We start from the raw sequence: 144,179 nt of genomic DNA, 5'->3' as shown, positions 1-144,179 counted from the left end.
GTGGCGACACCTACAACGTGCTGACATGAGGAAAGTTTCCAACCGATTTCTCATACACAAACAGCAGTTGACGGCGTTGCTTGGTGAAACGTTGTTGTGATGCCTCGTGTAAGGAGGAGAAATGCGTACCATCACGTTTCCGACTTTGATAAAGGTCGGATTGTAGCCTATCGCGATTGTGGTTTATCGTATCGCGACATTGCTGCTCGCGTTGGTCGAGATCCAATGACCGTTAGCAGAATATGGATCGGTGGGTTCAGGATGGTAATACGGAACGCCGTGCTGGATCCCAACGGCCTCGTATCACTAGCAGTCCTGCCGACCTCGGTGGCCACGCGGTTCTAGGCGCTGCAGTCCGGGACCGCGCGGCTGCTACGGTCACAGGTTCGAATCCTGCCTCAGGCATAGATGTGTGTGATGTCCTTAGGTTAGTTAGGTTTAAGTAGTTCTAAGTTCTAGGGGACTGATGACCTCAGATGTTAAGTCCCATAGTACTCAGAGCCATTTGAACCATTTGAGCCACTAACAGTCCAGATGACAGGCATCTTATCCGCATGGCTGTAACGGGTCGTGCAGCCACGTCTCGATCCCTGAGTCAACAGATGAGGACGTTTACAAGACAACAACCATCTGCATGAACAGGTTTGCAGCAGCATGGACTATCAGCTCGGACACCATGGCTGCGGTTACCCTTGACGCTGGATCACAGACAGGAGCGCCTGCGATGGTGTACTCAACGACGAACCTGGGTGCACGAATGGCAAAACGTCATTTTTTCGGATGAATCCGGGCTCTGTTTACAGCATCATGATGGTCGCATCCGTGCTTGGCGACATCGCGGTGAACGCACATTGGAAGCGTGTATTCGTCATAGCCATACTGGTGTATAACCCGACGTGATGGTATGGGGTGCCATTGGTTACACGTGTCGGTCACCTCTTATTCACAGTGACGGCACTTTGAACAGTGGACGTTACATTTCAGATGTGTTACGACCCGTGGCTCTACGAAACCCTACATTTCAGCAGGATAATTCACGACCGCATGTTGCAGATCCTGTACGGGCCTTTCTGGATACATAAAATGTTCGACTGCTGCCCTGGCCAGCACATTCTCCAGATCTCTCACCAACTGAAAACGTCTGGTCAATGGAGGCCGAGCAACTGGCTCGTCACAATACGCCAGTCACTACTCTTCATGAACTGTGGTATCGTGTTGAAGCTGCGTGGTCAGCTGTACCTGTACACGCCATCCAAGCACTGTTTGACTCAATGCCCAGGCGTATCAAGGCCGTTATTACGATCAGGTGGTTGTTCTGGGTACTGATTTCTCAGGATCTATGCACCCAAATTGCGTGAAAATGTAATCACATGTCAGTTCTAGTATAATACATTTGTCCAATAAATACCCGTTTATCATCTGCATTTCTTCTTGCTGTAGCAATTTTAATGGCCAGTAGTGTACAATCTGTACTGCAAGTGTGTAGCCGAGAGCCTTGCCCGCTGCGCTACATATGCTTGGTCGAAATATTACTAACACTCCGCTACGTTGCCTTACATATAAAACGTCAACATAGATTTTCTCAGGAACAAGGGTCCGTCGTGCGGAAAGACGCTGCCCAAGTACTAAGGACAGGTCCCTCAACAAAAGGGCTGCCCACCGCGTGCCAAACTTCCGGCGTGCAGCGAGTGCGGGCCACGGGAGGGCCAAGGCCCAGCCTATCATTCGGCTTTGCTCGGTCCTCGTCAGAAGTACCCGGAACAGAGCGAGATTTCATTTTGCATTGCGATGCAGTACTCTTCGAACGGCACAACTCTCTGAGTTCGACAGATTCGTGTTGTCAGCACCGTTTAACCTTCGCTACTTGTTCGCGGTATGAAGGATATTCACAGGTCCAGTGGCTGTCTGCGCAAAAAAGACGCAGTCCAGCGAACTATCGTCATAGTCCTTTAAAATGAATGGGTATGACCGCTATTGTGTATTTGCTACGAAACGACATTACAATACCATGCAGAACGAATTTAAAAATTCAGTTGACAACGAACGAGCAAAAAATTACGATTGACAAACGGGATTAATTGTTCTCTACGTCAAAAAGCACTTTACGCTAAACTTGCAGGCCTGGAGCACGTGAAAAAATTGGTGGTACTAATAGTCGCACCCGTTATTCCATTTACGATTGCAACAGCGTTCAATGGAATTCAACGAAGAGTATGGAGACTTCATGTACTGGGTGATCAAAAAGTCAGTATAAATTTGAAGACTGAATAAATCACGGAATAATGTAGATAGAGAGGTACAAATTGACACACATACTTGGAATGACATGGGGTTTTATTAGAACCAAAAAAATACAAAAGTTCAAAAAATGTCCGACAGATGGCGCTTCATCTGATCAGAATAGCAATAATTAGCATAACAAAGTAAGACAAAGCAAAGATGATGTTCTTTACAGGAAATGCTCAATGTGTCCACCATCATTCCTCAACAATAGCTGTAATCGAGGAATAATGTTGTGAATAGCACTGTAAAGCATGTCCAGAGTTATGGTGAGGCATTGGCGTCGGATGTTGTCTTTCAGCATCCCTACAGATGTCGGTCGATCACGATACACTTGCGACTTCAGGTAACCCCAAAGCCAATAATCGCACGGACTGAGGTCTGGGGACCTCGGAGGCCAAGCATGACGAAAGTGGCGGCTGAGCACACGATCATCACCAAACGACGTGCGCAAGAGATCTTTCACGCGTCTAGCGATATGGGGTGGTTATAATAAAACCCCATGTCATTCCAAGCATGTGTGTCAATTTTTACCTCTCTATCTACATTATTCCGTGGTTCATTAAGTTTTCAAAATTATACTGACTTTTTGATCACCCGGTACTACTGCGAAGTACGTTGGATAAATGAAGGGGATGCCTCGAACTATTTTTCGATTTGGAACTCGATTTGTTGAATTTATGAAGGAAAAAGGAGTGCAGGGACGTAAATTAGAACATCCGGAATGGACTGCAGACTTCACATTTTAAGTGGAATTTTAATGTCTAGGAAGCCTGCATAATCAGTTCGCTAGACAAACAAATATCGTATTAATGAGTTTTATTACATCAAGAAAAGATACAATACTTAACTTTGAGAACCACACAGATGTGTTGCAAGCAAAGGGCGACATACAAAATAATCACTCTTCTTCAGTATAGACAGTCCCAAGTCTGTGCTACATAAAGAGTACAAGTGGAGTGACTAGAGTTGACGCTGCTATTCAAATCGCAGTCACCAATCGGCCGTGGCGCTTATGTTGTCACCACATAGGGGCTGCTGCTGTTGCGTTGTCGTCCTGGAGGGAGATCTAGTGAGCATGCAGTTGGCTGATTTCTTGTCACAGTCTTCTCTTCTACATCTATATCTATACTCCGCGAGCCACCTTACGGTGTGTGGCGGAGGGTACTTATTGTACCACTATCTGATCCCCCCTTCCCTGTTCCATTCACGAATTGTGCGTGGGAAGAACGACTGCTTGTAAGTCTCCGTATTTGCTCTAATTTCTCGGATCTTTTCGTTGTGATCATTACGCGAGATATATGTGGGCGGTAGTAATATGTTGCCCATCTCTTCCCGGAATGTGCTCTCTCGTAATTTCGATAATAAACCTCTCCGTATTGCGTAACGCCTTTCTTGAAGTGTCCGCCACTGGAGTTTGTTCAGCATCTCCGTAACGCTCTCGCGCTGACTAAATGTCCCCATGACGAATCGCGCTGCTTTTCGCTGGATCATGTCTATCTCTTCTATTAATCCAACCTGGTAAGGGTCCCATACTGATGAGCAATACTCAAGAATCGGACGAACAAGCGTTTTGTAAGCTACTTCTTTCGTCGATGAGTCACATTTTCTTAGAATTCTTCCTATGAATCTCAACCTGGCGCCTGCTTTTCCCACTATTTGTTTTATGTGATCATTCCACTTCAGATCGCTCCGGATAGTAACTCCTAAGTATTTTACGGTCGTTACCGCTTCCAATGATTTACCACCTATGGCATAATCGTACTGGAATGGATTTCTGCCCCTATGTATGCGCATTATATTACATTTATCTACGTTTAGGGAAAGCTGCCAGCTGTCGCACCATGCATTAATCCTCTGCAGGTCCTCCTGGAGTACGTACGAGTCTTCTGATGTTGCTTGTAGACAACCGTGTCATCTGCAAATAGCCTCACGGAGCTACCGATGTTGTCAACTAAGTCATTTATGTATATTGTAAACAATAAAGGTCCTATCACGCTTCCCTGTGGTACTCCCGAAATTACCTCTACATCTGCAGATTTTGAACCGTTAAGAATGACATGTTGTGTTCTTTCTTCTAGGAAATCCTGAATCCAATCACAAACCTGGTCCGATATTCCGTAAGCTCGTATTTTATTCACTAAACGTAAGTGCGGAACCGTATCAAATGCCTTCCTGAAGTCCAGGAATACGGCATCAATCTGCTCGCCAGTGTCTACGGCACTGTGAATTTCTTGGGCAAATAGGGCGAGCTGAGTTTCACATGATCTCTGTTTGCGGAATCCATGTTGGTTATGATGAAGAAGATTTGTATTATCTAAGAACGTCATAATACGAGAACACAAAACATGTTCCATTATTCTACAACAGATTGACGTAAGCGAAATAGGCCTATAATTATTCGCATCTGATTTATGACCCTTCTTGAAAATGGGAACGACCTGCGCTTTCTTCCAGTCGCTAGGTACTTTACGTTCTTCCAGCGATCTACGATAAATTGCTGATAGAAAGGGGGCAAGTTCTTTAGCATAATCACTGTAGAATCTTAAGGGTATCTCGTCTGGCCCGGATGCTTTTCCGCTACTAAGTGATAGCAGTTGTTTTTCAATTCCGATATCGTTTATTTCAATATTTTCCATTTTGGCGTCCGTGCGACGGCTGAAGTCAGGGACCGTGTTACGATTTTCCGCAGTGAAACAGTTTCGGAACACTGAATTCAGTATTTCTGCCTTTCTTCGGTCGTCCTCTGTTTCGGTGCCATCGTGGTCAACGAGTGACTGAATAGGGGATTTAGATCCGCTTACCGATTTTACATATGACCAAAACTTTTTAGGGTTCTTGTTTAGATTGTTTGCCAATGTTTTATGTTCGAATTCGTTGAATGCTTCTCTCATTGCTCTCTTTACGCTCTTTTTCGCTTCGTTCAGCTTTTCCTTATCAGCTATGATTCGACTACTCTTAAACCTATGATGAAGCTTTCTTTGTTTCCGTAGTACCTTTCGTACATGATTGTTATACCACGGTGGATCTTTCCCCTCGCTTTGGACCTTAGTCGGTACGAACTTATCTAAGGCGTACTGGACGATGTTTCTGAATTTTTTCCATTTTTGTTCCACATCCTCTTCCTCAGAAATGAACGTTTGATGGTGGTCACTCAGATATTCTGCGATTTGTGCCCTATCACTCTTGTTAAGCAAATATATTTTCCTTCCTTTCTTGGCATTTCTTATTACACTTGTAGTCATTGATGCAACCACTGACTTATGATCACTGATACCCTCTTCTACATTCACGGAGTCGAAAAGTTCCGGTCTATTTGTTGCTATGAGGTCTAAAACGTTAGCTTCACGAGTTGGTTCTCTAACTATCTGCTCGAAGTAATTCTCGGACAAGGCAGTCAGGATAATGTCACAAGAGTCTCTGTCCCTGGCTCCAGTTCTGATTGTGTGACTATCCCATTCTATACCTGGTAGATTGAAGTCTCCCCCTATTACAATAGTATGATCACGAAACTTCTTCACGACGTTCTGCAGGTTCTCTCTGAGGCGCTCAACTACTACAGTTGCTGATGCAGGTGGTCTATAGAAGCATCCGACTATCATATCTGACCCACCTTTGATACTTAACTTAACCCAGATTATTTCACATTCGCATTCGCTAATAACTTCACTGGATATTATTGAATTCTTTACTGCTATAAATACTCCTCCACCATTGGCGTTTATCCTATCCTTGCGGTATATATTCCATTCTGTGTCTAGGATTTCGTTACTGTTCACTTCCGGTTTTAACCAACTTTCCGTTCCTAATACTATATGCGCACTATTTCCTTCAATAAGAGATACTAATTCAGGAACCTTGCCCTGGATACTCCTGCAGTTTACCAATATTACGTTAACTTTTCCTGTTTTTGGTCTCTGAGGACGGACGTTCTTTATCAACGATGATAATGTCCTCTCTGGTAAGCCGTCAGGTATTTTATCGTTTCGCCCAAGGGGGGGTCCCTCTAACCTAAAAAACCCCCGTGTGCACGCCACACGTACTCTGCTACCCTAGTAGCTGCTTCCGGTGTGTAGTGCACGCCTGACCTGTCTAGGGGGGCCCTACAGTTCTCCACCCAATAACGGAGGTCGATGAATTTGCAACCATTATAGTCGCAGAGTCGTCTGAGCCTCTGGTTTAGACCCTCCACACGGCTCCAAACCAGAGGACCGCGATCGACTCTGGGCACTATGCTGCAGATATTAAGCTCAGCTTGCACTCCGCGTGCGATGCTGGTTGTCTTCACCAAATCAGCCAGCCGCCGGAAGGAACCAAGGATGGCCTCAGAACCCAAGCGGCAGGCGTCATTCGTTCCGACATGTGCTACTATCTGCAGCCGGTCACACCCTGTGCGTTCAATAGCTGCCGGAAGGGCCTCCTCCACATTACGGACGAGACCCCCCGGCAAGCACACCGAGTGCACACTGGCATTCTTCCCCGACCTACCCGCTATTTTCCTGAGGGGCTCCATAACCCGCCTAACGTTGGAGCTCCCTATAACTAATAGGCCCGCCCTCTGTGACTGTCGGGACCTTGCCGGAGAATCGGCCACTGGCCCAACAGGTGAGGCATCCTGTGGTGGCTCGGAAACGATGTCATCACCACTAGGAAGCACCCCGTACCTGTTGGAAAGGGGTAAGGCAGCTGCCACGCGGCCAGATCCCACCTTCGCCTTTCGGCCAGGCACGCGCGAGCCCACCACTGTCCGCCATTCACCCTGGAGTGATGGCTGACCGGTAAGATGCTCACTGCCGGAAGACGCAGCGACATCAGGGGTTCCATGTGATTCCAAGGCCACCGAAGTAGGCATAGGTCTCACCACAGTTGCCCCAACGCCACTACGAGCCGACGCCTGCGCCTCGAGCTCGATGAGCCTAACAGACAAAGCCTCCACCTGCCCCCGAAGAGTGGCCAATTCTCCTTGCGTCCGCTCACAACAACCACAGTCCCTACACATGACTATGTTTACCCTACTCTATACGGTGACAAATTCCCAAGATAATCTTCTGATGAGCTACTCTGATAATCAAGAAACACTCACTGAAATACACTCATGGCAAGTCATGTTACTGAAAATGCTTCCGACTGGGGTGCCGGCGCTTGACATTTACGCCGTAACAGAACTGACTGCACACTCCCTACAGTGAGACACTGCAAGGTAACTTCTTTTTGCTTTGCAGGGGATGCATTTGAAAAGAAAAGTTCACTGTAGAAGGGACACATTCTGACAAAGACATACCAATTCCCTAAGCTCCCTGGCGTTAAAGAAAACGTGAGGTTTGAAGAATTCATTGTGGCCTTGAAATAATTACAAGGATAGCTGTAACAAAATTTTTGACAATACTGTCAACGTTACATCCCATCCCAAGCTTTTTTGAGACCGTTTGTCATTTCAGTTGAAAACGCTCTTGTGAATGTGCAGATATAACTAATTGACCTGCAACGTAATTCCAGTTTTAATGACAAATATTTTTACTTTAAAACTGGCCAGGAAGTTTGCATTGCTTTCCTCAGTTAGAGTTTCCAAGTCTCCATTATGAGGTTGCAAAAGTGCTGTAACATTTCGATCGACATATTTGGGTGCAAGATCCACCTTTGATTCTGAGACTAAATAAGTCACGATTACGTGACAACTTGAGTGCGAAAATCTGTGAAATTGTCTGCGTCTGTCCGAATGCCAGCAGTTTGTATCAGATAAAAATTATGTTGTTATGTGTTCAGTGCACCAAAAATAATTAGATAATACTGATTTTTTTATGACCTATGTCGTTGAGAAATGTGAAGTGCAGCATCAAGTAGTATGCAGTGCGTCTCCTCTGCCGTTTAAATGCTGTGCGTTCGCAGGTTCCCGCTATTCCCCATCCTCGCAGCGTGGCGTGGCGGTGGAAAAATTGTGAACCGAGGCTCAGTACTTTGGCACTTGTTCCTCAGGCACAGCCGGAATCCTGGCCGCCCCTGCTCTACAACGTACCTAAGACTCATTAAAATTCGTGATTAACAGGTATGATGGTCTCCTTGTGAGTGCAACTCATTCCAGTCCTCCCACCAAGGAAATCTCCATCAAGTGCCGGGAGTTGAACACGGATGTTTCACAAGGACACCGATTAAATAGCCTCTGTAGAAGTTCCTGTATTAAAAACTTGATTAAACGTATTGCAGATAGATTTCTGGATAAGGGGGCAAATACATGAAGGTGCGGCACCTGCTACACTGCCTCTGCTTCTGACTGTGTGTCACACTTGCGAAAGAAATATTATCTGCCACTGCAGCTGCTACCGAGGAATTTTCTCTCGAAAAAATAAAATCGGTAGTAGTGTTTCAGGCGAGCAATTGCATTTGGCCAAAGCGGCACCTCTGCGTAACGAAACGGCTTCTTTTTGTACCCGCGACGGGTCACATAGGCTGGGAAATTAATTAAAGTTTTATTTGCGCGTGGCACGGCGGGCTGGGCGTAGTAGCGAGGCAGAGCGGCCTAGTGGGCTATGAAATGAAATCAGCGCAGGGGCGCGGTGGGGTGCGGTGCGGTGCGCGCGCGTCACGCGCCGCTGCCCGCTGGCCGCGCCAGCTCTGCTCCAAATAAAAAGAGGTGCCAAATGCGCCGCCTGCAGCTGGGCTCGCGTGCACTCGTCCGCCCACGCAGGGCTCCAAATAATGACCTACGTCTGATCAGAGGAGGGGCAGCTACTAACGTCCACGCGAGGTCGTACTTCATATTTCATTAACAGCAGACAGGAGATACATTACTGATTGCGGAGATGTACTTCCACAAGGTTCAGTATTGGGTCCTATGCTTCTGGTAAGAACACCAGACAAAAAGTTAGTCAGCGTCAGAGAAGCAGCAACTATTAACAATCTTACCACGGTATACTTCATAATTCATCAACAGTACACAGGGGACAGTATCCCGACTGCAGAGATGTAGTTCCACAAGGTTCAATATTCCGTCCTCTATTACTTCTCACTAGCACACCAGACAGGCGAAATACCCTCAGACTTCAAGAAGAATATAATAATTCCAATCCCAAAGAAAGCAGGTGTCGACAGATGTGAAAATTACCAAACAATCAGTTTAATAAATCACAGCTGCAAAATACTAACGCGAATTCTTTACAGACGAATGGAAAAACTGGTAGAAGCCGACCTCGGAGAAGATCAGTTTGTATTCCGTAGAAATATTGGAACACGTGAGGGAATACTGACTCTACGACTTATCTTAGAAGAAAGATTAAGGAAAGACAAACCTACATTTCTAGCATTTGTAGACTTATAGAAAGCTTTTGACTATGTTGACTGGAATACTCTCTTTCAAATTCTAAAGGTGGCAGGGATAAAATACAGGGAGCGAAAGGCTATTTACAATTTGTACAGAAACCAGATGGCAGTAATAACAGTCGAGGGGCATGAAAGGGAAGCAGTGGTTGGGAAGGGAGTAAGACAGGGTTGTAGCCTCTCCCCGATGTTATTCAATCTGTATATTGAGCAAGCAGTAAAGGAAACAAAATAAAAATTCGGAGTAAGTATTAAAATTCATGGAGAAGAAATAAAAACTTTGAGGTTCGCCGATGACATTGTAATTCTGTCAGAGACAGCCACGGACTTGGAAGAGCAGGTGAATGGAATGGACAGTGTCTTGAAAGGAGGATATAAGATGAACATCAACAAAAGGAAAACGAGGATAATGGAATGTAGTCGAATTAAGTCGGGTGATGCTGAGGGAATTAGATTATGAAATGAGACACTTAAAGTAGTAAAGCAGTTTTGCTATTTGGGGAGCAAAATAACTGATGATGGTCGAAGTAGAGAGGATATAAAATGTAGACTGGCAATGGCAAGGAAAGCGTTTCTGAAGAAGAGAAATTTGTTAACATCGAGTTTAGATTTAAGTATCAGGAAGTCGTTTCTGAAAGTATTTGTGTGGAGTGTAGCCACGTATGGAAGTGAAACATTGAAGATAAATAGTTTGGACAAGAAGAGAATAGAAGCTTTCGAAACGTGGTGCTACAGAAGAATGCTGAAGATTAGATGGGTAGACTACATAACTAATGAGGAGGTATTGAATAGAATTGGGGAGAAGAGGAGTTTGTGGCATAAGTTGACAAGAAGATGGGGCCAGTTGGTAGGACATGTTCTAAGGCATCAAGGGATCACAAATTTAGCATTTAAGGGCAGCGTGGAGGGTAAAAATCGTAGAGGGAGACCAAGAGATGAAAACACTAAGCAGATTCAGAAGGATGTAGGTTGCAGTAAGTACTGGGAGATGAAGAAGCTTGCACAGGATAGAGTAGCATGGAGAGCTGCATCAAACCAGTCTCAGGACTGAAGACCACTACAACAACACACCAGACAAAAAATTAGTCACAATCAAGAAACAATAAGCTATTACCTCCATTTGGTGAGCAAAAGAGTTCTCTGGTTTCTTCAGGTAGGTTATGACACGTTGAAGCCAATCATTGTGATTAGATTCCTGGAAGCTACCAAACAGCGGGGATATTGATTGCAGCTTTGGAAGACTTAAGATGAAATAAGGCAGAAGTGATAGATAACATTCCGTCGGAATTTCTAAAATTATTGGGGGGGGGGGGGGGGCAGGCGACAGAACGACTATATCGGTTGGTGTACAGAATGTAGGAGACTGATGACATTCGATTGAGACTTTCAGAAAAACATCATCCACATGATCCGGAAGACTGCAAGAACAGGCAAGTGTGAAAATCACCGCAAAATAAGCTTAACAGCTCATGGATCCAAGTTTCTGACGAGAATAATTCACAGAAGAATGAAAAAGGAAACTGAAGATGTGTTAGATGGCGACCAGTTGGAATCTCGAAAAAGTAAGGGCACTAGACAGGCAGTTCTGACGTTGCAACTGATAATGGAAGCATGGCTGAAGAACCATTAAGACACCTTCATAGGATATGTCGACCTGGAAAAAACGTTCGAAATTCTGAGAAAAATATGAGTAAGCTATAGGCAATGATGAATAATATACAATATGAATAAGAACCAAGCAGGAACAATAAGAGTGGAAGACCAAGAACGAAGTTCTCGAATTAAGAAGGGTGTAAGACAACCTATACATCGAAGAAGCAGTGATAGAAATAAAAGAAAGGTTCAAGAATGGAATTAAAATTAAAATTGAAACGATATCAATGACAAGATTCGCTGATGATATTGCTATCCTCAGTGAATGGCTTGAGAAGAAATCGAAGAGATGCGAAAGTAAAGAGAACTAACAAAAATGAGAACAGCGGGAAACTTAACATGAAAACTGGTGATCCTGAAGCAGACGAAGTTAAGGAACCCTGCTGCCTAGGCAGAAAAATAACCCATGGCGGATGGATCGAGGAGGACATGGAAACCGGACTTGTGGTAGCAAAAAGGGCATTCCTAGCCCATAGAAACGTACTAGCATCAAACATAGGCCTTAATCTGGAATTTTCTGAAGACGTACGCTTGGAGCACAGCATAGTTTGACAGTGAAACATGGACTGTAGCAAAGCCGGAAAAGAAGAGAATCTAAGCGTTTGAGATGTAGGAAAAGTTAGGTATACTGGTAAAGTTAGGAACGACGAGTTTCTCTGCAGAATCGGTGAGGATAGGAACTTATAGAAAACACCAACGAGAGGAAGGGACAGGATGGTAGGACATCTGTTGAGACGTCAGGGGATCGCTTCTATGATACTAGAGTGAGCTGTAGAGAGTAAGAAATGTATAGCAAGACAGGGATTGGAATATATCTGGCAAGTAATTGAGAATGTAGATTGCAACTGTAACTCTGAGATGAAAAGGGATTGCCACAGGAGAGGAATTAGTGGCGGGCCGCATCAAAATAGTACACAGTTCAGGTACGATAGACTACCGGAATGTTCGTCAAACCTGGAATGTATACATGCACTCTTTTGAACATGGCTGTTGTCATCGTGGATTATGAGAGAGGCTACAGCATACTCGTATGAGTGAGCTGAAGTCATTGTGCTAAAAGCACCCACAAAATATCGAGCAATCACCTCCGGTCTGAAGTTCATGCCCCACACACTGGGAGTTAAACTGCTCGTCAGTCCATCTTTGCACTAGACGACTTGCATCATTTGAGAAGAGGTCGTCGAACCGCACTACGTGCCTCTGGGTAGCTGTTTTCTGTTTTGTTTGGCCCACTGAAGACATGGACACATCGTGAATAATTCACGCCACACTTTGTGCTTAAAAGTTGCATTTATACGTGTCGCCACACCTACGCTTATCCCACATTGCTAAAGATAATCAATAAATATATACCGCCCGATGGGGGCAACTGGCTGCGGTAAGAAAACTTTGGACAATTGATGCTTTCCCCGGTTAGCTTACACGTCCATGATCTCTCATTTAGTAAATTTCAAGCAAAAACTGTTCGTTTTGCAGGCGGCTAATGTATTGTGCTTAACCCCAATAGACATGCAGCAACAAGAGAAATTGTTTAGAAGGATTATTGAATGAATTTTGCGCAAACTCGTCTAAACTGACTGCCACAGTTCTCGTATCCCAGGCCGCTTAAATGAAAAGAGCTATCCCCAGCTAGCGGGCAAGATAAATATTAATAGACCTTAGTGATCTCATATTAATATTCTATCCACTATCAAATCATGGGAAAGCACGGACTAAGACCCTCCCGTGCTGGGAGTCACTGATTTAACGGGTACTGGAAGAAGGTGATACGAACCGCAAGACTGATAAACACAAGGCTTAGAAAATAAAACAAAAAGATTTATTCTGAGATCTGTAAACAATAAAAGGTACCCTTAACTGATGACAGCCGCCATTGACATAAAGGATTCACGGATTGACACGACTTTAACTGAAAGACGTCGGATGGAGAATACTGAGCCACAAGAACCAGGTTTATGCAAGGAGAAGGTTGGTGGCACACTTCGGTGAACCTCACCGCACGACGGCAGCGGCTGCTATCCCCTAGCATCGCGAAATACTTCCAATCGCCAGACGACAGAAACGGTGAGCGAATCCGAGCGTCGTTACTTGGTTGTGTCCGTAATTACGAAACGTTAAACTTTACCCCAGCATGGTGGAGCTTACCTACAAGCAAGAGTTGGTCGCGGACGAGACGGTAACTGCTAGTGCCTCCAAGAAGATGTTACAGAATGTCACCGGAGCGGGGTTGCTCAGGAGTCTTGTTAGCTGGTCGGCACCTCACATCAGTGCGCCTACGGCGGAAAAAAATAGTTCTGGGCAGACAAGCGGCTAGCTGTAACTTGCTGGGCCATAGAACTGTGCACTTCCTATTTCCCCTGAGGTTTCCTAAGCTGGCGCAGCCTGCACTGCTAAAAGGCAGGCTTTTCTATATCGCTGCGCGTCTCAACATCAAGGAGACGCTCTGTTTAAACCTGAGTATTTTTAACGGCCGCCGCCATATTGAGGAATTTATTAATTTCTCTCAAAAATACGGCAACCGAAGTCTCTGATTGTAGAGAATTATTATTATAAGGTTTCTTTCCGTTCCGTAATTAGTTCCACACCATAATTCACGGTAGAATTCTTATATAAGTCGAAATAAAATTGGTACACAAAGTACGGACAGGGCAGCTGTTTGTTCCTCATAGAAAGGTCCAGAATCTGTCACTTGACTTCATATCCTGTAATTACTTCTCGATACATCCTTTGTTCCCGGTCTTGTACGGCACCCACGCGCTCGTCACGGCACGCGGCGTTCTTGGGAGGGTTCGTAACACGATGTGTTACAATTTTTACTAATGATGGCTCTCTTACACTTTAAAAAACGCATCAAGTTCACTTCTGCACATCAAACAGTACAACGACACACAAATATAAAGCATCAACAGTAGTTACTAAGCAATCCACAAACTTAAAAAAATTTTATGTACATATTAATGAGAATTGTACCTGAAAAAGAGCATGTTTCGGACCTACTCAGACAACTCACTTTTCTTAAATGATAATTAAATCGAAACCCTTAGCTGCCGACAAGTATTGTTGATATACATCAATGGGGACACCTGAAAATGTGTGCCCCGACCGGGACTCGAACCCGGGATCTCCTCACTGATGTATATCAACAACACCTGTCGGCAGCTAAGGGTTTCGATTTAATTATCATTTAATTCTAGAGAAGCTGCACGGTCATCAGTTGTATCTGTTCTTTCGGGAACGGATACCATATTCATATAGTTAGAGGATACCCGGCCATTGACCTTCTACAGTGCGAATGTGCACGCTTTGCCCGAACTCTTACAGGACTCGTCAGCTTTTCTGGCGCGAGTAATGAGTGAATGGGCAAATATCGATTAGGAACACTAAGAATGGAGGTTGTGGACAGGTGGGAATGTGGGTCTCACGGGAAGCGTGCGAGGGATAAGTCCCTGCAGTCGCACAATCCTCTGTGCCCTCGGTGGCTCAGATGGATAGAGCGTCTGCCATGTAAGCAGGAGATACTGGGTTCGAGTAGCGGTTGGGACACACATTTTCAGTTGTCCTCATTGAGGTATATCAACAACTCCTGTCGGCAGCTAAGGATTTCCATTTAATTATCGTTTAATGCTAGAGAAGCTGCACCGTCATGAATTGCATCTGTTCTGTCGGGAACAGATACAATCTTCATAAACTCACTTTTCTTCCATGATGACGCCGCTGCTCTTTCTGCACAGGACGTAGTCACACGTGGTGCTTGTTTGAGCTTTCAAATTTTTCTTCATCCTCGGTCTTCTCCTGACAGAACAACCAGTGGATTCTTCCTCTTTCTTCGGATGGAGAGACCATTGCATGACAGGCGTTTTCAGACTGACGACAAGACGATTTTCGAGGTTGAAATTTTCCGAATCGCCAAAATATAGACTTCTACAAATCAAGATATTCGCGAAGTCAGTCTTCATTGGTAAACATTTGTAGCATTGAAGGACGAATATGTGGAGATGATTTAATACCATCATCAAATTTCGCGGTCACACAGTTCGTGAACAGAAGTTTTCGACCTTCCTTCTTTGCAAGCCGACTTCCTTAACAGTAGGGAGCCTATATTTTAACGCAGACAGTCCACAGCCAGAGTACAGCTGAAGCATCCGGCTGTGGCTTCCTACTGTCCGATTCCCCTGCCACTGTTCCGCCATTCTCAAATAAGGCTGTTGAAAAAATATCGATATTTTTTCACAACTTATCGAAATACTTCGGTGATACCTCCACCGTTATATCGATATAGCGATAACCAAAAGACAATATCGATGGCCGATGTCTTTATATTTTTTTCGCAATTTTCGGTAAATATTTGAAATTGTAGTAGGATGTAATTTTACGTTCACTGTGTCAAGGAGTTTTACTACTTCTTGAGCTTTCATCACGTCCAGTCTTTCTCTTTGTGTGAATCAAGTACAGATGAGAGAAAGAAGAAGTCCGAATGCACTGGGGGATGTTGTTGTTGTTGTTGTCTTCAGTCCTGAGACTGGTTTGATGCAGCTCTCCATGCTACTCTATCCGGTGCAAGCTTCCTCGCCGGCCGGGGTGGCCGAGCGGTTCTGCGCGCTACAGTCTCGAACCGCACATCCGCTACGGTCACAGGTTCGAATCCTGCCTCGGGCATGGATGTGTGTGATGTCCTTAGGATGGTTAGGTTTAAGTAGTTCTAAGTTCTAGGGGACTGATGACCTCAGCAGTTAAGTCCCATAGTGCTCAGAGCCATTTGAAACATTTGAAACAAGCTTCTTTATCTTCCAGTACTTACTGCACCCTACATCCTTCTGAATCTCCTTGATGTATTCATCTCTCGGTCTCCCTCTACGATTTTTACCCTCCACGCTGCCTTCCAATGCTAAACTTGTGATCCCTTGACGCCTCAGAACATGTCCTACCAACAGCTCCCTTCTTCTTGTCAAGTTGTGCCACAAACTCCTCTTCTCCCCAATTCTACTCAATACCTCCTCATTAAATATGTGATCTACCCATCTAGTCTTCAGCATTCTTCTGTAGCAACACATTTCGAAAGCTTCTATTCTCTTCTTGTCCAAACTATTTATCGTCCATGTTTCACTTCCATACATGGCTACACTCCATACAAATACTTTCAGAAACGACTTCCTTACACTTAAATCTATACTCGATGTTAACAAATTTCTCTTCTTCAGACACGCTTTCCTTGCCATTGCCAGTCTACGTTTTATATCCTCTCTACTTCGACCATCATCAGTTATTTTGCTCCCCAAATAGCAAAACCCCTTTACTACTTTATGTGTCTCATTTCCTAATCTAATTCCCTCAGCATCACCCGACTTAATTCGACTACATTCCATTACCCTAGTTTTCCTTTTGTTGATGTTCATCTTATATCCTCCATTCAAGACACTGTCCATTACGTTCAACTGCTCTTCCAAGTCCTTTGCTGTCTCTGACAGAATTACAATGTCGTCGGCGAACCTCAACGTTTTTATTTCTTCTCCATGGACTTTAATACTTACTCCGAATTTTTGTTTAGTTTCCTTTACTGCTTGCTCAATATACAGATTGAATAACATCGGGGATAGGCTACAACCCTGTCTCACTCCCTGCCCAACCGCTGCTTCCCTTTCATGTCCCTCGACTCTTATAACCGCCATCTGCTTTCTGTACAAATTGTAAATAGCCTTTCGCTCCCTGTATTTTACCCCTGCCACCTTCAGAATTTGAAAGAGAGTATTCCAGTCAACATTGCCAAAAGCTTTCTCTAAGTCTACAAATGCTAGAAACGTAGGTTTGCCTTTCCTTAATCTAGCTTCTAAGATAAGTCGAAGGGTCAGTATTGCCTCACGTGTTCCAACATTTCTACGGAATCCAAACTGATCTTCCCCGAGGTCGGCTTCTACCAGTTTTTCCATTCGTCTGTAAAGAATTCGCGTTAGTATTTTGCAGCTGTGACTTATTAAACTGATAGTTCGGTAATTTTCACATCTGTCAACACCTGCTTTCTTTGGGATTGGAATTATTATATTCTTCTTGAAGTCTGAGGGTATTTCGCCTGTCTCATACATCTTGCTCACCAGATGGTAGAGCTTTGTCAGGACTGGCTCTCCCAAGGCCGTCAGTAGTTCTAATGGAATGTTGTCTACTCCCGGGGCCTTGTTTCGACTCAGGTCTTTCAGTGCTCTGTCAAACTCTTCACGCAGTATCGTATCTCCCATTTCATCTTCATCTACATCCTCTTCCATTTCCATAATATTGTCCTCAAGTACATCGCCCTTGTATAGACCCTCTATTACTCCTTCCACCTTTCTGCTTTCCCCTCTTTGCTTAGAACTGGGTTTCCATCTGAGCTTTTGATATTCATACAAGTGGCTCTCTTTCCTCCAAAGGTCTCTTTAATTTTCCTGTAGGCTGTATCTATCTTACCCCTAGTGAGATAAGCCTCTACATGCTTACATTTGTCCTCTAGCCATGCCTGCTTAGCCATTTTACACATCCTGTCGATCTCATTTTTTAGACGTTTGTATTCCTTTTTGCCTGCTTCATTTACTGCATTTTTATATTTTCTCCTTTCATCAATTAAATTCAGTATTTCTTCCGTTACCCAAGGATTTCTACTAGCCATCGTCTTTTTACCTACTAGGTCCTCTGCTGCCTTCACTACTTCATCCCTCAGAGCTACCCATTCGTCTTCTACTGTATTTCTTTCCCCCATTCCTGTCAATTGTTCCCTTACGCTCTCCTTGAAACTCTGTACAACCTCTGGCTTATTCAGTTTATCCAGGTCCCATCTCCTTAAATTCCCACCTTTTTGCAGTTTCTTCAGTTTTAATCTACAGTTCATAACCAATAGATTGTGGTCAGAGTCCACATGTGCCCCTGGAAATGTCCTACAATTTAAAACCTGGTTCCTAAATCTCTGTCTCACCATTTTATAATCTATCTGATACCTTTTAGTATCTCCAGGATTCTTCCATGTATACAACCTTCATTTATGATTCTTGAACCAAGTGTTAGCTATGATTAAGTTATGCTCTGTGCAAAATTCTACCAGACGGCTTCCTCTTTCATTTCTTAGCCCCAATCCATATTCACCTACTATGTTTCCTTCTCTCTCTTTTCCTACTGTCGAATTCCAGTCACCGATGACTATTAAATTTTCGTCTCCCTTCACTACCTGAATAATTTCTTTTATCTCATCATACATTTCTTCAATTTCTTCGTCACCTGCAGAGCTAGTTGGCATATAAACTTGCACTACTATAGTAGGCATGGGCTTCGTGTCTATCTTGGCCACTATAATACGTTCACTATGCTGTTTGTAGTAGCTTACCCGCACTCCTATTTTTTTATTCATTATTAAACCGACTCCTGCATTACCCCTATTTGATTTTGTATTTATAACCCTGTATTCACCTGACCAGAAGTCTTGTTCCTCTTGCCACCGAACTTCACTAATTCCCACTATATCTAACTTTAACCTATCCATTTCCCTTTTTAAATTTTCTAACCTACCTGCCCGATTATGGGATCTGACATTCCACGCTCCGATCCGTAGAATACCAGTTTTCTTTCTCCTGATAACGACGTCCTCCTGAGTAGTCCCCTCCCGGAGATCCGAATGGGGGACTATTTTACCTCCGGAATATTTTACCCAAGAGGACGCCATCATCATTTAACAGTACAGTAAAGCTGTACGCCCTCGGGAAAAATTACGGCTGAAAAGGCTGCTACCCCTCTTCAGGAACCACACGTTTGTCTGGCCTCTCAACAGATACCCCTCCGTTGTGGTTGCACCTACGGTACGGCTATCTGTATCGTTGAGGCACGCAAGCCTCCCCACCAACGGCAAAGTCCATGGTTCATGGAGGGGGGGAGGGGGGGCACTGGGGGATGGCGGTGTGAATCGAGCAACAATATTCCCGATGTGAAGAAATAGTACACCCAATGCGTTCAAACAAAACAAAAAAAAAATCAACGCCACTAGTGTGCTATTTCTTCACGTCAACATGATTCATAAACAGTTGCTGAAAATTATGAACAAAAGTCTAAATGACAAGACTCGTCTTTACGGGGGGCGGAGACGTGTGGGGCGAAATGATGTAACGGCGCTCGGCGCTGCCAACAGAAACTGCTACAAATGTTGATGGTCTTGGGACAGCAACCAACCACAAATTTATTTTCAGTTCCTTGATTCAAAAGGTACCGTTCCCGGTTTCGAATCATTACGATTCATCTTCAGACGGTTTTCATCCTTTCATTATAACATGTGGTGCGTTTTTCTACGGATTAATTGTCCTAAAGTATAACTAATACATAATTATAAGTACGCCACACAGATGGCTCCGTTACAGGTTTGCATTGGATGTGTCTTACGTGATATGTCGGTTTGGAGTGTTTGTTTTCATAGTTTTCATCCAACAGATGTGAATACATTCCCACTCCATTTTTATCGTTGCACACGTAAATTTTTCTCACTGAACACTTTAGATTTATCACAGAATAGATTTCTAACATGCACCACATGTTTTGATACATACAAAGTGCTTACAAACGTGTGAGTGTCAAAAATGCTATGATATATCGTAACATTGTAAAGATGTCCCATGTTTGGAAAAAGATCATACATTCACTTATGCAACTGAAACGCCTTTTACACTAGTACAGAGAGACATTGATTTTGTGAGTGAATACTGTTACATTAATTATAAAGTTGTTCCTTTTTTTTAGTATTGTATGGGTAAGGCAGTACATTATTTATTTACATTTATCACCATATAATTGTAGTAACATATAGATTTGCTACTTGATCTGCAGATAGGCGTAAAAATATAATTTGCTTTGCAGGGTGGAAAATAATTTTTGGAAATTTTTCAGAAAAAGGATGTTAGCTAACTCGGTCTGTTTATTAAGGATATAGTCTGGGGTGCTGTTTGTGTGTGTGTGTGTGTGTGTGTGTGTGCGTGTGTGTGTGTACTTCTATTTCTTCTAATATATTCATAGTGGCTCTTTTTTCTGTTAGATGTAAAATTTTTAAGTTGTCCTCAATGTTTCCCAAGGAATGGTCTTCTTCAGCAATATGGGCTGCAAATGCTGATTTGTTCAAGTTACCAAGTCTTAAAGCATCAATATGTTCTTTATATCTAACTTCAAAACTTCTGCCTGTCTGTCCAATGTAGAATTTTGGGCATGTATCGCATTTGAGTTTGTATATGTCTGATTTACTGCAGGGACTTTTGGAGGAATTTACATCATTGCTTACTTTTTGTTGTAATTTATTATTTGTAGAAAATCTAATTGTGATTTTTTCTTTTTAAATAAGTTTGTTATTTGGTATGATAGTGGACCTATGTATGGGAGAGTAGGATATTTAGCTTTGACTTCTGTGGCACACTAATTTGGCTTGGAGTGCATCTTGTGTGGATTACTGTGAAGTCGACCTGTAGTTTTTGTTTGCATTTTGTGTTCGAGTGTTTCTATTATTGTGGGTTTATATCCATTATCATGAGCAACTGTTTTAATTATATTGATTTCACTTTGTTGGTCTGTATCACTCATTGGTACTTTTTTAATTCAGTGTACCATGCCTCTGAAATATGCCATTTTTTGTTGGTGGGCGGTGGCAAGATAAGTTGTCAATACTGACATGTGTGGTGGTAGGTTTTCTGTAAATACTAAATTGATGTTTATGCTTACTAATGCAAATCTTCAGGTCAAGAAAGTTAAGGCTTTTCTTAGTTCCATGTTCAACTGTGAATTTAATATTTTCGTGCAATTTGCTTACATCTGCTGCTAATGTATCAATTTCATTGATTGTACCTCCAAAAAGTGAGACTGTATCATCAACATATCTCCTGTAGTAGATTATTTTGAGATGTGCCTCTTGGTTGAGGAATTTTTGTTCTATATGGTTGATGTAAATATCAGCCAATATCCCAGCTAAACTACTTCCCATTGCCAAACCATCATGTTGTTGGTGCAGTTTGTTGTTAATGCTAAAGTAAGTATGCTCTAGAATAAGTGAAAGTATTCCTATGAGTTCATAGATCTCTGCAATGCTAATTATCTTATATTCAAGCAGATTGTTTCTTATAATGTTAACAGTCTCTTTGACAGTGATGTTCATGTATAGGTTGACTATGTCTAATGACGTTAATTTAGCAGTTGGTGGGATGTGGATGTCTTTAATCAAGCTTATGAGTTCATGTGTGTTATGTATGGTGTAGTTATTTTCAAATGTATATTGTTTGGTAATGTGTCTTTTAGATTACAGCTTATGAAGTAACCAGGACAGTTTCTTGAGTTAACAATCGGGCAAATGGGACAATTTTCTTTATGAACCTTTGGCTGTGCACGCCGTTACGGTGCTGAGGGATTCATTGTTATGCAGTTACGTATTTCATATTTGTTCAGTAAAAAGTTACAGTTTTGTAGTAGCTTACGGATTTAAGTTTGGAATTTTATTGTAGGATCTTATTTTATTTCAGTAATATTGTTTCTGTGGAAAAATTGCAAGGTTTTCTCTATGTATTCTCTTTCATGCTTGCACCCTCCAAAGCGAATAATAGTCCTACGCCTATCTGCAGATCAAGTAGCAAATTTATATGTTACTACAATTCTCATGATGCTAAATGTAAATAAATAATGTACTGTCTTACCTATCTATACAGCACTCAAAAAAAAGAAAAAAGAAAAAATGGAACAACTTTATAATTAATGTAACAGTATTCGCTCTAAAACTCACAAAATCAATGTCTCTCTGTACTAGTGTAAAAGGCGTTTCAGTTGCGTAAGTGAATATATGATCTTTTTCCAAACATGGGACATCTTTATAATGTTACGATATACCATAGCATCTTTGACATTCACATGTTTGCAAGCACTTTGTATGTATCAAAACATGTGGTGCATGTTAGAAATCTATTCTGTGACAAATCGCAAGTGTTCAGTGAGAAAAATTTACGTGTGCAACGATAAGAATGCAGCGGGAATGTATTCACATCTGTTGGACGAAAACTATGAAAACAAACACTCCAAACCGACATATCATGTAAGTCACATCCAATGCAACTCTGTAACGCAACCATCTGTGTGGCGTGCTTATAATTACGTATTTTTATTTTTATTTTAGGACAATTACTCCGCAAAAAAACGAACCACGTGTAGTAATGAAAGCATGGAAACCGTCTGAAGATGAATCGTAATTATTCGAAACTGGTAATGGTACCTTTTGAATAAAGGAACTGAAAATAAATTTTTGGCTGGTTGCTGTCTCTAAATCATCAACATTTGTCTTCAAATAACAGCCACGGTCTCCAACCATGTCATCATATGACAAAATTGCAAGAAACTACAACGTTTAATTTCACCATGCAATTTTGACACTACAACTGCTAGGTCGCTGGCGTTGGAGAAACGAAAAAAACAGAGAAGTCGACGTGAAATGTTCCGGACAAATTCGGTATGTGACGAAACCCAACGGTGGACACCTTTTATTATTATCCCACTCACATGGAGTTACCATTCTTAGCGAAGTGGTTATCGCCAAGCGTGGACGTGAATCGTTTTCAAATGGTTCAAATGGCTCTAAGCTTTATGGGACTTAACATCTGAGGTCATGAGTCCCCTAGACTTAGAACTACTTGAATCTAACTAACGTAAGGACAACATACACAGCCATGCACGGAGCAGGATTCTAACCTGAGACGTAGCATCAGGGCTGTTCCGGACTAAAGCACCTACAACCTTTCGGTCACAGCGGCCGGCGTATCGTTTTCCTTTCAATTCTTGCTGTAAGGGGCATATGTAATAACAAATCATTACTTAAATACACAGCTCTAAAACCGGCATCATATTTCCAATGTGCAGAGATATTTTTATAGACCTGTTCGTCTCTTTTCTCCGTCGATACATCGGTATTTCTGTTCGATATGTCGACGGGCGATAAAGATACCTTTTTAAAATATTGATATATCGGATACCTGACTTTTTAAAAATAAAAGCAGTCCTGCTCTCAACACACTGGACTTCATTGCCTCTCCTAACCGCATGTTTAAAGCTAGAGTACTTCAACTCTATGAGAGTAGAAGGGTTTTCAGTTGCAAACCAAAATTTTGTGTACTTGAAACGCTAGAGTGTTGAAATCAGCTAGCTGTCTAGTGGTTAAAGCCTTGCATTCACACATACTTGTACGTCAAACAAACGACAGGTACACAACAGAAAAACTGTCCTGTCGTTGTTTGTGGTGAGTAAGTTTCAGCAAAAGCTATCAAAACTGACCACATACTTCAGGAATAACCAGAATGTACTGCTTCGACGGTGCAGCAGTGTCTCGTACTAAACACTGTAGCTACAAGTAAGTTAATATCTACTGCAGGGAGTTTCAGATGAGCTTTTTATTTGTTTTCTGCGGCCGCCGCCACTCAAAATGTTTTAATTCTAAACGGTTTTTTCTTTTGTTCGCCAAAGCACGTTGGGATTGTACAACGAATGATAGCACATGCAAAAAATCACCATTGTTGTGTTTACAGCACACTTACTTCTCTCACAGACAAAAAAAAACCGTGTCGTCTTTCGTTTTGCTTACGAGATCATTACACTTCGCGTTCTTTATATGCGAAAATAATGAAGAGTGATCTTTTTTTAAACAGACTAATTTTCTCAGTTCCAACTACATATATTATTACAGTTTATTCATTGATGTTTCCTGTTAGCACTGAAAACAGAAAGCAATATAAATGTCTAATTTAAATTAGCTTTATCACAAACTGAAACGACCAAGTATGTCTGAGGGGCTCAGAGAATTGAGACTGCACATAACCATGTTTGAAATTATGTTCTCCACAAATAAACACGTAAACGAATATTACTCTTCAAAACCAAGATAATTCAATGTATAACTACACAGAAACGTCTTAATGACATTCACTTAACAGCTCCTTGCTGCTAAACCCCCTACATACATTCTAACATAGATTACGATTGCATTACCTCCTGCAGGTCTAAGAGCAGGAAAAGAAGTGTGCATTATGGTAGGTGCACACGGGAGACACTGTCGCACAACAATTTCGTCTTTGTTGCTTTCCTGTTGTTTCCGTTTTTGAGAGCTAGCAAACGATGAGCATTGATATTTATTTATTATTCGAGGAAACCAGTTAATAACAGTAATCGTTACATTTTGTATAAGATATGTCCAAAGCAACTGATTGAAACGGCAGAAAGTGAGTGCAGGTATAAAGTTTAAAGAATGTTGTGTGTAGTGACACAGTGCATAGTTTCTGATCCATCTGAAGGCACAGAAAAATTAGTCAGGTATGAGTTTACACTGTCGCAGTCATGAGGAGAAGTAAGACGGTGTACGAGCTGTTTCCAGCAGTAGGTTGATTGTCAGACATAGACGTTGCAGTAAACACTCGCTCAGAGGTGAAGAAGCTAGAATACCGAACGCCACCACTGAAACTACCACGTGTGTCACTTGGTAGACACGTGTTCTGGAAACGTCTTATTACCTGAAGAATCTCAGTTTGTAGATTGATCATACGGTGTGTGGGTATTGCTTTCAGCATAGGTACAAGAGGTAATGCAAAATGTGTTGCAGGGTCATCCATTGATGAAGCTGTTTCTTTCTTCTCTCGAAGTATATTGAGTAAAGTTTCTTCATAACTCTTCTTCTTCTTATTTAGATTGTAGAAGTTGTGTGGAGAACGAACAATGGTGGCCTTTGAACGTTCTCTGTTTCCTCAGGTTCCTCATCGCTTACTACTGGTTGAGTATTTCCACTTACTTCACGTACTTCTTTCACGTACTTCAACGGCTGATAGAAGAAATAAAAGTTGATCGTAAAGTTTATACTTTCGGCGATTTCCGGGTGGTTGTCCTGACTTGGCCGATTTTTGCTCACGCAATTCTCTTGCAAGGCATGTCCTTAGATTTTTACGTCTTCGTTGTACCAGCGTTCCTAGGAAACAAAGACAACAAAATGAAACGTTTGACATTGTTTTAGATTTTAATTTATTTTCATGAAATAAAAATGAAAACTTCTTTTCAAGTATTTAGCAACTGGATCAAGTTTCAACGATCTTTCGTACAGCTACTTGAATGGTGCTAGCACAATCCGCAAAATAGTGAAAGCAACATGCACTGAAATATGGAATGTTTTGCATCCACATTGCTGAACAGTTCTATAAAAATACCCATTTCCCCAACATCATAGTTTTTTTGTGGTAAGTTCCTATGGGACCAAACTGCTGAGGTCATTGGTCCCTATGCTTACACCTACTTAATCTAACTTAAACTAACTTACGCTAAGGACAACACACACACCCATGCCCGAGGGTGGACTCGAACCTCCGACGAGGGGAGCTACCCGAACCGTGGCAAGACCCCCTTAGACCGCGTGGCTGCCCCGCGCGGCCCCCAGCATCATAGGTGCTATATACGGGAAACATATTCGAATAACACAGCCTCAAAATCCTGGCTCAGAATATTTTAATTATACAAAATTCTTTTCTATGGCATGGGTCGATGCTGAATATCAATTTGTCTTCCTGGATGTTGGTGCAAATGGAGCAGCAGGTGATTCTTCAGTTTTTAATAATTCGAATACGGGCAAAAAGCTGCAGCGTAAGCTTCTGAACATATCGAACGACCGAACACTGCCTAATAATCCAGAAGGCAAACCAATGCCTTTTTGTCTGGTTGCTGATGAAGCTTTTGAGTTATCGAGACACATTTTGGGCCCATTAGCTAAAAAAACGCTAACCCCACTAAAGAAAATTTTCAACCGTAGGCATACAACTACTCGTCGTATGGTTGAATGTACATTTGGCATACTGGCGAACAAATGGCGTATTTTCCATAGACCTCTTGATGTTACCATCGATTTCTGCGTTACAATAATCAAAGCATGTTGTGTGCTCCACAATTTTGTGCGCAGAAGAGATGGGATCAACTTCACGGATATGGCTTATGAATGTGCATTGCATAGTATAGACATTGAAGGCCAGGCTAGAACTATATCTGCTGTCAAAAAACGCAACTATTTTGCAACCTATCTTACGCCCCTGGAGGATCTGTTCCGTGGCAGCACGATGGACTCTGATTTCACTACGACTCAACAACATTGAAAAACTTACTTGTTGTATCCACAAAACATTATTAAGAAGTGTAGTATAGTAACAATGTTAAAATATGTCGATAAAAGCAACTTTGTAAAATAAAAACTTAGCTGTTTTTTTTCTGTAGAGAGTTGTCCCCCGATCGTACTCCACACGTTTACACACACTTCTTACCATAGTTTGCTTTTCAAATTAGCCTCAGAATAATCTTTTAAAGTTTTATTGAAGAATGCAGGCCTCTTTTCTACTTCATTCATGAGCAATTCACTATCGATGTCTTCATCCCCCGCAACAGCCTTTTTACGAACTTCAAAGTTTCCAACTGCAGACAACAGAGACGGCGCGCGTACATATAACGTGTGGAAGGGGAGACAGGACGGAGACAGTTGCGTCGCCCTTCAGTCGGCGGCCAGAGAAACTGAAAAGTAGTGTCGCTGTCGCGTCGCTGCGCGTGCTATCTTACACATGATTGTACAGAGACTGTGGAAAAGACGAGACAGTTGCGAGACAAAAAAATCTCCCGTGTGCGTCAGCCCTACTTTACATTGCTACAATTTCAAACAACAATCACCATAGATATAGTTTCATTTATTGTTACAATACTTGACCTACATTTCATTACAAATACACACATTTTAAAAAAAATTGCATCACCCCCGTTCCCAGAACTCCTGAAGACAGATGTTGACCAGGGGTATTGTATCGCAGACTCATTTCCTTTGACTGTTCAGAGATGTCACTAAACCCTCCCAAAGATGAAAACAACCATGCATGAGCAGCGCCTATTAAATGGAGGGGGTCCGACAGCTGATCACTTGCAGTCATTCCACCAGGAAGGAGGCACACCGCTCGTGTTGTCTGTAGTTCAGCCATGCCTAGACTGTCTATACCGCGTTTCGATCGCGTCCGCATTCTTACTTTATGCCAGCAAGGGCTCTCAGCAAGGGGTTCTTCGGACATGGGAGAGATAAAGAGAGACAGGAACTGTCGATGGCATGCCTCGCTCAGGCCGCCCAAGGGCTACTACTGCAGTGGATGACCGCTACCTACGGATCATGGCTCGGAGAAACCCTGACAGCAACATCACCATGTTGAATAATGCTTTTCGTACAGCCACAGGAGATCGTGTTACGACTCAAAACTGTGCGCAGTAGGCTGCATGATGCTCTGTGCGCAGTAGGCTGCATTATGCTCAACTTCACTCCCGACGACGTCCATGGCGAGGTCCATCTTTGCAACCACGACACCACGCAGCGTGGTACAGATGGGCCGCCGGACGGAGTGGCCTTGCGGTTCCGGGCGCTACAGTCTGGAACCGAGCGACCGCTACGGTCGCAGGTTCGAATCCTGCCTCGGGCATGGATGTGTTTGATTTCCTTAGGTTAAGTAGATTTAAGTAGTTCTAAGTTCTAGGTGACTGATGACCTCAGAAGTTAAGTCGCATAGCGCTCAGAGCCATTTGAACAGATGGGCCCAACAACATGCCGAATGGACCGCTCAGGACTGGCATCACGTTCTCTTCACCGGTGAGCGTCGGAGTGGCCTAGCGGTTCTAGGCGCTTCAGTCTGGAATCGCGCGACCGCTACGGTCGCAGGTCCGAATCCTGCCTCGGGCGAGGCATTCGTCTTCATGGACGTCAATTCACGTCCCCGTCGTGCACATCTTGTGCATGACTTCCTTTAGGATATCGACATCACTCGACTAGAGTGGCCAGCATGTTCTCCAGACATGAACCCTATCGGACAAGCTTGGGATAAACTGAAAAGTGCTGTTTATGGACGACATGACCCACCAACCACTCTGAGGGATCTACGCTGAATCGCCGTTGAAGAGTGGGACAATCTGGACCAACAATGCCTTGATGAACTTGTGGATAGTATGGCCCGACGAATACAGGCATGCGTCAAAGGAAGAGGACGTCCTAATGGGTATTACAGCTATCGGTGTGTACAGTAATCTGGACCACCACCTCTGAAGGTCTCGCTGTATGGTGGTGCAACATGCAATGTGTGGTTTTCATTAGCAATAAAAAGGGTGGAAATGATGTTTACGTTGATCTTTATTTCAGTTTTCTGTACATATTCGGGAACTCTCGGAACCGAGGTGATGCAAAACTTTTTTTGATGTATGTAATTTATAATCACAGATTTCCACTGTCCGATATGAGAGTGCCCATTCCTCCCATGTGTGTACCCCGTCACATAAAAAGTAACAAAAGAAACAAAAGTTTCCATAAAGTGTTTTCTTACATACCATTCTGTATCTGAGAGAGAAAGTATTGGAAATGAAAGTTTAGGATGCCTAGCTCTACTGTTGCGTGTACCATATTATTCACGATTCACAACACTTCCTTTCACAGCTTACTTTTATATTTACATCTGCGTTTGTGCTCCACAAACCACAATACGTTGCATGGGGAACTTGGGCCACTGCTAGCCATAGCATCTCCTGCTCCACTCGTCAATAGAGCGAGGGATCAACGACCCCGCTCTCGTACTATTCGTGATTTCTCTTGCCGTCGCCCGTACTTACATAAAATGTACATTAGTGGCAGTAGATGCTTTGCAAAAAGAACGTCTTCTTCCTGCAAGGAATTCCTATTTGGTTTCACAGAGCAGTTCCGTAATATCCCCGCTTGTTAATCGAATCTACCAGTAACAAATCTAGCAGCACCCTCCTGAACTGATTTGATGTCCTCCTTTAATCTGACCTGACGGGGGTCCCAGGAAATCGAGCAAGACGCAGAAACGCGACGCATAAGTGTTCTGTACTCGATTCGCTTTACATATGAGCTACTCCTTTCTAACATGATTCTTCTTACAAACCGCAGTCCTTCCCGACGACGATCCTTTTGAGCTCGTTGGATTTCAGGTCGCTTTGCAACGTTCCACTCGGATACTTAATCTAGTGCAAGTAGCACACCACTAATACTGTATTCGAACATTAGAAATTCTCTCCCAGTTACCCTGTATGCTCCTAGAGTGAGTCGACGCCGATACTTTACCGTACACTACAGCGACATCAGATAGCAGCTGCAATTGCTGCTCACCCTATTCGTCAGATCGTTTTTGTATGTAGAGAACAAGAAAGGTCCAAGCACATTTCCCTGGGGTAATCCTGACGATACCTTCATCTTTGATGAACACTCGATGTTCACGACAACGTACTCGTTTTTATTACTTGAAGGGTCTTCGAGCCACTGGTGCATCTGAGAACCTATTCCGTACACTCGGACCTTCGTTAACAGTGTGCATCGTGGCACAAACACTTGTACCTGTTGCCCTTCATGCACGATTCGCAGGATATTTTGCGAGGAAAGGCAAAGTGAACTCGCATAAGTGGTGCTTTCTAAATCACAGATGATTCGTGGACACGAGCTTTTTTTTTTGTCCCAAGGAAATTTATTATATTCTAATCTATAATACGCTAAAGAATCCTAGAGCAGACCGTAATGAAGGATATTGCGGGTCCATTTTTTTCCCTTTTTGTAGATGTGAGCCACATGTGTCTTTTACCAGTCGCTGCAGACTTTGGACTGGGCGAGAGATTCACGATAAATGCAAGCTAAGTTAGAGGTCAATGCTAAAGAGTTCTCTTTGTAAAACCGAACTGGGATTCCATTATTGTCAAACTGAAAAACGCACGTGAATGATGCGATTCTTTTATTTATGAGGCTCACGTAAGGAAATGGGCGCTTATAAAGATATGCTCGAATACTGAAGTCATTTTATGAGAACAATATCACACAACAACGTGAAATGGCATTATGTGGGAGATAACGTGTGAATGCGCTCCAAAGGCGACCACTGCATGCCATTCATTTCTCTTTTTCTTTCATGTAAAATATGCAACTCAACGTGTCCGATTTACCGTCATTACCCTGCCACTGCCCGCTAGTTTTACTCCCAAACTTCTGCCAACACTGAAGGGACAGATGCGAATTGGTGCATGTCTTGTCAAGCGCCCCTAGCGCCTAGTCACCCCCGCAGAGCCTGTACAAGTTCTTTCGCAGTGGCTTATTGAATTTTCCTCCTTTTTCGCGTAGTCTCGGCACCGTGTTCCCTACCCTCTCTCGCCCCCCAACCCCTTCGACTCCCGCAAAGCCGCCACCTGCAATCTCCTCACATTTCCATATATCTGCACATCAAGGCAGCGTTGCCTTTTGTGCGCGGAGATTACATCTAAATAGAATCGGCGCAACAGTTGCCAACCTGTGTCCACTATTAGGAAGAACATGAAAAGAGATTGCACCTTTTTTTGCTTCTCCTCCCACCGTAGCGGCAATTCACGAAACATTCCTTCGTGATTGGTTATTTCCTTATAACATCATACGAGCAGAAAATAATTCTATACATTTGAAATATTGGTGTTAGAACAGGAAGGTAAAAAAGAATATAATACCATATGTAAATACCTATCAGTGCTACAAAGAAATAACCATTCAACACAATCCAAAAGTATCTGCAACTATGGAATTTAAAGACCCACCTTGATGCAATTCTTTTGTTAGCCTCAGATTGCTTCAGGGGATAATTTCACCATTAGCAGTAAATTATTACGCAAATAACACATTAAATATAATACTTCTTTACGTAGTAAAACGAAATTCCTTTAAATTTTGTTGTGATTAGTTGCACACTGATGTACTATACTATTTCTTTTCCTTTCTTTGCACTTTACATATCACAGGGCTGTTCTCGGTGTCATGTCATTTATTTTTCATTTAATAAAAACCTGTTGTTACTGAAACTTACTTCGAATCCTAAATAACTATTGTGACACGAACTGTACATACTTAAGATTTGTTACTAATAAGGTGCCCTCAGTTTAAGACTGAATTAAATAAAATCTTGTTGGGCAACTCCTACTACTTCATTCTTTCCAGAAATTCGTAAAATTAATTTTCTAGGGTATTTTATAGAAAACCTACCACTTCAATAGTATAACAACTGATAATGTCAGGTAATTTCGTTGCACTCAATTAAAACAAATCGTGAAACCCCTTAACTTTCTCCCAGAATCCCAAATTTCTTCCACCAGATCCATGGAAAACAAACAATGTAACCTAATGTTCGTCTACTATATTTTTGCCTACAGTTTGTGCCTTTTGAATGCAAAACTTTTTTCGATTTTAAATTTCCAGTTTAGGTTCGTGCTGTGTTCCAAAATCTGTAGACGATTACAGTCTTTGTTGAAGAGTCATTCTCAAACCTTAAATATTATGGTAAATAGAGTGTGAGCTGTCACTCAGTAGACTGAGAATATGTTCCATGTACTTGGTTCTCAAATTCACCACAAGGAAATTGGTTCAAAACTTGATCATTTATGTTTGTGGGAATAACGTATTCACATTTTGCACTAACATAATTACCAATAAAATTTACTGTACTGTTACGCAACCAAATTAATGGAAGTCAGATCTCAGTTATCTAAGAACCACAGATTTTATGATCACCATATATATATTCCCACCAAGAATAACTCCGAAATCATGATAGTAGCTGAAAAGTATGTGGGGCAAAAGTTTCATGGGCCAACAGGGGCCAAAATATGACATTGGTTTTTTGTTGCCAGGTGTGGTCGCTTCAGAGATATGAAAGTCAACTATTTTTTTTATGGGATGCTATAGTTCTTTACTTATTTTCTAATAGGGGTTATCGAGACGAATCCAATGGTGTGTAACACTAAGGTCTTTGAAGGTCAAAGAAGGTCACAAGGGTGGCATGAACGTCCGTTTACAGAAGCTGTTTGAAGTGATGACCATTGGTAGCAATGCAGTAGTGCAATCTGATCGTGGGTTGAGTAGTATTACTTATCACATCGGCACTTATCGAAGCACATACTCTGACAATTCTCTCTCACCTATCTTCAGGTGTAGTTGAAATGTCTCTATAAACAACGTCTTTTACGAATCCCCACAAGGAAAAATCCAGAAGCGTCAAGTCTGGCGAACGAGCCGGCCACGACACATGTCCTCCGTGTCCAATTCAACGATTTGGGAATTGTCTCTGCAACTCATTTCCAGCCATCAGCGAAAAATGTGCCGGACGCCCATCGTGTTGATGCCACAATTTGTTCCTTGTTCATGAAGGTATTTCTTACAATAACGGACCGGGTTCCCGGGTTCGATTCCCGGCGGGGTCAGGGATTTTCTCTGCCTCGTGATGGCTGGGTGTTGTGTGCTGTCCTTAGGTTAGTTAGGTTTAAGTAGTTCTAAGTTCTAGGGGACTGATGACCTAAGATGTTAAGTCCCATAGTGCTCAGAGCCATTTTTTACAATAACGGACCTAATATTTCTTGCAGGAATGTGGTTTACTTCCTAACATTGAGATTTCCCTAGATGAAACTGGGGCCAATAATTCTGTCCTCCAGAAGCCCACACCCCACATTCACCGATAAAGGTTTATGGTGTGCAGCTTGCAGCAGCCAACGTGGATTTTCAGTTGACCAATAATGCATGTTAAGCAAATTAAAATTTCCGTTGTTAGTGAATGTAGCCTTGTCAGCAAATAAAATCAAGTTAATAAATATGTCATCCCTCTGAATCTGAAGTTGAGCCCATCGGCAGAACTCAATGCTATGCATATAATCCGTACCAGTTAATTTTTAGCGGAGACTGATATGGTAAGGATGATATTTACGGCGATTCAGAAAACGAACAACACTACTCTGGATCATGCCAGATTCCCTTACGATTTGACGCGAACTAACACAAGGCTCTCAAACCACAGTGGCAAGAGTACCAATTTCCGTTCCCTAGTTAGTAACTTACCTTTGCCGGATATGTTTCCGATGCGCTAAAGATCCAGTTGTTCTCAATTTATCATACACATATTTCAATGTACGATGTGTAGGGTGAGTTCATTGAGGATATCTTTCATCGTATAAGTCTCTAGCTCTCACTGAATTTCATTGGCATTCTCCATAAATGAGAAGCATATCGATTTTTTCTTAGAAGGTATACATCGTTCACATTCGCTTGATTCGACAATACTAGTCTTACCGTTCCTATTAGTGTTGTATTGCGAAACCGTTGAATGGTGTTTACGTGTCAGTGGCACGTTAGATGGATACGCCGTAATGAGCGATTATTTACTATTTGCACGAGAGAGAACTGTCAAAGCATGTGCTTCGATAAGTACCAAAGTGATAAGGAATACCACTTAATCCATGATAAGAAGATTGCAGCATTGCACTGATACCAATGGTAATCACTTTGAACACCTTCTGCAAATGGACATTCATGCCATCTTTTTGATCTTCGTTGACCTTCAATGACCTTACTGCTACACGTCACAGGATTGGTCTCTATAGCAGCTATCAGAAAATAAGTACCAAAGTATAGCGTCCAATTTAGAAAAAACCAAGGTTGACCTTCATATCTCTGACAAATAAATGTACGTATGTTTGTATTTGTATGTATGTTCCACATCTCCTCCTAAACCACTGGTCCGATTTCAACCAAACGTGGTACACATATCCCTTACTGCCAGGCAACAATCTCTGTTGGGATAAGAAGCACCTACCTATTATAGGTCAGAAGATATGACGTCATGAGAAATGAAATACGTGACAATCTGCGCCATGCATGACGTTAGAATTTATTACTTCTGTATTACTAACTCTATTCGCAATAAATTTCACAGGCGGTATCCAAATGTGTCGCTAAATGCTCCTACAAAATTATATTATAGTACCACACATAGTTCAGGACATGCTACGCCATGAATACTGTTGGGCGAAAAATTACCATATTGTGCATGACATTTAAATGTATTACTCCCTTGCTACTAACTCTTTTTGCAACATATTCCGCAGATATGCCGCTGAACTTACTTACACAGATAGATCATCATACGACACATCTTTCAAGAGATATGACGTCATAAACACTGAAATGCATGGAAAAAATGCTGCATCATATGTGAGGTTTTAATTCGTTTATCCTTTACTACTAAGACACACCTACAGTCGAGTCAGCTTAGGAAAATCCCCAACACCTTGCAGCGCTTTCGACAGCTTTCAACTGCGAAGTGCAAATGGCTGTAGGCGAGAACTATAGACATCTGTGCAGCTCTGAAGAGGCGTTGCCATAGAGATGCACTGTAAATATTCGAAGCAGCTGTACTTATACATTTGTACATTACGCATATGTTTTTGTATGACTGTTTTATAATTTCAAAAGTTTTTTTCATGTATACATGGAAATGATTTTTTTTCGATCTTACACCACAACCATAGTTCATCCACATTCTTAAAGCTACACAACCACAAGTAATTTATCTGACCTAGGTTTGCTCACTACAGTTTTAGGTGAAACAACACAATCACCAACATTCAGCTTCCACTGTCAGTCCCAAGTTCAGTTTAACATGCACACTCACTCCACACAACTCTTTGCAAAATGCACACACATGATCACCTAACGCCACAATTAGTAACTGTCCTAATATGATGCAAAAATTTTAAAGTTACACACCCTAAACACATATACACATTTATGAGGAATTGAAATAGGCACTTTTTAAGTAGTGTGTAACACACTCCATCTGCTTATGATGGTGATGACACATCTGTACATCTTGCGAGAGACTCTATAAAGCTTGGAAAGCCACCTCGATCCACAACTGCATGACTGACATACAAAAGTCGTTGGCGCGGAATCTAAGGCATATGACATCCCAGTCTGATCATAGTTGTCCTGGCTATAAATGATGTTTAGGTGAATGCATCAGCCCAAATTCTCCAAAGTGCAGTTTTATCAGGAACCCCACTTTTCTAAATCTAAAAGAGGTACAAAAAGTAATCCCAAAATATCATCACATCACCAGTCATTACTGTATCATAAATATTACAGGTAGTTTATCAATAATTTACTTTGATGTAAGTAAGGTATTTTTACATTTTTCATGTAAATTTATACTTCAAGCATTCTTATCAGTCTTCTAGCCTTAAGCTAATCGCTTCTGATAGTTTCTCAACACAAATCTTTCTAAATCACTTAATGTTTTATTGGTGTAACCATATTTTTGAACTGATGAAAAAACTCCTTCATATATTCAGTGTTGAAAAGATTCTCTGACTTAATGTTTGACAGTAACCTCAGAGCCACTGGCAAACTTTTATGTGAATTTCTGGTAAATAAAAAGATTTTTACAATTTATACAATTCTCATTTATAATTAATACGAAAATATAGTTCCCAATTTGAAACAGGCAGTTACTTCATATGAAGATGATTATAAATTATATAAAGATGATACTATTTCCACAAACATGAAGTGTGCATAAAAAAAGCATTTTGGGAAACAAATTCTAAATGTCAATACAACACTTTTCTGAAAATCTGTTTTGCCAAATAAATTTAAATTATATTAGAGTTAAAATAAAAAAATTAAAATAAAAGCTAGACATAACCAAATTGTAAAAAATTAATATACTCTAGTTTATAGGCATTCAGAATGATAACCCCATTTAAAAACAAAAAAGCAAAGTACAAACCAATATTGCCACAAAAATACATAATAAAATAAACTTGAAAAATGTGATATAACTATTAAAATCAAAAAAACAAAACAAAAAAACAGAATGATAAGAAGAAATACACATAAATTTTTAGCAGATCAAAGATGAAATTTTTAAAGTTGATAGTAAATGACTAGAGCTTTTTGTAAATAACGTTTCTGCTACTAGCCATAATTTTTATGTATTTACATTTTACACAATACGTTTTGGTTTCAAGTGCATTTTTCTCTGTGCACTATGCCAATTTTTCATAGTGCTTTGATGTGTGGGGTTCCACTTTGTTATGTTGATTTAAAGTTATTGTATGGTCCATTTCTTCAGTCTCACATTCCTAAACTCTGTGAGGCTCTGCACAAATGGACCATAAGAAAACTTAAAATTAATAGTACAAAGCAAAATCTCACACATCAAAAACCTTATGGAAAAATGGCATAGTACACAATGCATTATGTAAAATGTAAATAAAAGAAAATCGTGACTGGTAGCAGAAAAGTTATTTATAAACAAACCCATTGTTCTCGCAGCCACAGGCTTTCACAAACCATTTCTAATTGATCAAAGTAAACGATTCATTGAGAGACAGGGACACCATTGAGCAGATATTCACCACACAGATCTCAAGATAGCAAGTCTCCGCTCTGACCAAGCACAAAATCAATCCAAATGGAGACTGAAAGCCAAAGGGGCAGATCACTCTTCATTTCTGGACAAACTTTAAGGAAGATTTAAAAGAAGAATCTGCATCTTTTATTGACAGAGGTGCACTATCATTTTCTTTGCAACACATTACAAAGATTGTTTACAATGGATTTTTGGCGTAAAGAACGCAGGAGATCTTGACACTCCAGTTAACTAAAACACAGTTTCCGCCAGGGTGGCTATGTTGAGAAATAAAAAACAAGACATGAAGATAAAAATGTAAAATGTTAGTAACATTTGTTTTACTTAAAAAGCTTTAAGAGTTTTGAGATATAGAATTCGGAGGTATCACGTCACAGGAAGCCCTCGTATTTGAATTAATATAGATAAACATACTGTAGATCCACCGCTGTATTGTATTAAAACTAGTGACAGGAGCTATATTTAATGGACCTTAGTAAATACCGTTAACTCGAGATGGAACAAGGAAAACATACGAGGACGGGCTGAAAAGTAATTTCTCCGAATATTTTATGTGTAGGCTCTTAAATCTTTTTAAATAAAACAAAGGTTATTAACATTATACATCTACATTATTCACGTCCACATATTTGCAGGCCTCTGCCGCTAGAGGGCTCCGAATTAGCGTGTATCGTAGCGGTGTGTAACGTAACTATGTCAGTGCACGAGAAACACCGTGCTGTAATCGAGTTTCGAAATGGAAGAGTTCGTCCATATATGGAGCACACACTTCTCCAGCACGACCACACATGAGTGCTGCGGCATCTGCAACAATCCGACACTTTGGCTTCAGTGTCATCAATCATCCTCCATACGGTCCCGACTTGGCCCCATCCAATTTTCATCTGTTTCCAAAACATTAAGAACACCTTCGAGAATTTCACTTTGATAGTAACGAAACTCTGGAAGCAGAGGTGAGATTGTGGCTCCGTCAGCACAGTCAAACGATCTAGAGTGACCATGTCAATAAACAGCTCTGTCGTTCAGACAAATGCGTTCGTCGCCAGGGTGGCTACGTTGAGAAACGATGATGATGATGACGATGATGATGTTGGTTTATGGGGCGCTCAGCCTCGTGGTCATCAGCGCCCGTACAAGTTCCAGATCCTTCCATTTCCAGTCTCTGCGCTTACCGAATGATAATGAGATGATGAGGACAACACAGACACACAGATCCCTGGCGAATTAAAATCCCCGACCCGGCCAGGAATCGAACCCAGGGCCCCGTGATCCAGAAACAGCAACGCTAGCCACTACTATGTTGAGAAATAAAAATATAGACATGAACAATAGAGATGTAAAATGTTAATAACGTTTGTTTTATTTAAAATGCTTTAAGAGTTTTCACATAAAATATCCGGACGCATTTCGTCACAGCAAGCCCTCGTATTGGAACATTTGTAACAAATGTAAGAATATTGAACAAACTCCACATTATTCGAGACCATTTATGACATAGATGAATTATTTTGTGTTTTTGTGCTTCGCATACATTCATATTGGCTATGTCCATTGTGTACATCATCATCGAATTTTCAAAAAGCAGTGTTACTTCTCAATATGAATACATAATAGAGATTTAAGAAAACGATGGAAAAATTGTGTATATTTTTTGAGACACTCTAGGTATTAGCTTATTTTATGAATTATTTATATTAAAGGTTGTTTACTGAGTTCAGTGTTTACATTCGTTTTCGTTAATGAATTCTCAACACATGAACATGCGGCAATTCATATCACATGCTGTCATCAGCACTCGGAAAGCGGTGGCAGTTTGTGAATGTGTGTGTGTGTGTGTGTGTGTGTGTGTGTGTGTGTGTGTGTGTGAGCGGGTAGGTGGATGGGTGGGTGGGTGGGTTGGTAGGTGGGGGTAAGGGGGAGGGGGATCGCTGGCTCGGGAGTTACTGGCGCGCACCAGTATGGTCTGAAGTCCGCTTTGATGGACGGCATGGCGCCGCGACCACCTGACGGTAACAGATTGCTGGCCCGCCAGTAACATCCAATAGCCGCGGCGTACCTCCCCCAACTCCTCTCAAACCTGGCGGTCTGTTAGGAGGGAATCAGGCGAGGATAGCAAAAAAATGGGACCGGCATGAATACCTGTCACGATGTCGTGTGTACCAGACTGATGGATGGCTGTGCGACGCGTGTATGGACGGCGTTGACAAGAAACAGGCTGTCAGCTATACGGGTCACTACGGAAACTCTCCTACCAAGCTCAATAGAAAAGCTGGAGCCTATAAAAATTGTTAATATAGTATATTCACTTTCTAGAAAAATTATATTCGGCTCTCAACAACAGCGACCACTAAACCGTCAGCAATTCCATGCGACCACTATCACAGATAGAAATCACTGTGACCTTCATTCTACTTTCTGGTCGATCACATTATTCCTAAATTTAACTACAGCGACTGATGCCACAGCACAACAAAGGTGTTCATCATCAGTGATTGATGGAGTATCTGTCACCACTGTATTGAATATGAGTGAGGCAACACGGCAAGTTATCATGAGCAACGCAACAGCAGAGTTCTTCTTACTGAACTGAAATCAGTAACAATTACTATGATGCACTCCACACGCAAAAACTGCACACTAATAGTGTGGAATTAAAGTATGTGGTGAAACTGAAAACTCGGTGAGGATGATGAAAACTGTACTGGCCTAATTATAAATAGTTATAACTCTATCGCAGGGAAGACAATTGGTTCAGAAATACTTGAAAATATAGGCTGGAAGAAAGAAATGAGAGGGAAGAGAGGCTTTTAAAGCTGTGCGAAATATTTTATTCTATGTCGATAATGAAACTTTAGTCTTCCTTATTTCTCTTGGAAAAATTACAAGAACAGAATTTATACTTTGCAGAAATATGAAGAAGCTGAAAGATATAAATCGTATTACGTCTTTAGACATTAATTAGCAGACTACAAAGCAGGTGCACAAATTAACTCAGAACGTAGCCTGGTAGTAACTCAAGAAGATAATGAAAATAAAGTATATGATGGAGTCGAATATTGCTAATTTAGGACAGAAGGATACGAAGCTTTCCAAGGTTATGACCAGTGTAAAAGCATCAAGAGTTGTTTCAGTAGAAGAGAAATGCATCATAATAAACACCGAGTGTACAGTGAAATTGTTGGTAGAAAAGCAATGGAAAACTCCGAAAGAACACCAAATTATCAATGAAAGAAGAAAATACACAGGCTGACAAAAAAGTGAAACACCCAGAATTGGAGGAGTAAATGAAATGAAACTTCAAGGTCTAAGTTAGTATGTGACGTTCTTTCGATGTTTGCAAAATCGAGAGTAATTTACGAAGAACTTGGCAGTGTGAGCGCAGTTAGCAGGTTGACGCTGCACCACATCTGCCCTGGATGCGTTCACTAATTCGATTGGGAAGCGTGTCACAAGGCCATTGTACCCACTCCTGAGACAAAATGGGATGCAACTGTTGTAGCTGATCTTTAACATCATGTATACTGGCACTGGGATGTTCAAGTTGGTTCCGCACATGTTCTGTCAGAGGTAGAGCTGGGCTACACAAGTACCTCAATATCACACAGACAGTTAATAGAGACACATGTGTGGACGAGGAGTTTCCCGTTGAAAAATGACACCACAGTTCCTGTTGCATGAGAAGTACCGGTAACATATAAGGGCGCAAAGTGTCTGTGACATAACGTTGTGCTGTCAAGAGTTCTCTCAGTCACCACCAGCCGTGACCTGAAGTCATACCCAGTGGATCCCTACAACATGACCCCAGAAGTAACACTGCTGTTCCTCCTCAAAACGTTTGTGGAATGGGGTCCCTCCCTCACCCCACATCGCCCCCACACTCGCCCAGGATGGTCGTCCTGGGTAGTGCAGAACTGCCATTCATCTCTGAACGCAATGCTGTGCTGGTCATCAGCAGTCCATAATTCACGACTACAGCAACTTTCCAAACGCAGCCGTATGTGTTGCGCGTGTTGTGATGTCAACAGCAGCCTTCACATAGGATGGTAATTCTTTAGTATCCGAGCAACGGCGTGGGATGAACAAGACGTTTCAGGGTGCCCATTGCTTGTTCTCGCATGGCTGGCGTAGAGGCGAAGGGGCTACGATTTGCTTGGAGCACTACTCAGCGATCCTCCCTTGTGGTGGTCAGACATGTTCGAACAGAGCCTTGACGACGAGCAGACCTGCCCACACGTTCCCACTCAGTCCAGTAATGGACCACTGTCACTTCTGAATGCCTCACAGCTCTGGAACCTGCACGATTCGACCAGCTGGCCGAGTGGAAATCGCAATGAGGCCCCTTTCAAACCTTCTCATATGAGTACGCAGCATCTCACATGACTACACAGCATCTCCGCGTCCTTGACAGTGCTCACTCCACATCAGACGCTGGTTACTCCCCTTATACACTCCGGCAGGCGTGGTGTCAACACTAAACACCAGCAACACTGATGCATTCTGGTGGCAATTCTGTCACAGAGAACTACAACTCTAATAATTTACATATCCTCCAATGGTATGATGGCGTACGAAGTTACATTTATGTCCAACCATGTGGCCTGATTGCTTGACCTTTTTTATACTAAAATGTAGACTTTCACGGCCGGAAATATCATGTCCATTATAATTATCCGGGCTGTTCTGCCGTGGTCGGTTGATGAATTCTGTGTCAATTCCCAAAGTTTCGTCTCCGACTGCGGCAGACATCTTCAAGAGGGTCCGTAGCTCGATGGAAGGTCCAACACACCCACTGGCTTGCTACTGACTGCCGCTAAATTCCGTGTCCGCGCGCTCCCGCGCCGCGGCGTGACGTCACGTGTTTTGAAAACGTCCGTGCAATTGACCACTGTCCGTCGCCGTCGATCGCCGTTGCCATCACCCAGTAGTGGACGGGTGGTACACATCTTCTTTAACACCGGCATCCATATACCGTTTAGTTTCACGCCGTCCTCCTTTCGATTGAAATTATTAGGGTGTTTAGCGATTTCGATTGCCTCCCTGTAGAGCCTTTCGTAATATCCGCTTGTGGCCGCTAGTACTTGCGTCTCCTCGAAACGAATATTGTGGTTCCCTGGCTGGAAAGCATGTTCCGCAACAGCTGATCGTTCCGTTTCTCCTCTTCTACAATTGCCCTTGTGCTCTTCCAAACGTTTAGAAACAGTTCTATTAGTGGTACCCACATAATAGGGAGGATTCTGACGAAGCGGAATATTACCGTAATTTACAAGCCCACCAGGAACATACAGGAATGCTAAGGACGCTCTCAAACCATTGGAAAAAGCTGGAGTGTATAGGATCCCATGCAGCTGTGGAGATGTTTATGTGGGGACCACTAAAAGAACTGTTTGCAAGAATACAGGTTAACATGAGTGCGAGATATGCTAATGCAAATGTTAAATGCTGGTGCAACCGCCAAATTTTAATGCAAGCACGTAAATATGCATGCATTGTGTTCTGTAGGTGCCAGATGTCAGTTTGTGAGATGGAGTTCGATGCGTCTTGCTTTTGGTCTGTCAATACAGAGAGCGTTAATGCTCTTTGTGGATGACGCTGGAGTTGTCGTCTAACGATGCCCCATATGTGCTAGACTGGAGACAGATCTAAAGTAGGCCCAGATAACATGTCGACACCTTGTAGAGAATAGCACGTTACAACAGCGCTATTCTGTTGGAAAAACCTCCTGGAATGCTGTTCACGAATGGCAGAACAACTGGTCAGTCACCAGATTGGTGTTCAAATTTGCAGTCAGGGTGCGAGACAATCACGAGACCGCTCCTGCTGTCATACAAAATCGCACCCAAGACCATAACTCCAGGTGTAGATCGAGTGTGTCTAGCACGCAGACAGGCTGGTTGCAGGCCCTCAACAGGCCTCCTTCTAACCAACACACAGCCATCACTGACATCAAGGCAGCTCTCACCAGTAAACACAACAAACCTCCACCCCACCCTCTTTTTGACCTCTCGGTTGGCCCCTTTGAAGTCGCAAATGCGATGATTCGGGGTCAGTGGGGTGAGGAGATCCTACATCTACATTTACACTCCGCAAGCCACCCAACGGTGTGTGGCTGAGGGCACTTTACGTGCCACTGTCATTACCTCCCTTTTCTGTTCCAGTCGTGTATGGTTCGCCGGAAGAACGACTGTCTGAAAGCCTCCGTGCGCGCTCGAATCTCTCTGATTTTACATTCGTGATCTCCTCGGGAGGTATAAGTAGAGGGAAGCAATATATTCGATACCTCATCTAGAAACGCACCCTCTCGAAACCTGGCGAGCAAGCTACACCGCGATGCAGAGCGCCTCTCTTGCAGAGTCTGCCACTTGAGTTTGCTAAACATCTTCGTAACGCTATCACGGTTACCAAATAACCCTGTGACGAAACGCGCCGCTCTTCTTTGGATCTTCTCTATCTCCTCCGTCAACCCGATCTGATACGGATCCCAGTACAGTCAGTACAGGGTGTCTGGCTCGAAACTGTGATTTTTTTCTTCCATCAGTGTATGTGTTGGTGGCGGTGGTGGGGGGGGGGGGGGGGAGGGGCAAGGGTGGTACGGTGCTGGTGTCCTTCACCAAAGGTACCATATCAAGCATGTCACTTCCCAATTCAGAGATTGTCACAAGACATTCCCAGTACCACCGCCAGAGGCAACGGCTGAATAACTGCAGCTGCATATCGACGACCATAACATGGACGCACCCTCATTGGCCATCGAAGTGTACAAAATGACACCACATGCTATCTTCAGCCCCTTCAGTGTTCCGATATAAGCATACGAATACTCAGCCTCTCTCAAATGATTACGGTGTTTTGCAGACTTGCCTATGGACTTGGACTGTCAGGACTGTACTTCGCACTTGACTGCACTTCTGTTCTACAATCCATTTCTACCTAAGTGTTGTTACGTCTCTCATTCTCTGTTTTCTACCTTGGGACCCGCTCAGAAGCGTCAAACTGCTTTTCAGCCATTGAATAAAGCATTGTGGAGTGATAGATGTTTGATGCAATATGATCCCACTAAGCTTAGTGTCCGACACTTCCTCATATGGGATCGGTGCAGTGGTTTACCCAGAGTGGGATCTACGGAGAGACCATTTGCTTTTGTGTCTTAAGGCCTTGACAAAGGCTCAGTGAAATAATTCCTAACTAGAGAAGGACTCAATTTCACTAGTGACAAAATTCCGTCAGTGACAAAACTTATTTCTGTACAAGTCGTGAATAACCCTCCATAACCTGTGTTTTATCCCTTCTAGCTTCAGATTTTCCAAAAGTGTAGGCCAGTCAACACTGTGTAAAGCTTTCTCTAATTCTACAAATATTATAAATGTAGGTTTGCCTTTCATTAACTCGTCCTCTAAGATAGACTTTACGATCAGTATTTTCTCTCATGATCCTACATTTCTCTGTAACCATACCGATCTGCCTCAGAGTTGGCCTATACCATTTTTTCCATTCTTCTATAAATAACCTTCTTCAGTATTTTGCAACCCCAGCTTATTAAACTGAGAGTTTGGAAATACTCGTACTTGTCAGTATCTAATACATTTTTCTTGATGTCTGGTGATATTGTGTCTGTTCGTGCATTTTTACCCCAGGTGGTGTAGTTTTTGTTATGGCTGGCTCTCCCAAGGTTGTCAGTAATTCTAAAATAATGTTTCTATTCCAGGGGCCACAGAAAATTCATACCATAGGCTATGATTGTGGTGTGTAAAGAATGGCTCAGGACAATGATTGTAACATCTGTCTCTAGCAGTAAGAATGGTTAACCCGAGTCTACCCTTTCTCTCTCAGTTGCAGGAAGAGGAAATATTTCCGACACTTCTTAATACCACTGTACCTCTAAAAGAAAGTCCACAATCTGTTCGGGAAGCTGCAATAAAAAGATAGAAATACTATCTATAATTGGAATACTAAATAAATCGAAAACAAACATTACGCCACAGTATTAGTTCTGTGAGCGAGCCGAACGATCGACATACTGCTACATGGCTGCCACGGCATCAATGCACTACTGCTATTAAGTCAAAAATATGGACACGAGAGGTGATCGAGGACAAATCACGTTACACGTCCAATGCATTACAATGAAGTGGGAAAGCCCCAGAGGAAAATGTGTTCCATTTACTGAAACGAAACACCAAAATTTGACCTGTTTGAACGAAAGGTTCATATTCAGCGAAAGGTAGAAGTCCTCTTTTGAACAAATAAATTGCAACAACGTGAAGTAATCGTCAAAGCAAAACTAAAGCTTACATCAGAAACGACTAGGAATGGTAAACGATTTTAAGTAGCAGGCAGAACAGTGTATTTTTGACAAACGAGACGAGACACAAATGGTACAAGTAGAACAGATGTAACGATACAGTCCTTCTGTCCAGCTATTAAGATACGTTAAAGAAGGTAGGCACTTGGTTCCTGTGCATAGGGTTTTTTGTGGTGAATAGGGAGGGTTCCGCCAGTGACTATCAGTGCCACTTGCAGATCAAAGTCGCCACAGATTCTCGGAATGATCACACAGTAGATCAGAACGTGGTTGCAGATGGATTTCAGCCAGCAGCAAAGACACCTAACAGTGCTCCCATGGCCTTGTTAGCAAAGCCTGCACGCTACAAACTATATGTACGTGTGTATGTATGCGTGTATGTACGTTCTACATCTCCTTCTAAGCCACTAGGCTAATTTCAACCAAACTTGGTACACGTATCACTTACTGTCTGCAAAACAATCGCTGTCGGAGTAATCATCCTGTGCCTACCACAAGGGTGGGAGTGTAGCCCACGACACACGAACTGCCACGTTATATTCATCCAGTATTTGAGAATAAGAGCATTTCGTGACTTTCAGCAAACTCTACACATACGTTTAAACCTTTATAAAACTTCTTCTCGCTGACAACCCCCATAAGATAATGAAAGTAAAGAAGGTTATCACTTGTTACATTTTCGCTATGTGAATAAAACTGCCGCCTAGGACACGCTGTTTTAATTTGCCACTTCTTTACTACTAACTGCACTCGCGACACTTTTTGCAGAGAGCATTCACTTATACCACTGACTCTACCAGAAAAATTATATCATTATACGACTCATAGCTCAGAAGATATGACGTCATAAACACTGAGACATTGAGATGCATGAAAATCTGCTGCATCATGTATTAAATTTATTACTTCCTTGCTAACTCCATTCGCAATACATGTCGCAGACAGTATTCACATACTGCTCCGAATGTACCTAGAAAAATATACCATTGTACGACACATTCAAGAGATATGACGTCGCAACACTGAGATGCGTGAAAAACTGCTGTATCGTGCACGACGTTTTAATTTATTATGTCTTTACGTCTCTATTCACAACACATATCACAAATCAAATCCACGTATACTACTGCATGTACTATCATGCTCAAAATTATCCAACGACCGCAATTGCGTTTCCCTTGCAGCCCTCTTCTCTCTTTTTGGTGCAGTCGCTCGAATATTCAAAATGACTACCACAAGTGGCAACAAGAGATAACTGCTGTGTATGGCTATCGTTCCAGATTAAAATTAGTATCACGATAATGCAAATATCCGAAAACACGTTATTAGGTGTGACACAACCATTACTTTCGAAAACTCAAATTATTACAGTAAATGACGTGTCTAAAAGCAAGTTTAAACTTGGAATCACATTGCGAACATTTTTGCACTGGACTCGGGCCCAGAGGTCTAATCTAATAACTATTGTTCCCGTTAGCTAACCACGAAAGATCTTCAATCTCTTTTCGAACACAAGTAACAAAATGTAGGTAGGTTTAAACTTGAAATGACAAAGCATAAGTTTTGTGTTGGACACGTTTTAGAACCCAGAACATAATTGGATTGTTAATTAAGCACAATCAAATGTTAGAAATAGCAATTTTTCACTAATACAGAACTGACTGAAATTGAAATGACGAGGTGGAATGGTTTTCAACTACCATGTTTCGAACCCAGTACCGATCGTCATCGAATTCTAGTCACTAATAGTCGTTAAAAATCGGTTTATTTCATCAGTAGCGAGATGTGCACACGTCTGACATGGAAATAACATGACCTAAAGTTCTGTGCTGAGTGGGGGTCGAACTCTGGACTTACCATGGTTATTGACTAAACACGAAGAGATGTTGACTATAGAATTCGTTTTCAGCAGTAACTAAGAGCATCATGTTTGAGCCTGAAATAATACGACGAGAAGTTCTGTGTCTGACTGGGGGTCCAAACCAGTACCAACCATATTGCTGAAAACGCACGGAGAGGTGTAGTTGGTAACGGTGCTGAAACTCGTTTCTATTAATTTCCCAATTTCCCATACCACGGCTACGTGTTTAATCCAACGAAACCTTTCGCTTTGTACGCTATTAACACTTTCCCATGGATCCCGAGACTACTGAAAAAAACACACTTGCAGTAATCATACTTTTATTCCAAAACGAAACACTTCGAAAAATCTATCTGCGGAGATCTCTATCTATAGTCGTTGAAGGAGACTATGTGCAGAAGTTAAATGTGTTCTTTAACCCTTCACCGTCGTTGCGGAGTCTCTGGGACTGCAACGAAGTATGAAGTTGTAATAACTTTCGCATCTGTTGATCAGGGAGCATGCCCTGTTCAGTACCTTCCTATGATTTGAAGGTGCCTGTGGTGTGTTATCAAGACAAATATTGTAAACAACGAACTTGAAGAGTGTCCATGACTCCGCCACGCAGTTGGTGTAATATTCTCAGTTGATTGAATATGTGAACGAATCCAAAAAAAGGTTAACGCTGTAGATCCTAACTTTGAGGAATGCGTACTAACAGGGATTGAGCAACGTGGTGCTGACTGTTCAGATGAAGATGGCAAACCCGACTGCAACACTAGCATTGAAAATGCTATTCCAAGTGATTACGGAAGAGCAAGTGAACTTTCTGACGATGAGTGTGATGACGAAGATGAGATACAGGTTACCGAAAATGAAGACGGAAATCGTGTGTTTAGTGCATTGCAAATCTGCAAGAGTTCTAAATATTATTTCTTTTTTACGGGTGTCGGATCCTTATCAGTATTACATAGTTTTCCTATAGAAGTAAATGTATGCTCTTTTCTTATAGTTTAGACCTACCTTTATTCGATAAAAATAGTTTTTATTTTTCAGTTTTTTTCATTGAAAATAGATATAACTGAAAGACTATATTTATTTTTGTAGTGTCTTTAGTCCCAGATTTTTCGCTTTAGTTTGTTTCTAAACTGTTTGTAAATAAAAAAGCTTGTTTCCTTGTACGTCCCTAAACAACAATAAAACATCGTTACCAGACGGAATACACTTTTTTTTTTTTTTTGAATCCCCAAGACTCCGCGACACATTAAGTACTAAAATTTCTGACAACGCCAGTTAAGGGTTAAAAAAATATGTTAGATTTAATCAGACTCATAACTACCTTGGTTGTGGACTTCAATAGATAAATAGAGTGCCGGGTATTCTTGTTTACAAGAGTTTTAAGTTTTTTTCCATGCATCAAAATTTATTTTCAGGTCGCCTCGCGTGGTTTTCAGCTGTCAGAAAGTCGAGTTTTGGAACACACAGTTTGCTGTTGTATTCGAATTTGATACGCAGACCAGAACATGGAAATGGTTCGCGGCGTAATTAATTACGAAATATGAAATTGGATTACAAGTAATTCTCATGGCCCAGTAGTTCTCGGCGCTCCCGAGGGACTCACTAACTGTTCGCGGAAATGTCTGCCGTAAATGTAATGTAGCAGTTACTGGCTCTGCTCGGAAATGAAACTCGATTACTCGCGCCCGTCTGAGCTTAAATTACCTCCCATCAAATGCGCGTTGTGGCAACCGAAAGGCGATGTACCCAAACGCTACTCTTGATCTGTTTAAACGTCGAGTTAGCTGCGAGAAAAATTACGTTGACTAGTGTAAACGTTACAGAGTTACACGCATTAAGTTCGATTGACTGAGAAGTTTCGTATTTAGTTTCTTTTGTTTCTAATACACGGGGTCCAAAAAGGAACTGTGCAGGCACTGCAGTATAGAAACAACACTGACACAAGTTCGTTAGCATTTGAAAAAATTCGCCAAATGTGAGTATAACTTGCACTCTGAGGGTTCCGTGTGAAATTATGTTTACAGACAGTTCATCCATTCCCAGAGTTGAGAATCTCGACAATTTTTGTCTGTTCACGACGTTGATTATAACAAGATATCGGTCCCAGGAATTCCAAAACTTTCGAAAATGTGTTAAATGTTAGGTTTTAAGTCAGATAGCAAATGACAAACGAAAAATTTTTTGTGTGATACAATTACAAAACATAAATAAGAAATACTAAAAAGATGGAAAATGGTGGATAGCGCCAAATGGTGTACAGCGAACTGGAGCCCATTAGAGACACTACGCTGGAAGAAGGGTCTCTTTTTGGGGTCGCATTAAGAGGACACAAGAAACCAGATTTCCAAGAAAAATTATAGAGAAGTTTTGGAACATGAAGCCACAGGTAGGATGGATAAAGGAAATCAGAGGGGATACGAAAGAGCTAGAATTAGTCCCGAATTATTTTCAAAATAATATAGAAAATTTCAAGAAACTGAAAAACATAAAAATACGATTGATGGGAGACTCCATGGAGTGCTGTGTGCACAACGACCATATATGTTAAATTAAAAGTAAAGTCAGCGTTGGCCGTAATATTGATGTTTTATTGATAGCAGAATCGATTTTCGATCACATAGTGATCATCTTCACTGCTGTACACATCGCATGGTTACCATTTCATTCATTCAATGACAGACCGCATGACATGAAACATGGCAACGTGCTGAGCACGACTGACCATGCGCCACATAAGCAATAGTTTTAAGAACTTCATTCGATAGCTAAGAATATGAGGTGGCTTCAGAAAGAATAACCAAAACTGAGGAGCGATCGCAATAACTCATTACTCGCGCCCGTCTGAACTTAAATTACCTCCCACCAAATGCGCGTTGTGGCAGCCGAAAGGTGATGTGTATTGTGATCGCTCCTCAGTTTTGGTTACTGATAACTTGATACCAGTGTCTGAGTTTAATGTGTACAGCACTGAAGATGATCACTATGTGATCGAAAATCGATTCTGCTATCAATAAAACATCAATATTACGGCCAACGCTGAGCTTCCTTTTAAATCAATAAAAATATGATTTAAACCGAAAGTAGACAAACGACAAGCAATTAAAAAAGGTATTTACAGATAAGGAACGACAAAAAAGGTCAGAACGAATAAAACGATAAAGGGCAGTTCGGAAAGAAAACCTACCGCAGCAGATGACCACAAAATGATTGTCTGAAGTGATCCAATGAGGCCGTAAAAGCTGAATAAGAAGGACGAGGAGGAGGAGGAGAACAAATTAACAATTTTCTGATATTTTTCCTTTTCTTTTACTGTGAAATTTTGCTTCTTATCCAATTTCGTAATTATAGGTCAACGGGAAGTACCCTATAAGTTTTAATGAGTGAGTTTGGGAGTATCAAAATATGTTACAAAAATGGCCGTATCTTTTGATTGCATTTATTTAGAAGCTTAACTTTTTTCCACCACCAAGGGACCATAACGCTTAGTATGTTACAAAAATTTTAGTTTGATACGTCTATCCGTTTCTGAGAAAAAAGAGATCTTAACTACGGACATACAATTACAAATTCACAATTTTCGGGTTATTTTTCTTTAATTGTACTGTGAAACCTTGTTTCTTGCCTAATTTCATGATTCCAGGCCAACGAGAAGTATCCTATAGGTTTTTACGAGTGAGATATTTGACATAAATGGCCGTATCTTTCGATCGCATTGACTTAGGAGCTTCAACTTTTTACATCGTCAAAGAACAATAGGTTTCAGTATGTGGCATAAATTTCAACTTGATACATCTACCCTTCCCTGAGAAAAATGGTAGTTAACAGTCAGACGGACAAAAAGACAGACAGATCGTTAAGTGCCCGTTTTGATCAAGGAACATTTTACAGCCTTATTTTGCAGTTTTACGATTTTGTATCGCGTCTGCAGATATCACGCAGCATTCAGTGACTCAGGCGATAATGTTGAATGCACACACTCGAGAGCAAGATTTGAGTTCCCACGTTGGCTGAAGGATGGGTGGACGATATGACGTTGGTGGACGGTGGTGTGAGGCGCTGTGGCTACAAATGAGAACGCCCGTTACGCCAGCAACGAAGTAAGTAGGGAACGCACAGTTATTCTGGCGCGTGCAAGTAATCTTGCTTAAGAAACATCTACTAACAAAAGTCGCTGTTTCCAATACTGGTATTAGGAGAAGCCAAAAACAGATCATCTTAATAAATAAGTGAATAATTGGTAAGCTAGTGAAAATATACGAACGACTACGAAATATTACGAGTGTAACTACGAGCTACAGGCTGTGCGCCGTAGTCGCCAGTCGCCGATAGGTTGTCTTCCGACCTACAGTAGTTCTGTCGTAAGACCATCTTCTCAGTAAATGGTTATTTTTCAGTTAATGATTATTAACTTTGCCGATATTATCAGTGTATGATGTTTAGTAAATAAATTCATTATAATGGCATACGTTTTGATCTTTATACATTATGGCTTCCCGTTATTATCACTTACAATCACAGTCAGTAGAACTGTAATTTACGCAGAATTCGAAGGCACTTATACTGCTTCTGCGAGGGACATAAAATTCGAGAGATTCTCGCACAACAGGTAGAAGGAATCCTACACGGCGACTCGCTAAGATAGTCCAAGGACGGATTGTCTTAATTTCCGCAAAAATCGGATGGAAAATCACGGTCAGTACTACGATACGCCTCGTATGACATCCTCTACGAACTCACTGGCAAAAATCAGACATTTCTGGAGGTTTGGTACAAGTAGGGGGTTCTTGCAAGAAAGACAATAAAGTGATCCTATACGGGTTCCGTTTTTACCGACTGAGGCAAGGAAGCCAAAAACCTACTACATGATTAGTATCATCCACTTTTAAGATAATACCACTCTGTCGACTGCCAGATAACAAAACACTTCATTCTCATATTCGACGACAGGCAATTAAAAGAAAAGTATTTCCGAAAAAAAGAAGTTTGTTAACGTCAAATACAAATTTTGGTGCTAGAACCACTTCTCTGAAGGTATTTGTATATACTGCAGCCCTGTGCCCAAGTGACACATGGATGATAAGCAGTTCAGACAAGAAGAGAATAGAAGTTTTTGAAATGTGGTACTACAAAATATTTATGAAGATTATAAGGATAGTTTGGATAACTGATGAGAAGGTACTAATTCAGGTAAAAGAAATTTATGGCACGAATTAACTAAAAAATGAGTCGGTTGGCAGGACGTATCCTGAGACTTCATGGGTTTGTCATTTTGGTAAAGGAAAGAAGTATGTGGGGAGTAATAATTGTTGAGGAAGACGAATATTTGATGCAAAATGGTTGCAGTGGCAACGCCTCCGGTCCAGATTGTATACAAGTCAGGTTCATTTCAGAGTATGCTGATAAAACAGCTCCATATTTAGCAATTATATACAACCGCTCGCTCACAGAAAGATCCGCACCCAAAGACTGGAAAATAGCTCAAGCCACACCAAAAGGGAAATAGGAGTAAACCCATGAATTACAGGCCCATATTACTAACGTCGATTTGCAGTAGGGTTTTGGAACATATACTGTTTTCTAACATTATGAATTACCTCGAAGGAAACGATTTATTGACACTTAGCACGGATTCAGAAAATATCGTTCTTGTGAAACACAAATAGCTCTTGATACTGTTGAAGTAATGAGTGCTATTGACATGGGATGTCAAATTGAGTCCATATTTTTATATTTCCAGAAAGCCTTCGACACCGTTCCTCACAAGCGTCGTCTAACCGAACTTCGTACCTATGGAATATCGCCTCAGTTGTGCGACTGGATACATGATTCGCTGTCGTAAAGGACACAGTTTTTAGTAATAGACGGAAAGTCATCGTGTAAAACAAAAGTAATATCCAGCGTTCCCCAAGGAAGTGTTATAGGCCCTCTATTGTTTCTGATCTATATTAACAACATAGGATACAGTCTGCATATCCGTCTTAGATTGTCTGCAGATGATACTGTCATTTACCGTCTTGTAAAGTCATCGGATGACCATAACGAATTGCAAAATGATTTAGATACGATATCTGAATGGTGCGAAAAGTGGCAATTAACCCTGAATAAAGGCCGGCCTTGGTGGCCGAGCGCTTCTAGGTGCTTCAGTCTGGAACCGCGCGACCGCTACGGTCGCAGGCTCGAATTCTGCCTCGGGCCTGGATCTATGTGATGTCCTTAGGTTAGTTAGGTTTAAGTAGTTCTAAGTTCTGTGGGACTGATGACCTCAGCTGTTAAGTCCCATAGTACTCAGAGCCAACGCTGAATAAGGAAAAGTGTTAAGTTATTCACATGAGTACTGAAAGAAATCCGCTAAATTTCGTTTACGCGATAGGTCACACAAATCTGAAGGCTGTAAATTCAACTAAATATTTAGGGATTACAATTACAAATAACCTAAATTAGAACGATCGCATAGATAGTGTTGTGGGTAGAGCAAACCAAAGACTGCGATTCATTGTCAGAACACTCCAAAGGCGCAACAGGTCTACTAAAGAGACTGCTTACACCCCGCTTGCCCGCCCTATTCTGGAGTACTGCTGTGCGATGTGGGATCCGCATCACGTGGGACTGACGGATGACATCGAAAAAGTTCAAAGAAGGCCAGCTCGTTTTGTATTATCGCGAAATAGGGGAGTGGCAATCATTAAATCAAACGCGTTTTTCGTTGCGACTGGATCTTCTCATGAAGTTTCAATCGCCAGTTTTCTCCTCTGATTGGCAAAACATTCTGTTGGCACCCACCTACTTAGAGAGTAATAGTCACCACGATAAAATAAGAGAAATCAGGGCTCGCACAGAAAAATTTAAGTGCTCGTTTTTCCCGTGCGCCGTTCGGTAGTGGAACGGTAGAGAGACAGCTTGAAGGTGGTTCATTGAACCCTCTGCCAGGCAATTTACTGTGGATAACGGAGTACTCACGTCGATAGAGATGTATGTAGATGTAGCTATGCGTAGGTGAGGTGGCCTGCACACGATAGACTGGCGTGGATAACTACTCCAAGCCAGTCTACGGTCTAATGACTACAGGTACAACAACACCATTTCGTATTTTAAACGTTCCGGTCAGTTATAAAGTTAACTATTGGACCCCAAGTGGTCAGTACCAATGTAGTCGCGCTTCGTCACACTTTCTACTAGCTTCCAGCAAGTAACCATGCAGTGATATGTGTGAAGTTACAATAAAAACGAATAGTCATTTTATTACCCTTGTCTCAAAGAGATGAGTGCATTAAAGAAACAAGTTCTTGAAATAAATAAAACATTAGAAAATTAACTCTCGGCTGAGCTTGAAAGTTGCTTGTTAAACGGGCACTTTCAATGTTTCAATAATTTGCTTTCAGTAACTTGCGAACTGGGCTTTGTTGATTGCTTGCAAAGACGCTCTGAAACAAATAGAGACAGATAGAGTGAAGTTTCTCTCTCTCTCTCTCTCTCTCTCTCTCTCTGACGTGTTGTGCAGACAGCACGGTCACCTTTGACTGCTTTCGGGCATCTTCAGGCAATTCATGCAATCCGTTGTGGTCGAGCAAAATTTAACAGCTGTCTCACCAGTATTCTCTTCGCCCAGTGTGAGGACATAAGGTAAGGGGACATAATAGTATAGTTACTGACTTACAGTGTAAAGAAATTATTGTTTGTTTAAGACAGTCGGGTTTCTTTTCTTACGTTACATGACGAGAATAGGAATGGCACGATACGAAGCAGGCTGCGTCTTCGTTGCCGCGGCCAAAGACAATAAGTCGATCACTATTAAAGTCACAGCGAAAGCCAGCGACATGAAGAAGATCCAGTCGCTTACTGTTGCACCCCATCTGGCCCTCGTTACGAATTAATTAAAGTAATATAACTAACGAAAATGATTAAAATCGAAAATCTAACACCAATGTATAGGGTGACAATTATTGAACAATATGAAATAAAATGGCCATAACTTCTGAACCGTTTGCGTTAGCACATTCAGACTGCATTGTTGGCCGCAGGGCATGATAGGAATTAGTATGCACTTTATGGTTTTGTTTAGCGACGAACACCACTTTCATTCGGATGTGTTCGTTAATAAGCAAAATTGGCGCATTTTGGGAACTGAGAATCCGCATATTGCGATCGAGTAGTCCTTTCACCCTCATCTGGTGGCTGTGTGGTGTGCAATGTCCAGTCACGGAATAATAGGTGCGATATTCTTTGATGGCACGGTGACTACCAAGCGGTACATGAAGGTTTTGGAAGATGACTTCTTCCACATTATCCAAAGTGATCCTGATTTCGACAAGATGTGATGGTTTCGTCCTCGTCGAAGCAGCAGAGTGTTTGATGTCCTGGAGGTGAACTCTAAGGACCGCATCCTGACTCTGGGGTACCCAGAGGCCATTGTCTTGGGCCTCGATTGGACGTCATATTCTCCGGATCTGAACACATGCGACTTCTTTTTGTGGGGCTATGTTAAAGACAAGATGTACAGCCATAACCCCAAAACCATTGCCGAGCAGAAAACAGCCATTCAGGAGGTCATCGACAGCATCGCTGTTCCAACACTTCACCGGGTCATTCAGAATTTCGCTGTTCGTCTCCGCCACATCATCACTACTGATGGCAGGCATGTCGAACATGACCTAAACTAAATCCGAATATCTGTAGTGACGTTTACATGTTGAATAAAGCGTGTGAACGCCACAGTTTGTAACTAATTTACGTTTTTTCTTCAATAATTGTCACCCTATATATGTCGTGTACGACGGATCGGTCTGTATTTTGACGTCAAACAGTTAATGTATGTGATAATGTGATACATGTTTTTTTTTTCTCCTAGTCTAGTAGCCTTCCCGGAAACACATCACATAATTTACAGCTTGATATTTTCTGCATGGTCGTAAGTGCATCACTAAGTGTCTAGGCCTGTCAGTATAGATTAACCATTTTGTGTTCGCGTGTCTACACGTCAGTACCTGACCTGTTGCCCAGGCGAAAATGGGCATTAATAGTATGCGCTTGTCGCATGCAGATGGAGGTACAAACCAATATTAAAACGTACTACTCATAACAGCCGTAATTGTAGTCTTCAAGTGAAGTAAATACTGATGTAACGTTGTTCAGTACACTATCCTCACCAAGAAAAATATCTCCAGTTATACCCCTACATACTGTACATGTATCGAGTATACTAAAACGTGGAGAAGTGCAAAAATTTATTTCTCTGCCCACTCAGTCCTGAAGCACTAATGAATTTATAAATTTGTTTAAGAAGATAGTGCGAATTTTACTGCCCTTTTAACTGAATTCTATCAGATTAACAGATGATTATGTTTAAGGTTTGAATTTTATGAAGGTGTAATCATTAGCCCTAACGCAATCTATAACTAGCAAAAAAAAACCACCGAGACAGACAAAATATTTGGTTCTGTCCGCAATATCCAGCAATTTTGCTGTAACAAAAGAGTTTAATTTTCTCCAGCTTAGCCTCTCTCGGAAACCGAACTTTCTGGTTGAACTGAAAATGAATTTAACTGACCGTGAATCATGGACCTTGCCTTTGGTGGGGAGGCATGCATACCCCAGCGATACAGATAGCCGTGTCGTAGGTGCAACCACAACAAAGGACTTTCTGTTTAAATATCAGACAAACATGTGGTTCCTGAAGAAGGGCAGCAGCCTTTCCAGTAGTTACAGGGGTATCAGTCTGAATCACCGACTGATATAGTCTTGTAACATCAACCAAAAAGGCCTTGCTGTGCTGGTACTACGAATGGTGAAATCACGGGAAAACTAAAACTGTAATTTTGAACGAGGGCATCCAGCTCTGCTGTATGGTTAAATATTCCGGAGGTAAAATAATCCCCCATTCGAATATCTGGGCGGGTACTACTCTGGATTGTGGTAAGATCTTATGGGACCAAACTGCTTAGGTCATCGGTCCATAAGATTACACACTACTTTATCTAACTTAAACTAACTTACGCCATGGACAACACATCCACCCATGCCCAAGGGAAGACTCGAACCTCCGAAGGGGGGAGCCGCACGGACCGTGACAAGACGCCCCTGACTGCGCGGCTACCCCGCGTGGCACTTTTCAGGAGGATGTCCTCATCAGGAGAAACAAAATTGGCGTTCCACGGATCGGAGCGTGGAATATTAGATCCCTTAACTGAGAAAGTAGAAAATTTAACAATGGAAATGGATAGGTTAAAGTTAGACGTAGTGGTATTTAGTAAAGCTCGGTGGCATGAGGAAGAGGAGTTCTGGTCAGATGACTACAGGGCTATAATGTTGTTGCTGTTGTTGTCTTCAGTCCTGAGACTGGTTTGATGCAGCTCTCCATGCTACTCTATCCTGTGCAAGACTCTTCATCTCCCAGTACTTACTGCAATCTACATCCTTCTGAATCTGCTTAGTGTATTCATCTCTTGGTCTCCCTCTACGATTTTTAAACTCCACGCTGCCCTCCTATGCTAAATTTGTGGTCCCTTGATGCCTCAGAACATGTCCTACCAACCGGTCCCTTCTTCTTGTCAAGTTGTGCCACAAACTCCTCTTCTCCCCAATTCTATTCAATACCTCCTCACTAGTTATGTGATCTACCCATCTAATCTTCAGCATTCTTCTGTACCGCCACATTTCGGAAGCTTCTATTCTCTTCTTGTCCCAACTATTTATCGTCCATGTTTCACTTCCATACATGGTTACACTCCATACAAATACTTTCAGAAACAACTTCCTGACACTTAAATCTATGCTCGATGTTAACAAATTTCTCTTCTTCACAAACGCTTTCCTTGCCATTGCCAGTCTACATTTTATATCCTCTCTACTTCGACCATCATCAGTAATTTTGCTCCCCAAATAGCAAAACTCCTTTACTACTTTGAGTATCTCATTTCCCAATCTAATTTTCTCAGCATCACCCGACTTAATTCGACTACATTCCGTTATCCTCGTTTTGCTTTTGTTGATGTTCATCTTATATCCTCCATTCAACACACTGTCCATTACGTTCAACTGATCTTCCAAGTCCTTTGCTGTCTCTGACAGAATTACAATGTCATCGGCGAACCTCAACGTTTTTATTTCTTCTCCATGGACTTTAATACCTACTCAGAATTTTTCTTTTGTTTCCTTTACTGCTTGCTCAATAAGAATTACATCGGGGACAGGCTACAACCCTGTCTTACTCCCTTCCCAACCGCTGCTTCCCTATCATCCCCCTCGACTCTTATAACTGCCATCTGCTTTCTGTACAAATTGTAAATAGCCTTTCGCTCGCTGTATTTTACCCTGCCACCTTTAAATTTTGAAAGAGAGTATTCCAGTCAACATTGTCAAAAGCTTTCTCTAAGTCCACAAATGCTAGAAATGTAGGTTTGGCTTTCCTTAATCTATTTTCTAAGATAAGTCGTAGGGTCAGTATTGCCTCACGTGTTCCAATATTTCTGCGGAATCCAAACTGGTCTTCGCCGAGGTCGGCTTCTACCAGTTTTTCCATTCGTCTGTAAAGAATTCGCGTTAGTATTTTGCAGCTGTGACTTATTAAACTGATAGTTCAGTAGTTTTCATATCTGCCAACACCTGCTTTCTTTGGGATTGGAATTATTATATTCTTCTTGAATTCTGATGGTATTTCGCCTGTCTCGTACATCTTGCTCACCAGATGGTAGAGTTTTGTCAGGACTGGCTCTCCCAAGGCCGTCAGTAGTTCCAATGGAATGTTGTCTACTCCCGGGGCCTTGTTTCGACTCAGGTCTTTCAGTGCTCTGTCAAACTCTTCACGCAGTATCGTATCTCCCATTTCATCTTCATCTACATCCTCTTCCATTTCCATAATGTTGTCCTCAAGTACATCGCCCTTGTATAGACCCTCTATATACTCCTTCCACCTTTCTGCTTTCCCTTCTTTGCTTAGAACTGGGTTTCCATCTGAGCTCTTGATATTCATACAAGTGGGTCTTTTTTTCTCCAAAGGTCTCTTTAATTTTCCTATAGGCAGTATCTATCTTACTCCTAGTGAGATAAGCTTCTACATCCTTACATTTGTCCTGTAGCCATCCCTGCTTAGCCATTTTGCGCTTCCTGTCGATCTCATTTTTGAGACGTTTGTATTCCCTTTTGCCTGCTTCATTTACTGCGTTTTTATATTTTCTCCTTTCATCAATTAAATTCAATATTTCTTCTGTTACCCAAGGATTTCTACTAGCCCTCGTCTTTTTACCTAGTTGATCCTCTGCTGCCTTCACTACTTCATCCCTCGGAGCTACCCATTCTTCTTCTACTGTATTTCTTTCCCCAATTCCTGTCAGGGTTATAAATACAAAATAAAATGAGAGTAATGCATGAGTAGGTTTACTAATGAATAAGAAAATAGGAATGTGGGTAAGCTACTACGAACAGCAGAGTGAACGCATTATTGACGCCAAGATAGACATGAAGCTCACACCCACCATAGTAGTGCAAGTTTATATGCCAACCAGATCCGCAGATGATGAAAAGAATGAAGAAATATATGATGACATAAAAGAAGTGTGTGATGAGATAGTTAAGGGAGACGAAAATTTAATAGTGTTAGTGGACTGGAATAGGAAAAGGAAGAGAAGGAAAAACAGTAGTTGAATATGGAATCGCTAACTTTTGTTTTAAGAATTACAAAAGAAGGTTGTACACACGGAAGAAATCTCGACACAACGGACGGTTTCAGATTGATTATATAATGGTAGGAGAGAGATTTCGGAACCATAGTTTAAATTGTAATACATTTCCAGGGACAGATGTGCAACTCTGACCATACTTTATTGATTATGAACTGTAGATTAAATCTGAACAAACTGCAAAAAGATAAGAAATTAAGGCGATGGGACCTGGATAAGTTGAAAGAACCACAGGTTTTTGAGAGTTTCGGGGCGAGCATTAGGCAACGACTGACAATAATAGGGGAAAGGAATACAGGAGAAGACGAATGGGTAGTTTTGTGAGATGAAATAGTGAAGGCAGCATAGGATCAAAAAGGTCAAAAGATAAGGCCTCATAGAAATTCTTAATTGATGAAAGGAAAAAATTTAAAAATACGGTAAATGAAGTAGGCGAAAGGAAACACAAACAACTAAAAAATGAAACTGATAGGAAATGCAAAATGGCTCAGCAAGGAATGTCTAGAAGACAGATGTAAGGATATAGAAGCATGTATCACCAATATGCATCTAGTGTTATCCCACGTGGAAGTGTTACAACGCTTTCGAAATATTTGCGAATCATGTAACTGAGGCGGGACTTTGCTACCAGCCTACTATTCACCTGGCGGTATGTGGAAAACCTCATGAAAATCACATCCGGGTTGGCTAGCACACCCGCCCTCATCGTTAATACGACTGGCATATTGGATCTTTGGCCGTCGCATGTCCCCATTTCCCAGAACCGACGTACTAACGCGGGCAGCTGTCTGACTAGGGGACTGATTAACTCAGATGTTAAGTTCCATAGTGCTCAGAGACATGTGAACCATTTGGAACATTCCCAGATGTAAATAAACGATCTGGATGAAACTCGGTGGGTATGTAGAAGGAGCGAAATTATCATTTTTGCCCAATTTCACTTTTAAGTGATAACACACACCCCTCAAGGAAATTTGGCATGTTGGGTTTAGAAGGAACATCTTCGAAACTGCGAAAAATATAAAAAAATGTGTGTCATATGAAAGCGGTTAATGTCCTTCAAAACTATATAATCAACTTTCATAAAAGTTGAAATTTTGCAAAATACTCCATCACCATTAATTAATTTGGAAAAATGAAAACTTTCGTTAAAACATAAATTAAGGAACCTTTCACACTACATACACCCATGTGCAATAAAGTTGGTTACTTAAATACCATTGTTGTAATTTAAGCTGTACACAATGTGCTGTTGGAGTATTTTTAACAAACCTAATTAAAATATCTAATTATTATTTTAATTATTTAATTTACTTATTTTTCTTCTACGTTTTAGATTGTTATTTTACGTCTTACATTCATGGTTTTTCTGTTTTTTGGTTTCAAATACGTGTATTTTGTTAATTGAAAATAGTAAGTAACCCATTATTGTGATATAAATCATAACAATAATGATCAGCTGTTAAGAAATATTTAAAACATAACTTATCATACCATGTACAAAAAATTAAAGGAATTTCTTCACATAATACACACGACAGACAATCTAATATAATACAAAATTCAGTAGGATACTCAAACTGTGGTGAGCGACCCTCTAAATATCGTCATTTGTATCAGATATTTTAGTTTATTGGAAAACCTTCACGGTGAGAATAGGTTATGTACCAGAGAACGCAACATGATTGAATTGTTTCTCACGTGGAGATGACATCATAATCAGTATAGACTCATCTTCAGGTTTATCTGTCAAGAACACAAATTAGTGTGTTAAATTTTTGAATGTCTGAAATACGGAACCATAGTCTCGACTTTCAACAAAAAAACAATGGCTAGTATTCAGAATGGTTAGGACAATTACGGAGTCCCAGCTTTCGGAAAGTTATCCAGCTAAGAGTCAAAACCACAAACGGTGGTGAGTTGTCATAATAAAACTGTGTACACCGAAAAGATTCTTGTCAAAATGTACAAAGGATGACTTCCTCCGCCACACACCGTCAGGTGGCTTGCGGAGTATGGCTGTAGATGTAGATGTAGGTTATATTATAAGATTCGGTTCATGGGCAGCTGCTCCTCTTAGGCAGTGCGGCCTTCCACTTTCCAGTGTATTGCTCGACTCCACGAGCTGCTTACACCACATCGGCCTGTTAGCTATACGGTGGGAGTACGCACATTACACGGGATAATGAAAATCAAATTTTGTTGTCCGTGGAAGCTGTTAGGTGAAGAAGTGGACCTGGAGACCAGTCGGCCATTTTAGTCGCCTAGTGATACAGATCATCGCTTATGCAACATGAATTAACCAAAGAATTACATGTTTGTATAATCAGAAAACATTACTCCAGTTTCATGCCTCTTCATTTCGCTGTTGACTATCGCTGATGCTAACAAAATACTGGAAGGATCTTAAAAAGCATAAAATGAAAACAGAAGATTACAAAGTCAATGAACTATTATTTCATTATAACCTCATTTCCTACTTACTTGTCTAGGAGTTCTTTTTTACCGTCGTTCCAGTGAGCTCGGCGTCACTACCACAAATCACAGTAAATTTTTCTTTCGCACCAACTCTGCTGGACACTATTAGAATGACACTGTAACTGTATGCGCCTCTGATTAGTTTCCTCAGAGAGGGAGTTCCCAGAATGCGGTACTCCGCATACCATGCTATTAAGCACAATGGATTTTTCCCCTGCTAGTGAAGAGAATTAAACCGCCATTTCGCATAGTGTACTTTACATTAAAAAGGTAGAAATATTAAACTGTGTACACAGGAAACGCCTAAAGGAGATTCATGAGCTCAAATTATAGAAACGCCACTAAAATCTAATTAAACGCGTAATAGCGCTGCGAGGACGGAGATAATTCGGTTTGCATTTTAACAGAATAAAAACACTGCGCGAAAATTTCACACAGTGCCGCAGCGGCGCCGTATCGTTGCTCGGTATTGTATTTTTTTTCTTTTTTTTCGGGCGCAGGTACTCCCCACTGCTCCTCGGTTAAATATTTAAATTACAAAGGAATGTTGAGCGGTAACTAAGCATCTGCATTTTAATGGAAACTTTCCTTTTCTCGTGAGAAGCACCTAAGAGAAGTCCGTGTGGGTGGTAGCTTTATGCGATCCGCGCAACAGACCTCTTTGACAACGTGCAAGGCAAAGATTTTTTAAATTACTCTTGCAAAGTTCTGGAACATGTAGAGCGGCCATGTAGACTGAATACGAAAACATGAGCAGAGACGATTATTATCCGCCGGCGGGTGTGGCCGAGCGGTTCTACTAGGCGCTTCAGTCTGGAACCACGCGACCGCTACGGTCGCAGGTTCGAATCCTGCCTCGGTCATGGATGTGTGTGATGTCCTTAGGTTAGTTAGGATTAAGTAGTTCTAAGATCTAGGGGAGTGATGACCTCAGATGTTAAGTCCCATAGTGCTCAGAGCCATTTGAACCATTTTTTATTATTATCCGAGATACAAGAACAAACATCTAAACAATGTGTTTCAGTCGGCCGTGCCTGCCGGGTGAAAGACCAAAGGAACTTTTCCGTGACGGTATCGCATCAATTTTTCCGTGTGGACGGGTGTTGCAGACCAAGTAAGACAAGGCATGGACGGGGTCATATACGAAGTAATGTTTGCGCAGCACCGACAGATCAATACGGATTATAAGTTTCATATTTTTTCACGGATTTCTCTTCAATGTGTTCATAGATGGTGTATAAATCGGGCTTTCCTGAAAAGCGCAGCGTCAGCTACGGTCAATTGCTAGACCAGCAAATGTACAGGAGATCTGCAGCTTTTTCCAGAGAATAGAAAAACTCCTAATAATTTCAATTGCCCGAAAAGCGCTGTTAGATTGTCTCACTTCCCGTTTATAGCTGACAGGAAGCAGACGTTTGGCTATGATGACGTACGAACATGCAAAGGTACCACTGGCAGATTTTTCTTTAATTCTGGTATGACTGAACTGATAGCGATTTTCGTAGGCCAAGGTAATAATTAATATTTACTGAACATAGAAGTGGTATAGATTTTGCTCGTAGGTTAGGCAGAGCCAATGCCAGAAGTGGGACTACTTTCTTTTTATGGAGTGGCTGAACCTATGGATGTTTATTTTATTTTTGTTCCGAATTTCGACGCAGGTAGCCCTTAGGACATGGGTGCATGTAATGCATCATAAATGGATACAAGTGCTCAATAAAGCAGCTTGTCTTGTATAATGTTGCAGAAGATAAATAATAATTATTGCCTTGAAAAAGAAGAATTTCTGCTTTCTTTTTTGAAACAACTCCTTTTTTATCTTTTACTCTGTGTGCCGTGCGCGGAACCCTCCGGAAAGTTTCCCGACTTTGAGCCCTTCTAGTGGAGTCGGTAATGGTATAGATTCTCTTTGCTAGAGAGTTACTTGTGTTAATGTGATCCTCTAGGCGGCGCTTGCGGGTCAGCGAAGAGGTTGTGGGTTAGCAGCGGCATGAGGAAGGAGGCGAGTGGGGCCCGTGCTGGGAACAGACCCCTGTTGAGTCGGAAAACGCCCTGTCTGAAGAGATGAAGAGAGGAGCGGTTGCCGCGCGGGGTAGCCGCGCGGTCTTAGGCGTCTTGTCACGGTCCGCGCCGCTTCTCCCGTCAGAGGTTCGAGTCCTCCCTCGGGCATGGGTGTGTGTGTCGTCCTTATCGTTAGTTTAAGTTAGATTAAGTAGTGCTTAAGCTTAGGGACCGACGACCTCAGCAGTTTGGTCCCATAAAACCTTACCACAAATTTCCAAAAACATAGAGCGGTCCCGTCGGGATTGAGGGCCGTTTCTTTGTAAAGAACTGCATCTTCAGGATTCAAGTGTCTACTGGGCGCACTGTACCGGTGTTCGTAGGAGCGTTGACAGTGAACCGTGTCTAAGCTTTCGGATAGTGTATCCGTTGATCGGAAGAGATCAGCTGTCAAAACGAAGCTGGAAGGCCTGCACAGCCTTCACTACACTGTCACTGTACCCTGGTTGCGTCATTGACGAGTACTTTTTCACTCCATTGGAAGCTGAGCAGCTCTACTGTTCACTGGCTGGTGATCTGTTTATTTTAGCTGTTCGTGTTGTAAAGGCTGAGTTGCCCTTGTGGGCGCCATTTGTGTTACTTGTATGTAGGGGACCGGTGGCATCCGATTTAATACCTTTTTAGATACAACCATAAAAAAAAAGAAAACAATCAGCATAGCTTTGAAATCTACCGTAAACCTACAACAAGTGACACAATCCTACATCAGACTTCTAATCACCCACACTCACAGAAACAATCAGCACTCAGATACGTGCTTCGTAGACTCAACACAATACCACTCAGCAGAGAAAATTACCAGGAAGGACTAGACATCATTACACAAATAGCAACAAACAATAGGTACAATAGGGAACTAGTCACCAAATTAAAGAAAAAAATTAAAAAACAAATACAGTCAGTGAACACAGTACAGAAACATCCACAAACAACAGCACAACAAAACACTACACAAGCAGGCACAAACAGTGACAGAACAATAATGACACAAAGAATACAGAAAAACAAGAAACAAGATTCAAGATGGCACAAAATGACACACAAGCACAAACTCACACATAAAATAACAAACATTTTCAAAATACAAGGGATAAACATAGCATTCAAAACAGACAATTCAATCCAAAGGCACATTTCAAAAATAACAAAAAACACAGATATCTACCAAAAAGAAGGAATATACCAACTACAGTGCAACATATGTGATGGAAGGTATATAGGACAAACCAGCAGAACATTTGACACCCAGTACATAGAACAGATCAGAGCATGGAAACATGTACCGAGCCACTCAACTTTTGCAGAACATTTGAGAGAAAATAACCACAAACCTACTACAAGAGAAAATGGTATGAAAATAATTAGAATAAATAATGAAAGACATCTCCTAACATTACAGGAAAATTATCATATATACAAAACAAAGGCTAAAAAGAAGCAACTACTAAATGACCTAGTAAATATGACTAACAACTCACTGTTTACACTGATTGATCATATAATAGACAGAAATTCCAACAAATGATTACACATCTGATTCTTCTCATAAGTATATACAGGAAAATATAATAATAATAATTATTATTATTATTATTATTATTATTATTATTTTTAAGAATACAAAAAATATCTCTCTCCCTCTCTAATACACACACACAAAAAACAATTGGTAACACTTAGAAAAACAAATGAATCTCTGTATTAAAAGATGGCAGTTACAATGATGTGTAACGAAAACAGTGAACTGAAAGATGTCCACCTGGTTGCAAGATGAGAAAAAGCAGTTTGCTTACATGCAGTGAATTAGAAGTTACCTGTAAGTACCTTTCCATTTCCTAAAAAAGCGTTAAGGAACTGTTTTTAAATCTATAACCTAGATGTGAAACCATAACCTACGTGTAAAAAGGACAACTCGTGCAATATTTCAGGACACCCCCTGAAGATGCCTTGTAAAAAAGGCGATACGCGTCTGGGTGCAAAAATTTCGATGTGCAGCATGCAAAAGACATTTTCTTTGAAACAACTGCAATTTATATACATCTGCTGCGAAAATGGCCACTACAAGAAACGTGTTTTACTTCATCTGTGAATCAGATGCAGCCAACAATCCGTCATCATCAATGACTATGATAATCTAGTTCACGACGTTAGTCCATTCTCACACTGTGGATATGGAGACAATGAAGTGACTTTTGGTTTTGAATGGAACATTTTAGACGGTTCTCAATGTTTTACACCTTCTGGAATGTTTCAAACAACCTTTCACTGCAATTCTTCGGACGGATTGCGTCATATGCTTCTGAATAAGTGCAGGAACTGTGGTAACATTTTCAGTATTAACTACGGATGCCCTGGAGTCAACGTTCCTCATTATAACATCAGCCACACTGGGAGCCTATTCAAATTTTGTGAAGAGCTTGAAAATAGTTTTCACATCGGGACCTTTTGGAACATTACATTGTGTTTGAAAACTACTCCTTCTTGTCATTATACTGTGTTCTGGAGCTTACGGGCCCTCAACGCCGAGCATATCAGCGTACTGTATTCTAACCTGTGATATTCCGTTACCAACAACACATGTTGTTCAATGGATCACATGAGATTAACTACTTCCTTCGGTATTCTAATTTCCTTTCATTTTCCGACGTTCGAACTGATCGCTTTCGGTTTCGAAGTGCGGTATTATTTATAAGTAAATTATCAGATTTCTTAAATATTACTTCGAAACATCTATAAAAATTATTAGAGCTTTCATAATAATCGTAGAGTTTATTGTGTTCTTCCAACGATCTTTGTTTTCAGGTTATTTAATTCTAATATCAGAGAGCCATTTGTCAGTCACCGTGTACTTTGTAGAGCAGGTCCGAGAGGTCCTCGTACACATTGGTCAGAACAATGTATTGTGTGATGACGAAACTGAAATTCCGACTTCAGCCACAATCGGGCACTGAAATAAATTCGGTGCAACAAGTGAAAATTTCTACCGAACCAGAACTCGAACCCGGATTCCCGCTTTATGTGAGAGGACGCCTTAATCAGTTCGACTATCAGAGCACGCTGCTCGTCCAATCCATGTTCCCAGCTTGTCGCACACTACATACGAGGAGGCCCCTGTCCATTAACCTCAGTGCTCGCAGCCACATTTTGATTCCCAGGTCGGAGGTCAGACGATGAGTGCATCTGCTCTGAATGATCTTTACTTGCTGTCAAGGCGCATATATTTATGTGTGGTGTCTGTTCCTTCTGACGTGTCCGAAACAATAGACACCACATAAATAAAAACAGTATATTGTGTACTGGGGTGATTACATATAAAAGCTATGTAACCAGTGGCCTTACAATGAGATCCATTCGTCTCCATGTCCCCCTTGACATCTTATGGAACATCTCAGGAGTTCGAGAAGCTTCCACACCACTTTTCCACAAAGCTTCGATAGTCTTGCACCAATGTTGAGCCGCCGGCCGGGGTGACCGAGCGGTTCTAGGAGCTACAGTCTGGAGCCGCGCGACCGCTACGGTGGCAGGTTCGAATCCTGTCTCGAGCATGGACGTGTGTGATGTCCTTAGGTTAGTTAGGTTTCAGTAGTTTTAAGTTCTAGGGGACTGATGACCTCAGAAGTTAAGTCCCATAGTGCTCAGAGCCATTTTTGACCCAATGTTGATCCACGTGGGACTTGATTACTCACCATAATGAGTTGTCTGATCCAAGCTTCATGGTGTTGATTTCAATGGGGCTGAAGATGTTGCTGAACTATGCTCACTCTAGCGGCCTCGAAATCGTTCAAAGAAGTGACACTCGTGAGTAGAAAAGTGTGTTGGAACTCCGCCCTTCCGTAATCATGCATGATCCATGATTCTCTTAGATTCGAGCTGAAGTGTTGACCACGTTTGCAAGATTTACAAACAAGAATTTTCATTCACGTACCCTTCAAAACAAACACAGCCGGAACAGATCTCAAGATGAGATCATACATAATGTGGGTTCCGTTCCAACTCTTGCACACGGTGAGGATTTTTCCTTAAAACAGAAAATCACATTCCTCCAGTGTGAACTGTGATGTCCATTATAATTATACGGGCTGTTATACCGTGGTCGGTTGATGAATTCTGTGTTGATTCCCAACGTTTCGTCTCCGACTGCGGGAGACATCTTCAAGGGGGTCCGTAGCTCAATGGAAGGTCCAACACACCCACTGGCTCGCTACTGACTACCGCTAAATTCCGCGTCCGCGCGCTCCCACGCCGCGGCGTGACGTCACGTGTTTTGAAAACGTCAGTGCAATTGGCCGTTGTCCGTCGCCGTCGATCGCCGTTGCCATCACCCAGTAGTGGACGGGTGGTACACATCTTCTTTAACACCCGCATCCATATACCGTTTAATTTCACACCCTCCTCCTTTCGGTTGAAATTATTAGGGTGTTTAGCGATTTCGATTGCCTCCCTGTAGAGCCTTTCGTAATATCCGCTTGTCGCCACTAGTACTTGCGTCTCCTCGAAACGAATATTGTGGTTCCCTGGCTGGAAAGCATGCTCCGCAACAGCTGATCGTTCCGTTTCTCCTCTTCTACAATTTCCCTTATGCTCTTACAAACGTATAGAAACAGTTCTTTTAGTGGTACCCACATAAACATCACCACAGCTGCATGGGATCCTATACACTCCAGCTTTTTCCAGTGGTTTGCGAGCGTCCTTGGCAGGCTTAAGGTATTCCTGTATCTTCCTGGTGGGCTTGTAAATTACGCTAATATTCCGCTTCGTCAAGATCCTCCCTATTCTTTCCGTTACATTTTTAACAAACGGCAGGAAAACCTTAGATTTTGCAGTAGTCTGTACGTCAGTATGATTTCTGTGTGGCTGCCTCAACGCACGTTTTATTTCGGCGGACGAATATCCGTTCTTCATTAGTGCATTGTGGAGATGTTCCATCTCAGCGTCGAGCAACTCAGGTTCACAAATATTTCTAGCTCTGTCCGCTAACGTCTTGATAACACCCCGCTTCTGTTGTGGGTGTTGGTTCGAATCCCGGTTCAAATAACGGTCCGTGTGCGTAGGTTTGCGGTACACTGAGTGGCCCAGACTACGATTTTCGTTTCTAAAAACAAGCACATCGAGGAAATGTAACTTGCCGTCTACCTCCTCCTCCATTGTAAACTGAATTCTCGAGTTTATACTGTTCAGATGTTCGTGGAACCGGCTTAGTTCCTCCCTACCATGTCTCCACAGCACAAACGTGTCATCCACGTATCGGAACCATACATTTGGTTTTTTGCTGGCAGTACCTAAGGCCTGTTCTTCGAATTCCTCCATAAAGAAGTTTGCAATGACGGGACTTAGGGGGCTTCCCATAGCCACGCCATCCGTTTCCTCGTAAAACTGTTCATTCCACTTGAAGTATGTGGTCGTCAAACAACACTTAAACAGTTCTGAAATATCGGCAGGCAAAATTCGATCCAGCTGTTCCAATACCTCATTAAGTGGAATCATGGTAAACAGCGATACCACATCGAAGCTGACCAATATGTCCTCCGGCTGGACCACTTTGCCATTCAATCTGCTGATAAAATGTGTCGAATTCTTTATATAAGAGTCCGAACGGCCCACATGTGGTTTTAGCAGCGTAGTCAAAAACTTGGCTAACGAGTAGTATCGATATTAACGGCACATTTTCTTTATGAATTTTGGGCAATCCATAAAGCCGCGGTGGTAGCGCAACCGAACTGCAGAGACCTTTCTGTACACTCTCTTCAATGGAGGACTTTTTTATTAACCGCGACACAGTTCTGAGAACGTTGTTAGTGGGGTCCTTATTCAGCTTCCTATATGCTTGCGGATCCAGTAGATCAGTAATTTTACTCCGATAGTCGGCCACATCCATAACCACCGTTGCGCTTCCTTTGTCAGCTGGGAGAACCAAAATACTATCGTCGTCATTCAGGAGTTTTAAAGCTCTTCTCTCGCCCACAGTTATATTACTTTTCAGCGGCTTTGCATTGGCTAATATTCTTACTGTTTCTATACGGATTTCTTCAGTTGTTATAGAATCCACACTGCGAATTCCTGCTTCTACACTGGCTATAATTTCTTCCGTGGGCACAAAACGCAGACTAACAGCAAAATTTCCTCCCTTGGCAAGCACAGATGTCTCATCGTCAGATAACGAACGTTTGGACAAATTGATAAAGGTCCGGGAAACGTCTAAATGCCGAACAGTCTGATTAGGTAGCAAATTATCAAACTTCTTCTTCTGTCTACTAGACATTGTCAACATACGCTTCCCCATGGTATCATGCAGTAGTCTATCAATTTTATCCCAGTCGCCGCTGCACAGTTTATTACTGATCGTAATATGGAGAGACATTAACTTACAGTTTGTGCTTGCCAAGTCCCGTCGGGTCTGCTGAATGCGCTCTCGTAGTAAGGCCTCCTCAGTCCGTTTGAAAATGCGTTGTGCCTTTCCCGAACAGATCAGTCGCTTTATCTTCAGAAACTTCGGTATAACGCCGACGGCTCTGCAACGAGACAGGAATGTGAGGGAACACAAAAGCTGCACTCTCTTCTTCTGGAGTCCTTCCAGGCGTCGCACTTCTCGCTGCTCCATGTCGTTGTCAGATAATCCATTCACAAACGTCCCTTCATTTCCAAATCTTTTTCAAAGCGGTCACACATTGTTGAGCATAGTACTTGAAGTTTATTTGCTGTTTTTCATTGGATTAACAATGGCGTCCGCGACTGGTGTCATTGATATCCTTCCATCTGAATTTTAATCTCAGTCCTGAACGTTTTTTCTTTATTTCGTAATTGGTTCTTCAGTGTACAAACTACACATTAAAGACGAATAACTAAGTCCTTGTCCTCGACCCTTTCTCATCCGATAGCTTTATTCTTAGTTTACTATCCTTATTCTTCTCTCTTAGTTCATGCCTGTCATTTACTATAGCTTACTCCCATTTTCCTGAAAATTTTGAACATCTTACACTATTTTACAATACCGAAAGCTTATTCTGGGTCGGAATATTCTATGAACGTGTCTTGCTTTTTCTTATAAATCTTGCTTCTGTTATCAAGCGCAACGTCAGACCTGCCTCTCTGGTAGTCTTTATCTTTCCTTAAATCAAACTAATAGTCATCTAAACATCCTCAATTTTTGTTCTATCTTTAGAAAAAAAACTATTTAAATACCGTCTGTCTAAAACAAGACGTGTAACTGAATGTGTAAGCGGAGTGTTATCCAATAAGTAAGAAATTTTCCACTGACCTTTAAAAGCCACCCTGAAGTTTTCTGGAGCCATTACAGAGAATGCTGCATTGTGCTTCACAAGATTGTCTGCACTCAAGATGGAGTAAAATTTGAAGATACATTATAATGCGATAGTTCAAAATCACAAAATATGGTTCAGTTACAAATTCCAGATCGAGAGCAGCAGTAATTTAACACACTACTTCGTCAACAGTAGTAGAGAATGCGACTAACAGTGTTCTTGAAAAATCGTACAGATCAAGAAAGAAAAATTGTAAGACGCTGTTATCACTAAACGCAGGAAGGGCGGCAACAACACGCGTGATACAGTCTGTGTGAGTTACGCACGTTTTTATGGTAAATACTTTCCTAAGCATTAATGAGAATTTTTCTTCTCGTTGGTTAAAGGTCTCCAAAACCCTGTTATACTATACCTATGGTATTTCAAGGTTCAACCCATTTTTACCACGTTTTTATTGATTTTAAATTAACTGCTCAAGGAGCTAGAATCGAAGTTTGAAACATAGCTCTGAACTGGATTTCAGCGCAACATTAATTCACGTTTTTGTCTGGTATGTGGTGGAGGGTACTTTGTTTAGCACTGTAATTTCAGATGAGCTACAGACCTGAAACTTTCAACACAGCAACGTGACAATGCAGTAAGAACTCGCTTTCTTGTCTGATGTTTGGCGGAGAGTACTTTATATTACATTGCCATATCCCCCTTTCCTGAGCCTTCATGGGAGCTCGAATCTCTCTAATGTTTACTTTCATGGTGTTTTTACGAGGTATACATAGGAGAAAGAAATATATTGGTTGAGTCAGGTGAAGAGAAACTGAAATAAACCTGAAATTTACCACATGTCTCTGTCGCAACATCGTCAAAATATTGAAATCGGTAGAAAAGTTTCACACACACACACAAGAAACTAAATAATAATTATTTGAGTAAAAGTTAATTCTTGATATACCACTTTTTTAAACTGGACTAAAAAGTATAACGTAATTTCTGCTAGCCCCATTCAGATCCCTAACCTAATACAGTCTTTAAAATTAGTGAATCTGAATTTTTAATAGGTATGAAAGCATGTACAAGATTTAAAAACAAAAACGTGGGATGCATGCAATACATAATTGCTGAATGAATAGTTCACCTCTTTGCTAATGTCTGTTGCAAGCATCCGATGTCTTTCATTTCAAATCATACAAAAATTTTCATAGCTATAAAATTGACAATCACAAAATTTCAGGACTATCTGCCTGGGGTCAGTACTCTTTATGGGACTAGCAGAACTTATTTTATGCACTTCCAAAATGAAACTCTCTGCGTCGACTATAGTCATTATTTTCTCCAACGTCAGACACGTATAGAAAACCTTTACTGGACGCTAATAAGAAACGCTGGACGTAGGCAGAAACAACGGAGGTGCTGACCTGAGAACGTGTACCGAAACTGCTCGCGAAGAGCGAGAAGCAGTGGCTAGTACACGACTGGCGACAAGGGGTCATTCCCTCCCGTCTGAAGGCCACATTTGCCTCCGTATGCTCATGTGTTCTATCACAGAAGATGGAATATGTGAAAGCAAAATGAGTTTTACATTTTATACCACATGGACAAAGAAAAAGCCTAGAGTACACATAAATAATAATATAAAAAAATAAAGTTCTTAATGAAAATTGTTTCAACAGTGCAGATACCAGATCAGTTTCACGAGAAAAATAATTTTCGATGTTATTTGTTACTTAGGAAGAAAACAAGATACTAAGGATCACCTAAAAAGTCGCTATTTACTGCCTTGTAAAGAGTGTTTGATGTAACTACGAAAGTTACAGTTATTATAGTCGTACCCCCCTACCAGTACTTCAGGTCCTACTTCCAGATTATTTAATCACCTTTCAAAAAGAAAGTTGCTCTTCATTATGACAGGCCAGGTAACTTTTATTGAATGCTACACAGCACTTCAAACTGACGCAGATGTGCGAGGGTTATTCTGAAAGTAAGGAACGATTGATCGCGAAATGGAAATTACAGTGAAAACCTGACGAAGCTTTGCATAGATGCTTTGGACACTGTGTCTAGTACGCCTGTCGATCGCATCATGTCGCTCTTTTCAGTTCTGAGCTCACAGTGAGAACGTAAAGACGGCTAGGAATTAGCGTCTCCCGCCAAGTACGAGGGCCTGGCGAAAGATTTCGCCTGAAGCTATGCAATCCACATAACATAACTGTCATGCGTTTCGTTCTCCACGACAAGGCCAATGAAGATGCTCCTACAGCGTTTTCGATGGGAAGTGCTTGATCACCCACAATACAGCCCGTAACTGGCTACCCCTGAGGTTCACCTCTGCTCAAATGAACCGCTGGCTATGAAGACAACATTTTGACATAGACATCGAACTGCAGTCCAGAGTAGGAAACTGTCGAAAAGGACTGGCGTCTGTCTTCTATAACGAGGGAATTGAAAAGTTGGTACAACGCTACGACAGATGTCTAAGCCTGAGCGGCGACTTTGTAGAGAAGTAGCTGGAAGGTGTAGCTAACCATTGCAAATAAAACAGTTTTGGTTTTCACTGTGGTTTCCACTACGCGACCTACCGTTCCTTACTTTCCGAATAGCCCTCGTATGACAGTTTTTCAACATTGACTCCAAGTCTCTATAAACATCGGTCGGAACGTTCTACCAATCGTTTAGTTCCTCGAGACAACATAAATCCGCTAAAGTTATCTGAGACCCGATATGTGAACGTCCTCATAGTTGTAAGATCTACTGCGAATCAGTCCCTCTATTACCTGGACTTTGTCGTCTGCGGTAGATGGTGATGGACTTAACATCTGAGCTCATCAGTCCCCTAGACTTAGAATTTCTTAAACCTAACTAACCTAAGGGCATCACACACATCCATGCTGGAGGCAGGATTCGAATCAGCGACCGTTACAGCAGCGCGGTTCCGGACTTCAGCGCTTAGAACCGCTCGGCCACAGCGGCCAGCCAAATTCTGATTTTGTCAATGTGTTGTTTATCAATGTGGGGTTACTACCTTCCACTAATGATATATACAGTTTGTTACATTTCCGTATCAATTATGCTGGGAGTGATTCAATTTTGTTGCATTACATTTCATAAAAACACGATCCGCCGGCAGCAAACTCATCTGCTTGCCAACAGCGATTCGGAGCCGGACGGCCATGCACTCTGGGAACCCGACTAAATAAAGTTGATCATCCGCAGTGGAAATAACAGTATATTGGTATTACCATTTTTAATTTTGCTTTTCATGCTTTGTTTCTGCGGTGATTATTTTGCTGCGTCCCGATTTCCGAACAACTAGTCCTCAGAAAAATGCAGCATCAGTATTTCAGTCTATATTCTAAATTGCTCTACAAGCACACTGGGATGCGTTTCAGGACCATTTCATTACGGCTGGACGCCACGCAGCATTTGCTCGATATACCGCCAGAATTTTGCTGTGAATTTTGCGCATAATAATTGCATTTCCCCCTGTATTTCAACTTTGGAGTATGTTTCCAATTGTTACGCCATTTCGCTCCCACACTGTGATGCACGTATTAACCTCACCGCAGCAGAACTGTCTCTGCAGGAAACACAGAACATGTAATCAGGTTGCGCAGCTGTCTTACTGACATGTGTAAATTACATTTTGAGGTCCCCTCATACCTAATTTCTCGATCAAATAAATACAGATAATTTGAAATGTTTAGGCGACCCTTTTCGTGTTCATTCAGTTCTTCGGACTGTGGAAAATTTAATGGTCGACAGTTGTCAAGAACATCCAGTACTCATTTTGCTTTGGCCCTTAATAAACCTTATTACCATTGCTTTTACCTGCATACTATTGCTATATTTCGATTTTTTCGTAAAAAGGACGGTCTCTGATGAGCTCACTTTCACCATCCAAGTGCCAAACGGCTCAGCAGACAGCTCCCACATCACGTGCAATTTTGGCTTTGACGTGCAAACGAGAACGACCACTCGTGACAGATGAGATTCAGTACAGGCACAAAACGCAATGCCACTGCATTAGACTCACTTGGGACGAGCAGTCAATTGACACAAGAAACTAGCTGGTGCAAGATAGGTACCAGCGATTTACTTGACACGGCGGCTACTGTAAGCCGAGGACGAAGCTCTGTCCTTCTCATGTTAAATGATGCATAAGGTTCAGTGTTGCATTCTTCCTGCACCGTCCAAGGCCTTCGAATATAAAGTCCATGATCAACCAAGAAATGACAAAACTACGAACAATCTACTACACGACTACCAATCAGATTTCAGTAAATATCGCAGCTCAACACTTGCCTTAATAAAGGTAATAAATGCACAAGATGTTCTTGTTAGACTTCAGCGAAGCTTTTTACACCGTCGACTTCGACATTTTGCTTGCCGTACATGCCAGCCTAAATTTCTCGACAAGTGCACTGCAGTGATTCGGCATATATCAGACGTCTCGCCAGCATTGTGTCGTGTCCGGTACCATAAAGTCGCAATGGACACAGGTAGTATCAGGCATCCCCCAGGGTTCGGTATTAGGTCCTACACGCTTTCCATTGTATGGCAATAACGAGTAATCAGCTTTGTCCCACTGTAAGTACCATAAGTACATTGATGACCACCAGTTGTATGTAGGTCGGAAACCAATAAAACTGAGGACCGCTGTTGAGAATCTCAGTACTGACCTGTGAGCAATTTGGTTCAAATGGTTCAAATGGCTCTGAGCACTATGGGACTCAACTGCTGAGGTCATTAGTCCCCTAGAACTCAGAACTAGTTAAACCTAACTAACCGAAGGACATCACAAACATCCATGCCCGAGGCAGGATTCGAACCTGCGACCGCAGCGGTCTTGCGGTTCCAGACTGCAGCGCCTTTAACCGCACGGCCTGTGAGCAATTTCAGAATGGTCACAGAATATAGGGTTACAGCTCAACCTATCCAAAACCCAAGAGGTACTGGTTGGCCATTCTAGGCTCATAAGCCAGAATATCGGGAATCCCTACAATCTTTAGTCCTAAATGGGACAAATGTCAACTTCTCTCCCTCAGAAAAATGTATAGGAGATAAAAAACTAAATGGGACTGACCACATAATTGCCATGTGCAAAAGGGATCGGCATCTCTCCCCCCCCCCCTACAAAAATATAAAAAGTTCTCTGCTGCAGGCATGAAAAAGAAACTTGTTAAAACACTTGTACTTCCAGTTATTGATTACAACCGGCCAGAGTGGTCGAGCGGTTCTAGGCGCTACAGTCTGGAACCGCGCGACCACTACGGTCGCAGGTTCGAATCCTGCCTCGGGCATGGATGTGTGTGATGTCCTTAGGTTAGTTAGGTTTAAGTAGTTCTACGTTCTAGGGGACTGATGACCTCAGAAGTTAAGTCCCATAGTGCTCAGAGCCATTTGAACCATTTTTTTGATCACAGCGCTGTTATGTTTTTCTTAGGAACGCTAAAGGAGCCAGAAATTCGTTGTGAACGGCTGCATTCGATATATCTGTGATGTCCCACTATTTGATCTTATTTCACCATCATATACGATGCTATACTGACCACTTACAAACAGGCGCAGAGATTTCCATACTCCGCCTCCTCTACTGTCTTATCAGCAGACACTGTCCCTCATCCCTCTTCTCGATCTTAACGCTCTTGTCTGAACAACATGGCAGAAACATCCATTCGCATCAAGAAAATCCTTGGTGTCCCCCTCCATAGCTAATCCACTTACTCGAAGTCATTTTCAGTTACAGGAATCTGATCCTAGATTAACGTCCCGCTTTATACTAGAGAACTGAACAACATCTCCAGCTTCAGAAGGTAGTTAATGACATATCTGCTGAAGCAACAATAATGACTACTGTTGTCCATGTATGCAGTTGTTACCCCTTTTCATCCTGCCTTCCAACCAGATCATTCTCATTTCTCAGTATCCTTAGCTGGTGCAGTCTACTTAAATTTCCTTTCTCCAGAACACGTTATAGCAGAAAGCATCTCTTTTGTACACCTGTAAACTCTTTTTATAGCTGCCTATATTATCATCATCATTATCATCGTCGTCGTCGTCATCATTATTAGTGGCAGCAGCAGCAGTAGTAGAAGTATTGCCAGTATTGACTTTATTAGACGTTAGTCAGTATTATTTATTCACATTGTTTGTATAGACACTCCATTTTAACACTGTCGTATTACAATTGTTATTTCTTATGTAACGATGGTGTAAAAAAAGGTACTGTATGTGTAAAACATTGGCCGATTATAAGAGAAGGCATGATGGCCCTAATCGGTTCATGTTAAACAAATAAAAATAATTAATAAAGCGAATGGCTTCATCTCTCTGTATCTGAATGCATGGCCTCCCATGCGAAAGGATTGTAGAGAGTGGCAGAAATACCGCTGTTTCTGCCGACAGGAGCACAACCCCACTGGCGGGAGAGCAGGCGCTCACCGCTGCAGACTGAACCGTTTTCGAATGGTTCAAGTTATTCGAGGTAGCGCGGCGGCGGCGGCGGCGGCATTAAATCGCGGAGAATTTACAGCCGAGGTGTAATGAGCTCCACCACGCTGCTCAGTTGCCGGCATCCAGCGAGTCCGACAAAGTTGCTCCGCCGGACGACCCACGCCGCACACAGCAGGCCGTTCTAAATTTTGAAGGGCTCTTCCCTTACCAATTACTCGCCCCCGATCATGAGCGTTCGCTTCTACTTGATCCAACACCGCCGCTGAGTGTACGATAGCGTAGTCACAGTAACCAACAGGTCGGACGCTAAGGAACCAAAGAGCTGACAAACCTTCCACGTGGTTATTTACAAAAAGGGTAAAAACTGGGTGCACAGACGTCCGTCTGTTGCAGGGCTTTTTCAGAGGAAAAACAAGCTTCCCTCAATCGATCCCCGAGGAATCAGGGAAAAGTTTTCGACAGGTTGCTTCATTCACACGCAGTCACTGTGGTGACAAAACTCATGAGACACTCTTCAGTTGGAACTTCTGGGCTGAGAGGTCGTGGTCGATGTATAAAATTTCCACCTAACGTTTCGTCTCCATCTGCGGGAGACATCTTCTGAGGTAGTCCGGCTACTGCCCTAGCCTAGTAGCCGAACGACCTTAGAAGATGTCTCCCTCAGATGGAGACGAAACGTTAGGTGGAAATTTTATACATCTACCACGACCTCTCAGCCCGGAAGTTTCAACTGAAGACAACACCGGCCGTGAAATCCTACATTGTATGATCATGAGGCACTGATATCCCCATTTACAGCTGGCGGTAGTATCAAGTACAAGTGGTATAAAAGGGTAGTGAATTGGCGGAGCTGTCATTTGCAATGAAAAGGTGCCCATTGTGATTATGGCCGCATGACGGGAACAGACTTTGAATGCGGAGTGGTAGTTGAAAGCAGACGCATGGGACATTCCATTTCGGAAATCGTTAGGAAATTCAATATTCCGGGATCCACTGTATGAAGAGTGTGCCGAGAATACCAAATTTCAGGCATTACCTTTCACCACCGACAACGCAGTGGCCGTCAGCCTGACAACAACCGAGAGCAGTGGCGTTTGCGTAGAGTTGTCAGTGCTAACAGACAGGCAACACTACGTGAAATAACCGTAGAAATCAATGTGGGACGAACGACGAACATATCCGTCAGGGCACTGTGACTAAATCTGGCGTTAATGTGCTATGGCAGCAGACGACCAATGCGAGAGCCTTTGAAACTTCCGGGCAGATTAAAACAGTGAGCCGGACCGAGACTCGGAACCTTTGCCTTTCGCGGCCAAGTGCTCTACCAGCTGAGCTACCCTAGCACGACTCACGCCCTGTCCTCACAGCTTTACTTCTGCCAGTACCTCGTCTCCTATCTTCCAAACTTTACAAAAGCTCTCCTGCGAACCTTACAGAACTAGCACTCCTGAAAGAAAGGATATTGCGAAGACATGGCTTAGCCACAGCCTAGGGGATGCTTCCAGAATCAGATTTTCACTCTGCAGCGAAGTTTGCGCTGATATGAAACTACCTGGCAGATTAAAACTGTTTGGAAGGTAGGAGACGAGGTACTGGCAGAAGTAAAGCTGTGAGGACGGGGCGTGAGTCGTACTTGGGTAGCTCAGTTGGTAGAACACTTCCCCGCAAAAGGCAAAGGTCCCGAGTTCGAGTCTCGATCCAGCACACAGTTTTAATCTGCCAGGAAGTTTCATATCAGCGCACACTCCGCTGCAGAGTGAAAATCTCATTCTCGAGTGCCTTTGTTAACAGCACATCACCTGCAGCTTTTCTCCTGGGCTCGTGACCATATCGGTTGAACCCTAGACGACTGGAAAACCGTGGCTTGCTCAGATGAGTCCCGATTTCAGTTGGTAATAGCTGATGGTGGGTTCGTGTGTGGCGTAGGCCCTATAAAGCCATTGACCCAAGTCGTCATCAAGACACTGTGCAAGCTAGTGATGGCTCTATAATTATGTGGGCCGTGTTTAAATGGAATGGATTGCGTCCTCTGGACCAACTGAATGACAATGTACCGTGTCACCGGGACACTATAGTTCGCGATTCGTTTGAAGAACATTCTGGACAATTCTAGCGAATGATTTAGCCACCAGGATCGCCCGACGTGAATCCCATCGAATATTCGTAGGATATAATCTAGAGGAGAGTTCGTGCACAAAACCCTGCACCGGCAACACTTTCGGAATGATGGGCGGCTATGCTCAGTATTTCTGCAAGGTACTTCCAACCACTTATTGAGTCAATGCCACATCGAGCCGCTGCTCTACCCCGGGGAAAAAGGAGGTCCGACATGATATTAGGAGGTATCCCATCAATTTGTCACGTTAGTGTATCTCGAAATAGTAAACTGAGCTGAATAGGTAGGCTCCATATTCCTAGATTTTCGTAAGTTTTTAGGCACTGTGCCACAACGTTTATTAATAACCAAAACGTTGTCATATGAAGTAGATTTCAAATGTGCACATGGCTGGAGGAGTGTTTAACTACTACACCCCATTATTTTACACAGAACAGCAAATATTCAACAGGGATGAAATTAACATAGAATGTGCTCGGAAGAACCATGATACGACCTATGAAGTAGTGTATCTTCGTTGATTCTCATACACAATGTTCACAAGTAAAAAAGTTTTAATGTGTTTACATTTTTTGTTAGGTCACATGATCCATGTCGGTGCTCTACCCATGACAATCCAAAATGGCGGCCGCCAAGCCTCCTCCTTTATCATGTGACAAGCTACAATCTCTCATCTATTACGTGACAAGCCATGCCCTTCATGTCAATGCCATCACTCACATCCTGATCCATATATCATTTCTTGGAACTGTAACTGGCATTCCAGTACATTACACAGCATTAAAATGAAACCGCCAATCAAAATGTACACCCAGAGCAAAAATCTTCACAACGCTCAAAAGTATCCGAATGATCTCTTATTTTTACACAATGTTGAAAAGTATGATCCTTATCCAGAACATTACGTAAAAGGTATACCTTGTAATATTTCCACATCTAAAATACGTTAGCAACATACACACATGGGGAAAATAATTAATTTAAGCGACCTTTGTGCCTTACACCAAGAACTGTATACGTATCTAAGTAGGACCGTTCTCAAGCGCACTTAACCTGTAAGATCATGAGTCCATCTTATAAACGATGCGTGTGTGTGCTTGTTCGTGTTTGTGTGTCAATGTGTGTGTGTGTGTGTGTGTGTGTGTGTGTGTGTGTTTGTGTGTGAGTTTTGCTGAAGTACGAGGGGACCCCAATAAGCAATACAACACATTCATTTTTTTCTGATAGCAGGTTGGTTTTATTCAAGATTCCAGTACACTATATTACGAGTCCCCACTCTTCAAAAGCCGGCCGGTGTGGCCGAGCGGTTCTAGGCACTTCAGTCTGGAACCGTGCGACCGCTACGATCTCAGGTTCGAATCCTGCCTCGGGCATGGATGTGTGTAATGTCCTTAGGTTAGTTAGGTTTAAGTAGTTCTAAGTTCTAGGGGACTGATGACCTCAGATGTTAAGTCCCATAGTGCTCAGAGCCATTTGAACCATTACTGAACTCTTAAAAATCGTATTTTTCAACATAATACCCGTTTAATGCGATAGCCTTAGGCCACCTTACTGGGAGTGACTTTATGCCCACATGGTTCTACTGATCGACGTCGGAGCCAACGTCCTGCAGCATCAATAACCTCTCATCATTCACGTACTGCTTCCCGCGGAATGCATTCTTTATTCGGCCAAACAAATGGAAGTCAGAGGGCGTAAGATTCGGGGTGTAGAGTGGATCAGGAAAAACAGTTCTTTCGGATTTTCTGAACTCCTCTCGGATGCGCAGACTTGCTTGACGCCATGCGTTGTAATGGAGAAGGAGAAGTTTGTTTGCACTTTTGTGGCGACGAACTCGCTGAAGTCACTTTTTCAGCTTCCTGAGGGTAACACAATACATCGTGAGGGAGGACATCAAACAGCCCCTTCAGAGTCCAGAAGATCGTCGCCATTACTTTACCGGCTGACGTTGCGGCCTTGGACTGTTTCTTCAGAGAAATGGTTCAAATGGCTCTGAGCACTATGGGACTCAACTGCTGAGGTCATTAGTCCCCTAGAACTTAGAACTAGTTAAACCTAACTAACCTAAGGACATCACACACATCCATGCACGAGGCAGGATTCGAACCTGCGACCGTAGCTGTCTCGCGGTTCCAGACTGCAGCGCCAGAACAGCGCGGCCACTTCGGCCGGCTCTTCAGAGAAGAGGTGGTGTGGCGCCACTGCATGGATTGCGTCTTCGCTTCCGGTTCGAAGTGATGAGTTCATGTTTCATCGCTTGTGACTACGTTTGACAAAAATTGGCACTGTCATGCTCGTACCGAGCGAGGACGCTGGACTCGCAATAGGGAGGACGACGGTTGAAACCCGCGTCCGACCGTCCTGATTTAGGTTTTCCGTGATTTCCGTAAATTGCTTCAGCAAATGCCGGGATGGTTTCTTTGGAAGGGCACGGCCGATTTCCTTCTCCATCTTTCCTTCATCCTATGGGACCAATGGCCTCACTGTTTGGTCCCTTCCCCCAAATCAGTCAACCAACCGACCAATCAGCCTCGTAACACACAATCAATTCCGTGCAAATAGTCCTTTTTGCTCATAATGGTCTTCTGCAAGGCGGTGAGGAACCTAGCGGGCAAACACTTTGAGTACCCTAGCTGGTGTTAGACTGTTTCAGCACTACCAACAGAGATGTCCGGTTGTGCAGCAAGGCGTTTGATTGTGATCCATCGATCATCACGAATGAGAGTGTCCGCACGTTCCAACATTGCAGGAGTCACAACTGTGCGCGACCAACTGGCACGCGGGAAGCTGGACAGGTTTATCGACCTCGCTGCGATGATGACAGACCCCTCGCCCAACGTCTCACCATGCTTTTGTTCACTTCCAGGTCTCCGTAGACACTCTACAAGCCCCTACGAATATCTGCAATACTCTGGTTTTCCGTCAGAAAAAAATGAATGACAGATTTCTGCTTGGAACGCACCTCCGCTACAGATGCCACTTTGAAAACTACGTATTTCGACGCCACCTATCAGACCTTCATGAAACTATACAGGCTGAATCTGTAATATTCCACGATATCCCACAACAAATTTCGCATTTTTTTCAACCGAAATTTGACGAGAATTAAAATGTGTTGCATTACTTATTCGCTCCCCGCAGTTTAGACGTGGAAAAAATGCAAGATACACCCTTTAGCAATTTTCTGGATAAATAGTTTTGAACATGATACAAAAAAGTTTCAGATCGTTGTGACCCTTTTGAGCAAGGTCAGGTTGGTTGCTCTGCATGGATATTGTGACTGGCATTAGGAGACGATACATTAGGCACAGGGACATAACTTAGGCCACTGCCTAAACTACAAACAACTGAACTCAGCAAGAATGTAAATCTGACCGTATGAGCCTATATTGTATGATAGAAAACGGAAGCTTCTGAAGCGTGGTGCACAAAAGCAAGATTAGATGGAGAGATCTGGTGACTAACAGGAAAGTGCAGTGTTATGTTAGGGGAAAAAAGCTTAATAGCACATCTTGACTAAAAGTAAGAAGACGTAAATGTGACACATACTGAGGCATCAGGGAATAATAAATTTTGTAATGAAGTGTGAATGAGATGGAGAGCAGACAAATGGTTGACTACAGTAAGCAGGTTCAAATGGACTTAGGTAGCAGTAGTTACACGAAGATGAATATTCTTGTATATAGTAGATTAGCGTGGTCAGCTGCGACTAAACCAATCTTCAGTTAATGACTACAACAACATGACGCAAGGGATGTGGCCACATAATGTGGCTTGGCCATCACCAGTGGTCGTAGAACCGAAGGACTGACAGAGCACTCAGCTGGGCAGTTTGCATTATGTGCTCTGTGTCACTGCTATCGCAATGCAAAATTGTTCAAATGGCTCTGAGCACTATGGGACTTAACTGCTGAGGTCATCAGTCCCCTAGAACTTAGAATTACTTAAACCTAACTAACCTAAGGACATCACACACATCCATGCCCGAGGCAGGATTCGAAACTGCGACCGTAGCGGTCGCGCGGTTCCAGACTGTAGCGCCTAGAACCGCTCGGCCACCCTAGCCGGCATCGCAATACATCGATACAGTAGTATCCATAAGTGCATGCTCGCCTTTCTCTATTTATAATCTTGTGTTCAATATGCAAGACGTTTGGAGGAAGTAACGTGTTTCTCGACTCGCGCTGGAACATCTGCTCCTAGATTTATAACGTAGAGCTCTTCGCGACACACAGTGAATTTATTGTAGAGCCTCCGTTTCTGTGACGCCCTTGTGATTCTGCCCTACCTACTTCAAATAATAATAATAATAATATCAGATAGCAATAAATAAGATCACTGTAAAGATCTGTTGAAACAGCAGGTGATTTTTAACTGCACCATGAGTACATCCACCGATCTGCCCTGCTGTTTTAGGACATCCATACTTATTACACTACCAGCAGCATATGTAATCATTGAGCATAAGCCAGACTTGCATTTTTCGAGGAAAAAATAAGCACAAAACACCATTTTATACAAGAGAATAAAATATTGCAAGCCGCACGGAGTGGGAGCGCGGTTACAGGCGCTATGTCACGAATTGCGCGGCCCCTCCCGCCGGAGATTCGAGTCCTCCCTCGGGCACGGGTGTGTGTTGTACTTAGAGTAAGTTAGTTTAGGTAGTGTGTAAGTCTAGGGACCGATGACCTAGGTTTTCACACACATTTGAATAGGTTAGGTTAGGTTAGTGTTGTTTTAACGTCCCGTCGACAACGAGGTCATTAGAGACGGAGCGCAAGCTCGGGTTAGGGAAGGATGGGGAAGGAAATCGGCCGTGCCCTTTCAAAGGAACCATCCCGGCATTTGCCTGAAACGATTTAGGGAAATCACGGAAAACCTAAATCAGGATGGCTGGAGACGGGATTGAACCGTCGTCCTCCCGAATGCGAGTCCAGTGTGCTAACCACTGCGCCACCTCGCTCGGTACATTTGAATATTTGAAATAGTGTAATAAATTTCAAAGGAAATTAAAGAGATTGTTAAAATCCTGTTATAACATTAAGTAATACATGTTGCACAGCCAAGCATTACTTAGAAAATACAGAATAAAGATTGGCAAAAAATTAACGTAAATTAATGGTATACACTCCTGGAAATTGAAATAAGAACACCGTGAATTCATTGTCCCAGGAAGGGGAAACTATTGACACATTCCTGGGGTCAGATACATCACATTATCACACTGACAGAACCACAGGCACATAGACACAGGCAACAGAGCATGCACAATGTCGGCACTAGTACAGTGTATATCCACCTTTCGCAGCAATGCAGGCTGCTATTCTCCCATGGAGACGATCGTAGAGATGCTGGATGTAGTCCTGTGGAACGGCTTGCCATGCCATTTCCACCTGGCGCCTCAGTTGGACCAGCGTTCGTGCTGGACGTGCAGACCGCGTGAGACGACGCTTCATCCAGTCCCAAACATGCTCAATGGGGGACAGATCCCGAGATCTTGCTGGCCAGGGTAGTTGACTTACACCTTCTAGAGCACGTTGGGTGGCACGGGATACATGCGGACGTGCATTGTCCTGTTGGAACAGCAAGTTCCCTTGCCGGTCTAGGAATGGTAGAACGATGGGTTCGATGACGGTTTGGATGTACCGTGCACTATTCAGTGTCCCCTCGACGATCACCAGTGGTGTACGGCCAGTGTAGGAGATCGCTCCCCACACCATGATGCCGGGTGTTGGCCCTGTGTGCCTCAGTCGTATGCAGTCCTGATTGTGGCGCTCACCTGCACGGCGCCAAACACGCATACGACCATCATTGGCACCAAGGCAGAAGCGACTCTCATCGCTGAAGACGACACGTCTCCATTCGTCCCTCCATTCACGCCTGTCGCGACACCACTGGAGGCGGGCTGCACGATGTTGGGGCGTGAGCGGAAGACGGCCTAACGGTGTGCGGGACCGTAGCCCAGCTTCATGGAGACGGTTGCGAATGGTCGTCACCGATACCCCAGGAGCAACAGTGTCCCTAATTTGCTGGGAAGTGGCGGTGCGGTCCCCTACGGCACTGCGTAGGATCCTACGGTCTTGGCGTGCATCCGTGCGTCGCTGCGGTCCGGTCCCAGGTCGACGGGCACGTGCACCTTCCGCCGACCACTGGCGACAACATCGATGTACTGTGGAGACCTCACGCCCCACGTGTTGAGCAATTCGGGCGTACGTCCACCCGGTCTCCCGCATGCCCACTATACGCCCTCGCTCAAAGTCCGTCAACTGCACATACGGTTCACGTCCACGCTGTCGCGGCATGCTACCAGTGTTAAAGACTGCGATGGAGCTCCGTATGCCACGGCAAACTGGCTGACACTGACGGCGGCGGTGCACAAATGCTGCGCAGCTAGCGCCATTCGACGGCCAACACCGCGGTTCCTGGTGTGTCCGCTGTGCCGTGCGTGTGATCATTGCTTGTACAGCCCTCTCGCAGTGTCCGGAGCAAGTATGGTGGGTCTGACACACCGGCGTCAATGTGTTCTTTTTTCCATTTCCAGGAGTGTATATCTCTGCCATCTTACAGTACTCAGACAAAACACAGAACATCTCATCGTAAAAAAATATGCCCAAAATCTGCGATACGTAATACACAAACCTTTTTCATCTACCTGAGTTCAACATCACATTCCCATGCAGGCTGACTAAAATTTTCAGACACGCTGATGAAAAAAACGTAGTACGAAGGTTGAAGAATCGTCATGGTCTGACGTCAGCCGAAAGTGTTGGCGTATTGTAGCACATGTGCTGCTCCTTCTGCTGTTACTGCTGCTGCTGTGTGTGCGTGCGTGCGTGTGTGTGTGTGTGTGTCTGTGTGTGTGTGTGTGTGTGTGTGTGTATGTATGTGTGTGTGCACGTTGAGTGTGTGAGTGCGTAGAGAGGAGGGTTGATTGTGTGTATGTCTGCTTGTGTAAGCAGTGATCACTGAAGAAATATGAATGCTATACCAACATTATTTGGTTAGTTTATGTATATAAAAATGTCCCAAAAATTGTACACATTATCAATTGTTTATTATATAGCCCTATCTACAATAATACAGCTACATGTATTATTTAACTAACCTTTTAATTCTTTATACCTTTTTATTGAGATGTCAAGTTAATGAACCGGTTCTGGTTACACTGCAATAACCGATTCCACCCATCTTGTCTTTTAATTTTAGCACGTTTATCAAATATTTTTGGGAAAAGTTTCAATTCCATCACTGTATGCACCTCTTCAAAAACTTTAGAATGCGCTTAGGAAAAGTGTATAGTTTCATTTAGAAAACCATATCTGCTTCAACATATCGGTTGATAAAATATTAACCATACAACAAATTGTTGTGCCCTTCCGTGTATTCTTAATTGTCCATAAGAAGCAATTCTCCAGTGTAAGCAAGCATACTCTGCTACCGTAGTAGCCGCTACTTGCGTGTAGTGCACGCCTGACCTATCAATGAGACTCTCTAATTCAACCACCTTTAGCGCAGGACAAGAAATTTGCATCCGAGATTGAGGCATAATTTTCTGAGTGTCTGGGGGGGGGGGAGAGGTCAAGTGTGCAAGCCATGTGCGGGCCACTAGCGGACCAAGACTCGGCCTTCCTTCGTTTCGCTTGTTCCTTCCCGGAAGTGCTCGGCACAGTGCGACGTCTCATTTAATATTGCGGTGCGGCATTTTTCGGTCGACCCAACTCTCTTCAGTTCCGCAGAGTTGGGCTATCAGCGCTGTTTACTTTCTTCTGTTTGTTCATGTTGCGAAGGACGTTCACTCGTCCAGAGGCTGTTTGCACAAAAAGAGGTAGTCTAGCGATCTGTCGACACAAGTCTTTAAAAATTAATTGGAATGGCAGAAGAGATGGATGAGAATTCTCAGAATACATTATGCAGTGGCATAAGTGACAAGTACAAGTTTGTTATGAAAGTATATTACAATACGAAGTAGAAAGAATTTAAAGATTTAGTTGACAACGAAAGAGCACAAAATTACAACGATCAACAGACAGGATTCATTGTTCTGTACATCAAGAAGCCATTTGTTTTAAATTTGCAGGCATACAGAGAGGTGAAGAAACTGGTGGTACGAAAAGTAAAATTTCTGAAGTGTCACGCATTAGTTCTCTGTCAGATGGAATTGAACGAAGAGTATAGAGACTTTACATATTATTGCAAAGAACGTAGGTTAAGCCAAGGGGCATGCCTAGAACGATTTTTCGATTTAAAACTCGCTATCATTCAATTTACGAAGGAAAAAGGAGTGCAGGAAAGAAAATTAGAACATCTGAAATGGATTGCAGACCTAGTATTTTAAGTGGATTTAGCTGTACTTTGCCCACAGTAAGATATTGAAAGGACAGAGACAACTCCTTTCTGACTTGATGAGGATGCAGTTAAAAAGAAAATCGGATATTAGAAGCGACACATTCTGACAAACACTGTCACTAAGCTCCCTGTCATCGAAGAAAACGTGTGGTTTGTATAATTCATTGCAATCTTAAAAGAATTACAAGGAATGTTTCTAAACGTTTTGAAGGCACTGCCAGTCTTACGTCTGTTTTCGAGACGGATTGCCGTTTCAGTTGAAATGGCCTCAGTGAGAGAGCAGACGTAACTGATTGAGCTGTGAGGTGCAACTGTCTGCGTCTGTCTGTATGCCGACGTTCGTCCAATATTAAAAATATATTTTACCTTCTGCGCGTCAAAAATAATTAAATAATACTGAAAATTTGTTTTGTTTGTGATATCTGTTGTTGCGAAATGCGAAATATAAAACCAAGTTGTATGCACTGTTACTGCACTGGTATTTAAATGCAATGTGTTCGCAGAATCCCTCCCCCCCCCCCCCCCCCTCCTCGCCGTCAGACAGTGTGCCTTAGCAGTGTGAGAAATGTGCAGCGAGGCTGAGTGCTATGGCTCTCGTGCCAGGGCATAGCTCGCAAACCGAATTCTTGGCCGCCTCTGCTCTAAAGAAACCGAGGCCAGCCCACAGAATCCTGAGAGCAGGCTTTATTCACGCCGACATGAGTAATATTTGCAGCCGGTTCCACTGCGTGCGTTCAATAGACACCAACAGAGCCTCATCCGCATCTGGGACGAAACCTCCCTACAAGCATACCGAGTGCACACTGGCATTCCTGCCCGACCAGCCTGCTATTTCCCTGAGTTGCTCCATTGTCTGAGTAACGGTAGAGCTCCCAGTGACCAACAAACCCGCCCTCCGTGACAGTCTGGACATATAAGGAAAATCGCCCACTGACCCAGCAGACCAGGAATCCCATGCTGGCTTCTTGCCTTGATAGTGCACATTCAACTCCCCGTATAATTCTTGTGTGAGAAGGCTTATGTAGCTGAGTACTGGCATTCTCAATGTATGTCTTTATTCCAGTCTTATATTTGTTCAATTCCACTTCCCCTCCTTCTCCTCCTCCCCATCTCCATCTCCCCCCTCTCTCTATCCATCTCCTACTCCCCCTCTCCCTGTAATCTCCTCCTCTACCCTTTCTATGCATATCTTCTGATCTTCGCTCCCCCTTCACCTCTCTCTGTCCATATCATCCTCCCCCCTTCTCTTTCCACATTGTCACCCCTTCCTGAATAGGAGCATTTCTTTCCAGACAGTAAGAAATATGCTTACCAAGCTTGGTTGAAATCGATCCAGGAGTTAAGAAGCAGCTTTTCGCCACTGAAACGCCCGGCTGAACCCGCAGGACAGGACAAGTAGTAGGAATTGTGGAAGGGAGCCAGAATGAGCAGCTGTCAGTTACATTCCAAACATAACACTTAATTTAGTTGTCCAAACATTACAGCGCAACTGCTAAGCTTGACTATCGACAGAAAAACGTCTTCAGCTCCAAAAGCGGCTGAAGGCCCATAAATTTAAAACAACATAACTACAATAACCTTTCAATAGGCAGAACGCCCAAGCTTTATGACCAATAAGAAACCTTATTCAAAACGGCTGAACTCCTTTGTTTTTAAAAAAAACTGCAACCAATTTTCCAAGACAGAAGGTCCAAAGCCTTTAACCATAAATAGTATTTAGGTCCAAGTGATGTAAGACTTGATAAGTAAGAATCCAAAATTATAGAGCGGCTGAAGGCCCGTCATTTTAAGAAGAACACAACTACAATAAATTTTCAACAGGCAGAAGGCCCACAGCTTTATCTTAAAAGAAAGTAATACTGGATAAGTAAGAACCTTAAAACTTGAAGCGGCTGAAGGCTGATGCTTTTAAAAACAATACACTACAATAAATTTTCAACATGCAGAAAGCCCACAGCTTTATCTTCCAAAAGGTAGTACTTGATAAGTAAGATCCTTAAAACGTAAAGCGGCTGAAGGCCGGTGCTTTTAAAGACAGTACAATAAATTTTCGACAAGCAGAAGGCCCTACCTTTATCTTCAGACAACGTAAGGCTTGCCCAATTTAGAAAAACTTACTTTTAAAACGGCTGAAGGTCTTTGTTTTTAAAAACACAATTACAGGCATACAAATTCCAACCATCGACTATGAGCCATTAAAAAATACACAATTAAACGCTAATAAGAAGGCAGTATAAGCAACGGCGCTCAGAACTTTCCAGGGGGGTCGGCCTGTCCTTGAAATCTTAATGTTCACTTAGGTGAACAAGAAGTTGGCCCAACTATACTCGATCCGCTGGCAACACAACCAAGAGACAGTCAGCGACCCACCGACAAGACGACTTGCTAACCACCAACCAGTATACAAGAATTCCAAAGCCAAAGCGTTACAGACATAGCCGCCCACAACCCCCATTAAGCTGTACAAAACCACACACCATGTTGGACAGCGACAACAGGTGAGGAAACGACACTGAATGAATTTACATCAGCGACCAGGGCAGGTAACCGGAACACTAACGGCCACAAGGCAGAAAATTCCGCAGGTGCACTTGAATTTCAAACCGACAAATATAGTTAATTCCCCCATACGCCGGCTAAATCTTCACCAACTCGAACACTCGCTGTTGCTCCCAGGAATACCGCCAACAACGAACCACCAACCAAGGGGACAAAGTGAACAGACATGGCTTCAGTAACAAATAACCACTCAACTTTCATGTCCTGGGTTGGTGAGCCACGAACCTCGTAGCACTCAGAACAGCCCCCACATGCTCCAACACAGCGTAGAGACTGCCAGCGGGCCCAGCCGACTGCGCCACGCGGAGACTTGCTTGCTGATCTACTCCAACCGACCGACTGGCTGCACACCGCCAAGCCAGAACTATAAGCATCAGACCAAATATGGTATGCAGTGCAAATATCGATACACACTGCTGTAAAAAGGAAGAAACATTGCATAACTGCAATAACTGCGGGAAACCCAACACACAGTAACAGCCAAGTTTTAAAGTAACGCATAAGTCAGGGTCAGCATGGCTCAATCATGGCTTTGCCCACATACACACACGCTGCATATATTTCCCATACATTTAACACATTTCACACATATTTGTATACATAGTTCACCTGCTTCTCTAGCGAATGTCGTCCTGCGGATCCGTTTTCACGCTGAATGTCTATGATGTCATATCTTCTGAACTATTGGTCGTACAATGATATTATTTTGTCGCAGTGATCTATGTGGATAATATCCGAGAAATGTGTTGCGAAAAGTAATAAATTAAAAGGTCGTGCCTGATACAGCAGTTTTACTGCATTAACAGCGAAAAGGTAGGTAGCGATAAACTTTTTTCCTTTCTTCATTTTGTGAGGGGTGACAGTGAGAAAACGTCTTGTAAATATTTGGAATTTGGTATAAAGTTTGTTGCAAGTCTGTAAGTGCTCTCATTACCATATACTGAATGAATATATCCTGGTTGTTGCGCTTCGTGAGTTTCGCTGCTTTTCCACTCCCACTCCCATCGTGAGGTAGACTGTTTTTACTCCCACAGCGGTTCTTTCCAGACAGTAACTGATACGTGTGCCAAGTTTTACTGAAGTCGATCCAGTAACTTAGGAGGAGGAACATACTACATACTTATATAGACTTGTGTCCAACCAACAAACGGAAATTTTGCGAAATTGCGTCTATTTTGATACATAACACTATAGACAGGTGATAGTAAAGTAGAAACACTGTAAAGAACACAGAATGTAATCCGCTCCAACATGCAAAACGGTAGACAAAAATTTTCTTAGTTTTTTTTTCCAACTAAACAGATTTAGACACACATTCTGACAACTCTTTAATGTGCTCAGTATGGGATGTGACCACTTCTGGCACTAACACAGGTCTGAAAACGACGGGATATGCTGTAAACGATTTCCTCAATCTCATGTTGAGCCAATGACGCACACTCTTCCTGCACAGCTGCTCATAAGTCTTGGAGAGTGGTTGGTGGATGCTGACTTGATGCAGTCTGTCCCCCTAGTGCGTCCCAGACATGCACTATAGGATTCAAATCGAGAGAGCAAGCCACGACGTGCGTGCAATGTCTTCCTTTTCCAAGAAAAAATCAACCACTCGTTGTCTATGAAATCGAGCATTATCGTCCATCAATACGAAGTCTGGGGCTACAGCACCTCGCAACAATCACGCATGAGGAACCAAAATCTGCTCACGTTATCTGACAGCAGTTAAATCTTGCTGATTCACCTTCTCAATTTCATGAAGAGGTGTTTGAGTGGTCAACATAATCCCTGCCCTCACCATTACGGATCCTCCTCGATATCGGTCTCTTTCCAGAATGTTTGGGCCCCGAAATCGTGTTCCACGTGGCCTCCAGATGGGAATCCGTCGAGAATCACTCTCCGGAGCAAATCGGGACTCATCTGTGAAAACAACATTGGCCCACCGTTGGACTGTCCAGGTGATAGGTTGACAGCTCCACTCTAGACGGTCCCTTCTGTGAAGACACGCCAGAGGTAACAGATAGGAGGTCTCGAACAATAAAGGCCACTCCACTGAGGCCTCAATACAACACGTCCAGGGGATGCTGCGAGCTCACATGCCAGTTGCCATGCAGTACTAAGGCGGTACCATCGTGCCCTTACAGCCAAATAACGGTCCACTCTTCCTGATGTCACATGTGGTTGGCCCTGTCCTGGACTCCAGGATACAGTTTCGGTCTCTATAAAATGTCGCCTCATCCGAGAAATTACAGAAAGATCCACATTAAACCATCGGGCCACATCAATTTTCGACTCTCCTGCTACCATTCTTCCTATGGCCCACGACAGCAGAGAGTCTATAGACGTCTTCTCTGTGCCATACTGCACCGTCCCCCGCTTGATAGCTGCCCTGACGTCATTGCTGGTGCGGTTGTCCATGGCTCGGGATGACATCTTCTCTGCAGAACACGATCATAAAGACATCTGTTGACATTCTGTATTATTACATCGTGAATTAGACACAGGACGGGGAAATAGTTCGTTGCTTTAATTTTGGACGCCAGTGTACATACACTTTTATAATATGTATGATTTGTATTGAACTACTAATATGCGGTCTGGCGCAGACTTGTGAGATTGAACAACATATAAGCCTGAATCCTTAAGGACTCTCCCCAGTTGGTTTTCCAGATGCGACAGCAAGAAGTCAGTATTGTACCGTGGTTTGGACGGTGACTCAGTCGCGACTGATAGTACCATAGATACTCTAAGTTCTTCGATGCTTATAAATTTTTCGGAGTTAGTCTCGCTTTCGACAGAGTAAAAGTCGCTAATTGTGCTGAGTAGTGAACAGCACTTATGAACAATGTAGTTAGTGGGAGGAGAGAAATGGGATTATGGAACTTTGTTGGAATCCCTATAAATTATTGGTGCAATGTTGTTAAACGGTTTGAATATGAATTGTAGTATTCAGTGGACCAGATTGATGGTGTTTTATCACACTCCTTCTTGTTCTCAGTCGATGTAACCTGGGTTCAGATGATCGCGCTGATTCATTTTCAATAGTACAAAGCTTGTTTAAAATTTACGTCGATCGACGTGTCGCCGGTGTGATTTCAGCTGGTCCACATATGTACTGAATTTTACAGACTTTCCAGTAGGTCACTGTTAATTTTAGGAACGAAGAATCACGATGTTGCACGAGAAACCCTACGCGACGCAGAAAAATTCATCAGCACATTCATCTATTCCGCTGCGCTGCTGTAAAGCGGTAATTTAGGAAGCAGTAGTGACTATTACGACCACCTCTCCCGCCCAAAATATGAAGTCGCAATGGGATCTACGAAACACGATGAATGAAACAATGAACGAATGAATGAGTAAATTAACATATCCATCATGTGTTTGATCACAATGTAGGATCAAAAACGCTCTAGTTAACTAACTGTCGTTGTAAAACGCGTCGTATTTCTAAGACTTAGCGATTTCCTTCAAATAACTAGCGCTACTGTAGCCCCAAGGCAAAAAAGTAAGAGGACTGCTTTAGTACGGCACTCTTACCTCATCTCCCGAATGAGATGCATTTCTTTCTCCTCGCAGTCGAATTACGTAAACTGAGGGAAGCTTTTCGGGATTATTAAATTTTTCGACGGTGCCAAGTTATTACATTACCTGCGAAGAACACTTCTGCCACCCCACGAGCACAGCCAAAACAAGCCAACTTAATTTTAAAACAATGGCCAGTAATTGATTGAATAACGTCCCCTCTGCTCCGGTGCCTGGCAAGGACGGCCGCTGTTGCAAAATTTCGCATCAGCGGCCACAAGATTCGAGAGAAAATAAATTTTGCGACGCCCATCCCGCTAGGCACGCATTGCTTCCCAATTCCGACAGTCGAAAGACATCAACCTCCCAAGAGTCTCGAATTATTCGCAGCAGTTTCGTTCCAAGAAGGAACGTACTACTGCATATTACCCATCTTGCGCTAGAGCACTGCCATGTCGAAGGAACATACCATCTCAGGGTAGTTTGCTGCTGCTATACATGAAGTGTGAGACTGCAAATGCAGGCCAGCCGAAAAATATCCAGAACAAGTAAATACGCTTTCTGACAGAAAAAAATGGAGCACCCACAAGACATGGTCAAATGTCAATGTAACCTCGTACGCTCACGCAGCATCGGCGGGCAAGTATATCATTAGAATTGCAATGCACTGTGACAGGTAGCATGACCACCAACATGTGTTAGCATTGTCCATGTTCAGTGTTGTTAGGTGGCCTCCTAGAGTATACATGAGTAGGGGAGAGAGGAGTGTGTCAATCCAAACAGGCGGGTTGCCGCCTCTTCAGGGGCAGTGTACAGGTTGCCTACCCAAAAATGACAGTGAAGTCATCAGCTGACTTCACGGCCGCCATATTGGATAACGGTACTCGCTTCATCAGCTGACGTCACGGCCACCATCTTGGATAACAGTACTCAGTGATGTCACTGCCCAGGGTAGGCAACCCGCACACTGCTTCTCAAGGGGCGGGAACCTGCACGTTTGGGGTGACACTCTCCTCTCTCCCCTACTTACATGGGACATCGACAACATCATATGTTCACTGTGAGACACAGAGGTGTCTTGTACTCGTGCGAGACAGCGTGGTACCGATAGCGCCTGCAACACAAAGGAGCCTCATTGTGGGTCGCCTTTTGGCCAAATGGGCGAATCGGGCAGTATCCAGGTTTGTAGGCATTCCGATGTGACAGTGGCCCAGTGTTGATTGCACGCAAATGTGAGGTTAAGCATGTCGTCAAGATTCCTGCCGACCACGTCTGACCACCATATTGTGAACCAAACACAACGTAACCCCTTCACATCTGCGCCTGCCGTCCGATACGCGTAATTCAACTCCCTGCAACATTCTGTGTCAACCCAGACCATTGAGCAGAGGTTAGCATCAGCAAGACTATGGAATTAGCGACCACTACACTGGCTGCCTCTAACGCTCAACACAAACTACGTGAGGCGGTGGCCTCACATTTTATCCTGCTTGCATACTGAATTTCAATAACAGTTTGTCGTGCTTTATTTACTTTCCAATTCAGTTTTTACTTGTCAACTTTTCACCAGTACTGTGCCCTGATTACTTGAATGGTTAGGGTTAGCTTGGGGTAGAAACCTCTTTGTACCTAACCTAACATTTCGTACTTGCAGCAGTTTTTTTCCAGTAAATGCATCTGGTCTTGATCTGGGGAACTCATTTACGCGCAGTTGAAAACAGCAGGAGATTTCGCACACACTGTAAGAGCTGCCAGTCACTCAGACTGCAACTAGTACACTAACATACCGCACAGGCAGTCAGGTGAGACGTTCAGGGATTATACTCCTGGCTCAGCCTCCAGAGACAAAGAGCGGTGGAATGGAAGACTGATGTCCTCTATAGCCGAATAGGAAACCACTGGTGGAACGGGTGAGAACTCCGCTTGTTACCAGCCTTTGTGTGGAGTCCTCAGCTGTCCACTTGCGGTTGTCCTGCCCTATGTGGTCTCCAGAGATGTTTCTTCAAGCAAAATAAATATCCACTTGTGGGTCTGCAGCCGGCCAGTGTGGCCGAGCGGTTCTAGGCGCTTCAGTCTGCAGGTTCGAATCCTGCCTCAGGCATGGATGTGTGTGATGTCCTTAGGTTAGTTAGGTTTAAGTAGTTCTAAGTTCCAGCGGACTGATGACCTCACATATTAAGTCCCATAGTGCTCAGAGCCATTTTTTTGTGGGTCTGCAAATTTCCAAACTTTGCGCTTTCTGTGGAAACTCTGTGTGAAGTCCAACAAAGTTTCCAGAATTTCCGACAAACAAGTCTATACTTGGAAATTGGGTGACACTTCCTTACGCGCGTATGTCATTGGCGGATACATCTTCAGCTTTACCGTAGGAGCTAGGGAACGGACTTCCATATCCCTGATTGAAGGAGCACTCAGTCCCTTTCTCGGACTGGCTAGAAAAGGTTGTCAGAGAGCCTTTCCGAAGTCTGAAGAAAGGCTACCAAAAGCTGCTAGAGAAATTCGTATTCGTAGTGGTAAGCGTTCTCTGATTCCGACATCTAGTTGGTAATGCTACTCTGGACTCTGCCCTCCTACGTGTTTTTCGTCAATTTGTCCTTCCGCCAAGTCTTCAAAGTTTCGCTTTGAAGTTACACGCACCCGAGGCGAGTAATCAGGACGAGGAGATCCGCGATTCGCAATCATGTCACATCGCCTCAGCCCAGCAACAGTTAGCAGTTTGGTGCAACCCGATTTGTCGGCGACCGTTTCAATGGTAGTCACGGTAAGATCGAATTTGCAATGCAAAACTCCCGACTTCGGAAACTGCGATATGTTTAGGGCTGAGGAGCTCGTTCCTCGTATATAGAGGTGCGGCATCCGATAAGGTACAGCGGAAAATGTGTCGAATTACCAGATACAAGCGACTAATTTTTAGCTTTTTTAACTGTCGAACTATGACATGGAACTTTTTTAAATTGAACGGTACACTTTTAATCTACGGAATTGCAAAATCCTCCGAAAAGGACTTCGGCGGCGTAACATGCGGGAAACTTGATAAAACAATAAAATATACAGCAGTTCGGTTTCCGTAGAAGTTGTAAATTACGTTTTTCTGCCTGCGTTTTATCGCTCCTACCTTCAAAATTTCAAAGGCTGTATTGCTGTCAACATTCTCAGAAATTTCCTCTAAATCTAGGAATGCTACAAACGTAGGTTTTCTCTTTCTTTAAGACAGCGGATTATCTAAGATGAATGTGTAACATCATTAACTGATTATTTTTCTACGACTATGATTTCGAGATCGGTATTTATATTTGGATAATAAAAAATTTGCATCATGAGTTTCCGTTCGAAGGCCGTACAGTCCGGAACCGGTATGGTTATCAGGCAAAATTTCCATGAGCGTTGAGCCAATCATCACACGGATGGAAGAGGTTGAAGATACCCGTTCGATAAAATACCGTGCCCTGCTGCGTAAATAGGCCTGTAACTGCAGGCTGCACATCATCGTCTGACAGGAGTCGTCCATACTTCAAGGCCTTTCTTAAGGGAATGAAGGCGTGATAATGGCATGGGGAGACATCAGGACTATAGGGCGGGTGCTCGAGAGTCTCCCACTTGGGTTGAGTTACTCCTGCGTTACGACATTTGCGATGTGGGGACGTGCGTTATCATGAAGCAGCAGCACCCTTGGGGCACCGTTCCACAACGGTGGTTTTCGACAGACATGCTGCCCCATTTACATTCCTCATTCTCTGATAGATGTCTATCGGTGTTTGTCCTTCAACAGCCAAGAAAAGAATAACAGCACAGCACATTGCTCCTGTTTAGACGCATTTGGTAATGACGTCACTATAGTTTATGTTTCCGCATTTAGCCCCAGCACGCTGGAAAGACACGAATACCACTCTGTTCCCTTGCCTACAAGTCGGTGCTTATAAACTCGAATTGGTGCCGCGCTACGTTGCAGCAACGCAAAAAGAAAACTTTTGATCGCCCGTTATAGTAACAATTTTTGCTACCATGATGGAACGTCACCGATGGTACTTCGTATAAATTAAATGTACCAATCAATATCGCATTAATTTTACTGTTCGTTACCAGTTTGCGTTATCTAACAACTAATATCAGAATGCTTTCAGTTCCACAGTAGGAGACAGGACTCATAACAGAGAATATCCCTAAAAAATCTTCATCGACAGTGTCAGTGATGGATACCACTTGGCAATGACCAGGGACGGTTCTAGAGTATTTTTCCACACAAGCGACTTATCATTTTGATACGCCCTGCTAAACCCGCAGGACAGGATAGGTAGTTTAAATTGTGGAAAGGGGCCAAAATAAGCGGCTGTCAGTTACACTCGAACATACAACTTTATTTATTTGACCAAACACTACAAGAGCCAAGAAAATTTAAAAAATAACACAGGATTGATTTTTGGGACTTAATTACCAGCTGAATGCGCCATACAATCTCATGCCTTAGGGGCAAGACCACTTTAATTTAAAATCGGCTGAAAGCCAATAACTTAAGACTCAAACCAAAATCAGAGATTTAAAAGGCAGAAGGCCTTTAATTAGGCCGAAGGACCAAACAATCTGACACCTTACGAGCAAAACAACTTTAATTTAAAAATCGGCAGAAGGCCCATTACTTAAGACTCAAACCAAAATTAATTTTTAAAACGCCAAAGTCCTTACCTTAAAACAGTTCTTTAAATTAGGTTGGAGACCCAAACAATCTTACGCCTTAAGGGCAAAACAACCGTAATTTAAAAAATACGAAGAATCCATACAAATACAAACAACAAGAACAAATATGAGCAGGCACTACAACCAACGGTGCTCAGAAGTTTCCGAGGGTCGGCCTGGAATTCTAACACTAACGCTAGCTTAGGTGAGTCAGGCAGTCGGCCCAACCATTCTCGATCCAACGACAATCCAATTGACAGACAGTCAACGGACCCACCGACAAGATAACTTCCGTTCCACCCAACCAGCACACAACAGGAAGTTCAGTGGAACAACATAGAAGGTATTGGCACCCACCACCAATTATATATTGAGCGGTCAAACCACGCACCGTGCTGGACAGCGACAACACGATGAGGAAAATACACTGCCATCTCCCGGCCTTGAAACGGTGGAAGGACCAAATACACGTCGGCCGATGAGACGACCAACCGGACGAGCACCCAACGGTCGTCCCGCTCCTATCTCCCTCCGTCGGACAGTTCCGGTGTGTCGCCAGTGGTAGGCGAGTACTGGCTGTCGGCGCCTCACCGGCGCTCCGTCCCCGACTTCACTGCTGCTGCGTCCCGACTGCAATGCTGGTCCGTCTCCTACTGACTGCCAGACACACGACAACCCAGAAATCCTATCGGTCACTCCAGAGATGGTACGACAGTGCACTTATCGATACGCGCTGCTGCTGCCACTCACGGGCAAGTAAGGCAGGAAGTTAGTGACGCTAGTAAATGGAATACGAAAACGAGGCGGCAGCACCGTAATAGAAGATGACAAACAATAAATGGCATGAACACGAGCCGTGCGCGCCTCACATTTAGCTCTCCAACCCCTCCTTCCTTCGCCTCCTTCTCGCTCGTACTCTTTCATCCGAGTCCGTTTTCACTAATGATTGTGATTGCACTGTATGTAAATCTTGCACTTGTGCGCTACAAGTGGTCGCTACTAATTGCGATACGTCCTGTATCTTACAGTTGCGGCGCCTCTGGCACCCCTCTCTGATTGGTACCTCTAGCGGAGATTTGTGTCTCTTGGGCCTTAAATCGGCATTGGTAATAACAAAGCCACCTATGTTGGTTTCCTTATTCCCCCCTGCCCCCCAACCCTTACCGCATTTATGTTTGTATTGGCTTACAAACTCGTCACTGCTCAGGTATTCACTTTACCAATTTTCTATTAGAAACCAAAACAAAAAGTTAACTGTGCAATGTCGAAAAAAATTCATGTTCATGTATTCGAAATTATGAAGCACTCATAGAAACAAATATGCATAATGTAATAATGTAGACTGAGGTGAAGAAAGTGGCAGAATACCTCCTAATATCGTGTCGGACCTCCTTTCAACCATCATAATGTGGCAGTTCGACGTGGCATGCACTCAGCAAGTCGTCGAAATGCCCCTGCAGAAATGTTGAGCCATGCTAACTCTATAGCCGTCCATAACTGCGAAAGTGTTGCCGGTGCAAGATCTTGTGGACGAACCGACATCTCCATTATGTCCCATAAATGTTCGATGGGATTCATGCTGGGTGATCTGTGTGGCCAAATCATCCACTCGAGCTGTCCAGAATGTTCTCTGAACCAGTCGTGGACAACCTTGGCCCAGTGACATGGTGCATTGTCATCTATAAACATTCTATCGTTTTTTGGGAACATGAAGACCATGAAAGGCTGAAAATGGTCTCAAAGTAGCTGAATGTAGCTATTTTCAGTCAATGATTCATGTAAACACAGTCCACACCATTGGGTCACCACCAGCTTGCACAGTACCTTGTTAAATTTGGGCCATGGCTTGGTGGGGTTGCGCCGCACTCGAACCCCATCATCAGTTATTACCGCAGTCGGGACTCATCTAACCAGGCCATGGTTTTCCAGGAGTCTAGGTTCCAACCGATATGGGCACGAGCCCAGGAGAGGCGCTGCAGGCGATGTCGTGCTGTTACCAGAGGCACTCGCGACGGTCGTCTGCTGCCATAGACCATTAACGTCAAATTTCGCCGCACCGACCTAACGGATACGTTCTTCGTACGTCTCACATTGATTTCTGCGGTTGTTTCACACAGTATTGGTTGTCTGTTGTTCCTGACAACTCTACGCAAATTCTGCTGCTCTCGGTCGTTGAGTGAAGGCCGTCAGGCACTGCGTTGTCCGTGTTCGGAGGTAATGCCTGAAATTTGGTATTCCCTGCACACTCTTAACACTGTGGATCTGGCAATACGATTTCAGAAATAGAATGTCCCATGTGCCTAGGTCCAACTACCATTCCCCGTTCAAAGTCTGTTAATTCCCCTCGTGCGGCCATAATCACGTCGGAAACAATTGGTCCAAATAGCTCGAAGCACTGTGGGACTCAACGTCCGAGTTCATCAGTCCCCTAGACTTAGAACTACTTAAACCTAACTAACCTAAGGACATCACACACATCCATGCCCGAGGCTGGATTCGAAACTGCGACCGTAGCAGCAACGCGGTTCGGGACTGAAGCGCCTAGAACCACTCGTCCACAGCGGCCGGCACGTCGGAAACCCTTTCACATGAATCACCTGAGTAGATACTACCGCCATCTGTATATGCGCACATCGCTATCTGATGAGTTAGGTCACCTCAGCGTATAAGGGCAGCTACATCTCGTGTCTACAACAATATTTTGTAAACGTCTCTAAGGCAAAGCCCCTTCATAGCTCTATAGACAGCAATTGTTTACGCCTACGGCTGTTTGTGCTTCGCAGTTGATAGCTGTCAAAAGTGTTGTCAGGTCTAAGGGATTTCCTTAAGTCGACTCTAGGAGTGTCATAGTAGTAAAGAACAACGTATTAAAACTTCGTACATGGTGCGGGATTTTTTCAGGCATCTCAGTGTTTATGACGTCATATCTCTTGAACCATGTGTTGTACAATGGTGTCTTTGTGCAGGTACATTCAGCGGCGTATGCGGATAGAATATTGGAAATATGATGCGAATAAAGTTAGTAGCAAAGAAGTAATCAGTTTAAACGTCATACTTGATGCGGCTGTTTCTCACGCATATCGGTGTTTGACACGTCATATCTCCTGGACTCTGTCTTGAATCATGATATGATTTTATAGGTGCATTTACTGGCATATGTATATACTGTTTACGAAACTTATTCCGAATATAGTTAGTATCACAGAGGTAATAAGTGTAAACATCATGTGAAACGCTGCTGTTTTCCACGTATCTCATTGTTTTGATGTCATATCTCCTGAAGTATCAAAGGAAGATGGTTCTTACCCCCCCCCATCAATGATTACCTGGTAGAAAGAGATATGTGTACTAAGTTTAGTTGAAATCAGTCCTGTGGCTTAGGAGGAGATGTGGAACATACACACACACACACATACATGTTTTTAATAAGAGGGTGATTAAAATAAAAATCCTTAAAGTGCTATGATATTTTCAATTGTAACAGCGAACAAAAAACTTATACGTCAGTTTTCGGCGTAGTCTCCGCGACGTTGAATGAATGTATCCCACCGCTTTGGAAGTGCATAGATACCACGATAAAAGAATCATTTTTGGTCGTGTATGTATGCAGTCCTGCATCGATGTTTTCACCTCTTCGTCACCTGCCTGCTTCCCACTACTTCTCTGAATGCTCTGAACAGATGAAAGTCACTAGGAGTGAGGTCTGATTAATAAGAAGGATGTACCAGACGTTCAAATTTAATTTGCTGAATAGTCTCAGCTGTCTCACGGGCTGTGTGTGGTCGGGTTTTGTCATGCTGTATCAGTACTCCTGAAGTCTGAAGTCCCCGTCGTTTACTACTGATTGCCAAACGAAGTTGATTTTTCAGCATGTTTGATTAAGATGCACTGGTTATTGTCACTCCTCTATATATGTAACGCTCTAAAATTACTTCATTTGCATCGCAGAAGAGAATGAACATAGATTTTCCAGCAGGTAGTTGACTACGTATTTTTTTTTTTTTCCGGCCATGAGCTGTGGCTCCATTCCTTGCTTGGTATTTTCGTTTCTGTTTGGCGATAGTGGACCTAAGCCTCATAGCCTGTAACAATTTTCCTGGAAATGCATCACCTTCGACATGGAAACGATGCAAAAGTTCTTCACAGGCACCGATACGATGGTCTTTGAATTCAGCAGTGTCCGCCCCCGGTAGCTGAGTGGTCAGCGCGGCAGATTGTCACTCATAGGGGCCCGGCTTCGATTCCCGGTTGGGTCGGAGATCTTCTCTGCTCAGGAACTGGGTGTTGTATTGTCCTAATCATCATTATTTCACCCCCATCGACGCGAAAGTCGCCGAAAGACCTGCACCCGGCGAACGGTCTACCCGACGGGAGCCCCTAGGCAGACATCTATCCAGACCATCACACAGGAATTCCAAACTGCATCAGGATCCACTGCAAGTGCTATAACAGTTAGGTTGGAGGTGAGAAAACTCGGATTTCATGCTCGAGCGGTTGCTCACAAGTCACACATCACGCCGGTAAATGCCAAACGACGCGTCGCTTGGTGTAAAGAGAGCAAACATTGGACGACCGAGCCGTGCAAAAACGTTGTGCGGAGTGACGAATCACGGTACACAGTGTGGCGATCTGATCGCAGGGTGCGGGTATTGCGAATGCTCGGTGAACGTCATCTGCCAGCGTGTGTAGGGCCAACAGTAAAATTCGGAGGCTGTGGTGTTACAGTGTGGTCGTGTTTTTCATGGAGGAGGCTTGCACCCCTTGTTGTTTTGCGTGGCACTATCACAGTACAAGCCTACATTGATGTTTTAAGTACCTACTTGCTTCCCACTGTTGAAGAGCAGTTCGTGGATGCGGATTGCATCTTTCAACACTATCGAGCTCCTGTTTATAATGCACGGCCTGTGGCGGAATGGTTACACGACAATAATATCCCTGTAATGGGCTGACCTGCACAGAGTCTTGATCTTAATCCTATAGAACACCTTCGGGCTGTTTTGAAAAGCCGACTTCGTTCCAGGCCTCACCGACCGACGTCGATACCTCTCCTCAGTGCAATACTCCGTGAAGAATGAGCTGCCATTCCTCAAGAAACCTTCCAGCACCTGATTGAACGTATGCCTGCGAGAGTGGAAGCTGTCATCAAGGCTATGGGTAGTTCAACACCATAGTGAATTCCAGCATCCGATGGAGGGCGCCACGAACTTGTAAGTCATTTTCAGCCAGGTGTCCGGTACTTTTAATCACATAGTGTATGTATTTTGAGGAGGAGAGAGATGGATAGTCACAAACGGGAAGTGAATTATCTTTCACTACTGTGAAGAAAATATGTTACCTTTCTCCCATTAGTGTGAACATTCTGGTAGAGAGTTGGTAGCAAAGTCAGCTGTGTAACAAATCATATCCCAACGACAGAGCCTCCACCCTCACCCCTCTCTCTCTCTCTCTCTCTCTCTCTCGCTCTTTCTCTCTCTCTCTCTCTCTCTCTTCGCTCTGTCTCTCTAAAACACACCCACACATACAAAAAACACACACACACACACATGCATACACGGCCAGGGAGCGCCCCTGACTTCGGTGCTCCTATTTCGCTGGTATCAAAGAACTCGTTGCATTGAAATACGACGGCAGGGGTGGATGGCTGTAACAAAATGCCTTTTGCAGTCCCCCCCCCCCCCCCCCAGCGCACCCACTTGTGTTTCTTCCGTTTCTGCTACTGAGGGAGCGGACAGGGGCCGTTTCCCGACAGAGGGGCTGCCGCCTGTTGCCGTTAATTTAACATCATCTGCACTGGCCACAACGAACTTGCAGTGTATCTCCTCTAGAGGGGTGTACGGAAAGATTGTGTAGCTAAGTCGTGTATAGTGTGCCTTGTCCGGCAATTGAAGCTAAGTTCTGGGGAACTGCATGCATCAATTTAACGTTTATTTGAAACTGGATATGTGTGGTCAATAATTTATTATGCGATATCTACATACACCTATACTTCGCCATAGGGTACTTCGTGTACCTCTATCACTTTCTCACTTTCCTGTTCCACTCGGGAATGATGTGCGGGAAGAGTGATTGTTGGTAAGTCTCCGTGTTCTCTCGAATACATCTAATTTTCAACTTCAGGGTCTTTTCATCAGGTACACGTATAGGGGAGCAGTATATTTGTAGGTCCTTTTAGAACGTACGTTTAGTCAAATTTAACGGATACCACACAATGATGCACAGCACCTCTCTTGTAGCGTTTTCCACTGGAGTTGGATGACCCCCGAGGTCTTCGGGTTCAGTAAATGAACCTGTGACGAAACGCGCTGCTCTTCTTCGGAACTTCTCTATTTCCTTTCCCTATCCTACCTGGTACGGACCCCCCTACCGACGAGCAGTATTCAAGTTTTGGTCGAGTGTTTTGTAAGTTACCTCCCTCGTGGCTGTATTACACATCCTGAGGAGTATTCCAATGAATCTCACTCTGCCATCCGCCTTAGCCGATGTGACTGTTCCATTACAAATCCACATTCACATACACACTCCACAACCATAACACCGTCTATGGCGAAGGGTACGTTGTACCATCCCTTCGCGTATCTTATCAGGGAAGCTGTTAGGTATTTTGCCGCCCTAGGCGCAAACTGAAAAATGGCGCCCCCTCTTTTCTACTACCATCGGTCTCCCACTCCACCGTCACCAAAATCCAACGACACAACAATCTTCTATTACACTTTTAAACAATAAACAAAGGTCACCAGACGTCCCCATTTCCTGGGGGAAGTCCTCAGTTTTCATGATTTGGCCTCCGTTTCTTTAAAACTGAGTGAGTACAGCAAATGTCCTCAATTTTTTGTATTTTGTCCTCAATTTCTGAAATTTACGTAAATAAGTCAAACAGAAAGAATTTGATGAACATTTTCAACTAGAACTCAACTGCATGTACCAGTGCATCCAAATTTGGCATCAGTTACTTGTTTTATTTAATTGCAAGAAAATGGCGTAATAAAGGTGTGGAATTATTTTTTGGTGTGAAAGAATTTTTCCTTGAATTTATAAACTATGGTATACTGATGGGGACATACCAAAGCGTCAGACTAGGTCATCTGGATAATCGTGGCGTTATTTCATTTCTTTTCCAAATGAAATGTTTCTGAAATGACAAATAATTCTCATCTTATTCATTTTTTCCGCTCTTTGCCGCCCCTAAATTACCGCTGCAGTAGGCGGCCGCCTTGTCTTGCCTAATGGCAGAAACGGCCCTGGTTCCGTTCCTACATGGGACTATGCAAAAAGAACTGTGTACATGCTTCCGTACGAGCCATAATATTTCTTATCCTGCCTTCACAGTTCTTACGCGAAAGGTGCTTAGGTGGTAGTAGAATTGTTTTACAGTCAGCAGTAGCTGCCGGTTCTCTAAATTTTCTCAATAGTATTTCGCGAAAAGAACTTTTTTCCGCTCCATGGATTTCCATTTGATTTAATTGAGCATTTCCGTAATACTAGCGAGTAGGTCGAACCTAGCAGTAACAAATCTAGCAACACACCTCAGAACTGCTACGATATATTCCGCCAATTCGACGTGATGGAGACCACAAACACTCGAGAAGTCCTCAAGAATTGATAGTACTGGTGTTCATTAATGGATTAACTAAACTTTCTTACAGTTCTCCCAATAAAACAATCGCCTTTCATACTACGACCTCGTTTCATTTCATATCACTCTGCAACGTTTTTAAGAAATACTGCTATCTTTACTGTCATAATTTATCAATAACTCATTACGTAATCGCTGGCTTCTGGATCATTCAGACTCGAGCGCGCCTTTGTTTCTGTGAAAGCGTTGTCTTGCTGCGTAATGATAACAATGTCCCAGTGCTAGTGGTCGCGCGCTGTCTTGGCGTGGTATGTATTACTTGTCCGCAACGAGAAGAACGCGAGCTTCCTAGTTCTGGGTCGGCAGAAGTTAGTAGAGTGTTTTATTTCAGGTCGCAGGTCGCCGCGCCGCGGATGACTAATGTGCTTAATTTTGTAGGAAGTAGAACTGATAGTACAAAATGTTACGTCAGTTTCTAGAAGGAAAGGAATTAATAGTTAAAAGTGTTATGTCGGTTTGTAGAAGAAAAGTGTCTCAGTTATTAAACGAAAAGGCGCGCAGAATTAATTAGATTTGTCGTTGACAGGTGTAATGACTGAGAATCAGTGATTCTCGGGGAGAAACACACAAATAGTAAAACGTAAATGAAAAGGCTTCCGTGATCAGTGATTACCTGTTTCATTAATGTGGAAACGCAACGTAGCAGTGGTTGCTTCAGTGCAGATGTGAAACAAACATAACTGGTAAACGGGACTGTATGAGCATAGGCATTGTTGAGGAAGTGTGTTACCTGCAAAACGGACAGAAAATCAAAGTAATTTCACTTCTGCTAGTATAACCTCAAAGTGACGTTTTTCATTACTTAATGCAATAGCTTTAATATTTGCAACATATGAGAGACACGTATTCGTTTTAGGCAAATATCCAGATTTTTTTCGTAACTAACTGTGATCTCTATGTACAATGAGGTGACAAAAAGTCATGGGATAGCGATATGCACAGATACTGATGGCGATAGTGTCGCGTACACAGGTTATAAGAGGCTAGTAGATTGGTGGAGGTGTCACTTGCACTCAGGTGAATAATGTGAAAAAGTTTCCGACGTGAGTGTGGCCGCACGACGGGAATTAACAGACTTTGAACGCGGTATGGTAGTAGGAGCTAGAAGCATGGGACATTCAATATTCCGAAGTCCTCAGTGTCAAGAGCGTGCTGAGAATGCGAGATTTCAGACGTTGCCTCTGACCGTGGACAACGCAGTGGCCGACGGCCTTCACTTAGTGACCGAGAGCAGCAGCGTTTGCGTAGCGTTGTCAGTGAAAGAACTGCAAAGCCCAGTGTGGGGTGTACGAAGAACGTATCCATTAGGGCAGAGCCTCAAAATTCGGCGTTAATGGACTATGGCAGCAGGCGACCGACGCGAGTGCCTTTGCTAACAGCACGACATCGAATGCCGTATCTCTCCTGGGCTCATGACATGTTGGTTTGACTCTAGACGACTGGAAAAGGATTGCCTGGTCAGATGAGTCCTGATTTCAGTTGCTAAGACCTGATGCTAGGGTTCGAATGTGGAGAAGACTCCACGAAGCCATTGACCAAAGTTGTCAACAAGGCACTGTGCAACTGGTGGTGGCTCCATAATGGTGTGGTCTGTGTTTACATGTAATGGATTGAGTCCTTTGGTCCGACTGAACCTAGTGACTGGAATTGGTTGTATCCGTTTTCATCCGAAAGGGAAGATTCTTGAAGGTCGTTCGATAGAGAATTGAAAAGGTGAAAGCTGAGGGCGCCAGATCAGGTGAAGAGATGGGTACGGAATGATTTCCCAAAGTAACTCCTGTATATTATTTTTGTCAGCCTAGCAGAATGCGGACGGATGTTATTGTGGAACAGCATCACTTCACGCAATCTTCCTGGTCGCTGTTCTTAGACTGCCTCTGTAAGACGTCTCAGTTGTAAGAATGAACGTCAGCAGTGATAGTTACACCTTGTGGAAGCAATTATGAGGGTCACTCCAAAAGAAATGCACACTATTTTTTAATCCATCTTTTATTCTACATGTTTGAAAGTTTTACAATATTTTCATTTCTCTACATAATTTCCATCCCTCTCAACTGCCTTATGCCATCTTGGAACCAGCGCCTGTATACCCACATGGTAAAATTCTGGACCAACCTGTTACAGCCACTGTTTGGCAGCGTTCACAAGGCAATCATCATCTTCAAACCTTGTTGCACGAAGAGAGTCGTTTCCCAAAGAGATGATAGTCACACGGAGCCAGGTCAGGACTGTAAGGCGGGTGTTGCAGTGTTGTCCATCCAAGTTTTGTGATCGCTTCCGTGGTTTTTTGTCTGACATGTGGCCGTGCATTGTCGTGCAACAGCAAAAATCCTGCTTTTGCCGATGTGGTTGAACACGACTCAGTCGAGCTTGAAGTTTCTTCAGTGTCGTCACATATGCATCAGAATTTATGGTGGTTCCACTTGGCATGACGTCCACAAGCAAGAGTCCTTCGGAATCGAAAAACACTGTAGCCATTACTTTTGCAGCACAAGGTGTGGTTTTGAATTTTTTTTCTTGGGTGAATTTGCATGATGCCACTCCATTGATTGCCCCGTCGTCTCTGGTGAAAAATGATGGAGACATGTTTCATCACCTTTCACAATTCTTCCAAGAAATTCATCTCCACCATTCTCATACTCTCCCAAAAGTTCGCTGCATACCGTTTTTCTTGTTTCTTTGTGAACCACTGTCAACATCCTGGAAACCCACCTGGCACAAGCCTTTTTTAACGCCAACACTTTCAGTATTCTGCAAACACTTCCCTCCTCTATCCCAGCGTAGCGTGACAATTCGTTCACTGTGATGCGTCTGTCAGCAGTCACCAATTCGTTAACTCTCTGCTCATTGTCTTGAGTGTGTGCAGAGAGGCCTGCCGCTGCGAGGACAATCCTCAATATTGCCGTGTCTGCTTTTATCATGTAACCTGCTTGCCCACCGACTAACTATACTGCGATCGACAGCAGCATCTCCATACACCTTTTTCAACCACTTCCGGATGTTTCCCACTGTCTCGTTTTCACATCAGAGGAATTCTATGACAGCACATTGCTTCTGACGAACGTCAAGTGTAGCAGCCATCTTGAAGACATGATGTGACAGCGCCACTCACGGGAATAGGATGAACAAAGTTTGAAAATAAGCGGGAAGGATGTATCTACACACTGTAAGGCTTTCACACATGCAGAATGAAAACTGTATTTTTACAAAAATTGTGTGCATTTGTTTTGAGTGATTCTCATAGTAGTACACCATGCCGTCGCTGTTCCATCAGATGCATAACATTATCTTTTGTGGAAGAGCGCAGGTCTTTGTATGGGAGTTGCTGCTTTGTCTGTGCTCAACCATTCCTCTCTTTTTCTTCTGTTGGCGAGAAGACATTATTTCTCGTCACCAATAAAGATACAGGTTAGGAATTTTTGTATCCCGCCTGGAAGGCGGCGCGTAGGTATGTTCCTGTAAACTGAAGGGTAGGCCGAATGTAGCAAGTGAGTAGGAGCAGGAAAAGGTGAAATGCTTCGGTACTGCAATTGGAAATGGTTTTACTTAACTTTGCGTACAGATGAGCACGTAAATGTGAAGCCGTATAGGTATCAACGGTAACAGCTACTAGTAGTTGGACAAACTATCGTTGAAGTAACTGAAGTAACAAAGTCTGTAGTGGCTAGCCCCCTATGAAGTAGAAGCTAAGTTGCTTGGTCGTCGGCTCAGAATGAAATGGGCTGAATCTGGAACTCGTAGAGCTGCACAGCGCCGGCTAGAGGGCGCTGTCGTCGGTGTCTCGGAGGAAATCCTCTCTGGCTTCCGGCGGCTATCTGATTTGGTGAAGACTGCCAGTCTCGCTAGCGGGATGAAAGCAGAGCTCACCATCTGCAGCATCGTCGACAGGACTGACTGCGGACCTTTGGTACAGAGCCGAGTGGAGGGTCTGAATCAGAGGCTGAGACGGTTCTGCGACCGTGTGGGCTGCAGATTCCTCGACTTGCGCCATAGGGTGGTGGGGTTTCGGGTTCCGCTGGATAGGTCAGGAGTCCACTACACGCAACAAGCGGCTACACGGGTAGCAGGGGTTGTGTGGCGTGGGCTGGGCGGTTTTTTAGGTTAGATGGCCTTGGGCAAGTACAGAAAGGGCAACAGCCTCAACGGGTGCGGGGCAAAGTCAGGACACGCGGGGACCAAGCAGCAATCGGTATTGTAATTGTCAACTGTCGAAGCTGCGTTGGTAAAGTACCGGAACTTCAAGCGCTGATAGAAAGCACCGAAGCTGAAATCGTTATAGGCACAGAAAGCTGGATTAAGCCAGAGATAAATTCTGCCGAAATTTTTACAAAGGTACAGACGGTGTTTAGAAAGGATAGATTGCATGCAACCGGTGGTGGAGTGTTCGTCGCTGTTAGTAGTAGTTTATCCTGTAGTGAAGTAGAAGTGGATAGTTCCTGTGAATTATTATGGGTGGAGGTTACACTCAACAACCGAACTAGGTTAATAATTGGCTCCTTTTACCGACCTCCCGACTCAGCAGCATTAGTGGCAGAACAACTGAGAGAAAATTTGGAATACATTTCACATAAATTTTCTCAGCATGTTATAGTCTTAGGTGGAGATTTCAATTTACCAGATATAGACTGGGACACTCAGATGTTTAGGACGGGTGGTAGGGACAGAGCATCGAGTGACATTATACTGAGTGCACTATCCGAAAATTACCTCGAGCAATTAAACAGAGAACCGACTCGTGGAGATAACATATTGGACCTACTGATAACAAACAGACCCGAACTTTTCGAATCTGTATGTACAGAACAGGGAATCAGTGATCATAAGGCCGTTGCAGCATCCCTGAATATGGAAGTTAATAGGAATATAAAAAAAGGGAGGAAGGTTTATCTGTTTAGCAAGAGTAATAAAAGGCAGATTTCAGACTACCTAACAGATCAAAACGAAAATTTCTGTTCCGACACTGACAATGTTGAGTGTTTATGGAAAAAGTTCAAGGCAATCGTAAAATGCGTTTTAGACAGGTACGTGCCGAGTAAAACTGTGAGGGACGGGGAAAACCCACCGTGGTACAACAACAAAGTTAGGAAACTACTGCGAAAGCAAAGAGAGCTCCACTCCAAGTTTAAACGCAGCCAACACCTCTCAGACAAACAGAAGCTAAACGATGTCAAAGTTAGCGTAAGGAGGGCTATGCGTGAAGCGTTCATTGAATTCGAAAGTAAAATTCTATGTACCGACTTGACAGAAAATCCTAGGAAGTTCTGGTCTTACGTTAAATCAGTAAGTGGCTCGAAACAGCATATCCAGACACTACGGGATGATGATGGCATTGAAACAGAGGATGACACGCGTAAAGCTGAAATACTAAACACCTTTTTCCAAAGCTGTTTCACAGAGGAAGACCGCACTGCAGTTCCTTCTCTAAATCCTCGCACAAACGAAAAAATGGCTGACGTCGAAATAAGTGTCCAAGGAATAGAAAAGCAACTGGAATCACTCAATAGAGGAAAGTCCACTGGACCTGACGGGATTCCAATTCGATTCTACACAGAGTACGCGAAAGAACTTGCCCCCCTTCTAACAGCCGTGTACCGCAAGTCTCTAGAGGAACGGAGGGTTCCAAATGATTGGAAAAGAGCACAGATAGTCCCAGTCTTCAAGAAGGGTCGTCGAGCAGATGCGCAAAACTATAGACCTATATCTCTTACGTCGATCTCTTGTAGAATTTTAGAACACGTTTTTTGCTCGCGTATCATGTCATTTCTGGAAACCCAGAATCTACTATGTAGGAATCAACATGGATTCCGGAAACAGCGATCGTGTGAGACCCAACTCGCCTTATTTGTTCATGAGACCCAGAAAATATTAGATACAGGCTCCCAGGTAGATGCTATTTTTCTTGACTTCCGGAAGGCGTTCGATACAGTTCCGCACTGTCGCCTGATAAACAAAGTAAGAGCCTACGGAATATCAGACCAGCTGTGTGGCTGGATTGAAGAGTTTTTAGCAAACAGAACACAGCATGTTGTTATCAATGGAGAGACGTCTACAGACGTTAAAGTAACCTCGGGCGTGCCACAGGGGAGTGTTATGGGACCATTGCTTTTCACAATATATATAAATGACTTAGTAGATAGTGTCGGAAGTTCCATGCGGCTTTTCGCGGATGATGCTGTAGTATACAGAGAAGTTGCTGCATTAGAAAATTGTAGCGAAATACAGGAAGATCTGCAGCGGATAGGCACTTGGTGCAGGGAGTGGCAACTGACCCTTAACATAGACAAATGTAATGTATTGCGAATACATAGAAAGAAGGATCCTTTATTGTATGATTATATGATAGCGGAACAAACACTGGTAGCAGTTACTTCTGTAAAATATCTGGGAGTATGCGTACGGAACGATTTGAAGTGGAATGATCATATAAAACTAATTGTTGGTAAGGCGGGTACCAGGTTGAGATTCATTGGGAGAGTGCTTAGAAAATGTAGTCCATCAACAAAGGAGGTGGCTTACAAAACACTCGTTCGACCTATACTTGAGTATTGCTCATCAGTGTGGGATCCGTACCAGGTCGGGTTGACGGAGGAGATAGAGAAGATCCAAAGAAGAGCGGCGCGTTTCGTCACTGGGTTATTTGGTAACCGTGATAGCGTTACGGAGATGTTTAATAAACTCAAGTGGCAGACTCTGCAAGAGAGGCGCTCTGCATCGCGGTGTAGCTTGCTCGCCAGGTTTCGAGAGGGTGCGTTTCTGGATGAGGTATCGAATATATTGCTTCCCCCTACTTATACTTCCCGAGGAGATCATGAATGTAAAATTAGAGAGATTAGAGCGCGCACGGAGGCTTTCAGACAGTCGTTCTTCCCGCGAACTATACGCGACTGGAACAGGAAAGGGAGGTAATGACAGTGGCACGTAAAGTGCCCTCCGCCACACACCGTTGGGTGGCTTGCGGAGTATCAATGTAGATGTAGATGTAGATGTAGTGCCAACCTAACAACTCGCACCTACGCCGTGGCATCGTAGCTATCGATACCACACGAATGGTCGGTGTTGTTTGTTGTTCAAGAGCAAGTTGATGACGAACAAGCAAACATACTCATATGGTCCCCGCTAATTTTTGTGATTTTGGCTTACAGCATGCGGTACCCATACATCCGATTTTTTAAGCTTCCGCATTGTATGCAAATGTCACACGATTGTTGAATGACCACAATTCATCACATTTGCTAGTTCTCGAATACACTGACCTGGATAATTTTGGGTTAATGCGTTTAAGCGATCTTCATCACACTCCGGAAGTCTTCCTGAACTAATGTCAAAACGATCCTCCTTAAAACGAGAAAACCATTTTCTCGCCATGCTCTGTCCAGTGGCAGCATTATCCTCCTATACGACACAAGTATTTCTGGCTGCCTCTGATGCTATCACAACTCTGCTTAAATGTTGGAAAGTTCCGATTTCTCCATTTGACGCTCCATTTTCTAGCGTCCACAACTCCACCTACTGCCACCAACTGACAATATGTAAACTGAAATAGTAACAGTGAACTACTAATAAAAAATGACAGTCGGTAAATAAACCCATAGCAACCGGAGTACTAACATGGAAAACAAAAACAGTCTACTGGATAAACTGTTATTTTAAATTTCCGCCTCGCAAGATGACTTGAAAATGGGTTCAGGTAACCAGAATTAGTCACCAGTTAAATAAAAAGTGAATCTTGCAAACATTAGCCGTTTTTATATCGAAATCTCAAACTGGCCTACAGAAGCAACCTTTAGCGACAGCGCATGTGTTCCACGTGAGATTTTTAATCTCTTATCGCCCACCCACGCCATCGGCTTAGTCGTGCACTTATGCTTCTGGTTTATGGAAGGAAAACAACAATGTCGAAATTTCTGCAATCCTGGGCCATTCACTTGCCCAGTTTCCTCGAGAGCAGTGTTAACTCGCTGTATGAAAGATGTTACAAATAAACTCTGGGAATTTTGCCTCCCTGCTTTCGTGAAAGCTGTGCTATTGAGATAAACCCGAACTGTTACGTGGTGATATAGCAAAGTCTGCGGATTGTGTCGTAATTGAAGAATTAAGGCCTAGCGTGACGTTAAATTGTGTTTATTTGCACAACTTGCTCTTCTCCTAGCATCAGTCTACCATAGGCGATTGGAAGAACAAAGCGTTCCATATCAATGGAAAACTGCTCGGGTCATTGTCCATTTCAAGCCCGATCGTTGAACAGATGCAGGCAACTGTGGAGTCATATAGAGCGCTTGAGTCAGTCTGTTGTTGAATTTTGAAACGTATCGCCTTTTAGGACTTTTTTGAAAAACAAAACTCTTCCCCGTAGGAATGAACATATATTTTTCAAACAACAATCGTGTGATAGGCAGCTCTCTCTGTTCGTCCACGGTACCCAGAAGGCAGGAAGCACTGGCGCCCAGGTGTTTCTTGACTTACGGAAGGCACCTAGTGAACGAAATAGGAGAGCACGGAATATCTGACCATCTTTGTGATTGGACTGAAGAGAACAGAACTCGGTGTGTCATTCGTAATAGAGAGGAATGTTCAAACGTAAAAGTAGTATCGGGTGTGCTACAGGACCATTGTTTTTCACAGTATATACAGGATGATAGGACATCTGTTAAGACATCAGGGAATGACTTCCATGGTACTAGAGGGAGCTTTAGAGGGCAAAAACTGTAGAAGAAGACAGTGTTTGGAATACACCAAGCAAATAATTGAGGACGTAGGTTGCAAGGGCTACTCTGAGATGAAGAGGTTGGCACAGGAGAGGAATTCGTGGCGGGCCGCCCGAAACCAGTCAGAAGAATGATGACTGAAAAACAACAACAAAAAACAGGGTGTTCCACAATTCATGCTACACACTTCTAAAGGTTGTAGAGAGGACTTAGTAGATCAAACTTTACATAGGGACCCATGTCCGGAAAGCCACAGAGCGTCAAAGTTGTAGGCAACATGTAAAGTTGTGTTTTACATGCTTTTAATATCGTTTATAGAAAAACTAATTTTCCTGATATAGCCTGGTGGTAATGAAAAAATGTAATTTTTAAGGACCATCGATAGCTGGAGAAACGAGAAATGCTATATGCTTTGGAACAACATGAGTGTAAATATAACACATTTATTTTGTATCGAGGATGTGCTTTTTCTTAAGATACTGACCTTACTTTTGCTCAGTTCCTCACTTAATTGCGTCTGCACAACGTATTAGTGAGGTGAGAGTGTATAAACTGCTCTGTCTTTTGGCGAAAGAAGCAAACTTTAACAGGGCAACAAGAGAAATGTGTAAGTTTTATTCAAAATTCGCCACTCGTGATGCTTCTCTGAAAGTTACAAATGGTTAGCAAGCCAGGCGAAAATAAATCGCTGCATTTTCGGCGGAATTCTTTTTAGATACTAATCAAAACAAAGGTGACAGATCTTTTTGAATGGCCACCATGCAAGTGCGCGCGTGGAGAGGCCCCACTTAATATTTACAAAATATGTGAGTGTAGGCTTCAGTTTAGAACCGCGCTTCCCCTACAGAGCTCGCCATTTCCTCTACAGCGCCTACCCACTACCTCTATCACCACCGCTCTCCCCAGACGTTCCCTGCTGCTTAACCTAACCTAACCGTCCACGGTATTCTGTGCGGACTCAACTTACGGATTACAATTATGAGCAACTTATATTGGAACGATCACGCAGAAAATGTTGTGGGGAAGGCAAACCAAAGACTGTGTTTTATTGGCAGAACACTTAGAAGATGCGACAGGTCTACTAAAGAGACAGTCTACACTGCACTTGTTTGTCCTCTGTTTAGAGTACTTCTGTGCGATATGGGATCCTTCCCAGGCAGGACTGTAGGAGGACATCGAAAATGTCCCCAGAAAGACAGCTCGTTTTGTATTATCGCGAAATGGAGAAGTGAGTACCACGAAAATGATAAGCGAACTGGCGTGTCTGTCATTAAAACAAAGGCATTTCTCGATGCGAAGGGATATTCTCGCTACATTTCAATCACTGACTTACTTCTCTGACTGCGAAAACATTTTCTTTGTTGCTAATCGAGAGTGGAACGGTAGAGAAGTACTCTTTAGCCTCCGCCAACCGCTTAAGTGTGAACTGCAGCATAGCCATTTAGATACAGTGAGAGAGACGGCATGAGCGGCACCGTACTCGCAACATATTGCGTCGGAAGCCAGCCTACAATTTTGTTACCACGTGGCATCACACGCATTCCGCTAATCAGTTAATGGGCTACACAATAATCTGGCGCGTACTAATTAATTAGACTGCCAGTAATCTGTTTATGGAAAACAGCGGTATTATTCGGACGTCACAACAGATTATTTTGTTGGTATCGGGAAATAAGGGAGCTGACTTCGCGTAGGCTCTGATCAGTCACAAACGTTCATAAAATTCCACTCACCGAACAGAGTGCTGCATCTCATTCCTTAAAGTTTGCTGTCTCGGCGATAAGCACAAAGACTAAAACTCATGTGGAAGTTCGCGCTTCATAACGTTCCCAATGTTTTCTCACTGTGCAGTTTTGTGCGAAGGAATTCTGAGAGGAGGGTGCACACAAGGGATGCACATTATCACGGCGTTCTCTACCAAGGAACATTCAGATGTCATTCATTGTCCTCTTCCATTGGAACGAATAATATATCTGGTGGCCGAAAGATTTTCTAAAAATACCTGTCATTGTGTATAAAAATAAAACACACGAGTATTAATTACTATGAATGAAATGGTCATTCTGTAAACCAAAGTCGGCCGCTGTGGCCGAGGGGTTCTAGGCACTTCAGTCCGGAACCGCGCGACTGCTACGGTCGCAGGTTCGAATCCTGCCTCGGGCATGGATGTGTGTGATGTCTTTAGGTTAGTTAGGTTTAGCCATTTGAACCATGATCTTTTTTTTAAAACCAAACAGCACTAATTATTTTCCAAACTCAACGACATAACATCGTGTCTTTAACCAGCTTAGTTCTTTTATACCGACGTGCCACTACAGTTACATTTCAGCTGCTTTGGTCAAAAAGCAAAATTCGATTTCTGATACACGTAAATACTGAAATATTTTTCGTCACATTACTCTTTCTTCTTAATGGATATTTTAAATTCGAATGAGTTCTCACTGTGTATGCGTGTGTGAGTGGTTGGTTGGTTGTGTGAGTGAACGCGCGCACGTCTGTGTGTAATAGGAACTGCTTTTACGCATATTTTAGGAGACACTCTAAAACGGTTTCATAGGGCGTAACGGCACTCGCCTCTTAATATGTTACTAAGGGCATTCATATCTAAAAAATACTTCAATCCAATCTTAAGCAGCTTTTGGATAAGATGCTATAGGCATAACTGGAAAACAATATGTAAATCCAATTACGCAAAGAGTTTGCATCACTGTCTAAATTTCAAAGTTTACTTCTGGATTTTAGTTGCAGAAACATGTAATAAGATGCCAACAGTAGCATTGGACGCGGTGCCCCATTGCAGGCTATTAACAAAGGTACGAGTATACGTAATAGATAGCAAGATTCGTGGGTGGCTAGAAGATTTCTTAAGTAATAGTATTCAGTACGTTATCCTCGAAGGCGAATCTTCATCAGAGACAAGGATATCGTCAGGAGTGCCCCGGGGAAGTGTGATAACGGCCTCTGCTATTCCTTATAGACGTAAATGATGTGGCAGGCAGGGTGAGCAGCAATCTACGTCTGTTTGCTGACGACGCTGTGGTGTAGGGGAATATGACGTCGTCGAGTGACTATAGGAGGAGACAGGATGACTTAGATAAAATTCCTAGCTAGCGTGATGATTGGCAGTTTGCTGTAAATGTAGAAATATGTAAACGTTGCGAAGCGATTTGAAATGGGACGAGCATGTGAGGATTGTAGTGGGAAAGGCAGATGGTCAACTTCGGTTTACTGAAAAGTGTTTCAGGAAATGTATTTCATCTGTAAAGAAGACTGCGTATAGGATTCTAGTGCGCCCCATTCTCGAATACTGCTCGAGTGTCTGGGGTCCGAACCAAGACAAATTAAAGGAATCATAGAAGCAATTCAGAGGTCGGCTGTTACATTTGTTATCGGTAGGTTCGAACAACATACACAAATTATGGAGATGCTTCAGGAAATCACATGGACTTCTTGGAAGGAAGGCGACGTTCTTTTCGAGAAGCACTATTTAGAAAATTCAGAGACTTGCCATTTGAAGCTGACTGCGAAACGATTCTATTACTGTCAACGTACAGAAAAATTGGAACTTGTACAGAGGCATTATACTGACGTGACGAAAGTCATGGGATAGCGATATGTATGTATACAAATTGAGGTAGCATCGCGCATACAAGGTATAAATGGGCAATCCCTCGGCGGAGTTATCATTTGTACTCAGGTGATTCGCGTGTAAAGTTATGGCCGCAAGGCGGGAATTAACAGGATCTGAACGCGGAATAGTAATTGGAGCCAGACACATGGAACATTCCATATCAGAATTTGCTAGGGAATTCAATATTCCGAGACTCACCAGTTTTCAGGCACTGCCTCTCACCAACGACAACGCACTGGCCGACAGCCTTTACTTAACAACCGAGAGCAGCGACGTTCGCGTAAAGTTGTCAGTACTAACAAACAAGCAACACTGCGCAGTAACCGCAGAAACCAATTGGGACATACGACGAACGTATCCTTTAGGGTAGTGTGACGAAATTCTGCGTTAATGGGCTATGAAGGCAGCACGACATCGCCTGCAGCACCTCTCCTGGGCTTGTGACTACATCGGTTAGACCCTAGACGACTAGAAAATAGTGGACTGGTCAGATGAGTCCCGATCTCAGTTGGTAAGAACTGATGGTAGGGTTTGGGTGTGGAACAGATTACACGAATCCTTGGATCCAAGTTGTCAATGAGGCACCATAATGGTGTCGGCTGTATTTACAGGGAATATACTTGTCCTCTGGTGCGACTGAACCGATCATTGGCTAGAAATGGTTATTTTCGGTTACTTGGAGAACATTTTTAGCCATTCATAGACTTCATGTTGCCAAATAACGATGGAATTTTTATGAATGCGTTATGTCACCGCACCACGATTGTTCGCGATTGGTTCGAAGAACATTCTGGACAGTTCAAGTGAATGATTTGACCATCAGGATCACTCGAAATGAATTCCATCTAACACGTATGAGACATGAATGAGATTTTCACTCTGCAGCGGAGTGTGCGCTGATATGAAACTTCCTGGCGGATTAAAACTGTGTGCCCGACCGAGACTCGAACTCGGGACCTTTGCCTTTCGCGGGCAAGTGCTCTACCAACTGAGCTACCCAAGCACGACTCACGCCCCGTCCTCACAGCTTTACTTCTGCCACTATATCGTCTCCTACCTAGTTCTGAAAGGTTCGCAGGAGAGCTTCTGTAAAGTTTGGAAGGTAGGAGACGAGATACTGGCAGAAGTAAAGCTGTGAGTACCGGGCGTGAGTCGTGCTTCGGTAGCTCAGTTGGTAGAGCACTTGCCCGCGAAAGGCAAAGGTCCCGAGTTCGAGTCTCGGTCGGGCACACAGTTTTAATCTACCAGGAAGTTTCACGTATGAGACATAATCGAAAGTTCATTTCGTGCACAAAATCCTGCACCGGCAACGCATTTACAAATATGGACGGCTATAGAGGCAACGTGGCTCAGTATTTCTGCAGGGGACTTCCGACGTCTTGTTCAGCCCATGCCATATCCAGTTATTACACTACGATGGGCAAAAGGAGGTCCGACACGATATTAGGAAGTATTCCATTACTTTTGTCTCCTCGGTGTAGTGGTGGTTCAGTGTACGCTCCCCCGCCCACTATGCAGTGGCTTGCGGAGTATGTATGTAGACGTATACGTGGACGTAGATGTATGTGTAGATGTACGAAACTAAAAATTTGGTTTTTCAAGATCAGATAAACTGCTCATCCGATAATCTGTGATTAGTCTCTTTTGCAGCCTATTGTATGAAGTACTGTAATGAAAGCGCTGTATTCTTTCACAATTAAATAACTAAAGGCTTCCACAAATACCCATAAGCAAATACGAAATGAAAGTTTTAATATATTATTATTGGTTATTGGATTATTTAATTAAAAATGTTCTTCATTTATTTATTATTATTAATAAATATTGTTTACGTGTGCTATTATTTTAATTATTGGTTTTAGTTGGTTTAGCTTAGTTCCTTATTTCCTTTTATCTTTACTCCCCTGAAGACCTGGAAAATATAAATATTTCGTTTTAAATACCACAGTAGAGCAAGAGATGTATTCCGCAGTGGCGATCTCGCGGAAATTCCTCGTCGTTACCTACTCTACCTGAAATCTCTATAATCTTTACTGGTTACGCAGATAGTTCGGCACAACTGTGTGCTATGTTGTCTGATGAGTCTGGATGATAGGTCCTTCACCTCCGAGCGATCTACATCTCGTAATATCTGTAACGTGATAATTAACTAATTTCGGTATGGGGATATACACACCTTGAATACTTGATGTTAGTTATTGGATTGTATTTAGCACAAAAAACCATTTGAACATTTACTTTATACCATAATGGCGTCTCGCAACAATATAATTTCTCTCCTCCTCTCACACGTCCGATCTCTCCATTTCTTTCACAAAGAGTCTCTAAAACAAAGTCTTTGGTTCAGTAAGACACAGAGATGCGTTCGTAGGACGGAACGTCCTATTTTCGTAGTCGGTATATGCTGTTCACCACAATATCAAATCGTCGCCTTTAAGCGAACGTGAACTGTCTTTACTTAAATAGATATGTCCGAGAAAACAGATCCACTGTGCTCTCGGTAGCTCAGATGGATAGAGCGTTTGTCATGTAAGCAGGAGATCCCGGGTTCGAGTCCCGGTCGGGGCACACATCTTCACCTGTCCCCGTTGATATATATCAACGCCCGTCAACAGCTGAAGGTATTAATGTACTTCTAATTATCTGTCCCATGGCCCCCACGAACCTACCCATGTCTCAGTCCGTTCTTCCGTTTTAACTGCCAGCCAGACGTTCTAGATGTGGTGGCCATCTTCAAAAACATCACCGCTCAGTTTTCACTGGAAACTGTCTACGAACAGGTCTCCGTCCATGAGCCAGTACTTTTGCACCTCACCGATGCTGCCCCTTCATTTGATGCTCGTTCCACTGTGACCCTCACCAGTTGGGACAAGTTTGCCAGGATACTTAATAACACCACTCGACAAGACCTCGATTTGACAACACCGGCCAATATGGTCCGTGCCGTGGAGTACCTTACCGCCAAAATACAGAAAGCAGTGAAACTCTCCACCTCCACTGCAACTCGAAATTTAACCCTCCTGGACGATTTGCCTCCCCTGTTATGGGAGCTGAAGGTGAAAAAGAACCGCTACCGCCGACGGTGGAAGCAGTTTCGCGATCCTCAGGACAAACGCCAAAAGAGACGCCTCCAGCGCGAATTCTGCCACCCGCTCGCCGACTGGAGGTCCGAAAAATGGGAGGACAGGATGTCCGCTTTCCTCCCCACCAAAAGTCTGACTGGGCTGTCGTTCGCACCCTGCAGCGTTCTATTCCAGCGACCGCCCATCCTATTCGCACGGCAGCGGGCTTGTCGTATGATACCCTCCAAATTGTGGAAACGCGGATGCATTCGAGGCCCAAAACCGCCCCCTTGTCCAGGACTTTTCTCCAGACGAACATGAAATCCTAGCAGCTGTTGTTGCTTTCCGCAACCACCCACCCCAGTCTGCCCCCCTCCTTACGTCCATGGCAGAAATTCAGCGTATCATTCGAAGGAAACGTGGCCGGTCGGCCCCTGGATTGGACGGAATTTTAAATGAACATCTTTGCCACCTTCCCCTCACGCCACTCATCTTGTTCACAAAGATTTTAGACTGTTGTCTCATGTCTGGCCTTTTCACCCCTCAGTGGAGGCAAGCCAAGCTGACTGCGATCCCCAAGAGGTTCAAGGACCCTACGGTCACCACCAACAACAGGCCCATCAGCCTCCTAAATACTGTGGCGAAGGTCCTTGAATCTGTGATCCTTCACCGACTTTCCCAACCTCTTGCGGTGGCTGGGACGATCCGTCCTGAACAGTTTGGATTCACTTCGCACCTCTCTGTCGAACTTCAGGTCCCACGGATCACTGAACACGTCAGCAACGGCTTCAACACCGCCAAGTCGACAGCTGCCGTTTTTCTGGACTTGCAGAACGCCCACGACAAGATCTGGCACGACAACATAGTACACAAGATGCTGACACAGACCCTGTAACGCCGGAAATGCATATCCTCCTATTTCCATCTATTGTACTATAAATTGTTTTCCTTATTTTGTTACCTGAAGATATGACGTTTCTGTGTCTTTGTATATTGTAATTGTTTTACTATTTGTATATATATGCATTTATGTCGATGTATAATAGGTTTGTTTTGTAAATATTATTTGTATTTTTACGCTGGGTCTGGCCTAGGGAACACTATGCTATCGAACGACTACATCGATAGGTCGTGTGGAGAACCAAAGTATTTAGGATCTTTGGTAGTGTTAACTCTGCCGCGTGGAGCGCGTGCAGAGCAGAGAGAGTCTGGCGGGAGGAGGGCAGTGGAGCAGGTGTGTTGTGTCACGCTCGCGCGAGTTGCCGCGCTTTCGGGGTTTGGCAGCATGTAATTGCGCTCGACTTGCTATGTTAGTTTCTGACACAGTGTCGCGGACGGGAAGCATTAGCTGGCGCACATCAAGAGCCCGTTTCGCCTGCTGACCGTGTCGAGAAGAAGGCGCGCCAACATCCAGCTTCTGCAACAGCGACGGCCGACAATGAGTGACTGTCGCCACCTCCTCGATCGACGACTTCAAACCTTCAATTAACCAGCAAGGAAGAATGAAAGCACGTAAACTTTTAGGACTATATGGCAGATCTCAGCTTTTCAAACTGTTAAATTTTTCTCACTAAATTACAGCAGCGTAGCATGAACCTTTGTTGCTCATTGTCCCAATTGCATTACCAAGCAGGGTCCCTTCCTCTTCCGAAATGAACCCGAGTGTCGTTGAAATTCAAACGCCATTATTAAAGTAATATCATTCCATTTCACTGCTTTAATTTCAAAGTTCAGTTAAGGTATTCATAGCTGGCTACAATATTTAGATTACACAAGCACAAATTAAGAGTGCGAGTTTTGTTACCATATTTTAGCTTACCTGTGACTGCAGCTCAGCTTGGTACGTACTAAATTTTACTATTGTTAATTGTTCAGAATCATTTAATTCAAATTCAAAGTTAAATCTCTTGTTTCTAAATTGCGTAGATTCAAGTAGCTTTTGAAATGATTGTTGAGGTAGCCCAAGACTAACCTTATTTTACTGAATTTCGTAGTGCCTCAGAAACAAAGCTCACTATTAATTTCAGTCACTAAATTAAATTTCAATTTTCCGGTTTTATTAATTCTTTTGCTAAATTAAGTCAGAGTGTAGCAAAATTTATTACTTCTGACAAACATTCAGTTTTCACACAACACGTGTCAACCTTCAGTTGGCACGATTTTAGTGCTAATTATATGTGCAATAACCTTTCTTTTTCAGTTATTATAGTAGTTGTCCATAGGACTGGCGACCGTAATTTTCCCCAAATCTCAAATATCTAATTAACGCCAATTAATTGTTAACGTAACGACCGCACATTTACTTTATTAATTTTACCCTTCTCTCAAAATTAATTTCCACCAATTTCATTTGCGTTTTTCCTTTCATTTAGATGTAACCCTTCCCTCCCTCTTTACCGACAAATTAACTTCGGTGACGATTGCTTTTCCCAAATTTCCATTAGGTGCACGCGGTTTAATTTTTCACTGTCATTAAGGTCGATAAGTGAGGGGGAGGTTACAACCCCTATACCGGATATTTATGTCAAGGTCGTGGCTGACTTCCTCTACGGTAGGACTTTCCTAGTGACTCAACTGGGAATGCGTTCCGGCATTCACCAATTGTCGGTAGGCACTCCACAAGGATCGGTGTTATCTCCTATCTTTTTTAATATCTATGTAAATGATATGCCCGTCATCCCTGAGTGCCACCTAGCACAATATGCTGACGACGCAGCACTATATACCACTGGCATTATTACTGACACCGTTGTCGCCCGCCTCCAGCGACAGGTGGACGCCACCATCACCTGGTGCTGGACAAACAAAATATCTCTCAATGCCACCAAAACTACGACAGTCTACTTCACGAAACGTCCAGTCCTCCGCCGTAATATTTCGATTGCAGGCGTGCAAGTGCTCTGGTCCCCGACAACCACCTGTCTCGGGGTCCAGCTGGACCACAAGTTGCTCTTTCACTGTCATGCGGAGTATGTCGCCAACAAGGGGCAAAAGCTGACCAGTGCTTTGCACCCACTCTTCCGCAGTAGGGAACTTAAACTGCATACCAAGCTCCACATCTACCGAACAGTTATCCTGCCTTCCCCTCACGTATGGCTCTGCTGCATGGGCCACGATTAGTGTCACCAGGATGCGGACGTTGCAGCGCGTGCACATCAAGGTGCTCAGGTGGAGCCTACACGCCCAGCCACTCACGAGAATTGTCACTCTCCACGAGGAAGCGGATATCGTTCCCCTCAAGACGACCGTACGCAACAACGCGCGGCGGCTCTATGGGAAAGCGGATGCCCTGCGGGACACTGTCTATGGGTTACGCCGCGTTGGGACCACACATCCACGCCGCTGGCATAGACATCCGGGACCCCTAACCATCCTAGAGAAATCGGATTCCGACCATGGCTAGCGATAGGCCTGGCACACCCACCACGGATGCACCCTTTGGCGGGACTAGGCCTCATTCTACGTTCATTACTTTCGCACCCTACCTGCCCATTTTGGGCTAAATTTCTCTGCCTGACTGATGTAATACTGCCACTGACGGGGGGTGGTACGGGACTTGAAGTCCCACCGCCACACCTCCAAAATGTATTGCAGTGACGCTAATAATTTTGATTCTGTTTCATTTTGCACTCCATTTTAAGCGATGTAGTGAAGTTCGATTTCTTTAATAAAATACCATCGGTATACAGACGTATTAAAGGGAAATGGCAACACAATAAAGAAACGTAATAAAAACAAGAAAATGGTATTTCATGACGACAAACTGTAATGTAAATGTTTCTGTTAATTTACACTACTGGCCATTAAAATTGCTACACCAAGAAGAAATGCAGATGATAAACGGATATTCATTGAACAAATATATTATACTAGAACTGACATGTGATTAAAATTTTCACGCAATTTGGGTGCATAGATCCTGAGAAATCACTACCCAGAACAACCACCTCTGGCCGTAATAACGGCCTTGATACACCTGGACATAGAGTCAAACAGAGCTTGGATGGCGTGTACAGGAACAGCTGCCCACGCAGCTTCAACACGATACCACAGTTCATCAAGAGTAGTGACTGGCGTATTGTGACGAGCCAGTTACTCGGCCACCATTGACCAGACGTTTTCAATTGGTGAGAGTTCTGGAGAATGTGCTGGCCAGGGCAGCAGTTGAACATTTTCTGTATCCAGAAAGGTCCGTACAAGACCTGCAACATGCGGTCGTGCATTATCCTGCTGAAATGTAGGGTTTCGCAGTGATCGAATGAAGGGTAGAGGCACGGGTCGTAACACATTTGAAATGTAACGTCCACTGTTCAAAGTGTCGTCAATGAGAACAAGGGGTGAACGAGACGTGTAACCAATGGCACCCCATACCATCACGCCGGATGATACGCCAGTATGGCGATGACGAATACACCCTTCCAATGTGCGTTCACCGTGATGTCGCCAAACACGAATGCGGCCATCATGATCCTGTAGACAGAACCTGGATTCAACCAAAAAAATGACGTTTTGCCATTCGTGCACCCAGGTTCGTCGTTGAGTACACCATCGCAGGCGCTCCTGTCTGTGATGCAGCATCAAGGGTAACCGCAGCCATGGTCTCCGAGCTAATAATCCATGCTGCTGCAAACGTCGTCAAACTATTCGTGCAGATGGTTGTTGTCTTGCGAACGTCCTCATCTGTTGACTCAGGGATCGAGACGTGGCTGCACGATCCGTTACAGCCACGCAGATAAGATGCCTGTCATCTCGACTGCTAGTGATATGAGGCCGTTGGGATCCAGCACGGCGTTCCGTATTACCCTCCTGAACCCACCGATTCCATATTCTGATAACAGTTATTGGATCTCGACCAATGTGAGCAGCAATGTCGCGATACGATGAACCGCAATCGCGATAGGCTACAATCCGACCTTTATCAAAAAAATGGTTCAAATGGCTCTGATCGCTATGGGACTTAACTTCTGAGGTCGTCAGTCCCCTAGAACTTAGAACTACTTATACCTAACTAACCTAAGGACATCATACACATCCATGCCCGAAGCAGGATTCGAACCTGAGACGGTAGCGGTCGCGCGGTTACAGACTGTAGCGCCTAGAACCGCTCGCCCATCCCGGCCGGCTCGACCTTTATCAAAGTCGGAAACGTGATGGTACGCATTTGTTCTCCTTGCACGAGGCATCACAACAACGTTTCACCTGGCAACGCCGGTCAACTGCTGTTTGTGCATGAGAAATCGGTTGGAAACTTCCCTCATGTCAGCACGTTGTAGGTGTCGCCACCGACGCCAACCTTGTGTGAATGTTCTGAAAAGCTAATCATTTGCATATCACAGCATCTTCTTCCTGTCGGTTAAATTTCGAGTCTGTAGCACATCTTCGTGGTGTAGCAATTTTAATGGCCAGTAGTGAAAAAGAGATCAAGTCATATTATTAATACAAAAAAAGGGAACCAAGAAAGAAAACTACACGACGTAAGTGGAATCAAATACATGATACTAGTGAATTACTATTGTCACAAGAAATATACGAGGGAGTTCCGATAGTAGGTTTCATCACTGTTTTCCACACGGAAATGTTATTGTCAAGAACAAATACATCTTGACTTCACGAACTATACACCTTGCAATATTTTTAGATGTGTGTCGCCACCGACATTGAGGCGTTTGTCGTAGTGTTTGAAGAAAGCACTCTGGCAAAATTCGGTGCTCTGCGATGCAACATATCCTGTATCTAGCATGTTGTTTTCATTCGTGGATGTGGAGGAACATCCACTTCGACTGTCATGCTCCACACTCGCCTTCCTTATGTGACATGCAACGCGAACGATCAACGAGGCATGACCACTTCACCATAATCCGTCTGTAAGCGTTCTTGGATGACGGACACACTAGTCCCACGTGCCCATTCACCGTTCATACCGGATAACAGCACGCACTTCCATTGGCGCCCAAGTTGTCAGAAGCTCTGCACATACTTCATTCCTCCTACTCCGACGCCCCTTCCATTGAACCAGCAAAGGGTGTGGATTCGTATGGCGTTTGTTTGCGTCGCATGTGTACCATCTTCTCTTTAAAAAGGCATGACGAAACTTACTTTTGGAACGTTCGTCTTAAAATCCAAGGACGTTACATGGTGATGATTCAGTTCCGCACAACTCCCAATAATTTTACAGTCATCTTCATTTGCCATCTTTTCTTCTAAGTTTAAGTAACCTATGCTCGTCCGTATCTGTCCTTGGATGTTGCAGCTGGCCAAGACACCCCCTATGAGGAAACAGTTCCAAATGTCCCCGCTAAATAGCAACCCTCTGACAAGATGTCATCTAGAGATGGATAGTTCTTGAAAGAACAGGCCCAGAAGAGCGGTTCACTGAAGTGAAGAGAAGGACTGAGAAACGACTCCTAAAGAATGGTCATCCACCAGTGACTTCGGTCGCAGCTGGTCTCGTTCCCGGAACGGTCGCGGCCGTTCACGTTCCCAGAATGGTCAGAACAGTCGAGGCTGGTCTCGTTTGCGGAGCGGTCCAAACGGTCGCTGCCGGTCTCGTTCCTGAAACTGTCAAAAACAGTCACGACCTGTCTCATTCGCAGAACGGTCGCTGTTGGTCTCGTTCCTTGAACGGTCAGAACGGTTGTGGTGGTCCCGTCCGTGGAACAGTCGTAACGACCGCGGCCGGTCTCGTTCCCACTTCGTGTCTCGTTCTTTTCGGGTAGTCATCCGTTCCACTTTCCATTTAAACTTTTTTTATAGTTATATAACTTTAATAAACATCAAGTTGCATACATGTGTTTTTTAAGGCAGCCAATAAAGAAATCTGCTTATCTCTTCGTCATGCTGATCAGCTGTAGAACATGTAGTTATGGCAATTTCGCATTTCTTTCAAAAATAAAGCATGACACTTAGGGAGGCTCTTACTTATCAAGTTTGGTTTTCCCCTTGTGCTTCCCCTTATTTCTGATTCTTTGCACAGAAAATGAGTTGTTGGCGATTTCGACCCAATGGCGAAAGGGGGAGGAGTAGTCCGCCTGCTTAGCTGTAACGTGTTTGTCTACCATGCAGCGGTCTCGGGTTCGATTCCCGGCTGGGTTGGAGATTTTCTCCGCTCGTGGACTGGGTGTTGTGTTGTCCTCATCATCGTTTCATCCTCATTACCAGCACGCAAGTTGCCCAGTGTGGCGTCGACTGAAATAAAACTTGCACTCGGCTGCCGAACTTCCCGGCATCGGGCCTCCCGGCCTAGAATGCCACATGCCCATTTCATTTTTTTGGAGGGAAGAGGTTCCTCTCGATTTTAAAAATCTTAGAATGGCGTGAGATCGGGATTAGTTTTAATCTCAAAAAATACTATTCACAAGTATATTTTTAGCGAAAAATTTTATTACTTCCTGCTTAGTTATTAATACACTATCGCCGCATTAACTGTAATAGTACAACCTATAAACTTACTATTTACAAAGCGTTTGAGGCAAATATAACAAAGAACTTTAATTTCCTTTCAACATACTTATTATTCGACACAGTGTGTGTTTTTTTTCTGGAACGCCGTGAGAATTCTTAGACACAACTGAAGTACACTGATCAACCAGAATATTATGACGACTGACCTACTTTCGATATAAACCCATCCAGGCGATAGCAACGTCATCTGGCGAGGAATGAGTGCTAGTCAGACATACGGTGCATGTAGTATCAAATGGTTCAAATGGCTCTGAGCACTATGCGACTCAACTTCTGAGGTCATCAGTCGCCTAGAACTTAGAACTAATTAAACCTAACTAACCTAAAGACATCACACACATCCATGCCCGAGGCAGGATTCGAACCTGCGACCGTAGCGATCGCTCGGTTCCAGACTGCAGCGCCTAGACCCGCCCGGCCACTTCGGTCGGCGCATGTAGTATCAATGAGGGTGCTGTGCGTGAGCAGCATGGGGAAGGCACGCGATCTATGTAAGTTGATCAATGGCAGACTGTGATGGTCCGGAGGCTCGGCACGAGCATTTCGGAAACTGCACCATCTGCCGGGTGTTCGAGGAGTGCTGTGGTGAGTGTCTTCAAGACGTGACGAAACCAAGCTGAAACCACATTCAGACGTCGTGAGGTTGGGCGGCCACCCCTCATTTGAGACTCCGACGCCGTAGGATGGGCAGACTGGTATAACAGGACAGGCGGCGATTTGTGGCGGAACTAACATCAGACTTTAATACTGGGCGGATTACAAATGTTTCCGAACACACAATGCATCGAACACTCCGTAGCCGACGACCCACGCGTGTGCCGATGTTAACACCATGACATCAGCAACTACGACTGAAATGGGCACATGACCATCGGCACTGGACGTTGGTGCAGCGGCCGAGCTTTGGATGCTCTGATGAGTCTCGACGCCTTCTTCATCATACTGATGGCAGGGCACTTATCATCGTTTTCCAGGAAAACAGCTCCTTGACACCTGTACTGCGGGACGCAGAAAAGCTGGCAATGCCTCCATTATGCTCTGATGAACAATCACGTGGGCATCTATGGAGCTCTTACAAGGCACCATGACGGTCAAGGTGTCTACGCACGTTTAGTTTTTTGCAGGCGGCGAACCCCCCTTCATGGCTATCGTGCTTCTCGGCAGCAGTGGCATTTTCCGACAAGATAATGCCCCATGTCACAAGGCCAGGAGTGTGCTGGAGTGGTTCAAGGAACACAGTGGCAAGTTCCAGTTGATGTACTGGCCCCTCCATCTCGTCAGATCTGAACCTGATCGAACACATCTGGGACGTGATTGAACGTGGCATCAGAGGTCATCGCACCCCTCCTCCTAATTTACCGGAATTAGGGGACTTTTGTTGGGTAGATGTGGCGCCAACTCCCTTCAGCGACCTACCAAGACCTCATTGTGTCCATGCAACGACGCTTCGCTGCTGTTATCCGTGTCAAAGATGGATATACCGGCTATTAGGTGGGTGGTCATAATGTTCTGGCTGAAGAGTATATGTATATACAGCTTCCGAACCAATTTTTTTTTTGTGCTTAATTTGACGCCTGTCTCAATCGGATAATTTACAACGTTTAGTTTAGTATCTAGGTGTAGACCGTTGGCATCTTCATTTACATGCCACTGTGAAGAATCTGTCTTAAGGAATTTGTCGCTCAAATAAAACTGTTTCTGTATACTCTTATTTTAGTCACAATTTTTGGGATTTGATCGATTCCTACTTGAATCCTTTCTTATCTTCGTCTGTTGGTTCTGCTTCACTATTCAGTGTAATGACTATTTTAATTTTTTATTCAGAAGATTAAGGTGACAGAACAAGGGACAAGAACCATGAATGATGCGTCAACTTTTGTGAAGCCAAACACAGGATTTCACTACCGACATAGGACCGATGACCGTTGCAGTCTGGTCCCTTTAATTCCACAAACCAACCAACCAACTACCGACATATAAAGTTTTAACAGAATTCTGAAATGTCATAAGTTCATGTTTGGACTTATACAACGGTAACTAAAATACAACCAGAACAAACTACTGTTCTTGTGATCGCAATTCAACTTCATCAAGGGACATAATTTTTTCCAAAACATGAATGGTTTTCGCCATCTATATTGCGTGATGAATGCGTTTAGGGTATGAAAAAATACTCCACTAAATTGTTCTTCGAAAAGATAATTCGCAGTTAATTCAAAAACTATGAATATAATCCTACCACATACTTATGCCTGCAATGTAAACATAAGAGACGTTTCTCCAAAACGTTTTCAATCAAAACACATGCACCTCTAAAATCCGCAGTATTTTATGCCGTTGTAACAGAAACTAATGATTTAGCAGAAAGGCCATTCAGCGAGAGTTTCAAAGATAACATTTTCCTGTCCTTTTCCGTAGTAAGTTAAAAATGACCGAAATATTTATAAATTATCAACACTGAACTAGCAGAGGATTTTGCTTTCCTTTTCTTTTCAAATACATTTGCGTGTTAAATAAATCTTTTGAGTACATTAATACATAATTCAGCGCTTTGTGGATCTTAGTTTCACTCTCGTCTTTTTTTTTTTTTTTTTTTTTTTTTTTTTTTTTTTTTTTTTCCTGCACCCGTTGACAAAATTCTCTTTCTCACATAACTGATGATTGACTCCATGCATGAACTTTGGCGCCACTTTCAATCGCAGTCCACGGGACCTGCCGAGCTGGTTCTGGCGGTGGCATGTACGTGTACCATGGCGACCCTGGTACCCGATGCGCGCAGACAGCTCGTCACATGTCCTGGCGCTCGGCCAAGGCGGCTGCAGTTCTGTACGCCAGTGTGAGAAATTTTTCGACAACCCTAGGTGCGCAACATCTCGATTCCTGCGTCTTCTACCATTACTCCAACGTATGGCTATCAACCATTGTTATTTTACAGTAAATGCTGATATTTCCCTGTGTTTAAAAAAATATGTAAAACTTAGTTGTGCATATTTTCCAACAGCTTCTTCTTTTCCTCCAACTGTACTTTTTATACTCTTCCTTTTTGGCAGCTGTCTACGCCGTAGACTCCAGTTTTTTTTCTTTTCTTTGCTTCAATGTCTTCCAATTGCAGTTTTCTTTTTTCGTACAAATAACACATTAATCGTGCTTAGGGGCATGTATAGGACTTAGTGCACAATAACATCTAGTCCACCCTACTTAGACGGAATGTAGATCGTACTCCTTTTTCTAGACAGACTCAGATGTGAATGGAGCTTTATACGACAGATCTTTTTCCCTAGTTTGTGCCTTAATGCGGTAAATGGTCTCAATTACAACATTTTCCACTAGCGCAGAGGTGTTTGTAACTATTGTTTGCTGGTTTTGCGCAGCGTCAAACATATGATCCATTCTGTTCCCAGCTATAAGATTCTATAATGGCATAAACTGGTAGGCTAAAACTACTTCTTCTGTGCACAGAACTAGATGTACAACAGTGTCGCGTCCGTCAAATTTAGTCGCAATGAAGCCACGCTTTTTAAAGCAGATCCAGATGTAAATGGAACTGTATAGAGCAGATTTTTCTCGTGTGCCCCTTAATCCAGTAATTCCGACATTTTCTACCAGTACTCCAACGTAAGGTTATCCACTACCGCTATTTACAGTAAAATACTAATGTCTGCCTATGTTTAAAGCAATGTGTAAACCTTGCTTGCACTTTTGCAATAGCTTCTTCCTTTCCGTACACTTGGTTAGTCTTATATAGGAGACTGTTTTATGGCTTTTGACAGGGGTAGAGAATACAAAAAATTCTTGTACAGAAACTTTATTAAGTTCTACAAAACCATTTAAACACAGAAAACTACTCTTTCGTTATTTTTGCTCAGTTTATTTTTTTAAAAATCTGGCATAATTTTTAACTTATAATTTAAATCCACATTTGAATCTTCTAATACTTTCTCCGGCCAGTAATTTGATAAGTACAAAAAAGCTATATTCTCAAATGCAAAAAACCGTCTCAGTTCCTACATTTTCCACCAGTACTCCAACGTATGGCTATTCACTATTGCGGAATCTCTGTACTTAATTTAAGGTTTACAATATTTTAAAATGAGTGTCCATTAAATGTTGTTATTCCATTAGTTATAAACTAAGCAAACAGCTGTTATGTTTTGGGTGCACAAAATCCATGTCACCACAGTTAAATAGACTGTGACTATCTTTTTTTAAGCAGATCCAAATGGGAATGGAGGTTTATAAACAGATTTTTCATATACCCTTTGATGTCGTAAACATGCTTCAATCCATTATTTTTGGCCAGGACTGCAACATATGACCATTTACCACTGCTGTTCACTGTAAATGCTAATATCTTGAATTCCCCCCTCATAGCCAGATTTCTCCAGACACTGTGTTTAAAGCCACATGTAAATCTCGCTTGCATATCTATAGTAGCGTCTTCTTTTCCCAACTACAGCTTATATTCTTTCTTCATGGCAGTTGTTTTAGACATATACCACAATTTTCGTTTTTTTGACTTCAATATCTTACATTTCCAGTTTTCTTTTCCGTGTGCTTAAAACATTAAACACAATTAAAGGCGTAATTTCTTTAATCTGGAGTGGTTTAATTCTGTTCAATACATTTACTCTTTTTATTGGACTTGAGGAATAATATTGTTGGTAGCAACTAATCCTAATTTGTCAATACTTACATTTGATGGTATTGTGGAGAAAAGTGTCCTAGATCGACAAAAGTATCTTTTTCCGCCTTTAAAATAGCACTGCTGCACAAAACTTCTATTTTTTGTTTTAACAATATCCAAATAGTTTATAGGTAGATAATTAAAGCTGTATGCAGAGAGAACATAACGGAACATAATTTATAAGCTTTTCTCGGTATTAAATGTTCCGAAGACTTACTTGTACACCAGTCAACTTTCGTGTATTCTTATTACTACAGCAGACAAGCCACAGAGCGTTGTTAAACGGCACACACAACTGTTCTCTTAGTTTAACTTTAAACTGGCACATATGGAAGCGTTGGAGTACCGTTTGTTGCTGTCTGATACACTTAAAACAGTCTTTCACTGGGTTACCCACACGATCCTTTCTGTAGCTATATATTGAGGCCTCCAGCCTCGTGATACCTCATTCTTTAGCCAAGAAAGAAGTAAAATTTTCGCGTAGTCCAATGTCTGGACACTTCATGAAATCTAGAAGATGGTTGCTAATAACGTTTATTCACTCCTGGACTTGTGATTTCCACATAAATTTGTTGTATGTCTTTGCTGTGCACTTCAATGTCAACCACGTTAAACAATCTGTACTAATTGACTTACTGTTGTGCACACCACACTGTTGTTTCCCTGGCAGGCTCTTTCCATGCAGAAGCCGTGGTTTGTTAATAGATATTCCGACATATCCATTTTATTAAAAGTCACAGCAAAATCTTGCGTTATATCCAAAATCTTAAGCTGATAGTCCTCTACATGGATCTGCTCCCATATTCCAGGCAGCTCTTCTATTAAGGCATCCATTTTAACATCAGCTAATTCCATTTCATATGGTATATCCACAGGATTTCTGTATTTTTCCGATATGATTTCCAACGCTTCCTCGCCGATTTTTTACAATATTCTTCTTGCCGTCACATTACTGTTCCCAAGTAGCAGAAACGGTGGCTTTGCTAGACACCATAACTTACCGTGACGAATTTGGAGAATTTACTATGTAAATAATAGTTAAATGACACATAAATCTGCCGGCCGGTGTGGCCGAGCGGTTCTAGGCGCTACAGTGTGGAACCGCGCCACCGCAGCGGCCGCAGGTTCGAATCCTGCCTCGGGCATGGATGTGTGTGATGTCTTTAAGTTAGTTAGGTTTAAGTAGTTCTAAGTTCTAGGGGTCTGATGACGTCAGAAGTTAAGTTCCATTGTGCCCAGAGCCATTTGAACCATTTGACACATACATCTCTTTCTTTAACATTACTGACTGTCCTTTGTGTAATCACTTCTGACAATCCACTTCATTATAGATTTTAGCTAGCACAGTGTCATCGTAAAATGGTTCTGTAATCACTGTAAGCACATTTAAATTCTTCTTGCTAAGGCGCACCATTTTCTATGTAATTTATGTTGCCAATGTTAATAGCAAGATTGTCCAGGTTCTCTAATAATAACCGTAAACCTAAGCATTCATCGGTTCGCCTCTTTCTCATCCCTAATGTCTGAAGGGTGTTTAGGGTTTCGGAGGACGCCATGTTAATACTTTCCACTAACACAGAAGACTCATAGACTGCTGCTGTCAAGCCTCCTTTTCTACTTTAGAGATGCGAGTTAATGGTACTCTGGTGAGCTACAACCGCACCACTGCTGTCCCGTAAGTTATTCGTTAATTGACGCTACATAGAATACAGTGAAGTACGTTGCAAGTACTGCGTTTGTGTTTAAAGAGTCTTGCTCAAGGTCGAACACATGATCCATTCTATTTCCAGCTGTAATATTCTATTCCACTCTTTATATGCATCCCGAATGCTGTGGTGTCTATCACAAAACATATGAGCTCCAAGTGAAGTTATGGTGGCACTTAACTGAGGCTGGGTGCGTGAGGTAACGTGAGATGTCTGTATGTATGTGCCAGCGGTGTGGTTGTCTGCTTCGTGGAGTGCCGCAAAAAGCGAATCAAATTACTGCGTCCATATAATACCATGCACACAAGTTAAAATTACGCAGAGCAGAAATATAGAAAGGGATGTTTTCTGGTTGCAAATATATAAGTGGTATTTAACAAATATTTTGTATGACAATATTTTATTCGTATTCTCTCTCCTGCTAAAAATTACTAAACAGGGCTCCTATTTACTATGCTCTGTATGTATTGGAAGTGGGTAGTTGGGTGAGCTTGGAAAGTACTCGAAACTATGTAGCTGAAATTATAGCAGGCCACGTTTCTTACCTATATGAAGTTACTATTGTATACTGTCAAAGTACCTTCCTCTACTTCTCACTAAAGTGCCTCTACAGAGCAGAAGCTTCAAATGGAAAACAGCCGCGCGTGGCTGATGAATAGTACAGGTACTTTTGGGCACTAAATTACTTATGGATATGAATGTAATGTCACGCTGGTGGGTGTCTGTGTGTGTGCGCGCGTGCGCTCGTGTGTGTGTGTGTATGTGTGTGTGTGTGTGTGTGTGTGTGTGTGTATGTGTGTGTGTGTTTCGCACGTCATTCTGGTATTTTTTTGAACAAAGTAAAATTAATTTCTTATAACAAATACCTGAGCACTGAGCTAGAATGGAAAGCATATTTCTCAAAAGCAGTGGGAGCCCACTCATCTTCGCAGTCCAGAAAGTGATCAAATTATAATTTCTCGAAGGATGGGGAGCTTGCATGCCACTGGCTGAGCGAGTATACTCGGGGCAAGGGACAGGCACACACGGTGGCACCTGGGGCAGGGAGCAGAGGTACGTGGGTTCTGGGGGGCAGTTGTGCTGGTGGCCTTCGTGATAAGGAGTCCCGAACTGGCCATGGTGCACGAGGCCAGATGCACTGATGCTAATGTCACGATTCCTGGAATATCACGCCAGAGCTGTCCTTAGCAGCAGGAGTACCACATATCATGCATAAAACTGCTCTGACGGACTTGCACGCCATTGGCTAACAGCATGATGACGAGTGGGGGGTGTTTGGAGGGGGAGAGGGGTGCACGACAGCTGGAGGTGCAAGAGGTGGGTGGCGGTGAAGGTGAGGTGGCCTTGATCATAAGAAAGTGCTGATACTAAATTCAGCGAAATGTAACAAGCACAACTGCGTGAGAACTGGATGTGATGACCTTGAAGAAAATGCTGCTGCTGACGTTAGGATTCTTGGAAAATCACTTTGGAACACCTTTTGCCTATTTATTTTCACATATTTATGGCTTGTCAGTTTGAATTTATTGTTGCTAAACCATTTTCTACGTAAGTGTTTTGTAATAGATTTTTCATTGATGTATTGTCCAATATACGGACGACCAATTTGCTGCGAGTGAGATATTGTTTAGTGATCCTCGCATGCCAGCGATAGTTACGTTAAAAGGACCTGAAGGTTATTCTTAGGAACAACAAATTATTGGTCATCCAATTGTGTGCATATAAAACACTATTCTTTTTAATTCAGATAAGGTATAAAAACATAATAGGACTCCACACTAGAACCTTCAAAAACTGCTTTTCCCAATAAGGCAAAAAGTTGCTGAAGTAGTCCGATTTTAAATCAATGCATAAAGGAGCCCATGTGTAAAAATTCGAAGGAGCCACGGTATGCTAAGTACAGGTATTTTAATAAGCTGGCTTGAAAACCGATGATGATTGATAGGAAAGCGCACAAGTTGGAACAAGAGGATTTAAAACAAAAAGAAAAACATCTAAAGAGCGTATTGTGCAGTCTCCTGTATGTGTCAGTTCACTGAAAGACTAAATAGAGTGTTGCAAATGCTACATGTGCATGAGGACTGCTCAGAGTACGGAAGAAAATTTGTGTCTAATTTTTGTCAATGAAAAGCACTATTCTACAGTTATATGTAAAGAGATTAATCCTTCCATTAAATCATTAAATAGGCTACTATTCAACAATACTGTACTGTCACCCTTCGGATCAAGACTTTTAGCGATCAATTAGGGTGAGCAGGTGAGGTGGCGACACTACTGGTGCACGAGGACGAGTTTGGTAGCTGTTGAGGGTGGCCATCATGCACCCTAAGGTATCAATGAAACAGCATTGTCTCGAATCATATTTATTATGGTGCAGTACAGATTACTTCTTGGCACAGTGCTGATTCACACATTCAAGTGTGACAAGGAATGCGGATATGCACCCTCATCATCTGGACCCGTTGTGGAAATCAGGACCCAGCAGCAGTGTTATGGGTTGCCAGGACAGAGAGTTGTGGTCACAAGTTTGTCCTGGCTCTCTGGCAGCTAGTGCAGCCCACCCCTCTGCTCTTAAAGAGGAACGCGCTCTTAAATGGATGCCCACAGCTTATCAAGGATGGCAGGTGTCGTGAAATGGGTGTATGTGGGTGCATAGTGAGAGATCCGTACTAGTATGGACCTTGGAATTGTATGTGTCGACCGCAAATTGGAGATATGTCTCCCAGCTTGCATGTTGGCTATTAACCTAATAACTCATCATCTTTGAGAGTGCTCTATGAACGTGTCACTTTCATCCACTTGTATGTGCATGGATAGGACTTGACTGTAACTTGCGAATGCAAATTACATAGCACAGGTATTTCTTTGAATCAGTTAAAAGTTTCGTTTCTTGATCAGGCAGTAAAGTTTCCTATACCCCAATTTCAAGAATCCAGTTATTCACTAATGTTAAAGCAACTGTACTGGCCTGTTGGTCCGTAATTGCTGTCATAGACATAAACCGCGAAAAATGATCAATAATCGTCAATATATACTTATTACCAGTTGAGTACCTGTTAAATGAAACCAAAATATCAAGCACTATTCTTTGAAAATGTTTTGATGCATCCAGCAACCCTTGAAGAGGAAATTTTTATGGTAAAGTCGGTCCATTGTGCACACAGTATGCAGCTTTGTACATACTGATCAAAATCACATTTTCTCGTATGCCACAAAAAAAACAAAAAAATTATTTGCTACCCTTCTGTTCATCGCTCTTTGACCACCATGACCTGCCAACATATGGTCACTTGCCTGCCACAATATTTCATTCCTCAGCATCATGGAACCTCAACGCATTGTTCGCATTTTGTTAACTTGCATAGGAAGCCATTTTGCATTACGAATTTTGGCTGTGGCCTAAATTCCTGATAGTCTGCATCATGTGGTTGTACTCTCTGCCATTTTCTCACATTTTTCTCAAGTGCTTGTGGCGAACCTTATCAACCTGCTAGAGGGATCCTTCAAACCTAATACCCAGTTCAGTGGAGTGTGATCTGCTAAAACCTTGAATTTCTGCCTGTACAGATAACATTGAAAGTAAATGATCCCATAGATCACTGCCAACATTTCCTTATCCATGGTAGCGTAACTGCATTCTACTCTGTTTTAGCTGTGAAGATGCATACTCAAGAGGATGCTCTTTACCATCTATATTCTGACTGAGAATTCAACCAAGAGCATTAACGCCAGCATTACAGGAAATGATAAATTCTTTGTCATAATCAGGAAAGCCTAGTACCGGGAATTTGGTGAAGCTTTCTTTCAGTGCCTGAAAGGCACACTCGTTTTCTGGTGACCATTCAAATTTAATTCCTTTTTTCAGCAAATGATTCAGTGATTAAACAACTTGTGTGAAGTTTCTGACGAATTTTTGCTAATAGTCACAGAGGCCCAAAAAAGAATGTAACTGTTTTATTGTTTGCGAGGTTGAAAATCCTGAAACTGCTGACACCACACAGGGATTAGTTCATACACCCTCTTCAATAATAATGAGGCCCAGGTACTTGACATTAGTCTGTGCAAACACACATTTTTCAATACTTAATGTAAGACCTACTGTCCTCCATGGCCTACTGAATACATCCTTGAATAGTTTATATCTTCCAAAAAATTATAATATCATTGATACACCATGCATTTTGTAGGTTTTAGGCCATGCAACACCCCATCTAGTCATCTTTGGAATGTAACTGGTGTGTTTTTGAGCCCAAATGGCAGCCTGTGATGTTGAAAATGCTCCTATGGGAACGTGAAAACTGTTTTAGATCTGTCCTCTGGCACTGCGTCAGTCTGGTGGTGACTGCTCTGCAAGTCGATCATGGAGAAGGATTTGCAACTTCCTCAGTTATCATGTGTCTCCATGATATTAGGTATTGGATAGGTGTCGGTGGTGGTTTGAGCATTCAGATATCTACAGACGCAACAAAAACGATATTTCTTCGTTCCATCTACCGATTTTTTCAAGACCAATATGTGGGTGCTCTCCCCCAGGGACTATCACTAGGTTCTATGATGCTTTCTACCAGCTGTTGGTCAATGAACTCTTCCATGAGTGGTCGCAAATGATTTGGTATACGATACAATATCCTATAAACTGCAGTATTTTTCCATGTTGGTCCATTATCTACCGTGCTGATAACCCACTGTATCTTGTAATGCAGAGTCATTCATTGACAGTATGCTTGTGACTGTGGTCGGGACATGACCTATCTTCATCTCTTCATCCAAAATATCCAATGTGGTGATCATTAAGCCCTTTGGTAGAATCACATCATCCATACTGAATTGCGAATTGTGTAGGCTAACCGCAACCACACATTCACCATTCACATTGTTTATGCATGCTACACCTGTCTGTGAAAAATAGTGCATTGTATGCAGATGTTCATTACCTTCAATGGCTCAACTGCACATAACATCTCCTCTGGTAAGTCTGTACCCACACAGACACAAACTAATTACATCATACCTGACAATATGTTATGTGAACCTACCTTTAGCATGCATGTACGCAGTGCAGACGGTAACACCTTGGTGACTGGTGCATCTTGCAGCACTGCGTCATTTGCGGCGGTATCAACCAGCGGAAACAAAGTCCCTCCAATCTCGACTGCATGCTGCGAAAGTTCTATTTTAGCATGTTGATTAGTAAGAAAATTAAGCCAGGGAATTGCAAAATACCTCTCACCGACCTTTGGCAACGTCTCCATATGCTTGGAAAAAGTCTTAGCCCCAGTGCTAAACTTGAGCAGTGTTGTCCCCAATGAACTTATTATTACCAACTCCATATAACCTGCAATTGTAGATCCTAGTCCCTTTTTACCCAAGAGGTCAAGTGCACCGACTCACACGTGTACCCTTGACACCAACGAAGCTCCACAAGCATCATTCCCTCTCTGCACCCACTCAAGCATTACTCAATGTATTAGATATGTTTTCGAATGGCTGACATGTTCCCATTTGAGTTTAACAAACCTTTTTTTATACTGGACTTCCCATTTCTTACTCCTGCTCTCCTGTGCTTTGTAACCCACTCTTCCACACATGTAGCTTTCTGGCTGACAACAATATGGTTACTATTTACATGGTGACATTTGCATTTAATAAACTTTTTTATGCTGAATTTCCCATTTCTTACTCTTTGCTTCGTGACCCATCCACACTTGTAGCTTTCTGGCTGACAACAGAGTGGTGACACTGATAAAAACATTCGACCGTCACCACTCCCTTTGTCGTTATATGTATCTCTTCCAACTGTGTGGCAATCCTGACAGCTGCAGCCACATCAGATGGATTCTTTATTCTAGCCTTACGTGACATTGCAGTGGGAATGCCACCCAACAATAGATCGAGAGCCCTATTGTCGGCCTCTAGGCGTAGCACTGTATTGACTTCCTCACTCTGCATTAACACGTACTTTTGGATGTTGATCTTCCAGGTCCTATCCGAGAAAGAGTCAACGGACTCGTTACACTTCTCTATCAATTATTCAACTTCGCCCTGAAGACGTGAGTACTTTCCTGCTTATGAAAGCGCTGTTGTAACCCCTGAGCTAGCTGTTCGAATGTTTGCGTATGCCTCAACTTTTTGTGGTAAATAACGTATGCCTTCGCATCTCCAGTCGATTGCAAATTGGTCATACGACAGTAAATTTCGTCAGATCACCCGCCCAACTTGACTGCAGCTGAGACATCTTTGAGAAATGCAGTTATGTCCTCTGTTGCCGTGCAGAAAAAGGCGATATCATATTTGCTGCTGTAGGATCGATAGAAGGAGGGAGTACACTCGGTATAACCTTAATGTCCTCAAGTTTCTCTAGGTTTTGTTGCCTCTCGACTTGCAGTACCTGCACCTGGTTGATGTAATGTTCTAATTCCCTGGCTTTCTGCTCAAGCGTTGCTTGTAACCAACCGATCTGCCCTCAGTGGCAACAGAATCCCTCGTACTTGTGATATGTGTTTTTGCTGGCCTCTTGCGTATTATACCACTGCCCAAACAAAAAACGAATATACAAGTGTGTATACTATACACTATTAGTTACTCTAGTTATTACAGCATATCATTACTCACCTACACTCGTGTCGTATGACCCCGACGTTGACAAGTGAAACATATGGCTGGCATAGCCTTCGTTCACAACAACTCGCGCCCAGAAAGATTGCAAACTGTACACCTAACATGTGTTAAATATGACCCACGACAGTCATCGTTAAAAGCAGACAACTCAGGAAGTTCACATGGTCATACAAGAATTATTACCCCTATATTAAAAGGAACATCTGTATTACCAACCATGCCAATGAATCACATAAAGACTGTGGCTCATTTAAAAAAAAAAAAAAAAAAAAAAAAAGCTTCACACTCACTGTCCTGCATTGTGTGAAACGTTGACTCCAAGATGACCAAAGTTGCTGATCACCACTTGTAGCAGCTAAGTATGAATCCCATTTCTTCAATAGTCGCAGTATGGGCAGCCAGTTCTAACGCCATTTGTAGTGGTCATCCTCTCAGGTCAGGATTTTTAGTGGGCTGGGAGTTGAGGAGAAGAGTAGATATGATACTGGTGCAGGAGGCCAAGCTCAGGAGCTGGTGTGGATGGCTGTCATACACTCTAAGGCGTCAGAGTTTTCTGGAATCATACGTATTACCAGAGATTTTGCAGTACACGTTGTCTTCTCCAGCACAGAGGTAGGCATGCGGATCTACATACTCAAGTGCAACAAGGAATGCAGTCACAACAGCCTCGTCAGCTGTGCCTGTTGTGCAGGTCAGGACACGGCATCAATGTAGTGCAGGTAGCTGGCAGCAAACACTCTGTAGGTGCAAGCCCACCCCTGGCTTTCTGGCAGGTAGTGCAGCCTGCCCCACGGCTCTCAAAGACGGACATGCGCTTCAGTGGGCGTCATGAAGGGAGGTGATAGCTACGTACAGCCAAGCAGGTGGTACTCAGGTGTGTGAGCCGTGGTAAAATTTGCTGTTTTGAAGAGCGCGCCGCAACGCGTAGAGTGAAGCAGTCGCCCACCGCTTCTGCCGATGGCGCCGCTGTGGCAATCGCAGCTTTGGTGTCTCACTCTGGTGGGAAAGGGGAAAGGTAGCCTGCTCACGTGCATTTAAGAGGCGCTATGAACTCGCTAAGCGGCGAGTCTGGTCAGTTGGTCAGCCGGGTCAGTGTGGGGCAGTCAGTGTCTGTCTGTCGTCCGGAGTGCTAGTATGTGTTAGGTCGCCAGTCTGCTCGAGTTTGTTCAGGCAATGGTCATTGGCGGTTGGATCGATCGGTTGGTCGGTCACGCACTGGGACACAAGATCACTTGTCCGTCTTGAACGTCGGCGCATCTGAGGTCGCCACATCAGTTCATTGGGCCGCGCCGTATAGCGAGTAGTGGCTTCGCGACCGACACGAGAGGAACAGGAGTGTCAACCCACGACATCGGTCTGGCCGGCGCGAGCTGCGACGCCGTGAGACGGGAGATCGGCGCGCCTTCCTGCGTCCGATGAAGCGGCTGGCAGCGGGCGGTTCGGGAGAGCGTTTTGGGGGTGCTGCGCCAGGTCTTCGCCAGACATCGCACTTTATTAGAAGTTAAGTGATTCGTGATACGTTGTTTCATTTATTTGTTAAATCCTACTTGCTTTCTTGGTCAATCTCTCGTCCCCACCTTGCACGTCTGTCTCCCGTCCGCATTTGTAGGCAGTTAGTGCCTGTCTGTCTGTCTGTCTGTCTGTCGGTCTGCCGTACGTTAATAGCTGCCGCTGTCATGTTTGTCGGATTCGGTGTTAACGAATTTATTGCTTGAAGGGTAACGGCGGATTCCAGAAATATGTTTTTATCTTGCCTATCATCTTGAGAGGCGGTATATGTGTAATGTAGAGCATGTTTGTATATTTTATGTAAGACTGCATTTCATGCGTTTTTATTTAAATGGTCATTTTAGTATATAAAGTTGCCACCCTTCCACCGT

This window comes from Schistocerca americana, chromosome 6 (genome assembly GCF_021461395.2).
Source record: "Schistocerca americana isolate TAMUIC-IGC-003095 chromosome 6, iqSchAmer2.1, whole genome shotgun sequence".
NCBI classification, from domain to species: Eukaryota; Metazoa; Arthropoda; class Insecta; order Orthoptera; family Acrididae; genus Schistocerca; species Schistocerca americana.
The sequence above is the reverse complement of the archived record's forward strand: the minus strand, read 5'-3'. Positions refer to the sequence as shown.